Here is a 144,179-nt window from a genome sequence, read left to right as displayed (position 1 = left end):
AATTTTTTTAAAAAGGAAGCATCACTGTGAGATTATTGTTTAAGAGTTAAATTTTTAAATTGAGCCTCAAAGGCAGTATTAAGAAACTAAGTATTTTTAGAGTCCACTGGCTTACACACAAATAGAAAATCCTTACTTGTTCATTAAAACAGGTTTCTTAGAAGGTGCACATGACCAGATTTTGTGAAGCTGGTCGAACTAACTGTATTTGCTTAAAGGTAATAAAAGCTAAATTCTATTTCAATTCTCCACATTTCTAACACTCCATAAATGCATTGCATTTTTCAGTGCTTCTAACCAAAGTTCTAGGGGTTTCCCAGATAATCTTAAATAAGACCTTTCATTATGATCAAGATGTCACCTCTTTTCAAAAGATAAACCAACTTTACTATCTTTAGATGTTATAAAATTCTCCAAGTTTAAGATATTTTAAAATCAGCCAGGCGCAGTGGCTCACGCCTGTAATCCTAGCACTTTGGGAGGCCGAGGCAGGCGGATCACAAGGTCAGGAGTTCAAGACCAGCCTGACCAATATGGTGAAACCCCGTCTCTACTAAAAATACAAAAATCAGCCGGGCATGGTGGGGGGAACCTGCATTCCCAGCTACTCGGGAGGCTGAGGCAGGAGAATCGCTTGAACCTGGGAGGCAGAGTTTGCAGTGAGCCGAGATCATGCCATTGCCCTCCAGCTGGGGCAACAAGAGCAAAATTCTGTAAAAAAAAAAAAAAAAAAAAGATATTTAAAATCACCAACAAAATTAAGTACTTGTTCCTCATATTACATTGCAAAACTATTAACTTTCCAAGTTGAGCATAACAATCATAATCACAAGACTTGTATCTGAGATATAAAATACAGTAAGTATTGAGGATTTAAGTTTATCATATCGTAAACCACCTGCGCCAGAAATAAAAGCATCTCAAAATACACACAAATAATCTTAAAATTCTAGGATAATTTAGGGTGACACAAATACTGGAACCTACAGTTGGAATATGTGCAAAAGCCTATTCCACCTATCAGGAAGTAAATACGGAGTTGAAATTAAGTTAGAACCCTTCCACTTTTATTATTGCCTTTGGTCATTAAAGTGACATTCAAACACAAAGTAAAATTCAAACACAAATACCATGGTACATTTTATAAATCAACTGTTTTAGTAAATTGTATTACAAAATTAGATAGTCTGAAAGTCTGTGGAAATACCACAAACAGAATACCAATCCAAAACCCACATAAACTGTTCGTAAGTGAGCATTTTTTCAACAACCAACTTTTTGTAAATTGATCCCTTCAATTAATTCACCTCTGCCAACTAGGCCTTTAGGCCCAGAAGTAGTTGATTCGCAATATATCTTCTATAAGCTGAAATAGCATCTTGCAAGGGTCGAGAATAAAATAAAAAGGCCAAAAAAGACCAACGTACCCTCTTTAATAATAAAAAGTATCAGGTAAAAGGCCTTTCCTTCCAGGAGAGATAGGCCATAACTATCCCGGGATGGTATGTGTAGTACAGTGCTCTGCTTAACAGAATGCACCATTAAAGCGGTGAATGCTACACTAAGAAACATCATTAACAAATTCATTTTAAAAACAGGTATGAAGGTTCCAATCATCACTATCACAGTTCGTTTTCAGCTATTTAAGGTCTGGCTGAAGTGTTTAAGACACCCACACACCCGCAAGGGAGGGAAAAGCCACCACCCTGCTCCCAGGGAGTTTAATGAAAATTAGCAGGTAAGAGAGGCCTCAGCAGCACGCTGGAAATCAAAGAGGGCGGCCAGAGTATTTGGACTGCGGAGGAAAGCCTCGTCCTCCGACCTCACCTCCCCGCACCTTCCCGGCAGGGCGAAGGCGGCGAGGGGTTCATTACTGCCTTCATTAATTGACACCTGTAATGAGGAAACTTTCCGAGAGCCCAGAGCGCCCGGCCCAGGCCGAACCGGAGCTCCGCGGCAGCCGCCTCTCGGGCGCCCAGGTAACGCGGCCGGGCTGGGCCCGAGGCGCCGCGGCGGCCGCGCCACCGCGCACCTTCCCGGGGCGCTAGGCCCGCACGCCGCCCGGCCCGGCCGTTGCCTCCCGCAGGCCGCGGCATCCTGGGGAGGCCAGAGAGCTCCGCGAGGACCCCAAACCGTGCACCCCAACAGGCCGCTACCGCGGCTACTTACTTTCATTTAACACCTCCACCAGGTCTGCGCAGTTCTCGCACATCGTTCGGCCGCCGCCCCCCCCCTCCCCCGCTTCGGATCTCACTGACTGATCCCGACCCGCGGGGGGGAGGGGAGAGAGGCGGAGGAGGGGGCCGGCCGGCCGGCGGGGCGGGGAGGCGACGAGGGCGGGCGGCGGCGGGGACGGGGCGGGGAGCAAGAGAATGGGGGAGGGGGCCGGCGGTCCCCGCAGCGGGCGGGGGAGAGGAGGGGAGCGAGGGGGAGGTGCACAGGCCGGAGGGGCGCAGAGGAGCCGGCGGCGGGGAAGGAGGGGAAGGACGGGGGGAGGGGAGAGGGGGGAGGGGGCGGGTGGGGAAAGAAGCAGCAGAGTCCCTTCACCGACCAGACGCCGCGGCCACCGCCGACGCCGCCGCCATTTTAACAGAGCGCTCGGGCTGCGCTCGGCTCTTTCCGTCCGCGCTTAGGAACGGACGACAGGCGCCTCGCGCTCTCATTCCTCCGCCTCCCTCCCTTCCTCGCCTTTCCTCCGCCCCCCCACCTCTCCCTCCGCACACACGCCGCACGCTCCACACCCCGCCGTGGCCGGCTCGCCGCCCTCCCTTTCCTCTTCCGTCCGGCCTCCCCGCCCTCGGTCCACCCCCTCCGCGCGCTCGCCCACCCCGCCCAGCCCGGATCTCTGTCAGCGGCCGGAAGGGAAACGCGAAGCCAGCGCGGCCGCGGGGGGAGTCCGGGTGAGTAGGAGAAGATGGCGGAGGCAACGAACGGGTCGCGGTCGCGTGGCATCGCCCACCACGACCCACTCCACGGGCTCCGAGGCCCGGGGAGCGCCGAGTCACTCGCGCCTTCCTGTCCCCCGCCCCTGGGCTTCGCCATTTTTCCCCAGAGCCCGGGTCGGGGAATTGGTGCGGGTTTCTTTGGTGTCACCCCCCTCTTCCATGCTTAGGCTTTTGGGGTGCGGGAAGCAGGGAGTCAACTGGGGTACCGGGCCGGGGCTATGCCGTAGCCCTCTTTCGGGCGCAAGGGCCACTCCCCACGGGGTCTGAGAGTGCATCAGCCCAGGGCCCGGCTTAACTGCATCGGTGATTATCGCTACCCTGCAATTCCCTGAAGGTCCTCCGTCCTGGAGCAGTAAGATCCTTAACGTAACTAGAAATGGCGTGGTAAAGCGTGTTTGCCTGACATCCCCTCGTTTTTACGGAAGAGGGCCCCTCACGATGTGCCCATCAGCTCCACCTGAAATAGCAAGTATTGCTTCTCAGCAGAGAGCGAATAACAAGGATATTAAGATAAAGAACAGGTGAAGGGGGCAGTCAGCTGAAGCTTGTAAGGGAATTTTCCTCACGCCCGCACTTACCCCTTGCTTGCTGATTTTTGTGTCCAACGTGTTTACATAGACATGTGACTGCAAAGTCCGAAAGATCGTGTACATAATCTCTGAACGGTAACCAGAGTGTCTGTCAAGGCCATGTAGTCATTCTCTCGATAGCTTTTGTGGAGGTTGTGGCACGTCCATCTCTCCATGCCAGAATCATCTGGTTCCAAATGCTTTGCCTTTCTGCTGCTTGAAGTTGGTACTGTAAACAGTCTGCCCAACCTGTTTTGTTTCCCACTAGCAGGTGGTCCTTAGGATTGTAGATCTGTTCTACCGTCATCTTCCCTTCTTCCTTGTCTTTCTCACAGAATTGGGTTTTTGCAGACTGACTTTGCATCCTGAGGCAGACATTCATTGTCCACTCAACATACATTCCCACCTATCCCTTTTTTCCCTGCCAACACAACCCCAATTATTTTTATTTATTTGATTTTTTTTTTGAGACAAAGTCTCACTTTGTCGCCCAGGTTAGAGTGCAGTGGTGTGATCACGGTTCACTACAGCCTCCACTTTTCTGGGCTCAAGGGATCCTCCCACCTCCCTAGTAGCTGGGACTACAGGTGCTCTCCACCACACGTAGCTAATTGTTTTTTATTTTCAGTAGGGACAGGGTCTTGCTATGTTATCCAGGCTGGTCTCAAACTTCTGGCCTCAATTGATCCTCCGGCCCAAAATGTTAGGATTACAGGTATGAGCCAACGTGCTGGTCTCACATTTTTTCAGGTAGCAGTTGAAACCAACCATCATGGTGATCTGGCTTCTTTAGGGCTGGCCATACATAATTGAGCTCCTCCTGATGAAAGGTAAGCAACAATCCGCAGCAACATAGTGGGAGCCCTGTGTCTACAAAAATTTAAAAATTGGCCAGGCGCGTTGGCTCACGTCTGAAATCCCAGCACTTAGGGAGGCCGTGGTGAGCGAATCACCTGAGGTCGGGAGCTCTAGACCAACCTGACCAACATGGAGAAAGCTCATCTCTACTAAAACAAAGTTAGTCGGGCATGGTGGTGCATGCCTGTAATCCCAGCTACTCAGGAGGCTGAGGCAGGAGAATCGCTTGAACCCAGGAGGCAGGGGTTGCGGTGAGCCGAGATCGCGCCATTGCACTCCAGCCTGGGACAAGAGTGAAACTCTGTCTCACAAAAAAAAAAAAAAAAAAAAAAAAAAGCCAGCGCGGGGGGGGGCGCCCCTGTTATCCCCGCACTTTGGGAGGCCGAGGGGGGGGGGTCACAAGGTCAGGAGATCGAGACCATCCTGGCTAACACTATGAAACCCTGTCGCTACTAAAAATACAAAAAATTAGCCAGGCATGGTGGTGGGGGCCTGTAGTCCCAGCTACTTGGGAGGTGAGGCAGGAGAATGGCGTGAACCCAGGGAGCGAAGCTTGCAGTGAGCCGAGATTGCGCCACTGCACTGGCAGCCTGGGTGACACAGCAAGACTCCGTCTCAAAAAAAAAAAAAATTACCTGGTAGTGGTGGCTCGCGACTAAAATCGCAATACTTTGGGAGTCCAAGGCAGATAGATTGCTTGAGCCTAGGAGTTCGACATCAGCCTGGGCAACATGGCAAAACTCCATCTCCAATACATAAGAAAATTAGGCTGGGCGCGGTGGCTCACGCTTGTAATCCCAGCACTTTGGGAGGCCGAGGCGGGCAGATCACGAGGTCAGGAGATTGAGACCACGGTGAAACCCCGTCTCTACTAAAAATACAAAAAATTAGCCGGGCGTGGTGGCAGGCTCCTGTAGTCCCAGCTACTAAGGAGGCTGAGGCAGGAGAATAGCAGGAACCCGGTAGGCGGAGCTTGCAGTGAGCCAAGATCACGCCACTGCACTCCAGCCTGGGTGACAGAGCGAGACTCTGTCTCAAAAAAAAAAAAAAATGAGCTGAGTGTGGTGGTGCACACCTGTAATCCCAGCTACTGGGGAGGCTAAGGTGGGAGGATCACTAGAGCCCAGGAGACTGAGACTGCAGTGAGCTGTGGTCATATCACTGCAGTCTAGCCTGGGTGACAGTGAGACCCTCTCTGGAAAAAAAAGAAATGTAAGCAGAAATCTGCAGGATGGGTTCTTTGGGAAGAATTCCCCTTTCCTAATACAGTAAGGGACAGATTCAGCTAACATACCATTTAACCCTTTCTGCCTGAAACATGGTCTTGATACACAAAGTAATATCCATCTTGTAATTTTTTTTTAACAATGAAACCTTTTATCCCATTTGCGGTTTCATTGTTTAAAAAATTTCATTAAACAGTCCGGGCACAGTGGCTCACGCCTGTAATCCCAACACTTTGGGAGGCTGAGGCAGGTGGATCACCTGAGGTCAGAGTTCAAGACCAGCCTGACCAACATGCTGAAACCCCATCTCTTCTAAAAATACAAAAAATTAGCTGGGTGTGGTGGCGGGCACTTGTAATCCCAGCTACTCGGGAGGCTGAGGCTGGAGAATTGCTTGAACCCAGGGGGCGGAGGTTGCAGTGAGCCGAGATTCTGCCATTGCACTCCAGCCTGGGCAACAAGAGCAAAAAAAATTCCATCTCAAAAAAAAAAAGGAAAAAAAAAAAGATAAAACAGAATCATAAAATGTGGATCCCTAATGCATCTTTGAACAACAGTCTATGCCCAGATTGCTTATGTGAGAAAAATAATTTATTTTTCTTGGCTGGGCGTGGTGGCCTACACCTGTATTCCCAGAACTTTGAGAGGCCAAGGAGGGCAGATCCTTGAGGTCAGGAGTTAGAGACCAGCCTGGCCAACGTAATGAAACCCATCTCTGCTAAAAATACAAAAATTAGGCTGGGCGCAGTGGCTCACGCCTGTAATCCCAGCACTCTGGGAGGGAGAGGTGGGCAGATCACAAGGTCAGGAGTTCAAGACCAGCCTGGCCAACATAGTGAAACCTCGTCTCTACAAAAAATACAAAAATTAGCTGGACTTGATGGCGCACGCCAATAGTCCCAACTACTTGGAAGGCCAAGGCAAGAGAATCGCTTGAACCCAGGAGGCAGAGGTTGCAGTGAGCCAAGATCACACCACTGCACTCCAGCCTGGGCGAGAGAACGAGACTCCATCTCAAAAAAAAAAAAAAAAAAAGCCGGGTGTGGTGGAGGGCACCTGTAATTCCAGCCACTCAGGAGGCTGAGGCAGGAGAATCCTTTGAACCCGGGAGGCGGAGGTTGCAGTGAGCTGCGGTTGCCACTGCACACCAGCCTGGATGACAGAGCAAGACTCGTCAAAAAAGTTCTTTTTCTTTAAGCCATTCTTCAGATTTTCGTTACTTGGAACCAAGCACATTTCTAACTGATACAGATACTCCTTTTTTTTTTTTTTTTTTTCCTCTTAGGTCTCACTTTGTCGCCCAGGCTAGAGTGCAGTGGCCTGATCTCCGCTCACTGCCAGCTCTGCCTCCCGGGTTCACGCCATTCTCCTGCCTCAGCCTCCTGAGTAGCTGGGACTACAGGCACCTGCCACCACGCTCGGCTAATTTTTTGTATTTTTAGTAGAGACGGGGTTTCACCATGTTAGCCAGGATGGTCTTGATCTCCTGACCTCGTGATGCGCCCACCTCGGCCTGCCAAAGTGCTGGGATTACAGGCGTCAGCAACAACTCCTGGCCTCTTTTTTTTTTTTGAGAGGGAGTCTGGCTCTTTTGGAGTCTCACTTTATCTTTGCCCAGGCTAGAGTGCAGTGGCCTGATCTCAGCTCACTGCAACCTCTGCCTCCTGGGTTCAAGCAATTCTCCTGCCTCAGCCCCTGAGTAGCTGGGAATACAGGCACATGCCACCATGCCCTGCTAATTTTTTTGTATTTTTAGTAGATGGGGCTTCACCATGTTGGCCAGGCTGGTCTTGAACTCCTGGCTTCAAGTGATTACCCATCTTGGACTCCCAAAGTGCTGGGATTACAGGCGAGAGCCGCTGCACCTGGCCTGATGCAGGTGTGGTTTTTTTTGGTGTTTTTTGTTTGTTTGTTGTTTGTTTTTTTGACGGAATCTCACTCTGTCGCCCAGGCTGGATGGAGTGCAGTGGCGTGGTCTTGGTTCACCGCAGCCTCCACCTCCCGGGTTCAAGCAATTCTTCTGCCTCAGCCTCCCAAGTAGCTGGGACTACAGGCACGTACCACCACACCCTGCTAATTTTTGTATTTTTAGTAGAGGTGGGGTTTCACCATATTGGCCAGGCTAGTCTTGAACTCCTGACCTCGTGATCTGCCCGCCTCAGCCTCCCACAGTGCTGGGATTACAGGTGAGGTGGCTCATGCCTGTAATCCCAGCACTTTGGGAGGCCGAGGCGGGCGGATCACCTGAGGTCAGGAGTTTCAGACCAGCCTGACCAACATGGAGAAACCCCATCTTTACTAAAAATACAAAATTAGCTGGGCATGGTGGCACGTGACTGTAATCCCAGCTACTTGGGAGGCTGAGGCAGGAGAATCGCTTGAACCTGGGAGGCGGAGGTTGCGGTAACCCGAGATCATGCCATCACACCCCAGCCTGGGCAACAAGAACGAAACTCTGTCTCAAAAAAAGAAAAAACAACATACAGGACAGGCCCGTCATGGTGGCTCAGGCCTGTAATCCTAGCACTTTGGGAGGCTGAGGCCAGAGGATCGCTTGAGCCCAAGGGTTTGAGAACAACCTGGGCAACATGGTGAAACCCCATCTCTACAAAAAAATTTTTAAAAATTAGCCAGGTATGGTCGGGCACAGTGGCTCATGCCTGTAATCCCAGCACTTTGGGAGGCCGAGGCGGGTAGATCATGAGGTCTGGAGATCGAGACCATCCTGGCTTACACAGTGAAACCCCGTCACTTCTAAAAAATACAAAAAATTAGTCAGGCATGGTGGTGGACACCTGTAGTCCAGGCAGGAGAATGGCATGAACCCAGGAGATGGAGCTTGCAGTGAGCCGAGATCACACCACTGCACTTCAGCCTGGGTGACAGAGCCAGACTCCATCTCAAAAAATAATAATAATTAAAAAAATAAAAAATTAGCCAGGCATGGTGGCACACACTTGTAGGCCCAGCTATTTAGGTTGCTGCAAAAGTAATTGCAGTGTTTTTTTTTTAATTTTTTGTTTTTGAGATAGAGTCTTGCTCTGTTGCCCAGGCTGGAGCACAGTAGCATGATGTCGGCTCACTGCAACCTCAGCCTCCTGGGCTCAAGCAATTCTCCTGCCTTAGCCTCCCGAGTAGCTGGGATTACAAATGTGTGCCACCACGCCCAGCTAATTTTTTGTATTTTTAGTAGAGACGGGGTTTCAGTGTGTTAGCCAGGATGGTCTCAATCTCCTGATCTCGTGATCCACCTGCCTCGGCATCCCGAAGTGCTTGGGATTACAGGCGTGAACCACAGCGCCCAGCCAGTAGTTGCAGTTTTCGCCATTAAATACTTCAGATGCCAAGGTGGGAGGATCATCTGAGCCCAGGAGGTTGAGGCTGGGGTGAGCCATGATCCGGCCACTGCACTCCAGCCTGGGAAATAGAGTGAGACCCTGTCTCAAAAGAACATGCAGAACAACTACTGTAGATGAATAGTAATAGGATGTGTTAAAGACACTCTGATCCTTAAAGAATTTTTTTTTTTAACAATCTCTTGGCCGGGCGCGGTGGCTCACGCTTGTAATCCCAGCACTTTGGGAGGCCGAGGCGGGCGGATCACGAGGTCAGGAGATCGAGACCACGGTGAAACCCCGTCTCTACTAAAAATACAAAAAAAAATTAGCCGGGCGTGGTGGCGGGCGCCTGTAGTCCCAGCTACTCGGAGAGGCTGAGGCGGGAGAATGGCGAGAACCCGGGAGGCGGAGCTTGCAGTGAGCCGAGATTGCGCCACTGCACTCCAGCCTGGGTGACAGAGCAAGACTCCGTCTCAAAAAAAAAAAAAAAATCTCTTGTGGCTGGGCGCAGTGGCTCACGCCTGTAATCCCAGCCCTTTGGGAGGCCGAGGCGGGCGGATCATGAGGTCAGGAGGTCAAGACCATCCTGGCTAACATGGTGAAACCCTGTCTCTACTAAAAATACAAAAAATTAGCCGGGCGTGGTGGCCGGTGCCTGTAGTCCCCACTACTTGGGAGGATGAGGCAGGAGAATGGCGTGAACCCAGGAGGCGGAGCTTGCAGTGAGTCCAGATCGCACGACTGCACTCCAGCCTGGGCGACAGAGCGAGACTGCATCTCAAAAAAAAAAAAAAAAGAATCTCTTGCTTCCTGGGTTTTTCTTTTTTTGGGGCGGGGGGGTGGTGGTGGAGACGGAGTCTCGGTCTGCTACCCAGGCTGGACTCAAAAAAAAAAAAAAAAAAAAGAATGTCTTGCTTCCTAGGTTGGTTGGTTGGTTGTTTGTTTTGAGATGGAGTCTTGCTCTGTCACCCAGGCTGGAGTACAGTGGCGCGATCTCTGCTCACTGCAAGCTCTGCCTCCTGGTTCACGCCATTCTCCTGCGTCAGCCTCCCGAGTAGCTGTTACTACAGGCCCCCGCCACCATACCTGTCTAATTTTTTGTATTTTTAGTAGAGATGGGGTTTCACCATGTTAGCCAGGATGGTCTCGATCTCCTGACCTCATGATCTGCCCGCCTCGGCCTCCTAAAGTGCTGGGATTACAGGCATGAGCCACCGTGCCCGGCTGGTTTTTTTTCTTTAAAAACATACATGATGCTTAACGTGCTTTGAGAATTTAGAGAATTCTTGTCATAAATGGTCATTGCTCTTCAATCATCTACATCAGAGCTGAACAAACTTTTTTTTGAGACAAAGTCTCACTCTGTTGCCAAGTCTGGAGTGCAGTGTCATGATCGTGAGTCACTGTAACCTCCACCTCCTGGGCTGAAGCACTTCTGCTTCAGCACGCCACCACAACCATGTAATTTTTGTATTTTTTGTAGAGATGGGTTTTCACCATGTTTCCCTGACTGGCCTCGAACTCTGGAGCTCAGGTGATCTGCCTGCCTTTGCCTTCCAAAGTGCTGGGATTACAGCGTTGAGCCACCATGCCCAGTCTCAACAGACTTTTTGTATAAAGTGCAGATAGTAAAGATTTTATACTTTGTAGGTAATATGGGTCTCATCACAACTACTCTGTTATCAACAAAAGCAGATAATAGGGGAATAAATGGCCATGTTTCAATAAAACTTTACGGACTTTGACATTTGTATAATTTTTATGTGTCACAAAATATTATTTTTCTTTAATTTTTTTCAACCATTTAAAATGTTAAGGGCCGGGCGCGGTGGCTCACGCTTGTAATCCCAACACTTTGGGAGGCCGAGGCGGGTGGATCACGAGGTCAGGAGGTCGAGACCACGGTGAAACCCCGTCTCTACTAAAAATACAAAAAAATTAGCCAGGCGTGGTGGCGGGTGCCTGTAGTCCCAGCTACTCGGAGAGGCTGAGGCAGGAGAATGGCATGAACCTGGGAGGCGGAGCTTGCAGTGAGCCGAGATTGCACCACTGCCCTCCAGCTTGGGCGACAGAGCGAGACTGTCTCAAAAAAAAAAATAAAAATAAAATAAAATGTTAAAACCATTCTTAGCCCACAAGCCACACAAAGCATATGGCAGACTAGAAATAGCCTATGGGCTGCAATTTACCAACCCCATATCTGCTTCAATTGATTAACAGATAAGACACAGAGGTGGTGGCTCACGCCTGTAATCCTAGCACTTTGGGAGGTTGAGGCGGGCAGATCATGAGGTCAGGAGTTCAAGACCAGCCTGGCCAACATAGTGAAACCCCATTTCTACTAAAAATAGAAAAATTAGCTGGGCATGGTGGTGTGCGCCTGTAGTCCCAACTCAGGAGGCTGAAGCGAGAGAATTGCTTGAACCTGGGAGGCAGAGGTTGTGGTGAGCTGAGATTGTGCCGCTGCACTCCAGCCTGGGCAACAGAGCGAGAGTCCATCTCAAAAACAAAAAACAAAAAAAAAACTGATAGGGCACAGAAGTGAGTAAAAGCAAAGTATTTACTACCTCCTAACTCTAGACCCTTCACTCTACCATGCTGACTTGGTATATGTATCAACAGGGACCTTTTAATGTTCTTGAAGAGTGTGCATTCTAAAAGAATAATGAAGCAGAATGTCTTATAAAATATCCTGACATTTTTTGTAAATTGGAATCTTCAACACGATAATCAGCATTAATCATACTATCTTTCATAGCTTGAAGATTGATAAAGTTGACTTTTCAATATTTTGTTTATATGTCATCTAGTGGTAGAATTAACCTCTGAATAAAAATATTCCATCTACTATGTGAAATTTCTAATTCTAGTTTGTAGTATGTTCCTAAGAACTTGTCTGAAAACCAGCCCCACATAAACAACTTGGGAAAATTACTATTTCCATGGAAATGATTTGCTCTTCTTAGCATACTGGTTGCTATTATTGAACATAGGCTTTTTTTTTCCCCAGGACAAAGTCCCGCTCTTGCCCAGCCTAATGATCTCCACTCACTGCAACCTCCACCTCCTGGGCTCAAGTGATTCTCCTGTCTTAGCCTCCCCAGTAGCTGGGATTACAGGCCCCCGCCACCACACCTGGCTAATTTCTGTATTTTTAGTAGAGGTGAGGGTTCACCATGTTGGTCAGGCTGGTCTCGAACTCCTGACCTCAAGTGATCTGCCTGCCTTGGCCTCCCAAAGTGCTGAGATTACATGTATGAGCCACCACGCCCGGCCTGAACATAGGCCTTTAACCTTTGTGTCTTTATTGTATCTGACGTTTGGGGGAAAAGACCTGAATTACTGTGGAATATACTCTTCTCCCTCACACCCACACTCCAAGTACTATTTGTGCAACTTAGGGCCATTATTCGAAGGCAGGTATGCTATTGTATACTTTCCATGGCACCCAGTCAAGTGCATAGTTTGTACAGCAGTTTGTACATAAGCTTAGCAAATTGCTGTCCAGTTATTGCTAGAATGATTAAACAAATTGGATTGTATCACTTTGCTGATTGAAACTCTTCAATAATTTCCTGTTGCATCCTGAATAAACTATTTACTTAGGTCTTCTCCAACTTACCTTTTTACTCTTTTTTTTCTTCTGAGATGGCGTCTCGCTCTGTTGCCCAGGCTGGAGTGCAGTGGTGCGATCTTGGCTCACTGCAACCTCTGCCTCCTGGGTTCAAGCGATTCTCCTCCCTCAGCCTCCCAAATAGCCAGGACTACAGGCATGCACCACTATGCCTGGCTAATTTTGTATTTTTAGTAGAGATGGGGTTTCTGCATGTTGGTCAGGCTGATCTCAAACTTCTGACCTCAGGTGATCCGCCTGCCTTCCCCTCCCAAAGTGCTGGGATAACAGGCATGAGCTACTATGCCCAGCCCCCCTTCCCTCTTCTGTCTAGCCTCGAATACATATGCTGTCTGGAGTAGCAAATGTCAAGGCATTGAAGATAGCATAATGGGAAGAAAAGTCCTGGGTCCTTGGTGGCATTGTTAATCGGCTCATCAGTGCTATCAACTGCCGCCTTACTGCTATGTAAAGCTTTTGGCTATCTAAGAAAAATAAAACCCAAAAGCCAATGTTGGTTTTTTGCAGCCCGATGCTGTCATTAGAGTAGTGTGGTAAGCATAATAACTCTTCCTCCACACACTAAATGTCCATGTCCTAATCCCCAGAATCTGTGGGTATCTCACATAGCCAAAGGGACTTTGCCAATGTAAATACAATGAGAACCTTGAGATGGGGAAGAGTATCCTGGATTATTCAGATGAGCCCAGTTAATTACACAGAGCCCTAAAAACAGTACCTTTTCCAGCTTTGTTCAGAGGAGCTATGACTACACAACACCAAAGATGCAGTGTTGTTAGCTTTGAAGGTGGAGGAAGGGGAGTAGAACTCAAGAAATGTGGGTGGTCTCCAGAAGCTGGAAAAGACAAGAAAATAGATTCTCCCCTTTAACCTGCAGAAGGGAACACAGCACTGCTGACACCTTGATTTTAGCCCGCTAAGACCCATGTTGTACTGCTTGCTTACAGAACTATAAGTGGCTTGTTCGACCGGGCGCAGTGGCTCATGCTTGTAATCCCAGCACTTTGGGAGGCCGAGGCAGGCGGATCACCTGAGGTCAGGAGTTCGAGACCAGCCTGACCAACATGGAGAAACCCTGTCTTTACTAAAAATACAAAATTAGCTGGGCATGGTGGCACATGCCTGTAATCCCAGCTACTCGGAGGCTGATGCAGGATAATCGCTTGAACCTGGGAGGCGGAGGTTGCAGTGAGCCAAGATCGCGCCATTGCACTCCCGCCTGGGCAACAAGAACGAAACTCCATCTCCAAAAAAGAAAAAAAAAAAAAAAGAAAATTCATACAGGTAGCATGCAGAAATAGGGAACAGCATATGCAAAACCTCTGAGACATAAAATAACTTGGCTGTTTCTAGGAACAAAAATAAGCAAGTATGTAGTCATGATAAATAACCAACAAGAAGGAAGGGGGCCTAGGTGGGGGAGAACAATTGTTCTGAGAGACTATGAACCACAGACAACCCACTGGCACAACTACATTGCTCCACACAAAGCCCCAGCAGCATAACCTCATTCCACACGTAGCCCCCTCCAGCACAACCCTCTAAAACTTGCCTCCAGCCCCTGCCTCTTTGCAGACAGCCCCTTCTCTTTTTTTTTTTTTTTTTTTTTTTTTTTTGAGACGGAGTCTTGCTCTGTCGCCCAGGCTGGAGTGCAGTGGCGTGATCTCGGCTCACTGCAACCTCCGCCTCCCGGGTTCACGCCATTCTCCTGCCTCAGCCTCTCCGAGTAGCTGGGACTACAGGCGCCCGCCACCACGCCCGGCTAATTTTTTGTATTTTTGGTAGAGACGGGGTTTCACCGTGGTCTCGATCTCCTGACCTCGTGATCCGCCCGCCTCGGCCTCCCAAAGTGCTGGGATTACAAGCGTGAGCCACCGCGCCCGGCCAGACAGCCCCTTCTCTGCTCTGATGCCCCTTGCACCCTTGCAATGTATCTTTATACTTTCTCTTTTTTTTTTTGGATATGGAATCTTGCTCTCTCACCAGGCAGGAGTGCAGTGGCGCAATCTCGGCTCACTGCAACCTCCACCTCCCGGGTTCAAGCAATCCCCTGCCTCAGCCTCCTGAATAACTGGGACTACAGGTGCCCACCACCACGCCCAGCTAATTTTTTGTAGTTTAGTAGAGACTGGGTTTCACCACGTTGGCCAGGGTGGTCTCCATCTCCTGACCTTGTAATCTGCCTGCCTTGGCCTCCCAAAGTGCTGGCATTACAGGCGTGAGCCACTGCGCCTGGCCTCTTTATACTTTCTGTATACATCTGCCTTTCTTTACTTAAGACTGTCTTGGTAAATACCTTTACTGCCCACGACACTGGCCCTAGCCGTTCGCACCCGTGATTTTGGTGGCCATATGGGGAGTAATCAGGGACTACTCCCTTCTCTCCTATTACTCCAATTCCAACTTCTCGGTGGACAGAATCCAAGAGGGACAATTGAAGGTCCCCGGCCAGGGTCACTCCTCAGCAGATCAGAAGATCCCGGTGGAAAGATATCTGACCACCACTGCCCGATCAGGTGAGAGGTTCAGAGTTTGCTTCTGGTGGACGAACTCTAGTATCCCTCTGGCAATTGATGGCAACTGGCTAGGGCCACTCCCTGTTGTAGCCTGAAGGCCAGGGGGTGAACAAGTTGCCAGCCTTGCTCAGAAGGGAAGAAGGCTGCCATCTTTTCTGGTCAAAAGTCCCCAATCACTACGTGTAGCTCAATTGGCAGCGGAACCTCAACCAGGGCAAGCCTATACACATTTTGGGGAACTCACCCCCTAGTTCTCCCGTGAAGACAGCCAGCCATCCTGCTCCTGATGTCTTGAGCCAGGTGATCCCAAACAGCACCAGGACTGTGAATCTTCCCTCAACGTTTTCCCCTCATACTTGGATTAAGCACAGCATAATTCATACCTGGACTAACCTCGGATCACTCAGCCAGTGTTCATCCAGTGTGAGGCCCTAGCACCAGGAGATCCTTTCCAATAGGTGGAACACCCCTTTGAAAAGTGCATCTCTGGCCAGGTGCAGTAGCTCGTGCCTGTAATCCCAACACTTTGGGAGGCCGAGGCAGTTGGATCATGAGGTCAGGAGATCAAGACCATCCTGGCTAACATGGTGAAACCCTGTCTGTACTAAAAATACAAAAAATTATCCAGGTGTGGTGGCATGCGCCTGTAGTCCCAGTTACTCGGGAGGCTGAGGCAGGAAAATCGCTTGAACCCAGGAGGCGGAGGTTGCAGTGAGCTGAGGTCGTGCCACTGCACTCCAGCCTGGGCAACAGAGCAAGACTCCATCTCAAAAAAAAGAAAAAAAAAATAAAGTGCATCTCTAGGCCAGCCACAGTGGCTCACACCTGTAATCCCAGCACTTTGGGAGGCCCAGATGGGCGGATCGCCTGAGGTCAGGAATAGGAGCCCAGCCTGGCCAACATGGTAAAACCCCGTCTCTACTAAAAATACATAAATGAGCAGGACATGGTGGTGCTCACCTGTAGTTCCAGCTACTCGGGAGGCTGAGGCAGGAGAATCGCCTGAGAGGCGGAGATTGCAGTGAGCTGAGATTGCGCCACTGCACTCCGACCTGGGCGAAGACAGAGTGAAACTCCGTCTCAAAATAAATAAAATAAAATAAAATATTGGGATAGCCAGGCGCAGTGGCTCATGCCTGTAATCCCAGCACTTTGGGAGGCTGAGGCAGGTGGATCACTTGAGGTAAGGAGTTGAAGACCAGCCTAGCCAACATGGTGAAACCCCGTCTCTACTAGAAATACAAAAATTAGCCGGGCGTGGTGGTATGTGCCTGTAATCCCAGCTACTCAGGAGGCTGAGGCAGAAGAGTTGCTTGAACTGGGGAGTTGGAGGTTGCAGTGAGCCAAGATCGTGCCACTGCACTCCAGCCTGGCAGCAGAGCAAGACTTCGTCTCAGAAAAAAAAAAAAAAAAAAGACAACAACAACAAAAAAAACACAGGGACAAGAGACAGGATCAACTGTTGGCTGCTCCAGAACCCCCTGACCCCCTCCAGGTTGCCTTAAGGACACTCCTCCAGGTAATTGCCATTGGTGCAGGAAGCCAGGCCACTGGAAGGAAGCCAAACTGCCCCAATGGAATAAATGAGAAAAAGCCCCGTGTGACTTACACCCTCTGGCACAAGCTCAGCCACTGAAAATGGGACTTCCCTGAGAGCCAAAGGGCCCCCAGGACAGAATCCCAACCCCCAATGGCATTGAGCTGAAGAGGCTGTGCTCCAGCTGGCTTGCAAATCAGACATCATCATCAACAGGACAAACCCAAGGGCAACTCTGGAAATAGCAAGTACAATTATAAATTCCACTTTGGGTTCAAGAACTGCGTACTCGGCCGGGTGCGGTGGCTCAAGCCTGTAATCCCAGCACTTTGGGAGGCCGAGGCGGGCGGATCACGAGGTCAGGAGATCGAGACTATCCTGGCTAACACGGTGAAATCCCCGTCTCTACTAAAAATACAAAAAATTAGCCGGGAGTGCTGGCGGGCGCCTGTAGTCCCAGCTACTCAGGAGGCTGAGGCAGGAGAATGGTGTGAACCTGGGAGGCGGAGCTTGCAGTGAGCCGAGATCGTGCCACTGCACTCCAGCCTGGGCGACAGTCTCAAAAAAAAAAAAAAAAAAAAAAACCTACAGAAAAATATGAAGAAACTAAATATTGACCATTATCTCATTCCCAATTATAGGCACTGTTAATATTTTAATTCATGTCTTTTTTTTTTTTTTGAGACAGAGTCTCAGTCTGTACCCCAGGCTACAGTGCAATGGCTTGAACTCAGCTTACTGTAATCTCTGCCCCTCGGATTCAAGCGATTCTCCTGCCTCAGCCACCCAAGAGCTGGGATTACAGGCACGCGCCACCACACCTGGCTAATTTTTGTATTTTTAGTAGAGACAGGGTTTCACCATGTTGGCCAGGATGGTCTCTGTCTCATGCGTCTCTGTGAAGAGACCACCAAACAGGCTTTGTGTGAGCAACATGGCTGTTTATTTCACCTGGGTGCAGGCGGGCCGAGTCCGAAAAAGGAGTCAGCAAAGAGTGGTGGATTATCATTAGTTCTTATAGGTTTTGAGATAGGCGGTGGAGTTAAGTGCAATATTTTGGGGGCAGGGGGTGGAGCTCAGAAAGTACATTCTCAAGGGTGGGGAGATTATAAAGAATCTTCTTAAGGGTGGGGGAGATTACAAAGTACATTGATCAGTTAGGGTGGGGCAGAAACAAATCACAATGGTGGAATGTCATCAGTTAAGGCTATTTTCACTTCTTTTGTGGATCTTCAGTTGCTTCAGGCCATCTGGATGTATACATGCAGGTCACTGGGGATATGATGGCTTAACTAGGGCTCAGAGGCCTGACAGTCTCGGTCTCCTGACCTCATGATCCGCATGCCTCGACCTCCCAAAGTGCTGGGATTACAGGTGTGAGCCACCAGGCCCGGGCTCTCTCTCTCTTTTTTTTTCCCTATATTGCCCAGGCTAGAATGCAGTGGCTCGATCTTGGCTCACTGCAACCTTTGCCTTCTAGGCTCAAGTGATTCTCCTTCTCAGCCTCCTGAGTAGCTGGGATTACAGGCATGTGCCACCACACCCAGCAAGTTTTTTTTATTTTTAGTAGAGACAGGGTTTTACCATGTTGGCCAGGCTGGTCTCGAACTCCTGACCTCAGGTGATCCACCCACCTTAGCCTCCCAAAGTGCTGGGATTACAGGTGTGAGTCACCTCGCCCAGCTTCACAATACTTTCTTTAAACTGGACTCAGTTGAGAACTTAAATTGTCTCTTTCCCAGCTTAAGCAACACCACAATAAACTTTCTAAAACAGACATCTCTGTGTACTGTTTTATTTACTCTCTTAGAACCAATCTTAAAAATGGCCAGGCTTGGTGGCTTACGCCTGTAATCCCATCAGTTTGGGAGGCTGAGGAGGGCAGATCATGAGGTCAGGAGTTCGAGACCAGCCTGGCCAATATGGTGAAACCCCATCTCTACTAAATATACAAAAATTAGTCCGGCACGGTGTCACATGCCTGTAGTCCCAGCTACTTGGGAGGCTGAGGCAGGAGAATCGCTTGAACCTGGGAGGCTGAGGTTGCAGTGAGCTGAGATCGTGCCACTGCATTTCAGCCTGGGTGACAGAGCAAGACTCAGTCTCAAAAAAAAAAAAAAAAAAGGAATTGTTAGAAAGAATGACAGTCTTCACATGGATCCTTTGTGTCTTGGATATTTGTTCTCTCTTTTCTTTGTTGGCTTCTTTTCATCTCACTGACTTCCAAACACTGAGGTGCCCAGGGCTCTGTGCCCAACTGAGTCCCATTAACTTCCTAGGTGATCACATCAAGTTCCATAGTTTGAAATACTGCCTAGCTAATAAAGTCATCTCTCCAATCGAGCTTCTCCACTGGATCTAAATGTTGACTTGAACTGTACACTTATCTAATGACTATTTCAAACTTAACAGGTCCATATTTGAACTTTTGATTGTCTCTGCCAAATCTCCTTTCCCAACCTACCCCTTTTCAGTAAAGGGCAGCTTTAACCAGTTGCTTGGGTCAGAGATCTTTTCCTAACATTCCGTTAACAATGCAAATCCTGTTGGCTCAGCTTTCAGACTGTATCAAGAATCTGACCACTTTCACTCAGTGCAAGCCAGAATCACTTCATACCTGGATTACAAATTGAATAATGTCATTTCTCTGGTCAAGACTTCAATGGCTTCTCTTTTTTTATCTCTGTCTCTGAGATGGAGTCTTGCTTTGTCCCCAGGCTGGAGTGCAGTGGCACGATCTCAGCTTACTGCAACCTCTGCCTCCTAGGTCCAAGCGATTCTCCTGCCTCACCCTCCCTAGTAGCTGGGACTACAGGTGTGTGCCACCACGCCCAGCTAATTTATGTATTTTTAGTAGAGACGGGGTTTTGCCATGTTGGCCAGGCTGGTCTTAAACTCCTGACCTCAGGTGATTCACCCACCTCAGCCTCCCAAAGTGCTGGGATCACAGGCATGAACCACCGCACCCAGCCAGGCTTCTCTTTTTATTCAGAATAAAATGCATAGTTGTTGCTATGACCTTTAAATCCCTAAGTGATTTGACCTTCTATTACCTCTTTTCTTTTTTCTTTTCTTTTTCTTTCTTTCTTTTTTTTTTTTTTTGAGATAGGGTTTCTCTCTATTACCCAGATTGGAGTGCAGTGGTGCGATCATAGCTTATTACAGCCTCAGTCTCCAGGCTCAGGTAATCTTCCTGCCTCAGCTTCCCAAAGTTCTGGGATTACAGGGGTAAGCAACTGGGCCCTGCTTCTATTGCCTCTCTGATCTGTGTTCTTCACTATTTCCTCTTCACATATCACTGTGGTCCTTGCTGTTCCTCTAAACAGTGACTTTGAGTGAGAAGCATTTTCTCCTTGGGAGACATTAGTCAGTATCTGGAGACATTTTTGGTTGTCACAACAAGAGAAAGGAGGTGCTACTGGCATTCAGTGGAGAGAGTCCAGGGATGCTGCTAAACATCTTACAATGCACAGAACAGCCCCCACAAAAAAGAATTATCCTGCCCAGAACCAAGCACAGTAGCTTGTGCTAGTAATCCCAGCTACTCAAGAGGCTGAGGCAGGAGGATGGCTTGAGCCCAGGAGTTTCAGGCTGCAGTGAGCCATGATTGCACCACAGCACTTCAGCCTGGGCAACAGAGGGAGACCCTGTCTATAAGAAAAAAGGAAAAATTTGGGTGCAGTGGCTTACATCTGTAATAGTAGCACTATTGGAGGCCGAGGCAGGTGGATTACCTGAAGTCAGGACTTCGAGACCAGCCTGAGCAATATGGTGAAACCCCGTCTCTTCTAAAAATACAAAAACTAGGCCAGGCGCGGTGGCTCACGCCTGTAATCCCAGCACTTTGGGAGGCCGAGGCGGGCGGATCACGAGGTCAGGAGATCGAGACCATCCTGGCTAACACGGTGAAACCCCGTCTCTACTAAAAATACAAAAAATTAGCCGGGCGAGGTGGCAGGCGCCTGTAGTCCCAGCTACTCGGGAGGCTGAGGCAGGAGAATGGCGTGAACCCCGGGGGGCGGAGCCTGCAGTGAGCCGAGAACGCGCCACTGCACTCCAGCCTGGGTGAAAGAGCGAGACTCCGTCTCAAAAAAAAAAAAAAAAAAAAAATACAAAAACTAGCCAGGCCTGGTGGTATGTGCCTGTAGTCCCAGCCACTCGCGAGGCTGAGGCAGAAGAATTGCTTGAACCCGGGAGGTGGATATTGGAGTGAGCCAAGATCGTGCCATTGCACTCCAGCCTGGGGGACAGAGGGAGACTGTCCCAAAAAAGAATAAAAAGTTGGCCCGGCGCGGTGGCTCACGCTTGTAATCCCAGCACTTTGGGAAGCCGAGGCGGGCGGATCACAAGGTCAGGAGATCGAGACCACGATGAAACCCCGTCTCTACTAAAAATACAAAAAATTAGCCGGGCGTGGTGGCGGGCGCCTGTAGTCCCAGCTACTCGGAAAGGCTGAGGCAGGAGAATGGCGTGAACCTGGGAGGCGGAGCTTGCAGTGAGCCGAGATTGCGCCACTGCACTCCAGCCTGGGCGACAGAGCGAGACTCCGTCTCAAAAAAAAAAAAAAGAATAAAAACTTAACCTGCCCAAAATGCTATTTGTGCTGAGGTTGAGAAACCCTGCTCTAATGCACCAAGTATGTTGCATCTTAGGAACTTTGCATTCACTGATCCCTCTACCTGAATGCACTTTCCCCAGATAATTACATGGTTTGCTTCCTAACTTCCTGCTCAAATGTTACCTTACAGAGAAGCCCTCCTTGGCCACCCTGTGTAAAATATCACCCCTGTAGTCAATCTCCATACCTATTATGAACATATTTGTTATCTGTCTTCCTCTCCCACTACAATGTAATCTCCATGGGAGCTGGACCTTTGTTTCATTATTCATTGTATCCTGAGCACATGGTATTCAGTCAAATATTTACCGATTAATGAATGCGTTAATGTTGTATCTTTTTTTTTTTTTTTTTTTGAGACAAAGTCTCGCTCTGTCTCCCAGGCTGGAGTGCAGTGGCCCGATCTCGGCTCACTACAACCTCCACCTCCCAGGTTCAAGAGATTCTCCTGCCTCAGCCTCCCGAGTAGCTGGGACTACAGGCATCCGCCACCACTCCTGGCTAGTTTTTGTATTTTTAGTAGAGATGAGGTTTCCCCATATTGGCCATATTGGTTTTTCTATTTTTACTAGAGACTGGCTTTCACTATGTTGGTCAGGCTGGTCTCGAACTCCTGACCTTGTGATCCATCCGCCTCAGCCTCCCAAAGTGTTGGGATTACAGGTATGAGCCACTGCGCCCCGCCTGTATCATTTTATACTATCAGCAGAGTTCCCATTTTCTTTTTTCTTTTTTGAGAAAGTTTCACTTTTGTTGCCCAGGCTGGAGTGCAGTGGCATGATCTCAGCTCACTGCAACCTCCGCCTCCCGGGTTCAAGCAATTCTCCTGCCTCAACCTCCTGAGTAGCTTGGATTACAGGCATCTGCCACCACACCCAGCTAATTTTTTATATTTTTAGCAGAGACGGGGTTTCACCATGTTGGTCAGGCTGGTCTTGAACTCCAGACTTCAGGTGATCCACCTGCCTCGGCCTCCCAAAGTGCTGGGATTACAGGCATGAGCCACCACGCCTGGCCTAGAGTTCCCATTGTCTTATATCTTGGCTGTATTGGATATAATATTTTAATATTTGCCAATCTGGTAGGTAGAAATTTGATTTTTGTGGAATTTCATCTTACTCATCCTATTTGGAAAATTGTCTTTTTTTTTTTTTTTTTTTTTTTGAGATGGAATCTTGCTCTGTCACCCAAGCTGGAGTGCAGTGGCAAGATCTCGGCTGAGTAGCTGGGATTATAGGTGCGCACCACTACACCCAGCTAATTTTTTTGTATTTTTAGTAGAGATGGGGTTTCGCCATGTTGGCCAGGCTGGTCTCAAACTCCTGACCTCAAATGATCTGCCCGCCTTGGCCTCCCAAAGTGCTGGGATTACAGGCATGAGCCATTGCGCCTGGCCTTTTTTTTCTGGATTTCAATGTGGCACAACAATTTTTCTTTTTTTTTTGAGATGGAGTTTTCTTCTTGTTGCCCAGGCTAGAGTGCAGTGGCTGAATCTTGGCTCACTGCAACTTCTGCCTCCTGGATTCAAATGATCCTCCTGCCTCAGCCTCCCGGTAGCTAGGATTACAGGCACCTGCCCCCACGCCTGGCTAATTTTTGTATTTATAGTAGAGACAGGGTTTCACCACGTTGGTCAGGCTGGTCTTGTACTCCTGACCTCAGGTGATCTGCCCGCCTGGGCCTCCCAAAATGCTGGGATTACAGGTGTGAGCCACCTTGCCTAGCCTTTTTTTTTTTTTTTTTTTGATGCAGAGCCTCTCTTCCAAACTATTATCCTTGTAGCTTCTTTTCAAATACTCTTGATTATGTGATGGTAGAATAATAAAAATTGAAATTGTTATTATTATTTTTGACACGAAGTCTCGCTCTGTCACCCAGGCTGGAGTGCAGTGGTGCGATCTCGGCTCACTGCAAGCTCTGCCTCCCGGGTTCAAGCAATTCTCTGCCTCAGCCTCCCAAGTAGCTGGAATTACAGGCACCCTCCACCACGCCTGGCTAATTTTTTGTTGTACTTTTAGTAAAGACGGGGTTTTTCGGCCGGGCGTGGTGGCTCACGCTTGTAATCCCAGCACTTTGGGAGGCCGAGGCGGGCAGATCACGAGGTCAGGAGATCGAGACCACGGTGAAACCCCGTCTCTACTAAAAATACAAAAAATTAGCCAGGCGTAGTGGCGGGTGCCTGTAGTCCCAGCTACTCGGAGAGGCTGAGGCAGGAGAATGGCGTGAACCCGTGCAGTGAGCGGAGATTGCGCTCTGGGCGACAGAGCGAGACTCCGTCTCAAAAAAAAAAAAAAAAAAAAAAAAAAAAGACGGGGTTTCACCATCTTGGCCAGGCTGATCTTGAACTCCTGACCTCGTGATCCATCCGCCTCGGCCTCCCAGTGTGCTGGAACTACAGGCGTGAGCCACCACACCCGGCCAAAAACAAAATTGAGATTAGTGGCTCACACCTGTAATCTCAGCACTTTGGGAGACCAAGGCAAGAGGATCACTTGAGCCAAGGAGTTCAAGACCAGCCTGAACAACATGGCAAGACCAAAAAAAAAAAAAGTAGCTGGGCATGGTGGCACACACCTGTAGTCCCAGCTACTTGGGAGGCTGAGGCAGGAGGATCACTTGAGCCCCAGAGTTTGTTGCTGAGTGATCATGCCACTTCACTCCAGTCTGGGCCACAGAGCAAGAGCCTGTCTCAAAAAGAAAAAAGAGAAGTTTGTCTCAGAAACCTCATCGTTTTGAAGTATTCCAGTGATCCAGATCACTCCTTGTCCCTATGTCACACATTGCCAACAGATGAAATATATTAGCTACACATACACGATGGTCTAGTGGCTGGATGACCAGTTAGCTGGAATGTCTCAGAAGGAAGTTTGGGTTACATGCCCTCCTACGTGCTTTCCTTAATGTCTACGACTAAATCACGAAGAATTATCCAGTACCAATATTCTGAACTAATCAATTCATTTTACCTATTTTCCATAAATTCATTGACTTTAGAGCTATCTGGTAACTTGAGAATAAGGTAGAATATGAAATAAAATTGTACTAATTTATATCAAGTTGGAGTGCCTAGCACAAATTCTGCCCCTCAATTCATTCTGGAAGACTAGGTTCTGAAAATTACTCTGGTTGGTGTTGAAGACAGGCTGATACATGTCAAATTTCCTCTTGGACTCATGGAACAAGATTTCAGTTTTATTTCATCTGGCCTCCTTAGGAGATCTTGCCCTGGCACCAGCCACTGCAAGATAAAAATAAGGAAGCATTCATTATGGGTATGAAACAACTGAAAGTTTAGTAAGTGTGTATAACTGTTTTTGTTTGCCTGTTTGTTTGTTGAGATGGAGTTTCGCTGTTGTTGGCCAGGCTGGAGTGCAATGGCACGATCTCGGCTCACCACAACCTCTGCCTCCGGGGTTCAAGCGATTCTCCTGCCTCAGCCTTGCGCCACCATGCCCGAATAATTTTGTATTTTTAGTAGAGACGGGGTTTCTCCATGTTGGTCAGGCTGGTCTCGAACTCCCAACCTCAGGTGATCTGCCCACCTCGGCCTCCCAAAGTGCTGTGATTACAGGCGTGAGCCACCGCGCCCGGCCAAGTGTGTATAACTGTTGATCAACATTTTGAAGACCAGTTATAACAGTTAAATTATTTGCCACAACTCAAATGAACAGCAGAGCACTTTATCACAAACTAACATTCACCCTGGAATGTACTGTACAGTCAACCTATTCTGTCTCCTTCCATCTCTCCATTCCTGTGCCTTTCATCTTTTTATTTTTTTTGAGATGAAGTCTTGCTCTGCTGCCCAGGCTGGAGTGCAGTGGCGCAATCTCGGCTCACTGCAAGCTCTGCCTCCTGGGTTCACGCCATTCTCCTGCCTCAGCCTCCCGAGTAGCTGGGACTACAGGCGCCCGCCACCACGCCCGGCTAATTTTTTGTATTCTTAGTAGAGACGGGGTTTCACTGTGGTCTCGATCTCCTGACCTCGTGATCCGCCCGTCTCGGCCTCCCAAAGTGCTGGGATTACAGGCGTGAGCCACCGCACACAGCGGTATTGTTTTTCTTGGTTGCAGAAACCTCTCAACTTTTCTTTTTTTTTTTTTGAGACAGTCTCGCTCTGTCGCCCAGGCTGGAGTTCAGTGGCGCAATCTTGGCTCACTGCAAGCTCCGCCTCCCGGGTTCACGCCATTCTCCTGCCTCAGTCTCCTGAGTAGCTGGGACTACAGGCGCCCGCCACCACACCCAGCTAATTTTTTATATTTTTAGTAGAGACGGGGTTTCACCGTGGTTTCGATCTCCTGACCTCGTGATTCGCCCGCCTCAGCCTCCCAAAGTGCTGGGAGTACAAGCGTGAGCCACCGTGCCCGGCCAACCTCTCAACTTTTCTAAGGGTATTGGTGATAGCTGTTTGTTTTTGTTTACTTTTTTTGCCTGTGTAGTCTGTTTTCAACTTGCCTTTTATTTCCATTTTAAAATTCATATTGAAACTGACCTCAGATGTCTGATAATCCTTAGTTGTGCATTTACACACACACTATATAAAATGTATAGGGAAGGCCAGGCACGGTGGCTCACGCCTATATTCCCAGCACTTTGGGAGGCTAAGGTGGGTGGATCACCTGAGGTCAGTTTGAGACCAGCCTGTCTAACATGGCAAAACCCCATCTTTAGTAATAACACAAAAATTAGCTGGTTGCGTTGATGCATGCCTGCAGTCCCAGCTTCTCCAGAGGCTGAGGCTGGAGAATCGCTTGAATCCGGGAGGCAGAGGTGGCAGTGAGCTGAGATCACGCCACTGCACTCCAGCCAGAGCAACAGAGCAAGATTCTATCACCCCCCGCCCCCCCCAAAAATCAATCTATATCTGAGAGAGAATCTTACTCTGGCTGGAGTGCAGTGGCACAATCTCAGCTCACGGCAACCTCTGCTTCCCAAATTCGAGAGATTCTCCTGGAACAGCCTCCCAAGCACCTGGAACTACAGGCATGTGCCACCATGCTTGGCTAATTTTTGTATTTTTTTTTGTAGAGACAGGGTTTCACCATGTTGGCCAAGCTGGTCTGGAACTCTTGGCCTCAAGTGATCCGCCCATCTTGGACTCCCAAAGGGCAGGGATTACAGGTGTGAGCTACCAAGCCTGGCTCCACTCACCCTTTTTAAAGGCTCATGGCTACTTACTTAGTTTACTTACATTTTGTCAGAATACGATTAGTATTTGTACCAGGTTACATCTGTGTTCTCATTCTAAGGCTAATGTTTATTCTTTGTTACATTTAGATGCTAAGTAGAGTTAGACAGGAAGTGCCCTCTAATCCCAAATAAAGGTAAAACGAGTCAAAATGCCACGGAGGAATTTGTTTCTTGGGAACAAAAGGTATCTTAGGAACATGTTCATTTTACACAACTGCTGCATTTACTAGGAACAATAACCTTAGAAATCTTGTTTGTAAATTAAGGGGTCCAACTTCATTTAAAATGTTACTTGATGCTTAAACACAAATACCCACTATCATTAATATAGGAATAAATCTGAGTCAATAAAGGAAAAATAAATGTAAACCAAGTTTATTTTGCTTTTTAAGTAGTGTTCTTAAAGCACTACAGCTTGGTAAACAATGTAAATTAGTATAAGTCATCTCAAAAGCCAGAGTTGTTTTGTTTTGTTTTTTAATGAGTTGTTAAAAAGATGCAGCCTATTCTAACAGGATAAATATTTTTAACCATTTCACTTCGAGTTAATGAAGGCTCACAAATGAGCAACACTCCTCATTGAGGAAAACAAAAAGCTGTTGTCGACAAGCGACAGCACACACACACAAAAACAAAAAGAACTGTGTAAAAATAACTAAGTTGTGTTCCCATATTTTTGAAGTCGCTTTACAATGGGATGATATGCACATGATCTTGCTGCAATCTTGCCAAAGAGACTTTGTAATACACGTAGTCTAGACAAACGATTCAGTCCAAGAGGTGCTAACTTCAGACAATGCAGCACTATAATCCTTTAAACAACGCAATTTGTTTTACTCATTATCTTTTCTTCTAGACTGAAATAGACTAGAAAGAAAATGCTCCCTAATTAAAAATTGGTATTGTTTACAGGAAAAATTGTATAATTTTGCATTAGAATTACAAGTATATGTTCAAATCGAATTTGCCTCCTCCCCCCAGCCCAGCCACAAAAATGGGCATGAAGTAAAATTTTTAAAAATGACTTAATTTTCAACTTCATGCAAACTAAAGATGACCAAAACAAAAGCTTAAAACAATGGAAGGATATTTCACAGAAAATTTCTTATACAAAAAAACACATAAGAAAAAGGGCCACTAGGTGACATTTTAATTTACAAATTGGCATCATTTTGGTCGACAAATACCCACATGCTGTTTTCCTCTGCTAACGAGTTGCAGAGAAAAAAACAGCATGAATTTGGATTTTAATCACACATTTCTTCTGGAATCTCATGTGGATTAAAGATGCCAGGGACAGACATTTGACGTTTATGTTTCTCTTCATCAGCCTGCCGTAGGGCTATTTCTCTCTCTTCCAAAAATAAATCAGAAGTGTCTTCACCTGCAAATTCCTGTAAAAACAGATAGTTGAAATGTCAACACAATAAACTTCAACTTGCAAAGAAAGAAATCATAGATGAGCAATTTCCTTTTTAGAGAAGGAATATAAATTATCCATAAAGTGGCTGGGTTTTAAATTATAGGATAGGGATACAGTATACAACATAGCTGAATGAACCTCAAACCTGTTAACTGGGAAGGAAAAGGGTTACAAAAGAATCACGGGCCCCGGCACGGTGGCTCACGCCTGTAATCCCAACACTTTGGGAAGCAGAGATGGGAAGAATACTTGAGGTCAAGAGACCACCCTGGCCAACATGGTGAAACCCTGTCATTACTAAAATTAGCCACGCATGGTGGCAGGCGCCTGTAATCCCAGCTACTTGGGAGGCTGAGGCAGGAGAATCACTTGAACCTGCATGGTGGAGGTTGCAGTGAGCCAAGATCACGCCACTGCTCTCCAGCCTGGGTGATAAGAGCGAGACTCTGTCTCAAAAAAACAAAACAAAAAAACATGGTGTGATACCTTACAGTAAATATTCTTCAATGTGATTATTATGCATTGTATGCTTCTACCAAAGTATCTCATGCATCCCATCCCCTAAGTATATACACCTACTATGTATTCACACAAATTTTTGTTCTCTTTGTGATAGAGTCTTGTTCTGTAGCCCTAGCACACTATCTCAACCTTTGCCTCCAAGGTGCAAGCAACTGTCCTGCCTCAGCCTCCCCAGCAGCTGGGATTACAGGTACCACCACACCTGGCTCATTTTTTGTATTTTTAGTAGAGACAGAGTTTCACCATGTTGCCCAGGCTGATCTCAAACTCCTGAGCTCAGACAATCCACCTGTCTCGGCCTTCCAAAGTGCTAGGATTACAGGCATGAGCCACTGTACCCAGACACTTTTTTCCCTTTTCTTTTGAGAGGCAGTCTTGCTCTGTCGCCCAGGCTAGCGTGCAGTGTTATGATCTCAGCTCACTGAAACCTCTGCCTCCTAGGTTCAAGGGATTCTCCTGCCTCTGCCTCTCGAGTAGCTGGGACTACAGGCGCCTGCCACCAGACCTAGCTAATTTTTTTTTTTTGAGACGGAGTCTCACTCTCGTCACCCAGGCTGGAGTGCAGTGGCACAATCTCGGCTCACTGCAACCTCCGCCTCCTGGCTTCCAGCGATTCTCCTGCCTCAGCCTCCCAAGTAGCTGAGATTACAGGCGTCCACCACACCCAGCTAATTTTTGTATTTTTAGTAGAGACGGGGCTTCACCATGTTAGCCAGGATGGTCTCGATCTCCTGACCTCGTGATCCACCTGCCTCGGCCTCCCAAAGTGCTGGGATTACAGGCGTGAGCCACCGCGCCTGGCATAGACCTGGCTAATTTTTGTATTTTTAGTAGAGACGAGGTTTCACCATGTTGGCCGGGCTGATCCTGAACTCCTGACCTCAGCTGATCCGCCTGCCTTGGCCTCCCAAAGTGCTGGGATTACAGGTGTGATTTAGCGCCCAGCTAAAAATTCTTCATATGCCAAGATACCAAGAAAGATGTTTCTCCTAAGGCTAATAACTGTCATTAAATTTAGTTATATTATCAGTCTTCGTAGCTATCAGTTAACTTTTTTTTTTCTTTTGAGATGGAGCTTCATTCTTGTCACCTAGGTTGGAGTGCAATGACGTGATCTCAGCTCACTGCAACCTTTGCCTCCTGGGTTCAAGCAATTCTCTTGCCTCAACCTCTCAAGTAGCTGTGATTACAGGTGTGTGCCACCACGCCTGGCTAATTTTTGTATTATTAGTAGAGATGGGGGTTTCACCATGTTGGCCACACTAGTCTCAAACTCCTGACCTCAGGTGATACAACCACCTTGGCCTCCCAAAGTGCTGGGATTACAGGCATGAGCAACTGTGCCCAGCCTAGGTTAACTTTCATTAGTTTTTTTAAAATTGGCTAATATTTTTACAGTAAAAAAAATAAAACCTTTGTATTTTGGAGAAAATATTTAAGAGCTTACGAGACTGACTCTGTTCAACAATCATGGATAAACTATTCATCAACTACTTAGGGTTTCACAGTACTTCCAAATTTCTGTAAAGCAAGATGTTCAAAGAAAAACCCTTCCCAAAAGTATGAATAAAGCACTGTATAACAGCAGAAGAAAGACATTCTATCTAGTAACTTTCACGGTTCCCTCAACAAAATTGGTATAAAATTATAAAAAGAACTACCAATGTTTTTCTTACCCAATATTCCATTATACATTTAAGACTACCTAAAATGAATTACATTAGTATCAAGTTTATCCGAATAACATCTCAAATGTATCTATCCTTATAGGACTTTAGTTTTTCACTCTATTACCAGTCTCAGGTTTTTTGATTAGAGAGATTGTATAAATGTATTATCTTGAAACCCCATTTATTTGGCATGACAAATCAAGTGATAAAAATTCTACAATGTAACAATTAAGTGGTCACATTTACCCCTAATATTTCTGCAAGAGCAAATAAATACATACCTTTATTTGAACTAAGAAATCTCTTAAATGTTCCTTGAAAGCAGGAATATCTTGATTTAAGCTGAAAAGCCCTGTCACAAAGAGCTTTACTTGAGCACTGCAAATCAAAACACAATGATTAAAAATGATTTATTTTTCCCCGAGACACACAGTCTTGCTCTGTCACCATGCTGGAGTGCAGTGGCGCAATCTCTGCTCACTGTAATCTCTGCCTCCCGGGTTCAAGCCATTCTGCTGCCTCAGCTTCCCAATTTTTTTTTAAATCAAGAATTATTTTTCATTTTTGAGACACAGTTTTGCTCGTTTACCAGGTTGGAGTACAATCGCACAATCTCAGCTCACCGCAACCTCTGAAGCTATTCTCCTGCCTCAGCCTCCTGAGTAGCTGGGATTACAGGCATGCGCCACCATGCCCGGCTAATTTGTATTTTTAGTAGAGACAGGGTTTCTCCATGTTGGTCAGGCTGGTCTTGAACTCCTGACCTCAGGTGATCTGCCCACCTAGGCCTCCCAAAGTGCTCGGATTATAGGCGTGAGCCACCGTGCCCAGCCTTTTTATTTTTTGAGACAGTCTTGCTCTGTCGCCCACACTGGAGTGCAGTGGCACGATCTCGGCTCACTGCAACCTCTGCCTCCTGCGTTGAAGCAATTCTCTCCCTCAGTCTCCCGAGTAGCTGGGATTACAGGCACCCACCACCATGCCCGACTAATTTTTTGTATTTTTAGTAGAAACGGGGTTTCACCATCTTGGCCAGGCTGGTCTTGAACTCCTGACCTTGTGCTTCAACCACCTCAGCCTCCCAAAGTGTTGGGATTACAGGCATGAGCCACCATGCGTGGCTTTTTTGCTTTTTTAGAGGCAGGGTCTCACTCTGTCACCCAAGCTGGTGTACAGTGGTGCGATCATAGCTCACTGCAGTCTTAAACTCCAGGATGCAAACAACCCTCTCGCCTCAGCCTCTCAAACAGCTGGTCCTACAGATGCACACCACCACATATGACTAATTTTTTTGTAGAGACAGGATCTTGTTTTGTTGTCTAGGTTGGTCTCCAACTCTTGGGCCCAAGCAATCCTCCCACCTTAGGCTTCCCAAAGTGCTGGGATTACAGGTGTGAGCCACTGTGCCCGACCAGGAACATTCTACGTTTATTAAAAGGTATATTTACTCTTGTAGGTGAGGGAAGGCCGACTTAAGGAGATTAGCCACATATTCCTGAAGAAAGATTTGGTTGTTAACTGGATTTCCAGGATTTAATGATGTACTTATTTTTCCTTCTTCAACCAAATTAAACATATATGCAAGAATTGATGCATGCATTGTTAAACCTGTTGATAAGAAGAAAATTATTAACTCCAAAACGTAATATAACTATAGATCTTAGCGTGTTTTTTTTTTTTTTTTTGAGACGGAGTCTCGCTCTGTCACCCAGGCTGGAATGCAGTGGCACAATCTTAGTTTGCTGCAACCTCTGCCTCCTGGGTCCAAGCCATTCTCCTGCCTCAGCCTCCTGAGTAGGTGGGACTGCAATCACATGCCACCATGCCTGGTATTTTTATTGTATTTTTAATTTTTTATTGTATTTTTAGTACAGACGGTTTCACCATGGTGGCCAGGCTGTTCTCGAACTCCTGACCTCATAATCTCCCCACCTCGACCTCCCAAAGTGCTGGGATTACAGGCGTGAGCCACTGCACCAGGCTGGCACTTAACATTTAAATCGTATTAAATTCTTACCAGCAGTATGTGAAGTGTCTGTCACAACAGAAAAGATATGCTGGAGAATATCACAAAAATAAGTTTGATAAAAACTCTGAGCTGCAGCTTCTTCTTGTGCAACATTTTGTAAGAGTGTAAAAAGTATCTGTAAGCCTAAAAGACATAGAATACCAATGCAAAGTTACTACAGACTGACAGCACTCATGATAGTACTTAGCTCTTATTAAAGTATTCTGAATCTAACCCTGTTCTCCCTTTTTTTTTGGGATGATGACTAATAATTACTTGCCTAAGGTTTCTTAAATTAATAATGGAATACAACTATATCCAATGCTGGCTTATTTATAAATTATAATCTAAGTTATGTGAGAGCTAAACTATGAAGATGTAAAGGCATAAAGATCATATAATGGACTTTGGGGACTTGTGGGGAAGGGCGGGAGGGGGTGAGGGATAAGACTACACATAAGGTAGAGTTCATACACATGAGAGATAAGACTACGCACAAGGTAGAGTTCATACTGCTCAGGTGACGGGTGCACCAAAATCTCAGAAATCACCACTGAAGAACTTACTCATGTAACCAAAAATCACCTGTTCCCCAAAAACTACTGAAATAAAGAACCTCGTGAAAATTTTAAAAAAACCTATGGGAAAAAAATTACAGTCTGTTATGACTATTACCACCCTTTCACCATTTCCAAAAGCTTCGAACTTCTACAACATCACTTCTGAACTTCTACAACATCACTACTCAGTAGAACTTTGTATTACACAAACCAATTATTACTAGGCCGCTCTCCCCATAACTCAATTCTGCCTATGGACTCACTTGGAGTGGAGTGGAACAGTTGATTAAACTGCTTATAGGATTTTCTCAGATGTTCATATATGTAATTCATACACTCAAAACTGTGAACAAGTAATACTTTCCTATGTACAATTATGTAACTATAGTTGTATTTTTGGATTGGCAGGCAAATGAATAAAAGAACATCTTTTATTTACCCGTATCTGCGACATTCCTCATAGTATGTTTGAAGGCCCAAATGATGGAATCCAAAACAAGTTTAAACTGTGTAGGTGGAATAGCAAGGAATGCTGGGAAACAATGAGAATTGACAGCCTGAAGTAGTAAGAAAAAGTTCGTTCTGTGTTCAGGATATTCTTCAAAGTCCTAAAAATAAGTAGTGGAAACAAAATAATGTTTCAGTGTCTTCGTTGTGCTAGACAGTAGGGGAAAAGCAAGGCTTAATCCAGTATAAATGTTTGGAGTTTTCAATAAACCACAGAAGATAGAATGCCTCCTGAAAGGTAAACCCAAATAAAATACAATCCACCTCTCACGGAAAGTGAAACTGTTCCGTTAACGCACAAGAGTTATCAAATTGAAGGAGAAAGAGAACCTTTTTAATGGAGAGCTCATCAAAACCATTATTACCGTAAGACTACTACTATCACTTTTAAAAAGTTTTTAATTTGAAACCACCACTACAGATTACAAAAAAATTTAAGTTACCGTGTAAAATGTGTCCACTTAACATATCTTTTTTTTTTTTTTTTTGAGACAGTCTCACTCTGTCATCCAGGCTGGAGTGCAATGGCGCAATCTCGGCTGACTGAAACCTCCGCCTCCTGGGTTCAAGCGATTCTCCTGCCTCAGCCTCCAGAGTAGCTGAGATTACAGGCATGTGGCACCATGCCCAGCTAATTTTTTTTTTTTTTTTTTTTTTTTTTAGCTAATTTTTTTTTTTTTTTTTTTTTTTTTTGAGACAAGAGTCTTGCTCTGTCACCCAGGCTGGAGTGCGTGGCGTGATCTTGGCTCACTGCAAGCTTTGCCTCCCAGGTTCACGCCATTCTCCTGCCTCAGCCTCTCCGAGTAGCTGGGACTACAGGCGCCTGTCACCACGCCCGGCTAATTTTTTGTATTTTTAGTAGAGGCAGGGTTTCACCATGGTCTCCATCTCCTGACCTCATGATCCGCCCACCTAGGCCTCCCAAAGTGCTGGGATTACAAGCGTGAGCCATGGCGCCCAGCCTAATTTTTGTTTTTTAGTAGAGACCGGGTTTCACCATGTTGGTCAGGCTGGTCTTGAAATCCTGACCCTCAGGTGATCCACCGGCCTTGGCCTCCCAAAGTGTTGGGATTACAGGCATGAGGCACCACGCCTGGCCATTTTTGTATTTTTAATACAGATGGGGTTTTGCCACGTTGGCCAGGCTGGTCTTGAACTCCTGACCTCAGGTCATCCGCCCGCCTTCTGAAGTGCTGGGATTACAGGTGTGAGCCACCACGCCCGGCCTATTTTCTCATTTATTCAAACCAATTAATACAACTTACTTTCTCATTTATGAGAAAATAAATGAGACTTACTTTCTCATTTATGAGAAAATAAATGAGACTTACTTTCTCATTTATTCAAACCAATTAATACAACTATGTTCATAAAAGGATGCCCTGACCTGCTATGAGGTTTCAATAAATGCTACATACCATGTGAATGTTAAAATCTGTTTTCCATATTTACTTTTTACCAATCAAGATTCTGTGTAGTAAATTCTTCTTCTTGGAGCGCAGTGGCGCAATCTCAGCTCACTGCCACCTTGAACTCCCAGGCTCAAGTGACCCTCCCACTTCAGCCTCTCGAGTAGCTGGGACTATGGGCACATGCCACCACGACTGGTTAATTTTTTAACTTTTTGTAGAGATGAAGTCTCGCTTTATATTTTTTGAGACGGAGTCTTGCTCTGTTGCCCAGGCTAGAGTGCAGTGGCGCAATCTCGGCTCACTGCAAGCTCCGCCTCCCAGGTTCACGCCATTCTCCTGCCTCAGCCTCTCCGAGTAGCTGGGACTACAGGCGCCCACCACCACGCCCGGCTAATTTTTTGTATTTTTAGTAGAGACGGAGTTTCACCGTGGTCTCGATCTCCTGACCTCGTGATCCGCCCGCCTCGGCCTCCCAAAGTGCTGGGATTACAAGCATGAGCCACCGCGCCCGGACTAAGTCTCACTATATTGCCCAGGTTGGTTTCAAACTCCTGGGAAGTAAGTTCTTGAAAACCAAGAAAGTATTTCCCTAATATACAAGTTTAAATATTTAAACTCCATGGCATTAAAATTATGTTATATCCACAGATATACTTTAGCTTTCAAGAATTAAGGCTATCCTGCAGAATTTCCCCCTTACATAACATAACTCAAATATTACACACCTTATTTATCATATTCAATGTGCATTCAAAAACAGCATCAAATATTTGAGGTATTTCAGCTGTTATATGTCCCCCTAACTTGTTGACAATTATGGCCATAGTACTAAGTACTTCTGGTTCTCTAGCAGCTGGGACATTTCTCTGATAATCAATGAGAACTGCATCCAACAGAGGGGGAACAAAATTTTCAGCGACCTGTTGGGGAGGGAAAAAAAAAGTTATGTTTTAATCTAGGTACATGGTGACTATTTTAAACAACATGGTTATTCTTGTCTATAAGATGAAGCATGATCATCTACTGAAAATAGGAAAATCTTGTGTTTGTATTAGGTTTTCCTACGTTAAAAGTTTTTAGCAAAAGAAAGCAGGAAATCACAATGGGTTGGGAAGTCTCATGGACACAGTGTCATTCAAGACTTTTTTTTTTTTTTTGAGACAATCTCACTGTCACTCAGACCAGAGTGATCTCTGCTCACTGCAACCTCCACCTCCCAGGTTCAAGCAATTCTTGTGCCTCAGTCTCCTGAGTAGCTGGGACTATAGGTATAGCACCATGCCCAGCTACAAAACTCTTACAATAAGGAAAGTGAGGCTCAAAATTCAGTGGGTGGCTCCAAGCTAGGTGGCAGAATCAGGATTCTATGTATACTGTATATGTAAGATGGCAGCCAGCAAGCCCTCAATAATGTCTTTTTTTTTTTTTTTTTTTTTTTTGAGACGGAGTCTTGCTCTGTCGCCCAGGCTGGAGTGCAGTGGTGCCATCTCGGCTCACTGCAAGCTCCGCCTCCAGGTTCACGCCATTCTCCTGCCTCAGCCTATCGAGTAGCTGGGAGTACAGGTACCTGCCACCACGCCCAGCTAATTTTTTGTATGTTTAGTAGAGACGGGGTGTTTCACCGTGTTAGCCAGGATGGTCTCGATTTCCTGACCTCATGATCCGCCCAACTCAGACTAATGTTTTAATCTAATGAATGCTAACTGGTATTTTCACAAGCAGAAATAACATCAATCAATTACTCTCAGAAAATAAGAAAGACTATGGATTTCTATTATTTTTTTTGAAACTGAATCTTGCCATATTGCCTAAACTGGACTTGAGCTGGGGTGATTCTCCTGCCTTAGCCTCCCTGGTGGTTGGGATTACAGGTGCATGCTACGATGCCCAGTAGGATTTTCATGATTCTAAGTAAACTGAGTTATACTTAAAGAGTAACTTCTTGTTCTTTTCTTTTTTTTTTTTTTTTTGAGACGAAGTTTCCCACTTGTGGCCCAGACTGGGGTGCAGTGGTGCAATCTCGGCTCACTGTCACCTCTGCCTCCGGTGTTCAAGTGATTCTCATGCCTCAGCCTCCTGACTTCAAGTGATCCACCTGCCTCGGCCTCCCAAAATGCTGGGATTACAGGCATGAGCCACCGTGAAAAGCCAAGACAAGGAAAATAAACATAGTGTTTCATGTGAACAAATATCCCAAACTTTAACATTAATGTTACTTATAAAATATGATACCCTTTGTATTATTCCCACTGTGCTCCTGACATGTGCCCAAGCTTCTTGTAAATTACAAACATCACAATTCCTTCAATACATCTTACTTTCTGCTTTCAAATTTTAAATACAGTTCTGATCACATAATACACATGTTCAGAACCTTTCAGTATTTAGGTTAGCCAACTTAAGTATTCCACAAGAATTATATTCAGAACAAGTGTACTGAAAAGTATTTCCTTAACAAGAAACAATATTGAAATTTCAAAATTATGAAAATAACTAGCACACTTGTTAAAAACAAACAAACAAAAAACACTATTCCAATTAATAGCAGTATTAGAATAGAATTTTTTTGAATCTCCCAAGGCTCAAGTGAATAAAAAGAATGAAACGATACAGTTAAAACCTAAAACTAATTCACAATTTTACAAGTTAAGGCATACACAGCTGGTTTTTATTACTGAAAATGATTTCCTTTTCTGCAAATCATTTAAAAAGAGTGTAAAAAAGACTTTCAAGCCTTTAATCTGGGAAGCAGTCACTTTGCTAAAGAGGTAAAGTAATGACAACTTTGTAGCTCTAGCAATTGTTCTAAAAATCAAGAGGAAGGCCGGGCGCGCTGGCTCACGCCTGTAATCCCAGCACTTTGGGAGGCTGAGGCGGCCGGATCACAAGGTCAGGAGATCGAGACCATCCTGGCTAACATGGTGAAACCCCGTCTCTATTAAAAATACAAAAAAATTAGCCGGGCGTGGAAACCGAACCGAGGGGGATTGCAGGCCAAGTCAGCCATTCATCCACCTGGGGACAGAGAAATGTCTCAAAAAATAAAGAGGAATGCAAAAACTGCACCTATACTCCATTAACTAAATCCTCCTAACCTATCTATGGAAACATAAAATGACCCAATTTTCTTAGCTATCTTGTTACGTATCACCACCCTTCGCTATTGATTAACAGCAGTTTCTTTTGAAGATGGAATATAGCTATTAGTATATTAATGTAAGGACTACAATAAATAAAATGCCATAAAATAACCACAAAGTTGATATGCTTTAAATTAGCAAAATGCACATAATAGAGTATAGCATATTCCATAAAACACAGCATCAACATTAAAAATCAAAAGCAAAGCATCTCTCACTTACCATCTGTGGATCATTGGATCGGCTCACCCAACCAGATATTAACTTTAAAGTTTCCCTTTTTACAGTTCGCATACTTCTAATCAATGGTTGCTTTGTAACCATTTCACCTACAAAATAGAATCAAATGGAATCTAATTTTACCACTAAAATTATACAGTGGTACTCAGGTGTACATTAGATGCAATTCCATTTTACCATTAAAAAGTTTAAAGCCAAAAGTTCACAAAATTTATTGGGAAAATAAGCTTTATGGGAAATAAGCTTTCCCTTTTAAAAGGGAAAGGTATACATAACTGTTTTAAATATGTCTAGGGTCATCTGGGAAATGGGAGGTCTGATTTAAATCTGTGAAAAACATCAAATGTTTGACCTAAGGCAACAGAAGAGAAGTGATTTGTTTAGACTGCATTGTATAAGAAATCAGAATCACCTACCATTAGCTTGGATAGCTGCAGAAATATTTTCACTGAGGCACTTGTATACATTAAGCATATCTAAATAAATTCTTCCAAGCTGAATTACAAAGGGGTGTCCAACAGCTTTGCAGGCTCTCACATTTGTTTTCAAAATGCTACCAAGCTGCTTGACTGTTTCAGGATCTTTCAGTATATCCACATTCTTGGAGGAAAAAAAGCAAATTCCATTTATCACATAAGAATTATCCACGGCTGGGCACAGTGGCTCACGCCTGTAATCCCAGCACTTTGGGAGGCCGAGGCAGGCGGATCACAAGGTCAGGAGATCGAGACTATCCTGGATAACACGGTGAAACCCCGTCTCTACTAAAAATACAAAAAAAAATAGCCGGGCATGGTGGCAGCCGCCTGTAGTCCCACCTACTCGGGAGGCTGAGGCAGGAGAATGGCGTAAACCCGGTAGATGGAGTTTGCAGGGAGCCGAGATCGCACCACTGCACTCCAGCCTGGGCAACAGAGCGAGACTGTGTCTCAAAAAAAAAAAAAAAAAAAGAATTATCCACATAATGGCCAGGTGAGGTGGCTCACGCCTATAATCCCAGCACTTTGGGAGGCTGAGTTGGGTGCATCACCTGAGGTCGGGAGTTCAAGACCAGCCTGAGCAACATGGAGAAGCCCTGTCTCTACCAAAAATACAAAATTAGCCAGGCGTGATGGTGCTTGCTTGTAATCCCAGCTACTTGGGAGGCTGAGGCAGGAGAACTGTTTGAGCCTGGGAGGCAGAGGTTGCAGTGAGATCACGCCACTGCTCTCCAGCCTGGGCACCAAGAGTGAAACACCATCTCAAAAAAAAAAAAAAAAAAAAAAAAAATCCACATAATTACCAAAGCAAAAGCCATTACACTTCCCTTATCCTAAACCATATTTATAATCCCAAACGGTAAAAACGAACACAAAAGCCTTTTTGTCTATATGTACTTAAGAATGAAGTAATATAGTTTTTTTGTTTTTTTTTTTTTTTTGAGACAGAGTCTCGTTCTGTCTCCCAGGCTAGAGTGCAGTGGCGTGATCTCGGCTCACTGCAAGCTCTGCCTCCCGGGTTCACGCCATTCTCCTGCCTCAGCCTCCTGAGTAGCTGGGACTTACAGGCGCCCGCCACCACACCCAGTTAATTTTTGTATTTTTAGTACAGACGGGGTTTCACTGTGTTAGCCATAATGGTCTCGATCACCTAACCTCATGATCCGCCCGCCTTGGCCTCCCAAAGTGCTGGGATTACAGGCGTGAGCCACTGTGCCCGGCCCAGATTTTTCATTTATTTTTTTGAGACGGAGTCTTGCTCTGTTGTCTAGGCTAGAGTACAGTAGCTCAATCTCGGCTCACTGCAACCTCTGCCTCTTGGGTTCAAGTGATTCTCCTGCCTCAGCCTCCTGAGTAGCTGGGATTACAGGCATGTGCCACCACGCCCAGCTAATTTTTGTATTTTTAGTAGAGACAGGGTTTCACCATGTTGGCCAGGCTGATCTCGAACTTCTGGCCTCAAGTGATCCGCCTGCCTTGGCCTTCCAAGGCGCCAGGATTATAGGCGTGAGCCACCACGCCCGGCCCAGATAATAAAATGTACAAAGCAGGCCAGGTGCGGTGGCTCACGCTTGTAATCCCAGCACTTTGGGAGGCCGAGGCGGGCGGATCACGAGGTCAGGAAATCGAGACCACGATGAAACCCTGCCTCTACTAAAAATACAAAAAGTTAGCCGGGCGTGGTGGTGGGCGCCTGTAGTCCCAGCTACTCGGAGAGGCTGAGGCAGGAGAATGGCGTGAACCCGGGAGGCGGAGCTTGCAGTGAGCCGAGATTGCGCCACTGCACTCCAGCCTGGGCGACAGAGCGAGACTCCGTCTCAAAAATAAATAAATAAATAAAAATAAATAAATAAAATGTACAAAGCCACACATAAAAGCACTTATGGATCACACATACATGTTAAAAGGCTTGAATTCAATACATTTGTAAAGAACCGTCTTGTTAAATCCCATGAAAACTTTAAGAAAAAGTAGAAATACTTACTTTGGTTGCCTGCTGGATTATACTATCCCACACTTGATTAGGGAGTAACATGTACTTTTCTATCAAGTGTTCTTGTACTGTTTGATCTGTTTGTGCACCAATCATGTACCCCACAGCTTCATAAAACGTATGAACCTATTTTAAAAAGCAGACAATTTAACTTTTATGTTATACACCCTAATAAGGAAAACCACACACAAGCAATTCACAAATGTCTTGAAACTGATTTTGGCCCAGGTGCGGTGGATCACTCCTGTAATCCCCATACTTTGAGAAGCCCAGGCAGGCCAATCACTTGAGGTCAGGAGTTGCAGACCAGCCTGACCAACGTGGTGAAACCCCATCTCTTCTACAAATACAAAGAAATTAGCCAAGCGTAGTGGCAGGTGCCTATAATTCCAGTTACTTGGGAGGCTTGAATTGCTTGAACCTGGGAGGCAGAGGTTGCAGTGAGCCAAGATTGCACCACTGCACTCCAAGCCTGGGTGACAGAGGAAGACTCCATCTCAAAAAACAAACAAACAAAAAACCCAAACTGGCCAGGCATGGTGGTGGCTCACGCCTGTAATCCCAGCACTTCGGGAGGCTGAGGCGGGCGGATCATGAGGTCAGGAGTTTGAGACCAGCCTGACCAACAGAAACCCCGTCTCCACTAAAAATACAAAAATTAGCTGGGCGTGGGGGCACGCACGTGTTAATCACAGCCACTGAAGAGGAGAATCGCTTGACCCCAGCAGGCAAGGTTGCAGTGAGCCGAGATTGCGCCACTGCACTCCAGCATGGACGACAGAGCACAACTCCGTCTCAAACACACACACACACACAAACACACACACCCGCCTCCCCCCCAAAAACCAAACAACAACAACAACACAAAAAAAACCACCTGATTTTGTTTGTTAGGAATAATTTTACATAGGACAACAGCCTAACAACCTTCTCATCAAGAATCTGTCTCACTACGAAAATTTAACCAGGCTGGGCGTGGTGGCTCACACATATAAAATCATTTGGGAGGCTGAGGCAAGCGTATCGCTTGAAGCTAGGAGTTCAAGACCAGCCTGGGCAACTTGGCAAAACCCCATCTCTACCAAGGGGGGAAAAAAAGGTTAGCTGGGTGTGATGGCGGTGAATGTCTGTAGTCCCAGCTACCCACGAGGCTGAGGTGGGAGGACCACCTGAGCCTGGGAGTTCAAGGCTGCAGTGAGCCGTAATAGTGCCACTGCACTCGAGCCTGGGCAACAGAGTAAGACCCTGACTCAAGGAAAAAAGAAAGAAAATTTAATCAGAAACACTTCTATTGGATCCAATAGTTGCCCTCCTATTTCCATTGATACATACAGATTGATACAGGTGTTACTTTCTAAAAATAACATATGCTCAGTGCTTAACATACCTGTTGAGGCTGAAGATCACAAATAATAGTGTTAATGTTGTTCAAAATTTCATCAATAAATGGCATTACTTCTCCAACCTGAACCTGAACGAAATGCCTGCGGCATTTTTGGGCTATTTTAATGAAAGTATCACAAGCCATGTCCTGGACTCCATCATGGGTCTCTAACAAGACAAAAACTTTCATTTATTTTGTCCTGGACTCCAGCATGGGTCTCTAACAAGACAAAAACATTCATTTATTTTCTTCAATAAAAATAAAAACAAAATATAGTAAAGAAAGAGATTTACCATGCATGAATTCGAACAGCTTGTTAACTACAGTCTTCAGAAATTTCCAGTGAGCTCTCAAAAATCGTGGATATTGACCTACTATGTACATGATATTTGATGCAATAATAGCTTTATTATCTTTGCCTCTTTTCTGTTCACATAATCCTAATAGATCCTGTAAATAAGACAAATTTGTATTATTTACTGTAACAACATAATACTTATTTAGCAATTCTAATTCATACCTATCCCTTGCATACCTTTATAACAGTAACAAGAAATCGTTTTTCATCCTCTTCATGCATTGCTCCACTAATGGAGCCTATTGCCCAACACAATGTATTCAAATTTTTCCATGACCACTCTGTACCATTCACTTGATTGTGAAGCTTCTCTGTCATTATTCTTTCTGTATCTACATAATCCAGATGAGTAAGATAAACTACAAAGAAAAAAATGGTTTGAAATGCAAATAATGAGCATAGAGTTTTACTGATGATTAACAATACGTTTAGAAAATATTTAGAAACTACAAGTACATTTCCTAAAACGTATTTCCACCCCAGAACAGATTTATAAAGGTAAAGATTAACAGTATTTATTAACTTACCCAATGTTTCCCTCATATTCTTATACAAATTTATGGAATCTGTATCCTTCATGAATTCTCTCACAACTTCTCCTTGATCATTCTCTACAACCAATACTTCCTCTGGTTTAGCCATTCGACTAACCATTAATAAACGGACCTATACTCAACAATATATCAATCAAGAAAAAAAATCGTTAGATCACTGAAATCATTAGTGTAGAAGCTTAGTTAAAAACAAACAAAACAAAAAAACCACAGGCCAGCCATGTGTAGGGATTCATGCCTGTAATTCCAACTATTCCAGAGGCTGAGGCAGAAAGAACTGTTGTGGCCAGGAATTTGAGAGCAGCCTGAGCACAACAGTGACACCCAATCTCTAAAACAATAAAAATACTGGGGGGCTTAAAGTGCAACAGAAAAAACTATGTAAATATAAAGTAAAACTAAAAAATTTAAAATTAGCTAGGCATGGTGGTGCGTCTGCAACCAATTACTTGGGAGGCTGACACAAGAGAATTGCTTCAGCCTAGGAGTTCAAGATTGTAGTGAGCTATGACCACGCCACTGCACTCCAACCTGAGCCACAGAGCAAGACCCTGTCTCCAAAAGAAAAATTTTTTTTCACTGTAATTCTACAAAAATGGCTTAACAATTATTTCAGTGTGTTTTAATGTGATTTTTTTTTTAACCAACTTTTGTTACAGGAGGATCCTGTGTCTCATTCCTAGACTCTGGTTTAGTACATTGGCAGGTGGCCAATGAATTTGCCTAACGAAATCACAAGCAATGTTGATACTGAGACAAGGACCACACTCTTGAGAATCAAGGTTCTAGACTCAACTCTTTTCATGTTCTAGTTTTCCACATCCATGGAGAAGTTGTTGGGTTCTCTTTTTGTAGCTAATTTATTTTATTTTTTATTCTTAATTTTTTTTGAGATGGAGTCTCGCTGTCACACAGGCTGGAGTACAGTGGCGCGATCTCGGCTCACTGCAGGCTCTGCCCCCTGGCGTTCACGCCGTTCTCCTGCCTCAGCCTCCAAAGTAGGTGCCCACCACCTCGCCCAGCTAATTTTTTTGTATTTTTAGTAGAGACGGGGTTTCACCATGTTAGCCAGGATGGTCTCGATCTCCTGACCTTGTGATCCGCCCGCCTCGGCCTCCCAAAGTGCTGGGATTACAGGCGTGAGCCACCGCGCCCGGCCGTAGCTAATCTATTTACATAAATTAGAAGTATTTGCATTCAGACCTCAAAACCACAGTATGCAACAGGAAGAACACTCAACCAACCACCCTGTTACCTTGAATAACATGGGCAAATATAGCTGTCTCCTGGGAGGAACATCAAAATGTTGACTTCCAGAAAGCAACGGAGAGGCAGATGTAGAGAATGGACTTTCTCTATAGAGTTCAGCAGCCAAATGATTCCAGTATTCGAGACAAATTTTAAAGATTTCAGTTTCTTCTACTTCAGATACCAACAACATATAATGAAGGGCCTACACAGAAGACCAAAACTATTAAAATAATTCTTAAACATTACCAACTTCAAATTGCTTTTCACTTGTTACACCTTAAGGGAAAATAAAAATTCATGTTTTATTCATCACAACTCAGATTTCAATACTTATCAAATAGACAGTAAACTCTGGAGTAACTCTGCTTCTTCTGACATGCCCTAAAGCACTTCAAAAATCTCTCACATAGTTGTTGATCAATACATATTTTTATCATGTCTCCTAATGGAACGACATTTATTTAAAAGGCCTTGGGTGCCAATAGGCAAGTGGTATCAACAACCCAAATGTGCCATCACAGAGGACAGAACAACAAAAAAAATACTGAATATTTATACAATGAAAATATTCTTCAGCCATGATAAAAAGTGAGGTATTGATACAGGTTACAACATGGAAGAACACTGAAAACATGACGCCAAATAAAAGAAACCAGACACAAAAGGTGCATGATTCCCTTTATATGGTATAATCAGAATAGATACATCTACAGAGACAGAAACCAAAATAATGGTTGCCAGAAGTTGGGGAGAGAACAAAGGAGAAAGTGACTGTTTTATGGGTAAAGGGTCACCTTTGGGTGATGAAAATGTTTTGGATCTAGGTATTAATGGTTATATAACATTGTATATATACTAATATGCCACTGAATTGTGTGTACGTGTGTATATATATATACTTATGTTTATATATATATACACTTAAATTTATATATATATATATATAGAGAGAGAGAGAGAGAGAGAGAGAGAGAGAGAGAGACAAGGAGAGAGATTTTCTTCCTTCAGACAGTCTTGCTCTGTCACCCAGGTGATCTTGGCTCACTGCAACCTCAGCCTCCTGGGCTAAAGCAATTCTCGTGCTTCAGCCTCCTGACGAGCTGAGAGCTGGGATTACAGGCACGTGACACCACACACAGCTAATTTTTTTGTATTTTTAATAGAGACGGAGTTTCACCATGTAGGCCAGGCTGGTCTCGAACTCCTGCCTCAAGTGATCCACCCACCTCCGCCTCCCAAAGTGCTGGGATTACACGATGAATTGTGTATCTTTAAATGAACAAATGTATGTTATTTGAATTAAAACTGAAATTTTAAAATAAGGTCTTTAGAATTTTAACCTTAGAAATGATATAATAATTAGTAATTTAATTTTGATTATAAATTTTTAGTCCTAGCTTTATGGAGAACATAAAATCAGAAAACTGGGCTTATAACTGTAATTCAGAATTGAGAATATATATAATGCACAGATAAAATATTAAGTAATAAAAGAAATCTCAAAAGGTATATATATTTTAGAAAAAAGGCACTTTTAGGAGTTATTAGTAGGTAGAGCAGAATTTTAGGAGCAAAGGCTCCACATATTACCTCCATAAGAGTTTCCCTGAGATTCAATCTTTTTTCTATAAGTTGATCATGTTCCTTAAGAAAGGTGCAGAGAAACAAACTGAGATTTTGAATAAAGTTCTGTTCATCATCTTTTCCATTTGAGTATGCAAGTCGAATATTGGTATTTAAAGGAAGCATCTGCAAATTTTAAAAGGGACAATCAGTTTGCATTTTATAAAACAACAAAAGACACTTATATTTTATTATTTTTTTTTGAGACAAGGTCTCACTCTCTCCAGGCTGGAGTGCAGTGGTATGACCAAAGCTCACTGCAGCCTTCACCTCCTAGGCTCAGTCCTCTCACCTCAGCCCCTCCCGAGTAGCTGGAACCACTGGTATGTGCCATCACGCTAAGCTAATTTTTAACATTTTTGTAGAGACGGTATCTTGTTATGTTGTCCAGGCTGGTCTCGAACTCCTGGCTCAAGCAATCCTCCCACCTTCGCCTCCCAAAGTGCTGGGATTAAAGGTGTGAGCTATTGCACTCAGCCAACACTATTATTTTTAAGCCCTAATATCCCAACACCCTTTTGCTAATATTAAACCACATACAGAACTCCTAGGTCTGGTATACCTATTCTTGTATCTCTAGGACCTAGATTTTGACTCTTCTCAAATAAATCACATTGCAACTAGTAAGGCCGCTATCACAGCCTTTAAATTTTTCTAGTATTGGACTTATCCCTTTCTCACTGACATTGAAAATGTAAAAATAATCAATTCATTCATTCAGATCACAAACATACACAGTAATCTATCTTTCCTTGCTTTTTAAAAGAGACAGGGATTTGCCCTGTCATCCAGGCTGGAGTGCAATCGTGTGACCATAGCTCATTTTAACTTTGAATCAATGGGCTCAAGTGATCCTATTGCCTCAGCCTCCAGAGTAGCTGGAACTACAGGTGTGCAACACCACAGCTAGCTATTTTTTAAATCTTTCGTAGGAATGGTCTGGTTATGTTGTCCTGGCTGGTCTCGAACTCCTGGCATTAACTGGTCCTCCCATTCTGGACTCCCAAAGTTCTGGGATTACAGTATTAACCACCATGCCTGGCCATGAACACAGTATTATGAATAACCTTCTAGATCATTTAATAGATAACCAATCAAACGAGGGCTGAAAAGAATTCCTTCAGACACAATGTCAGGAACAAGTCCCAGGTTTCCCACTGTCTGGTCAGGCATCTCCCAAAAGACCAAGCTCCTAAAGTGTGCAGAAATAAATTACCACAACACACCCCAAACCTGAATTTTAAGAAATTTTTGGAAACATCATAAAAATTGGTAGCTTACTACAAATTTTACGTAATAAATACAAGATTATGGCTTATCTATGATACGTTTTTCTAAAGTAACTCATTTGGAATTTGGTATTTTCTAAGGCACTAAAATTATTCAGCCAATTTTCAAGATAGTATTACATTACCTGCTTTAGTTGCATCATTGTCAGAGTAAATAGCGTTACAAATTGTTCTTCATATTGGCTTACACTCACACCAGCAATCTCAGTGAGGCACTTCAGAGAGACATTTCGAAACATTGGAACATTCAGGAACTATTTAAAAGGGGGGAGGGAACCATAAAATTAATTGGCCTGACGCACACTTTACTTAAAATTCACAATTAAAAGGAAAAAGGCTTTAACAATTAAATATAGGGGTAGACGTCAAAAACAGGCCAAGTGAATGAACGTATTTTATCATGCAGATATACTGAGGGAATTTTATTGCCCAATATACAGTAAATGCTTTAGGAGCAAACTGCTTGTTTTTTTGAGACAGAGTCTCGCTCGCCCAGGCTGGAATGCAGGGGCTTGATCTTGGCTCACTGCAACCTCACCTCTTGGGTTCAAGCGCTTCTCCTGCCTCAGCCTCTCGAATAGCTAGGACTACACACGCATGCCACCACGCCCGGCTAATTTTTGTATTTTTAGTAGAGACAGGGTTTCGCCACGTTGGTCTCAATCTCCTGACCTCGTGATCTGCTCACCTCGACCTCCCAAAAGTGCTGGGATTACAGGCGTGAGCCACCTCGCTTGGCCTAAACTGCTTTCTTTTGATGTGTCCTTAGACATCTAAAATAACAAGGCTCCTTAACAACTTTCCTAGAATCTGTGATATGACTTTTAGAAATGTTATACTTTCTGTGTAATTACACAGGACCTAAAACTTGTGATTGCTTAGAATTTTGGGAAATGCTCAATATATCTAAGAGTAGTAAGAATATGGGAAAATTGGCTTATATATTCTATTGTTGAAAAGATAAACAGTTATCGTCTGGGGTTGGAAATCAGGGGGCATTAAAACCTGAAAAATAAACATACCTAATAATCTGGTAATTAAACATTAAAATATTTAAATAAATTAATGTTTGGACAATTGCATAATATCTTACGTCTGAGAATGTCCTCTGTAGGACTGTTGACAATAGAAAGGTTTTTACATAACTTAATTAAGCAATAAACTGATCATTCAAATACTATAAATCCATATTATGTTACCAAACTAAACTACGAAGTTGAAGAGGTCAAGTTATAATGTTCCAATTAGATACTTAATTTATTCATTATATCAGTCAAGAAAACATCTGAAAATATAATACAACCAACTGGTAACAGTGATTATCTCTGGATAAACCACTGTAGAACTTTATTTATTTTGAGACAGGGTCTCGCTCTGTTGCTCAGGCTGGAGTGCAGTGGCACGATGTTGGCTCACTGCACCTTCCGCCGCCTGGGTTTGAGATTCTCCTGCCACAGCCTCCCGAGTAGCTGGGACTACAGGCATGCATCACCACGCCTGACTGTTTTGTATTTTTAGTGAGATGGGTTTCACCATGTTGCCCAGGCTAAACCATTACAGAACTTAAAGAAGACGTAACATGGTATCAATTTTAAATTATCAGTTAAAAGATGGACTTTTCATTTTTCAGAAATAGCACTTGACTTACCTCAATGTAACTTACTCAACTAAAAGATAGCAATATAATCAAATCCATTGTTTGCTAAAAATGAATTCATAAAATTACATGGTATAAGTGGCAGAATCAGATTTGAAACTCACTTTAAATAATTTACTAGGTGTGAATATGGGAAATTTCTTCTGAGCAGTGTCCTCGTGTTAGAAACAAGGTTGAATAAGGTTTAGAATGCAGAGATGAGAGCTTTACATGTGAAAAGAACATACGTGGCTATCCAGTGACAAATAACTGAAATGTATTCACTGTACCTTATAAATTAATGTGCTGATTAATTTGGTCTCAAAAATATATCCCAGGGGAATCCAGTTCAGAAATCTGAGCAACGTTTCCAAGGTTGCATGTACAAGTGGAGCATTTTGAGAATTTTCCTATAACAAAACACACTTGTAAATAATTGCTTTCCTATTATTGTTATTTTTAAAAATGAAATTAAAAACACTTACCATTACAAACTGACACAGTTGAAATATCTGTGAGAATTCATTGCACATGCTAAAAAAAAAAAACACAAAAATACCAGATTTAGAAGACACAGAAATAAGTATCAGTTATCTATAATACTAATAAAAATGATTAAGGCCCAGTACAGTGGCTCATGCCTGTAATTGCAGAACTTTGGGAGGCCATGGCAAAAGGATTGTTTGAGACCAGCCTGGGCAACCCAAGGGGGAAAAGATTTCCTAATGACTACAACAAATGTTTAAAACCAAATGGAAGTATACCTATAGTTTATACCGGTTGCTTACTATTAGAGGCAAATCTAGTTTTCTGTTTTGTTTTGTTTTAAAAAGAACACTATTGTTAACAATTGGGGAACTGACAAGAAGCAGAGATAATAACTGATTTGAGGCCAGGCGCTGTGGCACGCACCTGCAGTCGCAGCTATCCAGGAGGCGGGTTGCGGTGAGCCAAGATTGCGCTGCTGCACTCCACCCCAGGCAACAGAGCAAGACTTGTCTCAAAATAAAATAAAATAACTAATACGTGTGTTTGGACACAAATCATTTGCTTAGAATCTATTAACTAGTTACCATACAAAACAATTCCTGAAGTGTATCTTGAATAATTCACTTTTCAACCTTCAGAGGTAAATTATTAGGCCACGTCTAGGACTATTTCTTAATCTGTAGTTGAAAACCACTACAAGCAATTTAACATATTACTGATCATAGTTCCTTAAAATATCTACAATTTACATCCAAATTGCTTGAAATTGTTTCAGAAATTACTTTAAAATTCTAAAACATAATTATTACTTGCCTGTCTTTTAAATGCTTAGATTTGACTTGGGTTATCTGTCCACTAGAAAAATCAAATACTTCTTCACTCAAGAGTTTAAGAATCACCATATTATTTTGACAGAGACTTTCGCTGGTCCTACTTGCTCCAACAATATCACTGATAAAAGTTGGCCAATGTTTGGGCCATTCTTGTTTCAGTATCTAAAATAAGACATGAAATGTTAATCGCACTTCATTTCTCAAAGGCAAATAAAACAAACTTCAAAGAAATTATGTAATGGATAAAGGCAGGAGTAAGGATAAACCATTTTTCATTTTCTCCTCCTTTATTAAAGGAAGAAATGTGCCACCCTTTTCGCCATACTGGGTAGAAAACAAAACACAGATAAAGTCTTTTATCTTAATCGCCCCAGGACCCTTTTCAGTTATCCTAATGAAAGGTCCAATCTGTCTAATGGGTCTGTCTGTGTATTAGTATCTGCCTGATAGATATGTAGAAATTATTCTAGGAGGCCGGGCACGGTTGCTCACACCTATAATCCCAGCACTTTGTGGGGAGCCAAAGTGAGCGGATCACTTGAGGCCAGGAGTTTGAGAACAGCCTGGCCAGCCTGGGCGCGGTGGCTCCTAATCCCAGCACTTTGGGAGGCCGAGGAGGGAGGATCACAAGGTCAGGAGTTCAAGACCAGCCTGGCCAACATGGTGAAACCTTGTCTCTACTAAAGATACAAAAATTAGTGAGGCGTGGTGACGGGTGCCTGTAATCCCAGCTGCTCGGGAGGCTGAGGCAGGAGAATCTCTTGAACCTGGGAGGCAGAGGTTGCAGTGAGCCGAGATGAGGCCACTGCACTCAAGCCTGGGCAACAGGATGAGACTCCGTCTCAAAAACAAACAAACAAAAAAACCACACACAGAAAAAACAGACAAAAACTCAACAGCCTGGCCAACATGGTGAAACCCCGTCTCTACTAAAAATACAAAAATTAGCCAGGGGTGGTGGCACGGGCCGGTAGTCTCAGCTACTCGGGAGGCCAAGGCAGGAGAATTGCTTGAACCTGGGAGGTAGAGGTTGCAGTGAACTGAGACGGTGCCACTGCACTCCAGCATGGGCGACAGAGCGACACTCCGTTTCAAACAAGAAAAAAAGAAATTATCCTAGGAGATTTAAGGATCTAACTAACTATTGGTGATAAAAAGTGACTGGTTAAGACAGTTTATTATTGGATGAAATTTGAGCCTTGAAAGGTAGTAGGGTTTGGATATATGAATTTAGAAGAAAGGAAGCACTGCAATCGGGGCCTGAATAAACTTTTAACCAAAAGCCTCATGAACTGCATTATATTTGTATGCAAGTCTGGACTATTTATGGCACACACAAGGGATTTCCCAGATTATAAAAATACATGTTAACCTTCTTTATATTCTCTCCTCTCTCTCCCCATTCAGAGAAGGGCTAACAGAAAGCTCTAAAGTATAATAAAAGCTGGAGTTAATTACTGAATACACTAAAATTTTTGGAAACTTGGGTGTTTCTAAATCTTATTTAAATAGAAGTTACTGTTTTTTTCCCCCACACATACCAAGGTTCTCTGGAAAAAAATTTATGATATTACTATAGAAAACAGATAAACATAAAAATTATAAATTTAGTCTACATAGACAGTTTAAGGACTAAGCATGGAAATCAATTAGAAGGATGAGGAAATCAAAGGACTGAGAGAGATACACGCAAAGGAGAAATATGCACAGGCATATCAGAAAATTAAAAAACAATCCGGCCAGGTGCAGTGGCTCACACCTATAATCCCAGCACTTTGGGAGGTCGAAGTAGGTGGATCACCTGAGGTCAAGAATTTGAGACCAGCCTGGCCAACATGGTGAAACCCTGTCTCTACTAAAAATACAAAAAATTAGCCAAACGTGGTGGCAAGCACCCGTAATTCCAGCCACTCAGGAAGCTGAGGCAGAAGAATCGCTTGAACCCGGGAGGTGGAGGCTACAGTGAGCCGAGATAGTGCCGCTGTACTCCAGCCTGGGTACCAGAGCGAGACTGTCTCCAAAAAGAAAAGATAAAAAAGAATCCAACATAGAGTCCAGTCCACACTGCAGCCATATAAATGATGGCTTTAACGTTATTTGATGATTCCTGCCACAGCAAATTAACATTCAAGTACTAGACAGTAGGTTACCTATTACTGTAAGAATACTATCACTACTTCTGCAAAATATTAGTATACTTTATTTCCTAAGTAGGTCAAACATTTTGTTCAAATAATAAGCATAATTCTTCTAAGGAAAACAGTTAAGTTAAAGCTTACCTGAACAAGGATCATATTTAATTTTCCGATATACACCTTTTCTTTCTAAGGAAAAGTAAAAGATTAAATGAGACCCTGAGGTAAGTATAAATAAGAATATAACCATAGACAATCCTCCTAACAAATGATTATAGCTCTACTGCAAATGACTGACTGTGCATATGTATGACTATGTGTCTTGACAGAATTAGGTTGTAGTCAGACTCAATATCTAAATGATTTTATGCTCTCCCAATAAGCTCCAAAATAAACTCTTACCTCTACACAAGTTGGGTCAGATGACGTCTTGATAATGAGGCCAACAACGTATTTTTTTATTCCTATTAAAAAAATTGCACGTAATAAAAAAATTGTTGAGCTCTTTTGTAGCATGCAAATAAATTTTGAGAACTAATTAATGTGGGAATGGAATGACTAAGTAAAATCAGTTAATATGCTCTAATCCCGTCGCCAGTATTGGCATTTAAAAAAAATTCTGACCGGGTGCGGTGGCTCACGCTTGTAATCCCAGTAATTCTTTGGGAGGCTGAGGTGGGTGGATCACCTGAGGCCAGGAGTTCAAGACCAGCCTGACCAACATGGTGAAACCCTGTCTCTACTAAAAATACAAAAATTAACTGGGCGTGGTGGCAGGCGCCTGTAATCCCAGCTACTCGGGAGGCTGAGGCAGGAGAATCACTTGAATCCGGGAGGCAGAGGTTGCAGTGAGCAGAGATCACATCATTGCACTCCAGCCTGGGCAACAGAGCGAGACTTAAAAAAAATTCAATGAATTTAATGTGTTATTCACACTTTTAAAGATGGGATCTGGCATTGTTGCCCAGATTGGTCTTAAACTCATAGGCTCAAGTGATCCTCCTGCCTGGGCCTCCCAAAGTGCTGGAATTATAGGAGCAAGCCAACACACCCAGCCTATAACAAACTGCTATTCAAGTTTATTTCATCATAATTTGGTTTCAGGTGTTTCTTTTCTTTTCTTTTTTTTTTTTTTTTTGAGACAGAGTCCTGTTATGTCACCCACACTGGAATGCAGTGGCACAATCTTGGCTCACTGCAACCTCTGCCTCCCAGGTTCAAGTGATTCTCCTGCCTCAGGCTCCCGAGTACGGGCATCAACCACCATGCCTGGCTAATTTTTGTATTTTCGATAAGAGACAAGGTTTCACCATGTTGGCCAGGCTGATCTTGAACTCCTGACCTCAAGTGATCTGCCTTCCTCAGCCTCCCAAAGTGCTGGGATTATAGGTGTGAGCTACTGCACCCGGCCTTTTCTTTCTTTTTTTTGGAGACGGTCTTGCTCTGTTGCCCAGGCTGGAGTGCAGAGGCACAATCTTGGTTCACTGCAACCTCCGCCTCCACCTCCTGGGTTCAAGCAATTGTCCTGCCTCAGCATCCTGAGCAGCTGGGAATTACAGGTACGCACCACCACATCCAGCTACTTTTTTTTGAGACAGAATCTCGCTCTGTCGCCCAGGCTGGAGTGCAGTGGCACGATCTCGGCTTACTGCAAGCTCCGCCTCCTGGGTTCACGCCATTCCTGCCTCAGCCTCCCAAGTAGCTGGGACTACAGGCGCCCGCCATCATGCTCGGCTATTTTTTTGTATTTTTAGAAGAGATGGGGTTTCACCGTGTTAGCCAGGATTGTCTCGATCTCCTGACCTCGTGATCTGCCCGCCTCGGCCTCCCAAAGTGCTAGGATTACAGGCGTGAGCCACTGTGCCCGGCACACCCAGCTACTTTTTGTATTTTTTTTTTTTTTTTTTTTTTTTTGAGACGGAGTCTCGCTCTGTCACCCAGGCTGGAGTGCAGTGGCGCGATCTCGGCTCACTGCAAGCTCCGCCTCCCGGGTTCACGCCATTCTCCTGCCTCAGCCTCTCCGAGTAGCTGGGACTACAGGCGCCCGCCACCACGCCCGGCTGATTTTTTGTATTTTTAGTAGAGACGGGGTTTCACCGTGGTCTCGATCTCCTGACCTCGTGATCCGCCCGCCTCGGCCTCCCAAAGTGCTGGGATTACAAGCGTGAGCCACCGCGCCCGGTTACTTTTTGTATTTTTATAGAGATGTGTTTTCACCATGTTGGCTAGGCTGGTCTGGAACTCCTGACCTCAAGTAATCCGCCTGCTTTGGCCTCCCAGACTGCTGGGATTATAGGCATGAGCCACCACGCCTGGCCCAAACTTCTAACCCATAAAAATTTATTGATGGCTTGGGCACAGTGGCTTACTCTTGTAATCCTAGCACTTCGGGAGGATGAAGCGGGTGGATCACTTGAGGCCTAGAGGTGGAGGCTGCAGTGAACTGAGATCGTGCCACTGCACTCCAGCCTGGGCAACAGAGCGAACTCGTGTCTCAAAAATGAATTAATATACGTGTTATTATTTTCCACTACACATTAATTGCAACATTAAGCTTATATTAGAAATACAACATTAACTTCACACACACAATGTTAAAAAAAAAAGAGGAAGTTTAGGAAAAAGTTTTCATTTCAAATGCTCTTTACTTATGGATCTCTTCATAGTAAAACCTACTCTTTAAACAGTTAAGACATGATACTCATATCCTTGATTTTAGTTTGCATCATGTAGAATTTGCTGAGCATCTCCTATAGGTTCCATTCTCCAAAATCACAGGGTTCAAGAGTGTTGCAGAATGTTAAATTCTTAGAACATTTTTAAAGGAAAAGCAGTGTGGTACACCTATATTGAAACACTAAAAGGGTATGAAGTAGCAACACTAATTGAACAAATTATTATTTCCTACTATGTAAAATTAACAATTACAAAGACTCTCACATCTGTTCATTTTAGGCTTTGTCACCAAATCAGTTAAATTATGAAGATTTTTCGTTTTCATAGCTTTCAGATTTTTGGAAAAGCAGGTAAAGGTTGTAGAGCTGTATGTTCCAAGCCTCATCTAGCATATATAGAACTAAGTGAAATTTTCGTTGAAAAGAAAAGTAAAAAATTTAGTCATCAGAATTAGCAGGAAACAGACAACTTGAAGGCAGCAAAATGCTTGTGAGATTGTATAACTATGAGCTAATGTATTAAATTCATTTTAAAACTATGGTTCTTCACTGGCACTTAATTATATAATTTTTATTAACTATGACAACACTAGCCATTTCCCACAATATCCCAAATAAAAAATTTCTGTAACAGTAATTATGGAAAGACTTTCCTAATTACGAAAAAATATTACTAATGCAGTAAAGCAACATGCTACATATAAGAGAAATCTAATGGTGTTAAGTGTCAATATGCATAGTAACATTTATGCTACAAATACATAAAATGAATAGGGAAATGGAAAATATATTTTTTACATTTTGTTGTAGAGACAGGGTCTTGGTCTGTTGCCCACACTAGAATGCAGTGGTGCCATCACAGCTCACTACAGCCTTGAACTTCTGAGCTCAAGTGATCCTCCTGCCTCCAGCTAGCTGAGTAGCTGGGACCACAGGTGCTTAGCACCATGCCTGGTTGATTTTTCCTAGTCTCATTGTTGCTGGGGCTGGCCTTGAACTCCAAACCTCAAGCAATCCTCCTGCCTTGGCCACATTTTATGTTGGGATTACAGGCCTGACCCACCATATCTGGCCTAATGCTATTTTTAAAAACAAAAAGTAGGAAATCAATTTTCCTTTTAAATGAACACTAAATTATAAGAATTGACTTGGGTAATCTATGCAACATTCTCACTTTTTTTTTTTTTTTTTTTTTTTGAGATGGAGTCTTCCTCTGTCATCCAGGCTGGAGTGCAGTGGTGTGATCTAGGCTCACTGACATGGCTGCCTCCTGGGTTCAAGCGATTCTCCTGCCTCAGCCTCCTGAGTAGCCTGGACTACAAGTACATGCCACTATGTCCGGCTACTTTTTTTTTTTTCAGACAGAGCCTCACTGTACCCCAGATTGGAGTGCAGTGGCACGATCTCAGCTCACTGCAACCTCTGCCTTCCAGGTTTAAGCGATTATCCTGCCTCAGCATCCCAAAGTGTCGGGATTACAGACATGAGCCACTGCACTGGCTTTTTTTTTTTGTATTTTCACTAGAGATGGGGTTCCACCATTTTGGCCAGGCTGTCTCAAACTCCTGACTTCAGGTGATCCGCCCACCTCGGCCTCCCGAAGTGCTGGGATTACATGAGCCACTGCGCCCGGCCGATTCTGACTCTTACAGTAATATTTTACTTCAAACTACTTTCCATATGTCCTTAATGCTCACTACATCTAATCAATAATTCCGATAGTACTGACTCTTTTGTTCCTTACAGATTATTATCAATAAAACCCCCACGGCCAGGTACAGTGGCCCTAGAAACTCTGATTGCCTAGTACAAGGATTATTTGATCCAGTACCATTGTTCATTCCCCAAATCCCTTCCTCAAGGCTTGACAAATAAATAAATACATAAATAAATAAGTAAATAAATAAATGCAGGTCAATTAAGAATAGCATTCCAGCCAGATGGGTGGCTCACGCCTGTAATCTCAACACTCTGGAAGGCCAAGGCAGGCAGATCACTTGAGGTCAGGAGTTCCAGACCAGCCTGGCCAACATGGTGAAACCCTGTCTCTAATAAAAATACAACAAAATTAGCCAGGCATGGTGGCACGCACCTGTAATCCCAGCTACTCAGGAGGCTGAGGCACGAGAATCATTTGAACCCAGGAAATGGACAATGCAGTGAGCTGAGATTGTGCCACTGCACACAAGCCTGGGCGACAGAGCGAGACTCCGTCTCAAAAACAACAACAGAAAATTCCGATTGTAGGCCAGGAGCAGTGGCTCACGCCTGTAACCCCAGCTACTTGGGAAGCTGAGGCAGGAGAAACGCTTGAACCCGGGAGCCGGAGGTTGCTCTGAGCCAAGATTGTGCCACTGCACTCCAGTCTGGGCGACAGAGCAAGGCTCTGTCACAAAAAAACAAACAAACAAACAAACAAAAAAACCCAATTGTAAACTGCACACTCAAGCCTGGGCGACAGAGCAAGACTCCATCTCAAATAAATAAATAAATGATAAATAAGTTAGCAATTATATAATACATATCTAGGTAGGAAATCGAAATGTTTATAAGTAGCAGAAACAGCTCAGCTTGAAATTTGACAGAAAAGGACCCATTACTGGTCTCTTTTTGTGCTAAATAAATTAGTGTGTCTCAGTTACAAAATAGACATTTACATAACACATTTCAATTTCTTTAAATTGGCTTTCTGAGCTCTTCCTTAAAAAGCTTTATACAAAAGGTGAAAAAAGGTCGGGCGCAGTGGCTCACACCTGTAGTCTCAGCACTTTGGGAAGCTGAGATGGGCAGATCACCTGAGGTCAAGAGTTCAAGACCAGCCTGGCCAACATGGTGAAACCTAGTCTCTACTAAAAATACAAAAAATAAAAACAAAAAAATTTAGCTGGGCGTGGTGGCATGCGCCTGTAGTCCCAGCTACTTGGGGAGACTGAGGCAGGAGAATCGCTTGAACCCAAGAAGCAAAGGGTGCAGTGAGCCAAGATTGTGCCACTGCACTCCAGCTTGCATAACAGAGGGAGACTCCATCTCAAAAAAAAAAAAAAAAAAAGTGAAGAAAACGATATAAAAATCAAAAACAAGTCAGCCATGATGGCTCACACCTGTAATCCTAGAGCTTTGGAAGGCTGACATGGGAGGAGGGTTTGAGGAAACGAGTTTGAGACCAGCTTGGGCAACACAGCAAGGCCCCATTTCCACAAAAAATAAAAAAATTAGCTAGGCACAGTGGTTCGTGCCTACACTCCTAGCTACTTGGGCTGTGGCAGAATTCTATTCATCACCCAGGAGACTGAAGTTACAATGAGCTATGATTGTGCCACTGCACTTCAGCCTGGGCAACAGAGGGGATCTCTGTCTCTTTAAAAAAATCAAACAAGGCAGCAGGGCACAGTGGCTCAAGCCTGTAATCCCAGTACTTTGGGAGGCTGAGGTGGGCAGATCACGTGAGGCCAGGAGTTCGAGACCAGCCTGGCCAACATGGCAAAACCTTGTCTCTGCTAAATATACAAAAATTAGCTCAGCATGGTGGCTTGTGCCTGCAGTCCCAGCTACTTGGGAGGCTGAGGCAGGAGAAGTGCTTAAACCTGGGAGGCGGAGAAAGAAAAGAGAAAGATGCACTCCTAATGAGCTGAAATCGTGCCACTGCACTCCAGCCTAAGTGACAGATCAAGGCTCCATATCACTAATTAATTAATTTCAAAGAAAGGTTCTCATTGAAGTTGTGTGTCTTTGATAAGTCCTGACGTTGCCATCAAGATCTTCAATGGATTCAGATACTGACTTAGCACTCGTACAATTCAGTGGCCCGAGACCCTATTCTCAATATAAATGAAAAAAAAATTCACATCCAAACTTGGTAGGTCAGGTTGGGCATGGTGGCTCACATCTGTAATCCCAGCACTTTGGGAGGCCAAGGCAGGTGGATCACCTGAGGCGGAATTCAAAACCAACCTGGCCAACATAGTGAAACCCCGTCTCTACTGCGGGAGGCTCCATCTCAAAAAAATAAAAATAAAAAACAAAGTCAGTAGGTCAAATGCTCTAATTGTTTCTTGGAAAGCCATATAAAATTTATTCAAAATATAATACACACCTGTAGAAATGCCTAACCACTTAGTGAAAGGCACCTTATGACACGTAAATGTTCCAAATGCAAGGGTTAATGCATATGTCTTTAATATTCCAGCTCTATTGCTCAATATAAAGAAAAATGTGTTTAACAGTCCCATTTCAAATAAAAACAGAGAAATATCAAATAGTCAATATAAACTTGCAATGGCATAGTATCAACTTCAGCAAGCTAAAAAGATGAGATTTAAATAAACCTCAAGCTAACTTAGAAGGTACACACCATCTGCCAAATTCTTTACACAGCAATAATAATCTTATCCCTCAGAAACACCTTGTAAACACTGGATACTCAATGATAGCGTAAAAAGCACGCATTATTGAACCTGATTTTTATATGAACAGAATTCACTAAAACTCTTTAAAATATTGAGAACAAATTAATTCAAATGGTGTCATATTCCCATAGAAGCAAAACTCAATCTTCAAGTCATACAGTTGTACGTCAGCATCTTACAGTCAGTGATAGTCATGCAGTAAACATTTTCAACCAAATAAGGATCTGACTTATTAAGAGAAAGATGCATTCCTAGAAAAATCCTTAAAATGTGGGAGCCCATGTTACATATTCCAATTCCTCTCCTTCCCAGCAGCTAATTTTCACGTACAGTTTAAGTACCCCAAATCTGAAATGTGAAACACTCCAATATCTGCAAGATTGACTGACTGACTGAGATGGAGTTTCACTCTTGTGGCCCAGGCTGGAGTGCAATGGTGCAATCTCAGCTCACTGCAACCTCCGCCTCCCGAGTTCAAGCGATTCTCCTGCCTCAGCCTCCCAGAGTAGCTGGGATTACAGGTGCCCGCCAGCATGCCCAGCTAACCTTTTTTTTTTAAGGTAAAGACAAGGTTTCACTATCTTGGCCAGGCTGTTCTCCAACTCCTGACCTCAGGCAACCCACCTGCCTCGGCCTCCCGAAGTGCTAGGATTACAGGTGTGGGCCACCACGCCTGACCCCAAATCTGCAAGTTTTAAAGCACCAACATGGCACTAAAAGGAAATGCTCGGGTTGAGTGAGGTGGCTCACGCCTGTAATCCCAACACAACGTGGGCGGATCACCTGAGGTTTGGAGTTTGAGACCAGCCTGACGAACATGAAGAAACCCTGTCTCTACTGAAACTACAAAATTAGCCAGGTGTGGTGCCGCATGACTGTAATCCCAACTACTTGGGAGGCTGAGGCAGAAGAATCGCTTCAACCCAGGAGGCGGAGGTTGCAGTGAGTCGAGATCATGCCATCGCACTCCAGCCTGGGCAACAAGACTGAAACTCTGTCTCAAAAAAAAAAAAAAAAAAAAAGAAAAAAGGAAAAAAAAAAAGGAAATGCTCATTGGGTCTATTTCAGTTTTGGGATGCTTAACTAGTGAGCATAATGCAAATATTCCAAAATCTGAAAAAGCCCGAAGTCTGGAACACTTCTCATCCCAAGCATTTCCAGTAAGAGGCAGTCAACCTGCACCACAGAAAATGGTTTAAGGCTTTTGATACACTATTAAAAATGTAAATTACAAACAGGAAAAACAAAAGTTCAATTTAGTTTCAAATCAATTTCAGTTTAAACATTTGTTTATTCCATAAGCTAAAAAAATGTAAATTTGGTACATTTCTACATCAATGCTATATATAATTGAAATGCTTATTACAAGTATCAGTCCATGAAAACATCAAAATTGGCTGGATGTGGTGCCTGTAATCCTAGCGCTGTGGGAGGCTGAGGTGGGTGGATCACTTGAGGCCAGGAGTTTGAGATCAGCCTGGCCAACATGGTGAAACCTGTCTACTAAAATACAAAAAAATAGCCAGGCATGGTGGTGCACACCTGTAGTACCAGCTACTCGGGAGGCTGAGGCACAAGAATTGCTTCAACCTGGGTGGCAGAGGTTGCAGTGAGCCAAGATTGTACTACTGCACTCCAAGCAGCCTGGGCGACAGTGTGAGACTATCTCAGAACAAAACAAAAAAACACACAAAATTGATCTTTGGAAAGATGGTCAATAAAATAGTGTTCTGCTTTCTTTACTTATACAAGGGTATACAGGGTATTGTTACTACTGTTCTCTCAATGAAATATTAATAAGAACAATGCCACATGGAAGACAAACAGCTAACAGTAATTCTAAAGCAGGAGTTAAGTTAGGGTTCCCACAGATAATCTAGAATTTAACCTGCTTTGATAACGTTAAGAGAAATGGATCTATATGCACATCCACCATTCTTAAATGGATATTTATGGCCTCAAACACACTGAACAAAAAATCTAAAAGATTAAAATTTTATTAAAATTGACAGGAGCATCACTCATGATAGCCAAAAGGTGAAAGCAGGTCGAGCACAGTAGCTCTTGACTGTAATCTAAACACTTTGGGAGGCTGAGGCAGAAGATCGCTTGAGCCCAGGAGTTTAGGACCAGCCTAGGCAACATAGCAAGACCCCATCTCTACAAAAAATAGAAACAGTCAGGTACGATTCGTGCGCACCTAGTCCCAGTTATGCAGGAGACTGACACAGGAGGACTGCTTGAGCCCCGGAAGTTGAGGCTAGAGTAAGCCATGATCCCGCCACTGCACTCCAGCTTGGGCGACAGAGCGAGACCTTATCTCAAAAAAAAAAAAAAAAAAAGTTACATGGATGTAAGCTAGGGATCAAACACTGTTAGGTATCAAGTATAGGCCTTTCATGGAGGCCTGTAATCAAAATACTTGGAATGGGGCAAATTGTTACATTAACCAGAAATGGAAATATTATTCCTGTCATTCATATACAATGTGCCTGGAAATACTGCTTTATTTTTTAGACAGAGTTTTGCTCTTGTTGCCCAGGCTGGAATGCAATGGTGCAATCTCGGCTCACTGCAACCTCCACCTCCCAGGTTCAAGCAATTCTCCTGCCTCAGCCTTCAGAGTAGCTGGGATTACAGGAATGTGCCACCACGCCCAGCTAATTTTTTTGTACTTTTAGTAGAGATGGGGTTTCACCATGTTGGTCAGGCTGATCTCGAACTCCCAACCTCAGGTGATCCGCCCACCTCAGCCTCCCAAAGTCCTGGGATTACAGGCAAGAGCCACTGTGCCCAGCCTATCTTTTGAGATATTATTATCACTCTGTTGCCCATGCTGGAGTGCAGTGGTGCAATGAATCAGGGCTCGACCTCCTGCCTGGACTCAAATGATTCTCCCGCCTCAGCCTCCTGAGTAGCTGAAACTACAGGGGCACTCGATCATACACTGTTAGTATTTTGTATTTTTAGTAGAGAGAGGTCTTAACTATCTTGTCCTGGCTGATCTCGAATTTCTGGGCTCAAGAGAGCCTCCCAAACTGCTGGGATTGCAGGCCTCAATCACTGTGCCTGGCCTGCCTTGTTTTTTTTAGATATGAAAAACATAATTTATAGCTTAAAGATACTTCTTTTTCTTTTCTTTTCTTTTTTTTTTCTGGAGATGGAGTCTTGCTCTGTCACCCAGGCTGGAGTGCAGAGGCGTGATCACAGCTCACTGCAGCCTCCACCTCCCTGGTCCAAGCAACTTCCCTGCTGCAGCCTACCGAGTAGCTGAGATTACAGGCACACGCCACCACGCCCGGCTAATTTTTTTTGTATTTTTAGTAGAGATGGGGTTTCGCCATGTTGGCCAGACTGGTCTCGAACTCCTGACCTCAGACAATTGCCTGCCTAGGCCTCCCAAAGTGCTGGGATTACAGGGGCGAGACATCGCACCAGGCCTTAAGTATATTTCTTACATTATCCTACCATGGTTTAATACTGACAAAAAATGATTTGGAATGCCTGTCAACTCTCTGAGATTAGACTGATAACTTTTGCTCCCATCTCTAACATTGTATTCTGTGGGATTTCTCATGAATTTGTTTTAGATGCAAGGATGTAAGTCTAAATATTTGCATTTTCTTTTCAAAATCATAAATGAAACAATCACCTCTGAGTAACACACTATCAACTTTTTAGAAACTTACATTATCACCTAGTTCTGAAAATTTCTCAAGGAAATTAGGAAATAGGGTTTCTGCTCTGAATTCCATAGTCAAGGAACTATGAAAAGGCTCTAAACACCGCACATATAGGGAAAAGTAGCAGAAATATTAAATTCCAAGAGCTTTTGCAGAATTGGGGTGTTTTCTCACAATAGGAAGGGAAAGTGAGTTTGAACTGGACTTTGACTAGTTGGATTAAACTACACGTTCAAGAGATAAGTGAACAATGGCAATTCTCTATATTAGCAAGAAATAATCAGGAATTGACATTAAAGATGTTCATTCTCTCCAAATGCATCCATAGATCCAAAGCAATCTCAATAAAAATTTCAGGACAGTTTTTGTTGAAATTTGCCAGATTTCACTCTAAAATTTTTATGGAACAGCAAAGAACCAGTAATAGCCAAACCTTTTAGAAACAAAGTTGGGGAGCTGGGTATGGTAGCTCACACATAATCCCAGCACTTTGGGAGGCTGAGACTGGCAGATCACTTGAGGTCAGGAGTTCGAGACCAGCCTGGCCAACATGGTGAAACCCCATCTCTACCAAAAATACAAAAATTAGCCAGGTGTGGTGATGTGCACCTGTAATCCGGCAGGTGGAGTTTGCAGTGAGCTGAGATCGCGCCACTGTACTCTGGCTGGGAGACACAGCATGACTCTGTCTCAAATAAATACATAAACCTTGACCCTTACCTCACCTCATATACAAAAATTGAGTAAAATGAATCACACGATGCTTTTTTCAGACAGGTCTTTGTTGCCCAGGCTGAATTGCAGTGGTATTATGATCTTGGCTCACTGCAACCTCCACCTCCCGAACTCAAGCATTCCTCCCACCTCAGCTTCCCGGCAGTCAGGACTACAGGTGCATGCCACCACGCCTGGCTAATTTGTTTGTATTGTTTCCACCTGCCTTGGCCTCCCAGTGTTGGGATTACAATTGTGAGCTACTGTGCCCAGCCAAATCACAGATCTTAATGCAAGAGCTAAAACTATAAAAGTTCTATAAGAAAACTTAGAGAATATCTTTTTTTTTTTTTTGAGACAGGGTCTTGCCCTGTCACCCAGGCTGGAGGGCAGTGGAGTGATCTAGGCTTACTGCAGTCTCTGCCTCCCCAGTTCAAGCAATTCACCAACACACCTGGCTAATTTTTGTATCTTTAGTAGAGATGGGGTTTCACCCTGTTGACCAGGCTCGTCTTGAACTGCTGACTTCAAGAGATCTGCCTGCCTCGGCCTCCCAAATTGCTGGAATTACAGGCGTGAGCCACTGTGCCAGCCAAAAACTTACAGAAAATCTTAAGTGACCTTTGCATGACAAAGATTTCTTGAATACAACACAAAAAGCATCAACAATACAAAGAAAAAAAAATCAACAGATTTTAATCAAAATCTGAAATTTTTGCTCTTCAAAAGACACCATTACAAAAATTAAAAAGGAAGCCACAGACAAAACACTTGCAAAATATACAGTTAACAAAATACTCCTGACTAGAATACAAAGAGCCCTTAGATCTCAATAAGGGAACAGCCCAATAAAAACTGGGCAGAATTGGCCGGGCATGGTGGGCTTACATGCCTGTAATCCTAGCGCTTTGGGAGGCTGAGGTGGGTGGATCACAAGGTCAGGAGATCGAGACCAGTGTGGCTAACATGGTGAAACCCTGTCTCTACTACTAAAAATACGAAAAATTAGCAGGGCGTGGTGGCACGCACCTGTAATCCCAGCTACTCAGGAGACTGAGGCAGGAGAATCGCTTGAACCCAGGAGGCAGAGGTTGCAGTGAGCCAAGATTGTGCCACCGCACTTCAGCTGGGGCAACAGAGCCAGGCTCCATCTCAAAAAAAAAAAACAAAACAAACAAACAAACAAAAAAACAAAAAACTGAGCAAAATTTTTGAACAGACATTTCACCAAAAAACATACTGGCATGGCAAAGAACATGTAAGGAAATGTGATGGAACGTAGATCAACACTACTCCACATGGAAATTAAGGCCGGGCGCGGTGGCTCATGCCTGTAATCCCAGCACTTTGGGAGGCTGAGGCGGGCTGATTACCAGGTCAGGAGTTCGAGACCATCCTGGCCAACATGGTGAAATCTTGTCTCTACTAAAAATACAAACAAATTAGCTGGGTGTGGTGGCACATGCCTGTAGTCTCAGCTACTCGGGAGGCTGAGGCAGGAGAATCGCTTGAACCCGAGAGACAGAGGTTGCAGTCAGCCAAGATCACGCCACTGCACTCCAGCCTGGGCGACAGAGCGAGACTCTGTCTTTAAAAAAAAAAACAAAAAAAAACAAGAAATAAATTAAAACCACCATGAGATGCTACTGTATATGCACTACAATAGCCAAACTAAAAACACTGTCTATACCAAGTGTTAGCCGAGATGTGAAACATACTTATACACTGCTGGTGGGATTGACATCACCACTTTGGAATACAGTTGGATGCTTAAACATACACCAAAACATCCATATGTTCCGGGCGCAGTGGCTTACGAGTACAATCTCAGCACTGTGAGAGGCCGACGTGGACAGAACACCTGAGGTCAGTTGTTTGAGACCAGCCAGGGCAATATGGCGAAACTATCTCTATTACAAAAACAAAAATTATGCTGGTGTGGTGGTACATGCTTGTAATCCCACCTACTCGGGAGGCTGAGGCACAAGAATCGCTTGAACCCAAGAGCCAGAGGTTGCAATGAGCCAAGATCATGACACTGCACTCCAGCCTAGGCGACAGAGTAGTGTGACTGTCTTAAAAAAAAAAAAAAATCCACACAATCCAGCCATTCCACTCTTACCAAACAAGTGACAACAAGCACATGTGGAGAGGGGCAGTGAAGGCGAAAGTAATTGGATAGAGGCAGATCTTGATTATACAGAGGTAGTTTCACGGGAGCATGCACAAGACAAACTTATCCAACTGTACACTTTAAACCTAATAAATAAGGCAAATACAAAAATTCTCAAAGGCCACTATCAATTAAAGGAAACATGTTAAATATCTTCAATACTACAGGAGATCTTTAGCAGGAGTGACCCTATTAGTTCCGTTTCTGAAACTTGACTTTGTGGTGAAAAAAATTGTAAAGGACACAGAAAAGCAGGTGTTAGTGAGCTCACTTAGGAAGGTTATTTCAGAAATTTCAGGGTATTTTGAGACTGGTATATGGCAATTTGGTGAAATGCAGATATTTCATGAAAAACAGTTGGTAACCCACTACTTATTCATACTCAGCATATGTAAGCACAGGGCTTCCTATACATTAGCTCTAATGCCCAAAACCTTGCAACACAAACTGAAATATGAGGTCAAATAATGTAGCCAGTATTACGGTGCCAATAAATATACCACGTGTCTCACGTCAAAGGAGAGCACTAAATAAAATTTTATGAGTGGATCAGCTTTGGTCTGCCAACTAAAGACATGAAACTGTACAACTCAGAAATTTTAGTGGCCCATCTACTTATAAAATCCAACCTGGTTGGGCATGGTGGCTCATGCCTATAATCCCAGCACTTTGGGAGGCCGAGGTGGGCGGATCACGGGGTCAGGAGATCGAGACCATCCTGGCTAACTCTACTAAAAAAAAAAAAAAAAAATCCCACAAAAAATTAGCCAGATGTGGTGGCAGGCACATGTAGTCCCAGCTACTCAGGAGGCTGAGGCACGAGAATGGTGTGAACCCGGGAGGCAGAGTGTCCAGTGAGCCAAGATCTCGCCACTACACTCCAGTCTGGGCGACAGAGCGAAACTCCGTCTCAAAATTAAACAAACAAACAAACAAACAAAAAAAAACCAACCTTGCATGGTGGCCCATGCCTGTAACCCCAGCTACTCGGGAGGCTGAGGCAGGAGAATTGCTTGAACCTAGGAGGCGGAGGTTGCAGTGAGTGGAGACTGAGCCACTGCACTCCGGCCTGGGCAACAAGAGCGAAACTCTGCCTCGAAAAAACCAAACCAAACCAAACCAAAACAAAAAAAATCAAACCTTGTAATTGTGATCTTTCCACTTTGGACTACTTTTTTCATAAATTCGCTTCTTCTCTATTCAATGTGAGCAAGTGTCGGTTTTTTTTTTTTTTTTGAGATGGAGTTTCACTCTTGGTGCCCAGGCCATAGTACAATGGCACGATCTCAGCTCACCGCGACCTCTGCCTCCCAGGTTCAAGCGATTCTCCTGCCTCAGCCTCCCCAATAGCTGGGATTACAGGCATGCGCCACCACGCCTGGCTAATATTGTATTTGTAGTAGAGATGGGGTTTGTCCATGTTGGTCAGGCTGGTCTCGAACTCTAGACCTCAGGTGATCTGCCCGCCTCGGCCTCCCAAAGTGCTGGGATTACAGGCATGAGCCACCATGCCCTGCCTGTAAGTTTTATCAATCAATGAAATGATCTACAAGCCATACACATTAACTGATTAAAACAATCCCTTGGTTTAAATAAAAAGTACAGAAATACCTTTATATTGCATCATCTTTCCCCGCCCCAGGAACAAAGGAGGCTTCCTCTTTTTTATGATTTGAATTATCTAAATGCCATTTTTAATCAATTAATTATTTTTTTAAATTTTATTTCAGAGTTTCACTCTTGTTGCCCAGGCTGGAGTGCAGTGATGCTGTCTTGGCTCACTATAACCTCTACCTCCCAGGTTCAAGCGATTCTCTTGCCTCAGCCTCTCAATTAGCTGGGATTAAAGGCACCTGCCACCACACTCAGCTAATTCTGGTATTTTTAGTAGAGACTGGGTTTCACCACATTGGCCAGGCTAGTCTCGAACTGACCTCAGGTGATCTGTCCGCCTCAGCCTCCCAAAGTGCTGGGATTACAGGTGTAAGCCACCACACCCAGCCTAAATGCCATTTTTAAAAAGGGATGGGGAATTATCTGGATCATGACTCTGACAGAGAATCAACACCACTAGTAGTCCTACAGGATCTTTAAGACTTCAGTGATGGCTAGGGGTGGTGATATACCTGTAACCCCAGCACTTTGGGAGGCTGAGGTTGGAGCATCACTTGAGGCCAGGAGTTCAAGACCAGCCTGGACAACATAGGCAAACTGTGTCTCTATCAAAATTAGAAAAACTTAGCTGGGTGTGGTGGCACATGCCTGTAGTCCTAGCTATTTTGGCAGGCTAAGGCGTGGTAACTGCTTGAGCTCAGGAGTTTAAGGCTGCAGTGTGCTATGATTGTGCCACTGCACTCCAGCATGGGTGATACAGTGAGATCCTGTCTCAAAACAAATGAATAAATAAAAGACTACCATGAATAGCAACCACTCTTTATTAGAGAATTCTTCCATTTGACCTATTAAAATTTCCCAGCCAGGCTTGGTGGCAATTTGGGACGGCAAAGTAGGAAGACTGCTTTAAACCCAGGAGTTTAAAACCAGCCTGGGCTTCACAGTGAGACTCTGTCTCTAAAAAAATTTTTTTTATATTAGCTGGGCATGGTGGTGTGGACCCACAGTGCTAGCTACTCTCAAGGCTGAGGCAAGAGGGCAGGGTGCAATGGCTCACGCCTATAATCCCAGCACTCTGGGAGGCTGAGGATCACCTGAAGTTAGGAGTTCGAGACCAGCCTGGTCAACATGGCGAAACCCCGTACTTACTAAAACAAATACAAAAATTAGCCAGGCATGGTGGTGTGTACCTGTAATCCCAGCTACTTGGGAGACTGACACAGGAGAATCACTTGAACCCAGGAGGCAGAGGGTGCAGTGAGCCAAGACTGTGCCACTGCACTCCAGCCTGGGTGACAGAGAGAGACTCTGTCTCACAAAAGAAAAAGAAAAAAAGCCCGAGGCAAGAGGATCACTGGAGCCCAGGAGTTCCAGGCTGCAGTGAACCATGATTGCACCACTGTACTCCAGCCTGAGCAACAGAGTGAAACCCTACATCTTTAAAAAAACAAAGAAAAAGCCAGGCGCGGTGGTTCACACCTGTAATCCCAGCACTTTGGGAGGCCGAGGCGGGGGGGATCACGAGGTCAGGAGATCAAGACCATCCTGGCTAACATCACCCCGTCTCTACTGAAAAAAAAAAAAAAAAAAAAACCCCAAAAAACCCCACAAAAAATCAGCCGGGCGTGGTGGCGGGTGCCTGCAGTCCCAGCTACTTGGGAGGCTGAGGCAGGAGAATGGCGTGAACCCGAGAGGCAGAGCTTGCAGTGAGCCCAGATCACGCCACTGCACTCCAGCCTGGGCAACACAGCAAGACTCCATCTCAAAACAAAAACAGACCAAAAAAACAAAGAAAAAAAGACACTCTGAGCCCCAATATCAAGGAGCTTATAGTTTGGAGAATGGGGAATAAAGTGACTAAAACAGCCAAGTGTAATGTGGGGTGCGAGGGACAAAACACATAAAACACACACAAATAGACACATACTTATGGCCTAAAGCTAAATGAAAATCCAGAGAAATGTAATAAATTTTATATAACACAAATCTCAACTTATTTAAATGTTTTATTATCTCGCCCTTTCTCTTGCTATAAAAATATCTTTTGAAAAATTAAATGTTCTTTTAAACATCCTTACTTTCTAATTATGTCTATCTTTTGCTCTTTTTTTTTTTTTTGAAATGAAGTCTCACTCTGTTGGAGTACAATGGCGTGATCTCAGCTCACTGCAACCTCCGCCTCCCAGGTTCAAGTAATTCTCCTGCCTCAGCCTCCTGAGTAGCTGGGATTACAGGCGTGTGCCACCATGCCCGGCTAATTTTTGTGTTTTTAGTAGAGATAGGGTTTCTCCACGTTGGTAAGACTGGTCTCGAACTCCTGACCTCGTTATCTGCCTGCCTTGGCCTCCCAAATTGCTGGGATTACAGGCGTGAGCCACCGTGCCAGGCCTATCTTTTGCTCTTTAAAATTTTATTCTCCTGTGACCCACTGGTACAGGACACAGTAACGTATAACACAGCAAGAGACATCTAACCCACTCAAGAATCATGAGATTTTCCTGACAGTATTTATAGAAGAGGCCTAAATTGAAAATGTCATTAACTTAAAAGAACATGTTGGCCAGGCGCAGTGGCTCATGCCTGTAATCTCAGCACTTTGGGAGGCCGAGGCGGGAGGACCAAAAGGTCAGGAAATCGAGACCATCCTGGCTAACATAGTGAAACCATCTCTACTAAAAAAAAAAAAAAAAAAAAAAAAAAATTAGCCGGGTGTGGTGGCGGGTGCCTGTAGTCCCAGCTACTCAGGCGGCTGAGATAGGAGAATGGCATGAACCTAGGAGGCAGAGCTTGCAGTGAGCCAAGATTGCACCACTGCACTCCAGCCTGGGCAACAGAGCAAGACTCCATCTCAAAAAAAAAAAAAAAAAAAAACAAAAAAAACAAAAACAAACAAAAAAAACATGTAAAAATTAACATGCTGTGGACAAGAACCTAAAAGCAGATAAAAGAAATTCTAGATCAGAAAAAAAATGCAGGAATCTAATTTTGGCATACTCTTATGCAGTGAAACCCTTCCTTCCTTTAAAATACACCAGGCATTTCTTTCCAATTATGTGAATGAAACTTGGCTAAAGGGCCAGACTTAGACATCATTCTGTTCTTTTAGCTTGTGAAGCACTCATTATATACACCTCATTTGCTGCTGATTTATGATTCCTCTTTTACATGTGTTTTGTCTTCTCAACTATAACACTGTGACAACATACAGCACTTTGATGTATGTGTATATTTTTATAACCTTAATATTTAGTAGTAATTGGTACAAAGGAAACGCACAATATGCACCCCAGGTAAACAACTATATATGCTATGATAGTTGGACAAAGGGTATAGCTACAGTAAAAAGCAAAGAGAATACCTTTAAAAGACAGGACACTTACGGAAAAAGGAAATAAAATATTTTAAATTAATTTATGTAATTTCTAACACCAAAGTTACTTAAAGATGAAGGAAAATTAATGTTCAGAAGTTCTAGTGTATTTTGTGAAATAAATCTTTAGGTTAGAGAATCCTCCCAGTTAAAATTAAAAAGGTAATCATGTTGACTAGGTGTGGTGGCTGGACAAAGTGGGAGGATTGCTCAAGCCCAGCAGCCAGCAGCATGGGCAACACAGCAAGACCCCATCCCTACAAAACATTAAAAAAACAAACAAACAAACAAAAAACAAATTTAGTAGGGCATGCCTATGTTCCCAGCCACTTGGGAGGCTGAGGTGGGAGGATTGCTTGACCCCAGCTATTTGAAGCTGCAGTGATGGTGCCAATGCACTCCAGCCTGGGGAACAGAGTGAGAATCTGTCTCAACAAAAAAGAAAGAAAGAAAATTTTTAAAAATTATTTTTTTCTGTAACAAATGTAACTACAATGTTGATAAACTAGTATAATCATATCTATTTTCAACCTGGAAAAGATCTTCCAGAACCATCAAATGTGATAAAAAACAGAGATGCAGATTTAAGAACAAAAGGAGGATTTAAAATTATACAACAGTAAAATGGGACAGAAGTAAATCACCTTTTGTTGGTATGGCAGACCATGGCCAAAATTAAATCTGGGGCTCATAACACATGAGTAAAACAATAGTAGTAAAGAAACAAGGAATGACTACACTAAAGATCCCTGAAGAATAAAGTATGAAGGACCTACTTGGACCACATAGTCAAACTGTGCTTATTAATTTCTCAGTCCATCACAGAACATGATCTAAAATAGTTTCAGACCATAATAAAACATTTTAAAAAATGAGAACCTCTTTTAGGGTACACTATTTGCTCCTGCACTATCACTCTTAATCTATGATTTATGATGTATTAAAGATATTGCCACTGATTATACTTAATGTTCTTAAAAAAAGATACTGGCATTAAAATCTCATCACATTCAACTCTAAATGTGCTCAAACTTTGTCAAGGTTTAAGTCAGATTAGCTAAGTAAATCCATGTCACTATTCTACCATGATGATGATAAGAGAATGCAGGTGAAGGACAATACTTAAAAGACAAATAATCAAAGAAATTAGACATATTTTAAATGAAAATACTGCTAGAAGTATCATGTGCCCCATAATAAAGTCAAGAAAAAAATTTATCTTTTTCAGATAAATGAAATACAGTAGGTAAAAAGGCAGTGTATCATAACTGAAATTAGCTAAATCGAAGAATCCCAAGAAACTAATCTTGCCTCATGTTTCTCAAAATACGACATTCCTCAAGGTAGCACAGACAGAAAAGTTAAATTACTCATTAACAGGTATCACTACACCTTCATTTTCTGATCTTTCTTCATTTCAGAAGCCAACCTCTTACAAGGCATTCCCAGAACCACAATAGGCAAAACAGCTTTGTGATCTTTAGTACTTGGCTTTTCCATTCCCAAGTTAACCTTACATAAGGTTTTTCTTTTGTTTGTTTGAGACGGAGTTTCGCTCATTGCCCAGGCTAGAATACAGCGGCACAATGATGGCTCACTGCAGTCTCAACCTCTTGGCTCAAGGGATCCTCCTACCTCACCCCACTGATACCCGTCCCCCGCCACCTGCACCAAAATACCTGGCTAATTTTTAAATTTTTTGTAAACACAGGGTCTCGCTATGTTACCCAGGATGGTCTCAAACTTCTGGCCTTAAAAGACCCTCCCACTTCGGCCTCACAAAGTCCTGGGATTACAGGCTTGAGCCACTGTGCCCGGCCCATATTTTATTTATGTATTTTTTTTTTTGGAGATGGGGTCTTACTCTTGTCACCCAGGCTGCAGTGCAGTGGCAGGAGCATGGCTCACTGCAGTCTCGACCTTTTGAGCTCAAGCAATGCTCCCACATAGCTGGGACCACAGGCATGCACCACCATACCCAGATAATTTTTAAAATTTTTGTCCAGACGAGGTCTTGCTATGCTGCCTAGGCTGGTACGGAACTCCCGGGCTCAAGCAATCCACTTGCCTCGGCCTCCTAAAGTGTTGGGATTACAGGCGTGAGCCATTGTGCCATAGCCCATATTTTTAAATAGAATATTTACTGTCAGAGTTTTCAACAGTCCAGTCTCCTCTTTCTCCCAAAAGATAACCTATAAGTGGGCTTCCTGTACCCGCCAATACAAATAGAACCTGTTTGCTTCATGATAAAAACAATAAGCTCCATTAGAGCAAAATATACTAAAGATTCATTATATGCCCCCTCAAACAGTCAACTATAATAAAAATGCCAGGAAAAACAAAATTCTGAATTTATAATTCTTTAATTTATTTTCCTACCTTCACACTGGTTCCTTGGAAGAATCTTCCACCTTGTTTTTATCACATTTTCCAAAATTTGTAGTCCATAATACTGAAAATTGGAGAATAGAAGCATGTGAATATATTGCTATATAGGACAGGCAACTCTCAGGATTCACAAATGGACAGACATTCACACATTTACATCTAAAGTTTCAAAAACATTATGCTACCAAGTTTAATTACATATATTAAATAAGTATCTATTCACCCATATACTGAGTTTTCATGCATTTTCCTCATTTTATTGTTTACTACTCTATATAACGTCCTGCTGTTTATACATGCTCACACCAGGAGGAAGAACCAAATAAAAAGCCCTTTAGCAGCCAAATAGGCCTATCTGTCGAAGGAAAAGTAGCAGCCAGATATGAATTCACAGCATAAATGACTGCTCATAGGCTCACGTACTTTAACACGAACAGGCTCCTAAGAATTTAGCAGCTTGGATTCTATCAAGCTTCCTACCATCCTCTAGGAGTTATAAGCTTTTGGCCAAATATTAAAGTATTGTCACAGATACTTTCTATAGAAAGTGTTTACAAGAATCACTGGTGTGTTACTTAAGGAGCAGCAAGACAACCCATGGGTTTATTTTATATTTTAACCCCACCCTTATAGTTGCTATTTCTACTAATTTAAAGATAAACTTTTGTGCACAGTCAAAATAATCACAAATGCATGTTGCAATCTGTATCTACCTTTCAGGTATTTCTTCCTAAATACTGAAAGTTATAACTAAAAGTATAAAAAATTAAAAAACAGATACCACTTTCAAGCCATTCTGTCCCTCCTGCTGATTACTCACTCTAAATAGTCAACAATATTTATAATAATTTATAAAGCTCCAGGAGTTACCACCTGAATTACTATGACCAATTAGTGTGGATAGGCAGGAGGAAGAAAAGGGACAACACTGTTGTGGTACATTTCAACTGAGAGGATTTGGGAAGAATCAGCTATAATACCTGAAAGGTAAACTCATTCATATATAGACATATAACCTCAGATTGCAAGTTTTGGCTGAGAATAAGAGTTCATCTTTAAAATGGTTAGTCATTACACAATAAAATAGGAGCATTAGTATTTCAACCAAAGGGATCATGTGAATGCTCATTTTATCCAAAGCACAATATAGACTGTCCCAAACTACATTGTGCTCAAACAGTGAATGTTTTTGCTGTTTTCTTTCATTTTAACATTTCACACTTTTCAGGAAAATTTTGCCATTTCAACTAAAGTACTACATTTGCAGAACATTCCTTAAAAACTTTCAAAATAAAAACAAGGCCAAAGCAAAATTCTAAAACTACAAATTTGATGCTATTAAAATGTTTCATAACCAGCAGTAAATAGTGATGTTTTCTAACCTTTTCACTTTTAAAAACACATCTATTTATTATGTCTAGGTCTGAGGAATATGTAAAAAAGAGAGCTGTCCAAATGCCTGAAGTTCTTAATTAGCTTTTAAAAATATAACTACCCTAAGTATTTTCTTTAATTTTATAGGCACAAAATCAGATTGTCAAGACTCAGTAAGTCAAAGCAATGCACTGCTTACAATGTATCCTCTTGCCAAAAATCAATTAAAAAGCCTTTAAAACACTAAGAAACAAAACCCACCATAAATATAGTTAGAAATAAAAATCTTAAAGATAACTTCATGTTATTTAACCAAACTTTTTGTTTACATTTTTAATGGAAAGACACTGTCCTTTCTTATTTACTTCTTCCTATTTGATACTGTTACCTAAAATTATTATTTACTAACCTGTAGTTATTTTCTACAACTGTATAAAGGTAGCATAAGCTTGATGAAGATACAATTCATATTTCATCTTTCTGCCAAGGGGGTTGAAGCAGGCAGCCCAATAAAAGCTTTCCCCAGGTTAGGTCAGAGGAATACATCTGTTACCATAATATCCTAAAATCCAATCTCTCCCAGACATAAAGACTTTGCCTATGAAACTAAAACAAAGAAAATTTACATTCCTTTGAAAAAATGTTATTTGGGGCCAGGCAAAGTGGCCCTCGCCTGTAATCCCAACATTTTGGGGAGGCCAAGGCGGGGAGGGCCAGGAGTTCAAGATCAGCCTGAGCAACACAGGGAGACCCCGCTTCTATAAAAAAATTGGTAAGTTAGTGAGGCATGGTGACATACACCTGTAGCCCCCTAGCTGCTCAGAAAGTTGAGGCAGAAATGTCACTGAAGCCCAGGAGTTTGAGGTTACAGTGAGCTATAATCACACCACTGCACTCCAGCCTGGGCAACAGAGGTTCTGTCTCTTCAAAGAATTTTTTCTTTTCTTTCTTTCTTTCTTTTTTTTTAAAGTATTTTTGCTCAAAAATCTGAAGTGACAGTCAAATCTGAAAGCCAATGATAAATCACTACAATCCAAACATTCTAAGGAATTATACTTTTGCCTTACATCTCCGAACTTGAGAAATCCACTGCTGAGTTATGAAGATGAGGGACAGATAACAGCAAAGACTAAATGAAAAAATAAATGCATGAAATGATCCCTATGGTAGAAATTTCTACTGAGCCCTTAGAAATACTTATTTTATGCATTGAATTCCCCTTTCCCCTCCCACCGCCCATGAAACAAAAACAATTGATGAACAGAATTCAGTTAAAGGGAATCAAAAGGGTAGACCTTGTGGAGGCCTGCCGTCAAAGCCTAGCTGTGTCAGTTGCACAGGAAGACACCCCTTTTCTTCCTATTACAAGCAATCAACATAATGGAACATTATGATTAATATCAGGTAGTGTTAACATCTTTAAAGAAAAAAAAAATGATTGCATAAAAGCCAAATGTCATAGTGCATAAATTTAGCACCAAATCATTTGTAATTTATGTAAATTGAAGAATTCTTTACCTGTTGCTTTCTTTCTGTTCCTCTAATCATCTCATTTTTCACAAGACAAATTTGAGTTTTTAAAAATACTGTTGATAAATCAACTTAAACATTAGTAATGTCTGTCAGTATAAAAAGCAAAATTTACCAGGCAAGCAAACAGGCAAACACTGTTATGTTACTTAAGGTTAGCACTTTGAGGAAGTTCTGGACTGTATTTTTGACCTAAAATTTACAAGATGTCAAAACTAATATTTTAAAACTGTTAATTAACAAAGTCTGGTTTCAGAAACAAATGTGAATATGGCTATCTTCTGTTTTAACACAATGTATATCAAGTGGAAACCTTTCGTGTATTAAACAGAATGCCATAATATTTATTACTTTAAGGCAGTTTAAAGAGAAGCGTGAATCATCAAGCCTAAAACAGACAAAACACATTTTGATCAACCCTTCTGTTCAAACTTAAAAAAGGACCAGAATTATAACATTTTCCATTGTAAATCAAAACTGAGTGCTGTCCCATTAGAAGCCCAATGCCATGGAGTAGGGTTTTAAGCTGTCCACACAACTTGGTGTCAGAGGTGCCTGGCCTGTATTATATTGATTACTTGCCCAAAATAATTCCTTAATGTTATGTTTAATCTCTGAATAACATTCAGAATTTATGCTACTTAGACCTGTATACATATTCTAAAAAGAAAAAAACAAAATCAGACAACCAAAAAAGCCACCTTGCATACTAGTCCCATTACAAAACTTCATTCATAATTCTTAGGACTATTTGCAAGAATTAATTATAAGCTTAAGACTAAATTTTGAAACAAATTAACAATATAAAATGATTTGAGATAACAAATGCTAATACTAAAAATGAGATACCTTCCTCAAAGTTTATGACTGGAAGAAAAGAAATAACAGATTTTAAAACCACCACTTGCTTACTTTCGTATTCATATTCTGAGAAAATTCCAAAATTGTGTCGACTCTTGTCCAAGCATCAGGATGCTCCTTTAAATGTGTCAGTACTTCTTGAGCCATTCTTTGCTAAAATATTATAAAAAAAAAAAAAAACTTAAGCTAATGTGTTCTTTTGAATCATTCATTAAAATGAAAACTACTGAGCAAGGCACAAATTCTAATTGGACAGAGATTCTATTATCGATGTTCAGAAATATTCAAAAATTAGACCTTATAGAAATAGAAATAAAATTATATAAATATGACTCCTAATCTTTTTTTTTTGAGACAGAGTCTCGGCTCTATCACCCAGGCTGGACTGCAGTAGTGTGATCTCAGCACACTGCAACCTCTGCCTCCTGGGTTCAAGCTATTCTCCTGCCTCAGCCTCCCGAGTAGCTGGGATTACAGGCGGGTGCCACTACAGCCGGCTAATTTTTGTATTTTTAGAAGAGATGGGGTTTCACCATGTTGGCCAGGCTGGTCTTGAACTCCTGACCTCAGGTGATCCGCCTGCCTTGGCCTCCCAAAGTGCTGCGGTTATAGGAGTGAGCCACCATGCCCAGCCAACTCCTAATCTTTAAAGGTGCAAGTATTTTACTTATTTGAAATAATAACATTTTTGGGAGTAAATCTGGTTTTTTAGTCTCAAAACTGAACTGCATTTCAACCAAAGATCTATTCTGAAGCAAATGAGTTCTTAGCACTTAAATCAACCAAAAACAATATAAAAATTCTTATCTAGGCCAGTTGCAGTGTTTCATGCCTGTAATCCCAATACTTTGGGAGACTGAGGCAGGAGGATCACCTGAGGCCAGGAGTTCAAGACCAGCTGGCCAGCCTAGGTGACAGACAATGTAACGAGGCCATGACTCTCCAAAAAAAAAAAAAAAAAAAAAAAAAAAGCTGCGCATGGTGGCTTGCACCTATAGTCCTAGCTACTCAGGAGAGCTGAGGTGGGAGCATCACTTGAGCCCTGGAAATCAAGGTTGCACCGAGCTATGATGGTGCCACTGAACTTCAGCTTGGGTGACAGAGCAGAGACCCTGTCTCTAGAAAAAAAAAAAAAAAAATCACATCTACTTAGGTAAGTTACGTAATGTAGCAGGACACCCTGCTTTACAAGAGTTACCAAGATCTCTCTAACTACAAAAATACATTTCATAGAAAGACTGCTGAAAACTAGGTCTAAGTAAAACCACAAATCCCAAATACTTACATACCCTTTGAGCTCTTTGAAAAGGGCTCCTAACATTTATTGTAACCATCCGTTCTCCATCACTAATTTCATATACAAAATCTTTGTTTTGGGCAACTATTTCCGTTTTTATTTTCATATTTTTAACATAGATTAGTATTCTATGTAGTCATCATCTTCTGCTTGTATCAGTTTTTCTTTTAACATAAAGTTTATGGAAGTCATCTTTGTGCCTTTCCCTAGTGCCATTTCCTTCCTTTGTTCCTTCTTTTTTCTTTTTTTTTTTTTTTTTAGTTGGAGTCTTGCTCTGTCACTCAGGCTGGAGTGCAATGGCAGGATCTCGACTCACTGCAACCTCCACCTCCCGCGTTCAAGCAATTCTCCTGCCTCAGCCTCCCAAGTAGCTGGGACTACAGGCACGTGCCACCACGCCTGGATAATTTTTGTATTTTCAGTAGAGACGGGGTTTCACCGTGTTGGCCAGGGTGATCTTGCACTCCTGACCTCGTGACCTGCCCGCCTTAGCCTCCCCAAAGTGCTGGGATTACACCTTTGTTCCTTTAAAAAGTAATGGCTTTCATGAACTTAGTGTGTCTTTTCCTGTCCACATTTTCATGGCATGTGTGTAAATTTCATGAATAGGGTTGTATGGCTACCAATTTTATGTTAATAGTATACTTAAAAAATATTTTAGGCTGGGCACAGCGGCTCACGCCTGTAATCCCGGCACTTTGGGAGGCCAAGGTGGGCAGATCACGAGGTCAGGAGTTCAAGACCAGCCTGACCAATATGGCAAAACCCCATCTCTACTAAAAATACTAAAATTAGCCAGGAATGGTGGCGCGCGCCTATAGTCCCAGCTACTCGGGAGGCTGAGGCAGGAGAATCACTTGAATCTGGGAAGTGGAGGTTGCAGTGAGCCAAGACTGCCCATCAATCAGGAAGACTGCCCCAGTGCACTCCAACCTGGGTGACTGGGTGAGACTCCCTCTCAAAAAAAAAAAAAAAAAAAAAAAAAAAAAAAAAAAAAAAATCTTTCCTGCAATTAGTTTTTTCCATTTGACAGTTTTTAAGATCCAGCCATGTCGACATTTTATTTTTATATACATACATATATATTTTTCATTTCAACAAGTTTTTCATACAACATTAATATTTTTACCAACAGCTTTTAATTCTATTGACAAAAAGCAATGGCTTAATCTTTTTCACTGTTATATCTTTAAAGGTTGTTTTATAACTCAATTAGATCCTTCCTATTTCTTTTACCTATTTCTATTAAAAGTTGTAAGCAAAAAGTTTGGACCAGGTGTGGTGGCTCATGTCTGTAATGCCAGGAGTTCAAGACCAGCCTGGGCAACAAAGAAAAATTAATAATGAGCCAGGTGTGGTGGGACACGCACTTATGGTCCCAGCTACTCAGGAGGCTGAGGTGGGAAGATTGAGCCTGGGAAGTCAAGGCTGCAGTGAGCTGTGATCATGCCATTGTGCTCCAGCCTGTGTGACACAGCAAGAAAAAAGTTTGATGACTTTAAAATCTGTCAGTTACCTTTCTTTTATACTTTACTTTATCATGGGTTTAATTCTATGGTTATAAACAATAAAGCATCAAAAACAGGGTAGAAAGCACTCTTACAACCATTTCTGGCAAAGATACCTTATAATCTTTAGCTTGGCTTTTATTCTAGTCTTTAAAAACAATCGTATGCTTGGCTGGGCACCGTGGCTCACGCCTGTAATCCCAACACTTTGGGAGGCCAAGGTGGGCGGATCACGAGGTCAGAAGTTCAAGACCAGCCTGGCCAACATGGTGAAACCCCGTTTCTACTAAAAATTCAAAAATTAGCTGGGCGTGGTGGAGCGTGCCTGTGATCCCAGTTACTCATGAGGCTGAGGCAGGAGAATTGCTTGAACCAGGACCCAGAAGGCAGAGGTTGCAGAGATTTGAGATCCCACTACTGCGCGCCAGCCTGGGCTACAGAGTGAGACTGTCTCATCACAAAAAAAAAAAAAAAAAAAAAAAAAAGAAAGAAATCATACACTTATCCTGGCTTTGATGCTTTATTTTAACCACGATCTTTTCCTCAGATAGTAAATACAATACCACATTCATGACTATCCCATACATCAATCAGCAAAACACACTGCTACATACTCAATAACTTATATGGTTGTTCTCTACCCAGAAATCCACCAGAACCACTGTGGTTGCCTGAAAAGATCAAACGCCTGCTTCCACTGTGAGACTGTGGTTAGAAGAGTTAATGTGTATATTTTAAAATACAATCATACACATTTTTATTTGATTTCATTAAAGGACTGATGGGCATAACGTGTCATATGAGAAATGATAGAAGGCAGAAAGAATAATGATGTGAGTTATCTAGGGCCAAAGCACATTTTAGCAGTGTTTTGGTCTTCTCCTTGAGAATAGCTAGATAATCTTATCTAACTAGAGGAAAAGTTGTATCAAAGATCCTCACACAGTAAAAGTTACTTGGTCAAGTTACCATTTTGTCAGATCCTTTGAAGTGATAAGCATTCTACACAGAATCAAATACTTCCCACACTATCACCACTCATATCAATCTTTACATAAATAATATTCTTTCCTGTTAGTTGTAATTTTACTCTCTGATGTTACTTCTAGTATTTGCATTCTAATGTATTCTAATCCCACCATTCTTACATAATGTTCTTTATAAACTTAAAACCCCAGCAGGGGTTAAAAAAAAAAAAAGACACAAAAGCAAACTAAAGAGAGAAAACCTAGCATCTCTCTTGTGCTACTAACTGAATGGTGAAAGCATTTTAGTTGCTAAGCAATAGAGTTCAAGATCTTTAACAGAACACAATATTGGAGAAAACATCCAACTCTTCCTGTATCTTTTTTCTAGCTGTCTACTTGGCTAAAAATAGAAAAATGCTTATAACAGAGGGTAGAGGGTAGTTCTAATGTTACAGTGCTAAATATCCTACTATACTAACCATGTATGCAGAAGTTCTGTCTACAGATTAAAAGTCACCCTTGTAAATAATTTATTCCCCTCCCCCAAGTTACACATTCCTTTAAAAAAAAAAAAAAAGCTACCTATAGCTTTTTTTCCCAGTTGACTTTAAAAGCTTAATTAGTATAATAAATTTTTCTTGTCATTATTAGTGCATATTTTATGAGTAGCAAAAAACATTTTAATTTTAAGCAATGAGTATCACATATGCTAAATCATTTTCATTATACTGCTAAATGTACCCTTTAAACAGAGTGCCTTCTACCTATCAAGCACTGTAATAGGTGCTTTTAAACCTCATAACTAACCCTCCAATCTCTCGTAGGGCAGGTCATATCTGTACATGGGACTTAAGCAATGACTAGAGAGAGCTTCCAAGAATCAAATTAAGACATCTAACACTAAAAATAATGTCCACTACAGCAGCTCGCTACTACTACTACTCCTTTTCCTTTGAAATAACACCCCCAAGGAGGTGGTAAACGAAAAGTAGACTGAACTAATGACATAGGACTTTGAGACCAAAAGGACTCCTTAACCAGCTTTAACCTCTAAATCTTGTTTCATTTATAATACAATATAAGTTTGCTAGTTATTTTTACGCAACTGGTTTTGTCACATGATCTATTAACTACTGCAGACAAAATCCTTTTACTCTGGGAAAGTTAACCTATTGTCCTTATAAACAAAAAAATTTAGAAACACTTTTCTTAATCTACTTTTTATTAACAAGTCGATTTTAAAACAAACCATTAAATTTCTTAATACTATGAAACATTACTAAAAGCAGTATTACTGTAATATATTCTCAATTACAAAAATTGCCACTAATTCTGTTACAAGCCATGAAGAATACTGCTCTATGTTGGTTTATTTATCATACCTTTAGATGCAGTGAACTAGCTTAGTGCGAAGATTAAACAGTATTAGTAGTTGAATCTATGCGGAAAAAATTAAATGCCCTTTTTCCCAATGGCTACAGACCCGTGCTTCCAATATTACATTCAAAGTTGAACCCAACCTTACTTTCATAGCTTCCTCCAAAAGCAGCTGCTTTCTATGCATCCATGCTAGAAGAGATGAAGCTTAAAGCTTCATGTTGAATGTATAGCATGAGTAACAACTAAATGACAAGGATAATAAATACGGATGGTTAATTTTTTCAAGAATGCTTTAGGAGATAATGTACTGATCAAAACGCCCTAAAAGTATAAACCTGGACTAACAAGCTTACAGAATCACTGCAGAGTAATTTTTTCTACTTTTAGCGCTTCCATGGCCCTTTTTCAAGTTTCTACTATAGTAAAAGAAGTACTGTTGCATTTCACAAGGGAATGGAAACATTTATACATGATGCTTTTTGGACTACCTATAAAAGACAGTACTATATCCACCTTGTATGTTTTCAAAAAGTGTAATGGCACTCAGTTGCTTTTTTTTTTTGAGACACAGTCTCACGCTGTTGCCCAGGCTGGAGTGCAGTGGCGCGATCTCGGCTCACTGCAAGCTCCGCCTTCCAGGTTCATGCCATTCTCCAGCCTTAGCCTCCCAAGTAGCTGGGAATACAGGCGCCCGCCACCACGCCTGGCTAATTTTTTGCATTTTTAGTAGAGACGGCGTTTCACCGTGTTAGCCAGGATGGTCTCGATCTCCTGACCTCGTCATCTGCCCGCCTCGGCCTCTCAAAGTGCTGGGATTACAGGCATGAGCCACCGCGCCCGGCCGGCACTCAGTTTCTTAATTTTGCAAATATAAATATCTCGACAATATAAGTAACCTTACATCTACTAGCTGAACATTTATCTAACCAGAAATCTACTGTTCTGGCAACAAAACTACCTTAAAAGATTTCTGGCCAGGCACGGTGGCTCACGCCTGTAATCTCCACACTTTGGGAGGCCAAGGCAGGCGGATCACAAGGTCAGGAGATGAAGACCATCCTGGCCAATATGATGAAACCCATCTCTACTAAAATACAAAAAATTAGCTGGGCATGGTGGCGTGCCTGTAGTCCCAGCTACTCGGGAGGCTGAGGCAGGAGAATTGCTTGAAAACCTGGGAGGCGGAGGTTGCAGTGAGCCGAGATTGCGCCACTGCACTCAAGCCTGGTGACAGAGCAAGACTCCATCTCAAAAAAGATTTCTGTGCAGAACTTTTTACTCATTCAAAAACATGTTTGGGCTGGCACGTGGTGGCTCATGCCTGTAATCCCAGCACTTTGGGAGGCCGAGTCGGGTGGATTACCTGAGGTCAGGAGTTCCAAGACCAGCCTGGCCAACATAGTGTAACCCCGTCTCTACTAAAAATACAAAAATTAGCCAGGCATGGTGGCGTGTGCCTGTAATCCCAGCTACCAGGGAGGCTGAGGCAAGACAATGGCTTGAACCAAGGAGGCAGGGGTTGCAGTGAGCCGAGATCGCGCCACTGCACTCCTGCCTGGGCCACAGAGCAAGACTCTGTCTCAAAAAAAAGTTTGGCCCCACAGGTAAAAAATCAAGTTTTTTTTTCTTGTGACACATACAATTTAAAATTTTACACACATTTCTGTTTCACCTTTTAGTTGGGTTCAAAAAAACCAAAAACCTTAAACTGATCAAAACTTGGTTTATATTTAAGATAATTCCCTACATTAACAGTACCACTTTGAAAAGTGCACAAAATTCAACTAACATAAAAATACTTGGTATTCCTGTTTTTATTTAAACAAACATATCTGTGAAGTACTTCTGTAAATGTTTTAAAAGAATCATATTAGCTCCAAACATGTTAAGTATATATAAAAGTACAGAGAACCTTTAATACCTACAAAGTATTTAATAACATTTGGCTCTTAAGGACAAAACAAGTATAAGAATAATATTCCAAAACAACCCATTCTAACCATATCAAACATTATGCAATTTCTTTCTCCAAACCAATTCTCATTATGGTTAATACAGAATTCCAAATTAATGCAAACCATGGAATATCTTTTTTAAAGGTGATAATTTAAAATTTTATTCTAAACCCAACAACTCTGTTACACTGTCATAATGTTATAAAGTTTTGGTTGGCTACTTTACCTGGGCTCCTTCTCCATGGTATAAGCAATTCACCACATTATCTAATAAGTTGATATCCAGTTTTTGGCTGAAATCAAGCAGCTGACGAGCTGCATGGTCTGCTAACATTGTCATAATTGCTGGCATAGATTACTGAAAATAAAGAAAAAAAATTGAAGCTGCCTATCAAGTTTTGGTATTATCAAAAACTTCCTATAAGTTATTTTACTTCAACCATGTTATTACAAATATTTTAATGAATACTTTAGAGACTTTAATTACAAAAAACTGAGATAGTAAAAGCAAGTAACAAAAGCTGAAATTACTTAGCTATTTGATAATTACATAAATTATTATGGTCCATTCAACTTTTCTAGTGTTTATACACCAGAAAGACTTTCCTATTCTACTAACATTTATAAAGTATGCTAACCTATTATTTAAATGCATCCACTATTAGGATTTTATGGTCCTAAAACGTGATACAGTTCAGTATCTTGATGTCAAAACTTTTTAAGCAAGTAGGATTGATTAAATTCAAGTGAATGTGATTTTCTTTTCTTCCCAAGTAGCGTCTTCTGGATAACTCAGTAAAAGCTCACTTCACATTATCTTAACTTTATAAAAATAATGCTATAAAGACAGAATGGGCCGAGCGTGGTGGCTCACACCTGTAATCCCAGCACTTTGGGAGGCCGAGGTGGGCGAATCACTTGAGGTCAGGAGTTCCAGACCAGCCTGGCCAACATGGCAAAACCCCGTCTCTACTAAAAATACAAAAATCAGCCAGGCGTGGAGGTGGGCGCCTGTAATCCCAGCTACTTGGGAAGCTGAGGCAGGAGAACTGCTTGAACCAAGGACATGGAGGTTGCAGTGAGCGGAGATGCGCCACTGCACTCCAGCCTGGGCAGGCAAGAGAATGAGACTCCATCTCAAAAACAAACAAAGACAGCATGATGTTAAAAATTAAAATGTGGATATACAGTAATTCCTATTGTCTACAGCAATGGTTGGCAGGAACCACAAGTCTAACATATCTTGGTATAAATGCCCTTAGCCTCTACAGAAATAACTTAGTTTCTACACTCAAACCATTCAAATTGTTTCAACCCTCAATGAATTGGGGGATTGAAATTACATCTACAAACATATTTACTGAATATATGATCTAGGAAAAAAAAACTTTATGGGCAATATGCCTAACAAGATTTTTTAAATTCCAGGTATTCATTGGCAAGGTAAAAACTGTAAAAGCTTGCCCATTCCCAAATAAAAAAGAATTCTAACAGAAAAATGAGCTACTTTGCCCAAATATGTACTGGTTAAAACCTACTAGTTCATATGCAATGCTATCCTTTTAAGAGGATTCTACTGTAAGATGCTGGCACACATCCACTTTTTTGTTGCCCAGAATTATAAAGTATATCTTTCCTCTGCTTTTCTTCAAAGCCAATGCCACTCAAACCTAAGATGCCTGAGACTCTGAGGAACCAATAGCTCTAACTCAGTTTTTAAAAACTCACGATTTTGTATACAATTATAGAGGATTCAGGACATCCTGAAAGCCATCCATGGCACCCCCAGTTTAGTGTATTTAGAACTAACAAGGTCAGATCTCCACTTCTTCCCATTTTAGGAACTTTCGTGGACCAGAAAATAAGTAGCTAATTTCTTTACATTTAGACAAACTGGCTTGGCAGGGCGGAAAACAAGGCGTTAATTCCTGGCTATTTTATAACAGCTTAAAAATGTCCATAACAATAATGGCAGCAATTTCAATTTTAATGCAAATGTCTTATTTAAATATAACGTCTGTCACAACAGATTAGAACTCCAAAAGATGAGTCACCTATGATTGATACCATGTGAAAATAATGTGAAACTCAATTAGGAGTTCAAGAATTGGTCCATTATTGACAAAACTGATGAGACTTCAAAATGTTTTGTAGTAGGCATTAAACAAACGTTTTTGAACAGCAGAATACTTGTTACACACCACAAAAAAACCTTAAGATCTAAATACTGAGAGGAAATATATATTCCACAAATGAATGTATAAACTCTCCTCCACCTTCAAGTACCATAAAATTTAAAAGATCAGAACAATCTTAATAATTTGAGGCTTAAAAGCAACGTCCACAAAGCACCAAGATCTATGTATCAAAAGTTTTCAAATATTTCGGTTAAATATTGAACAAACTTTTCACCTATTTCCTCCTACCTTAGTTGAATGCCAAAACAAAAAAGGATGAAGAAAATGACTCTTACAAGTTTCACTTTCAAATACACTGTTCTTACAGAATTCTCCGAACTACACTGATGTGAAAAACGAGATTTAGAATAGAAGGATTTAAATACAGTAGTTTGCCATCCTTAGAACTAGCGGCTGTCTTCGAAATGACCTACCTATTCTTGAACTGTATGTAGTACAGAAATGGCGGCTTTGTGGTCAATGCCAAGCACATTTAGTCCCCCAAATCAAACCGCTTCCAAAACATTCTTTCCACTAACAGCAGCATCCCACACTTAAGATATACAATCAGACAGCAAACAGGCCATAGTGGGAGAGGTGTAACCACGAACGCTCATTCCCGTTGGGCTCTTCAATCCCCAAATCCACTCACTGGATAACATACACTAGGGATTATCCAGCTTAATGGATAATGTGACTCTACAAGTGACCCCCAATGCCAGTTCCTATCCAAAACCCAGAAAATCATAACCGTTGCTTAATAACTTCACACTAGGTGAAAAACAAGTCGCCACAAGGCGAAAGATTGCTCCTTAGGTTGTGTGGGCAATCGCCTGCTTCATTCAGGAGAAACACACCTCACTAGAGCCCGCCCTCCCCTCGCTTCCCACCCGAACCGATTTGCAGCCCTTCTAACTATAGCACACAGGAGCACGCACTCACCCCGCCCATACTCGGAGGAGGCATTTAGACCAGGCGCCTTAAGTTCACCGCCCCTTTCTCTATGCAGCATGGCCTCGGCGTGATCCGAGGAGGTCCGGGCTGAGCCAGTACTGAATGCTTCCTCTACTACACCACTTCCTCCCACCCAACCCAAACTCACAGACATCGGAATGAAGGAGAATCAGGGCATCCTCCACTGTACAAGGCCACCAGTAAATGGTTTAACCAACTTATCACACTCCAACCCCTAAAACGAACTACAAGACGGAATCCCATGTGCAGGCCCCTGAAAAACTGATCTTTCCTACTTCACATGCCACTCTGCAAAAAACCGGAGAGCTTTCGAGTTTCCTTGCTGGAGGAACAGGGAGTCGGCAGCCCCTCCCTCCCCCATCCCAAGCTCTCCACCGAGGGGGCCACGTGATGCAGGCGGACGTTTCAATGCTGCTGCACTAAATATTTCTGGAAACTTCCACTCCTAATAATTTACAGAGATGTTCCTGAAATCACCCCAACTTCTCCCCAGCCCCACGGGCTGGGGAAGCCCTTCCACCCCGCGCGGGGCCCCGCTTCACTATCACGCTCCTCGCCATCCTCCACCGCCACCGGCACACGCGAATGACCCAGCAAGCGCTCCCCTCCCAAGGCCGCTTCCATCCCCCAGCGGCAAAAGCGGCTCCATTCAATCGCAGGCTCCGCTGTGGGCCCGCCGCGCCCCCGGCCCGCCCGCCGCCTCCCGGGCTCGCTTCCCGCGGCCGCCGCCGCCGCGCCCCACGCCGCCGCCCGACCCTCGGCCCCGAAGACACAGTCGACTTACCCAGAGATTGAACCAACTGCTCCTTCCTTCCTTGTCGAGGGATTAGGGCGAGGGAAGGTGGGGAGGGGGGAGAGGGGACGACTCAAGGTGGGTTTCACAGTTTTCCCACCTCAAAAAAGGAAATTAAAAAAACGGACAGGAAAAAGGCAAAAAGAGCTCAATAATATTTACTATTTCAGGGACGCTTCCCTCCAACACACACACACACACACACACACACACACACCCGCCCCCCCCCAAAAAAGGGGGAATTAATCTGGGGAATAAATGCTCCCGCCCGGCTGGGGAGTGAGGGAAGGGGGAGGGAACGGGGTCAAGTCCCAAAGATTCAGCCCCAGGGGGACCCTCCAGCCACAGGCAGCAGCAGAAGCGGCAGGAGTAGGGGGTGTAGAGTCCACACGGCCGGGGGGACGCTCTGCTGCCAGTTGCAGTCCGACTCCCCCCTACCAAAACACGGCTCCCTCTCTCACGCGGCTCCGGTGCTGGGCCCCCCCTCCCCAGGCTCGCCTAAACTTTCCCCCCTTCTCTTGCTCCTCAGCGACTGGTGGTTCCCCCCTCCCCCTCTGGGTGGTTGCACGGACTGCAGCAGCAAAGACTGGAACAGGCACCGCCGCCGGGGCTGTAGCTACTGTTGCTCTTGCTGATGCTGTAGCTCCCGCTGCTCCTGCCGCGGCCGCTGCAGCCGCTTCTCCCCCTCCTCCTAGTGCCTCAAACTCGGAACCGGTTGAAACCGGTTCAGACTGGGAGATTCCATCTCGGTTGAGTTTTCAGCCCATGGCGCCGCGGAGCGTTTGGAACCTGGGCCTCCGCCCCCAGCCCGCCCTCCTATTGGTCAGTTCCAGCTACAGCCGCGCCATGAGCCTATCTCTCATTGGCCCGAGCGCCAGTCAATCCCACCTCAAGGCTCCACACGAGCCCGCCGCTTCGGCCCCCGCCTCTTTTCAGCAGCGATTTGCCCGCAGAGTGGGGGAGGGGAAGTGGGGAGGGTCGAAAGGCAAGAGGAGAGGGGTGGAGGAGGAGGAGGAGGGACGAAGAGCAGGGATGAGTAGAAAAGAGAGCGAAGGAAAGCCTCGTGGAGGATTCGTTCGAACGAGCTGTCAATCAAGCGCAGCCCGCCCTCGAGCCCTGGACTTCTCTTCCCCCTCCGGCCCTCCCCCTCCCCCTCCCGGTGCCATGTTCGCAGGCCCGGCCTTTCCCGCCCGCTCATTGGCTGGGCGCCTTCGGTGACGGAGACGATGGGGTGCAGCTCGTGAGCTGGTGGCGGCGCGAGTTTAATCCGGGCGCGCGGCAGCGTTGCTCTGCTTCCCCAGGACTCGGCCGGCCCGCCCCCACCGGCTCCCGCCAACCTGCGGGGGCCTGAGCCCGCGGGAATCAGGATCCGCCCTTCTGATGGGGGCTGCGTTCGGAAAAGGGAGGGCACACCCAGTTGTTTTGAACTCTGGGAGGGGTGGAGAAAGGAGGGAAAAGAACGCTTCCGAGGCCAATTTTAGGCCCCAGACCTCTCTAATCCATTTTAGAGGCCTGGTTTTGGGGCCAGGTAGCTGAGAGAGAAGTTGGGGTGAGGCGCAGGGCGTGCATTCTTGGCGCCTCGTGATCTTCTCAGGGTCTCGGAAAAGATATCGAAATACTTCTTGGGAAAGTCTCCTTAAAATTTCAGCTCTGTCTCACCAGGCTGGGATTTGGCTGCTTCAACAACCTACCTTTCCTGAAAACCAAAACATTGTAATCCCAAGTGATTGGTTTGACAGCGCATGTTTTGGCTGGGTGAGCTTGCATGGCAACTGCGTCCCACCTGGTGCCCTTGATCTGCAACACTCAGATTTTCCTTTAAGCCTAGCTGCACTTCACGTACTAAATCATCATCAAATAGTATTTTCTGTGAAAGTCACATGCACATTGCCTTTCACGTGGTTGCCTCTCGTTTGTTCCCAAGCGTCCTCCAAATCAGCTTTACAGATTGTTCTTTGCTTAAGAGCAAATAGCCCACCAAAATTTACTAGGCCCTTTGTGCCACCAAGAGGTGGATAAATGATGTATGCAATTAATACAATTTTCTTTAGCAAATGTTCATCCACGATGGACTATGGCTAACCTCAAAGCACCACTTACTCTAACTCCTCCTCCAATAAAGAAAAACCCAACAACTCAATGTTTAGATGTACCAGAATGATTTTGGATGATTTTCAGACCTAAGTTTTTATTCATTATGTAAATGAATAATATCAAGCCATTTTATATACATATATACATACATATATAATGTACTATGTATGATATATGATGTACAGTGGGACCTCTGTATCCTGGGTTCCCCATCCTCAGTTTCAACCAGCCCTGGGTGGAAAATATTTTTAAAAAATACAACAATAAAAGTAGGCCGGGCGCGGTGGCTCACGCCTGTAATCCAAGCACTTTGGGAGGCCGAGGCGGGCGGATCACGAGGTCAGGAGATCGAGACCATCCTGGCTAACATGGTGAAACCCCGTCTCTACTAAAAATATAAAAAATTAGCCGGGCGTGGTGGCGGCCGCCTGTAGTCCCAGCTACTCAGGAGGCTGAGGCAGGCGAATGGCGTGAACCCACGAGGCAGAGCTTGCAGTGAGCGAAGATCGCACCACTGTACTCCAGCCTGGGCGACAGAGCAAGACTCCGTCTCAAAAAAAAAAAAAAAACAAACAAAAATAATACAAAATAAAACGCAATGCAGTATATTTACATAGCATTTACATTGTATAAGGCATTATAAGCAATGTAGAGATGATTTAAAGTTTATATCGTATAAGGTATAAGCAATCTAGAGATGAAAGGGTAACGGAAAGTTTACAAATACAGTATATGCAAATACAGTAAATCCTCGCTTAACATGGTCATGGAGAGGATCTTGGAAACTGCGACTTTAAACACAAGGATAGGCCAGGCATGATGGTTCATGCCTTTAATCCCAGTGCTTTGGGAGGCCGAGGTGGGCAGATCACTTGAGGCCAGGAGTTCGAGACCAGCCTGGCCAACATGGTGAAACCCCTTTCTACTGAAGATACAAAAATTAACCTGACGTGGTGGTGGGCACTTATAATCCCAGCTACTCGGGAGGCTAAGGCGGGAGAATGGCTGGAACCCGGGAGGCAGAGGCTGCAGTGAGCCGAGATCACGCTACTGCAGTCCAGCCTGGGCAACAGAACGGGACTCCTTCTCAAAACAAACAAACAACAATAAAAAAACCTACAAGGACATATAACGAAATCAATTTTACCATAGGCCTGTAATCCCAGCATTTTGGGAGGCCAAGGTGGGAAGATCACTTGAGCCCAGAAGTTCGAGACCAGCCTGGGCAACATGGCGAAACCTGGTCTCTACCAAAAATACAATAATTAGCTGGGCATGGTAGCATGCGCCTGTAGTCCCAACTACTCGGGAGGCTGAGGTGAAAGGATCGCTTGAGCCTGAGAGGCTGAGGCTGCATGAGCTGTGATGATGCCATCATGCGACTGTACACTCCAGCCTGGGTGACAGAGTGAGACACTGTGCCAAAAAAAATTACCAGTCTAACTCTGACAAAAGTGTGATTGTGTATGATGCTAAAACAGGGTGAGAGAGAAAGAAGGATCTCTCTCTTTTTTTTTTTTTTTTTTTGAAAAAATATCTCACTGTGTCTCTCCCAGGCTGAAAGGATCCTCCCTGACTCAGCCATCTGAATAGCTGGGACTGTAGATGCATGCCACCACGCCTAGCTAGTTTTTTATAAATAAATAAATAAATATAATAAATATATAATATATTATATATACATATATGTATATATACATACATGTAAATATATATTTACATGTATGTATACATATATATTTTTTTTTTTTAGAAAAGGGGTTTTGCCATGTTACCCAGGCTGATCTCAAACTCCTGTAGGTGAGCAGTCCTCATGCCTCAGCCTCCCAAAGTGCTGGGATTATAGGCCTGAGCCACCTTGCCTAGTCAGGATACTCATTTCAAGAAAAAATTGACCTGGGAAGATAAAGTCTGGGTTGCACCCCTATTTCTATCAAGCTCAATTTAGTGTGGAGAATGTTTATGGAAAATTATGAGTATTCTGTCTGTGATGTTAAGACCCCAGAGAATAATCTACGTAGAGTCTGTGAAGCTTCAAATCAATCAGGAGCAGAATCAGCAGTTGCCTACAGGTGAGTTGCTGCCTTTTGAGAACATAGTGAAAAAGTATGTGACAAGGCTGCTAAATCTAGGAGTTACAGTTTGATAGTCTGAGAAATCTGTACAGTTCTTCTATGAGGTGACATTCAACAATGGGTCCCAAGATTCTCTTACTCATGGAGAAATGAGAGAAGTATATCACTTAACTTGGACCATTCTCAGACAGGACAGAGGAAGCTATAGCTGTTTTGGTTGAAGTACTTCTAGGCCAAAAATAAAAATAATGAGATGGGGTTATAGGTCTGCTGTAACAGTCAGTTTAGGCTGCTGTAACAAAGTACCATAGTCTGGGTGGCTTAAACAACATTTATTTCTCACAGTACTGGAGGCTGGAAGTCTGAGGCCAGGGTGTCAGCATGGTTTAGGTTCTGGCAAAGGCCCTCTTCAGGGTTGCAGACCAGTGACTTCTTCTTGTACTCTCTTGTGAAGGGGGGAAAAAGGCTAGAGAGCTTTCTGGGGTATCTTTTATAAGAGCACTAATCTCATTCATGAGGACCCTACCCTCATGATCTACTGAATCCCAAAGGCCTTATCTCCTAATACCATCACATTAGGGTTTAGGATTTCAACATACTAATTTTCATGGGACACAAACATTCTGTCCATTGCAACATATAAGAAGCAAAATAGGCCAGGCGCGGTGGCTCAAGCCTGTAATCCCAGCACTTTGGGAGGCCGAGGCGGGCGGATCACAAGGTCAGGAGATCGAGACCATCCTCGCTAACATGGTGAAACACCATCTCTACTAAAAATACAAAAAATTAACCGGGTGTGGTGGCGGGCACCTGTAGTCCCAGCTACTTGGGAGGCTGAGGCAGGAGAATGGCATGAACCTGGGAGGCAGAGCTTGCAGTGAGCCAAGATCGCGCCACTGCACTCCAGCCTGGGCGACAGAGCAAGACTCTGTCTCAAAAAAAAAAAAAAAGTAAAATAGAGTAGGGAAACTAAAGTTGGTACCTGTGGATTGAAAAGATATGCCATTTCTTTCTTGCACAAAAACATCTCATTATGGGCCAGGCATGTTGGTGGCTCATGCCTGTAATCCCAGCCTTCGGAAGGCCAAGGTGGGTGGATCACAAGGTCAGGAGATCGAGACCATCCTGGCCAACATGGTGAAACCCCATCTCTACTAAAAATACAAAAATTAGCTGGGCATGGTGGTACGTGCCTGTAATCCCAGCTACTCGGGACGCTGAGGCAGGAGAATCGCTTGAAACAGGGAGTCAGAGGTTGCAGTGAGCCGAGATCATGCCACTGCACTCTGACCTGGTGACAGAGTGAGACTCCATCTCAAAATAAATAAATAAATAAATAAATAAATAAATAAAAATAAAATGAGCTGGGCGAGGTGGCTCATGCCTGTAATCCTAGCACTTTGGGAGGCTGAGGCTGGCAGATTACTTGAGGTCAGGAGTTTGAGACCAGCCTGGCCAACATGGTGAAATCCTGTCTCTACAAAAATATGAAAAATTAGCCAGACGTGGTGGTGCACGCCTGGAGTACTAGCGCTTTGGGAGACTACTGTGGGAGAATCACTTGAGGCCAGGAGTTCAAGACCAGCCTGGGCAACATAAATGAGAGTTTGGCTCTACAAAACTAAAAAAATTAACCCAGGCATGATGACGCATATCTGTGTCTTAGCTACTCAAGAGGCTGAGGCAGGGGGATCCCGAGAGCCCAGGAGTCAGGCTACAATGAGCTATGATCAAGCCACTGCACTCCAGCCTGGGCAGCATAGCAAGACTGTCTTTAAAAAAAAGAAAAATTGTATATGGAGTCATGGAAAAATGTGAAAAATAAAAGAAAATTAAAAAAAAAGAAAAATCAGAAAAAAAAAACCTGTTTTATCAGGTGCTCTGACTAGAAAAAAATGAAGAACCTAGCAAAGTCAGTGAATCTATTTCAGTAGTTCTCAAACTGAGGGCAGATCCCCTCCAAGACATTTAGCAATTAAGTGTTGTCTAGCAAAACAACACTGTCAGCTAATGTCAGAATCAGAGCACATTACAGGTAGATCAGAAGGTGAAGTATATCAGAAGTATTATAATGGAAACACTTTTGGTCGTTGCAACTGGTTGGGGAGGGGGTGCCATAGACATCTAGTGGCAGAGGCCAGGAGTGCCATGAAACATCTTGCAATGCACAGGATAGCCCCTATATCAAAGAATGAGAAGCCCACAATGTCAACAGAGATTGAGAAACCCTGATCTATTTATAAATATTTTAAATTATCCTAGCCCAATAAAGGGGAGAAGAGAGAGCGAGAGAAAAGGAGTACATGAGCAAGTACACTGTACCTCAACAAGGTGAGTGCTTCTTTTATATATATCTATCTATATATATATAGATAGATAGATATATATATATATTTTTTTTTTTCAGACGGAGACTCGCTCTGTCGCCCAGGCTGGGGTGCAGTGGCGCAATCTCGGCTCACTGCAAGCTCCGCCTCCCGGGTTCACGCCATTCTCCTGCCTCAGCCTCTCCGAGTAGCTGGGACTACAGGCGCCTGCCACCACGCCCGGCTAATTTTTTGTATTTTTAGTAGAGACGGGGTTTCACCGTGGTCTCGATCTCCTGACCTCGTGATCCGCCCGCCTCGGCCTCCCAAAGTGCTGGGATTACAAGTGTGAGCCACCGCGCCCGGCCAATTTATATATTTATTTTTAAGGCAGGGGCTCGTTCTGTCACCCAGGCTGGAGTACAGTGGCACAATCACAATTCACGGAAGCCTCAACCTCCCTGGCTCCAAGTGGTCCTCCTGCTTCAGCCTCCTGAGTAGCTGAGACTACAGGTGTGCATCACTGCACCCAGCTAATTTGTTTTATTTTCTGTAGCAACAGGGTCTCACCATGCTGCTGAGGCTGGTCTCAAACTCCGGAGTTCAAGCAGTCCTCCAGCCTTGGCCTCCCAAAGTGCTGGGATTATAGGCACGAGCCCCAGTGCCCAGCCCTGGGAGATGTTTTAAAATGTATTTTTAGAGCAGAAGAAATTCCTCTCTGAAGAGATCAAATTATCATCATAAATGCATTAATAGCAAATTCTCAGTACTTCCTGTGCTTTCAGGTGGTATTGTGTTTAAACCATTTCAAGCTGGTTTCTGCATGCTTTTTTTTTTTTTTTTTTTGAGACGGAGTCTCGCTCTGTCGCCCAGGCTGGAGGGCAGTGGCGCAATCTCGGCTCACTGCAAGCTCCGCCTCCCGGGTTCACGCCATTCTCCTGCCTCAGCCTCTCCGAGTAGCTGGGACTACAGGCGCCCTCCACCACGCCCGGCTAATTTTTTTTGTATTTTTTAGTAGAGACGGGGTTTCACCGTGGTCTCGATCTCCTGACCTTGTGATCCGCCCGCCTCGGCCTCCCAAAGTGCTGGGATTACAAGCGTGAGCCACCTCGCCCGGCCTTCTGCATGCTTATTGAGAATGTCAGATCAAACAGCAGATAGACCATAAGCCCAGACAGATGAGGTGAAGGTAATTATAATAGCTAACATTTACTGAGCACTTATTATGTGCCGAGAACTTTTCTTTTCTTTCTTTCTTTCTTTTTTTTTTTTTGAGATGGTGTCTTGCTCTGTCGCCCAGGCTGGAGTGCAGTGGCACAATCTCGGCTCACTGCAAGTTCCGCCTCCTGGGTTCACACCATTCTCCTGCCTCAGCCTCCTGAGTAGCTGGGACTACAGGCACCCGCCACCATGCCTAGCTAATTTTTTGTATTTTTTAGTAGAGACAGGGTTTCACTGCGTTAGCCAGGATGGTCTTGATTTCTCCTGACCTCGTGATCCACCCACCTCAGCCTCCCAAAGTGCTGGGATTAGAGGCATGAGCCACCGCGCCCGGCCTGTGCCAGGAACTTTTCTAAACATGTTATGATATCTAGTCATTTAATTTTCACAATAGTCCAATGAGGTAGTCATTATTATTGCCATTTTAAGATGGGGAAATAAATACAGAAAGTTAAGGTATTTGAAAATAAAATGAAAAGAATTCAAGGATATCCCAAAAAATAATTAATAACTTAATTGAATGAATGAAATGTGAAGAAGTTTCCTAGAAGGAATAAACTCTTTTAGTTTTTATTTCTTTCCCTTCCTTTTTATTTGAATATAAATTCCAGAATATTGAGTAAAAGAAAGAAATACTATCCCCTACTACTTATTTATTTAATATTTATTTAATCATTCTATTGTCTTTTTTTCTTTTCTTTTTTTTTTTTTTTTTGAGATGGGGGTCTCACTCTGTCGACCAGGCTGGGAGTGCTGTGACACAACCACAGCTCACTGCAGCCTCAACCTCCCAGGCTCCAGCAATCCTCCCACCTCAGCCTCTCAAGTAGCTGGGACTACAGGTGCATGCCATCACACTCAGCTAATTTTTGTATTTTTTGTAGAGATAGGGTTTTGCCATGTTGCCCAGACTGGTCTCAAACTCCTGGGCTCAAGCAGTCCACCCGCTTGGGCCTCCCAAAGTGCTGGGATTACATGAGTCATTGTGCTCAATCCTATTATCTTTACCTAGAGAAATGTAAGAGTAAAAAATTTATTTCAATAACTGGTATAACATTTGCCCCAGCACTGAAAATTGCCACAGTTCGTGAAATATTTTCTTAAGAGTGGCCTAGCATGATTTGGCAGTACAACTCTTTATTCATGATGTAACTAAAATCTGAAGATTTTCAAATGAATAATATTTAAAACACTTTTAACATGAAAAGTGAAATGAAAAATATTACATAAATATATGAGCCATTACAGTCATAATTTCAGCAGTTCTAATCCCCTGTAGATGAAAGTGCATGCCATTTAGCTAAAAAAATGTGAAATTATATATATGTACAAAGGATCCCTGACCTTAACTTTGGATGGTGTGACACAATTTTTCACCTCTACGATGGGGTATAGAAGTAATTTCCATTCAGTAGAAACTGTACTTTGAGTCCCCATACAGTATTCAATAAATTACATGACATATTCAACACTGGTTTTTATTTTTTTTTAATTTTTTTAAAATTTATTTTTATTTATTTATTTTTTTTGAGACGGAGTCTCACTCTGTCACCCAGGCTGGAGTGCAGTGGCACGATCTTGGCTCACTGAAACCTCCACCTCCCGGGTTCAAGTGACTCTCCTGCCTCAGCCTCCCGAGTAGCTAGAATTACAGGCAAGCATCACTACTGCCCGGCTAATTTTTGTATTTTTAGTAGAGACGGGGTTTCACCATATTGGTCATGCTGGTCTTGAACTCCTGACTTCATAATCCACCTGCCTTGGCCTCCCAAAGTGCTGGGATTACAGGCGTGAGCCACCGCAGCCAGCCGATATATTCAACACTTTATTATAAAATAGGATTTGTGTTAAATGATCTTGATCTTGCCCAACTATAGGCTATTGTAAGTGTTCTGAGTGCCTTTAGTATAGGCTGGCCTAAGCTATGATGTTCGGTAGGTTATGTGGTTTTTTTTTTGTTTTTTTTTTTTTGAGATGGAGTTTTGCTCTTGTAGTCCAGGCTGGAGTGCAATGGTGGGGTCTTGGCCCACTGCAAACTCCGCCTCCTGGGTTCGAGAGATTCTCCTGCCTCAGCCTCCCAAGTAGCTGGGATTACAGGCACCTGCCACCATGCCCGGCCAATTTTTTGTATTTTTAGTAGAGACAGGTTTTTGCCACTTTGGGCAGGCTGGTCTCGAACTCCTGACCTCAGGTGATCTGCCCACCTCAGCCTCCCAAAGTGCTGGGATTATAGACGTGAGCCACCACGCCCAGCCTGGTTATGTGTGTTAAATACATTTTCAACTTACTTGGCTGGGTGTGGTGGCTCACGCCTGTAATCCCTGCATTTTGGGAGGCTGATGTGGGAGGATCACAAGGTCAGGAGTTCGAGACCAGCCTGGGCAACATGGTAAAACCCCGTCTCCACTGAAAATACAAAAATTAGCCAGGTGTGGTGGCGCATGCCTGTAATCCCAGCTACTCAGGAAACTGAGGCAGGAGAATCACTTGAACCAGGGAGGCAGAGGTTGTAGTGAGCCGAGATTGCGCCACTACACTCCAGCCTGGGCGACAGAGTGAAGCTCCATCTCAAAAAAAAAAAAAAAAAATTTTCAGCTCCTAAATTGAGATGGGTTTATTGGGATGTAACCCATTGTTTAAGTCCAGGAGCATCTGTATAAGCATAAGATCATAATATCCTTCTTTACCAGCTCTTTTTATAATAATTATTCAATTCCATGGGTATGTAAAACATTTTTTGTTTATACATACATTCATTCCTCTTCTCCCTTTTTCTTTTTCTTTTCTTTCTTTCCTTTTTTTTTTTATACAGAGTCTTATTCTGTCACCCAGGCTGGAGTGCAGTGGCATGATCTTGGCTCACTACAACCTCTGCCTCCTGGGTTCAAGATCCTGATTCTCATGCCTTAGCCTCTTGAGTAGCTGGGATTACAAGTGCCCACCACCACGCCTGGCTAATTTTTGTATTTTTGGTAGAGACAGGGTTTTGCCATGTTACCTAGGCTGATCTTGAACTCCTGGCCTCAAGTGATCCACTCGCCTCAGCTTCCCAAAGTGCTGGAATTACAGGTGTGAGCCACCATGCCCAGCTTCCCTTTTTCTTTTGACTTTGGGAATATTAAAAAGAAAAAAGGAGGGCTCTTGGAATTGAAGAAATCAAGGAAAATTATCTTCTCACTCAACACTTCCCCCCAAAAAACATTGTGAAGGTTGTCAAAGGGGCTTTTTTTACAACTAGGCTCTGAATCTTGGATACTTACTCTTTTCTAGATGGATACAATAATCTGCTGGATATCAAGTAGTAGTTGTTTTTGCTTATAAGAAAGCAACTGAATTTACCATTTATCAGTACCCACTACTTGCCAGATGCTATATATGTAAAGACAGAGAGGGTCATAAATAACTAAGAAATAGGGCCAAAGTCATTTTACATTTCTAAATGTTTGAATGTCTAATAAAATTAAAAGTGAGATTTAAAAAATCTTGTGTACAGTCGGGCACGGTGGCTCACGCCTGTAATCCCAGCACTTTGGGAGGCTGAGGCAGGTGGATCACGAGGTCAGGAGATCGAGACCATCCTGGCTAACACGGTGAAACCTGTCTCTACTAAAAGTACAAAAAATTAGCCGGGCGTGGTGGCGGGCACCTGTAGTCCCAGCTACTCTGGAAGCTGAGGCAGGAGAATGGCATGAACCCGGGAGGTGGAGCTTGCAGTGAGCCGAGATTGCGCCACTGCACTCCAGCCTGGGCGACTGAGCGAGACTCCGTCTCAAAAAAAAAAACAAACCAAAAAAAACCCCAAAAAAACACAAAAATCTTGTGTAAAGTGAAATCTTGCTTATGCCATAACACCATGAATCCAGAGAATGTATGATTTTATAAATTTAAACAAATATTTTCCTGATTTATCCAGATAAGTATTTCATGACACTTTTTTTTTTTTTTTTTTTTTTTTTGAGGCAGAGACTCGCTCTGTTGCCCAGGCTGGAGTACAATGGCACAGTCTTGGCTCACTGCAACCTCTGCCTCCCAGGTTCAAGCCATTCTCCCGCCCTTAGCCTCCCAGGTAGCTGAGATTACAGGTGTGCGCCACCATGCCCGGCTAGTTTTTATTATTTATTTATTTATTTTTGAGACGGTGTCTCGCTCTGTCACCCAGGCTGGAGTGCAGTGGTGTGACCTTGGCTCACTGCAAGCTCCACCTCCCAGGTTCACGCCATTCTCCTGCCTCAGCCTCCCGAGTAGCTGGGACTACAGGTGCCTGCCACCACTCCCGGCTAATTTTTTTGTATTTTTAGTAGAGACAGGGTTTCACTGTGTTAGCTAGGATGGTCTCGATCTCCTGACCTCGTGATCTGCCCTCCTTGGCCTCCCAAAGTGTTGGGATTACAGGCGTGAGCCACTGTGCCCGGCCACGCCCAGCTAGTTTTTGTATTTTTAGTGGAGACGGGGTTTCACCATGTTAGCCAGGCTGGTCTTGAACTCCTGACCTCAGGTGGTCCACCCGCCTTGGCCTCCCAAAGTGCTGGGATTATAGGCATGAGCCACTGGCGCCCGGCCTTTTTGTTTTTTGGTTTTTTTTGTTTGTTTGTTTTGAGACAGTGTCTTGCGTTGTTGCTCAGGCTGTGGTGCAGTGGTGTGAACATGGCTCACTGCAGCCTCAACCTCCCTGGGCTCAGGTAATCCTCCCACCTCAGCCTCCCAAGTAGCTGGGACTGCAGGTATGCATCACCATGCCTGGCTAATTTTTGTATTTCTTGTAGAGATGGGGTTTCACTATATTGCCCAGGCTAGTCTCAAACTTCTTCTTGTTAGAGACCATGTTGTCCAGACTGGTCTCGAACTCCTGAGCTCAACCAGTCTGCCCATCTCAGCCTCCCAAAGTGGTGGGATTACAGGTGTGAGCCGCTATCCCCGGGCTCATGACACTTTTCTTTGCCTACCAAGATCCAGTTCATTGGACCCTTAAAAAAAGTATTTTAATATATTTTAATTATTTTTAAACCTACTCTGAGATTGATGAAGGCTGAAGTATTTGAAAATATTTCATAAGTCTTTCCTACATATATCAAATTATACCAAAGAACACATTGAAAGTAATTTGCCTAATAATTTAACTATAAGTTTTCTGTAGAACCTGAATATAATTGCTAATGTACTACACAGTCTTTTCTTTCCAGATTGTGTTTACACCATGACAAGCAGCGCTTCTTTCTCTTTACAAGGTAACAGTAGAATTCCCCAACAAGAGTTTGACAGTGGGCCGGGTGCAGTGGCTCACACCTGTAATCCCAGCACTTCGGGAGGCCGAGGCAGGTGGATCACGAGGTGTGGAGATCGAGACCATCCTGGCTAACATGGTGAAACCCCAAACCCCGTCTCTGCTAAAAGAAATTAGCCAGGTGTGGTGGCGGGTGCCTGTAGTCCCAGCTACTCGGGAGGCTGAGGCAGGAGAATCACTTGAACCCGGGAGGTGGAGGTTGCAGTGAACTGAGATTGCACCACCGTACTCCAGCCTGGGTGACGGAGACTCCGTCTCAAAAAAAAAAAAAAAAAAAGAGTTTGACAGTGAATTTGGGAAAAGGAGAGCACAAAATGAGCACATAAGATGGGCAAAGGTGCATGAAGCTGAGGCTGAGGCAGAATGGCAACACTGAAACAACTGGGCCACCTCTGTGGCTGGAGGGGCTGTGTAGTCGCAGGCTGGGTGGCTAAGGCTTAGTGGAAGCCATATGCTATCCAGAAGGCTGAATCAAAACAAGCAGACATGCCAGGCTGAGGAAATAGAAAACAGCGCAGGGTTGGCCTTCAGAGGCAATTAAGTGGGAGACAATTAAGATCACAGACTTAATTACCCAGGTGGTATTTGCATTCCTCCAGGCAGAAGCATCATCGTTGTGATAGACCAGTGGGCTCAACTCAAGGAAGCCATGGAGAAGAACTAAGAAGATTTTATGAATGACACCAGTATAAACAGTTTCAGCCTCTTCCTCCCTTTCCGGGATACAAACCTCTCTATCACATGCAAACTTTTCAGATTTCCGGTTGAAAATAGAGTGGGCCAGGAGGCCAAGAAACCTATGTTATACACAGATTAGTCCAAAGGTTTAGAGAACTCCCATCCACTGACTCTTTCTAGCATTTTCAAAATCCAGGATGGTCCACAATGGCCTGTTTTCTAAGTTCATGCTTCCACTCCATGGCTAGAAAAGACTGGAGGCAAGTCAATGGAGTTCTTCACCCAGTCGTGTACAATCTTTCCTAGTAGGGTCAGCTCTGATGCTAGAGAAAGAGACAAAAGGTAGTCCTTGAAATAAGTAAGCCTGGGAAAGACCAGCAAGGGGTCGTTGGACGTTTAAACAGCTCTTCATCACCTTTCCATCAAAAGAGTTTACTTGTTCCTAATACCCCATTGAAAATGTAGAATGTGGCCTGTTGGGGCTTCCAGCTTCCTATTATCCTGTTACAGAGCTCAGCACAGCTATCTGGATGCTCTGGCTGAATCCTCATTGTGAGAGATGTGAGTGCCCTTCCATGGACTAGAACCAAGAAGGGAAGAACAAGCCTTCCCTTTCCTTTCTGCCATGGTCTTTTCACACTCCAAAGCAGTTCTCTCCAGAGAGGACCCAGGGGACTGTAGGCAGCCCTAAGGCCATCAGGGGCAACTCCTAGAAGAATTATCTTCTGGTCTTTTCCTTTAGGGAAGCAAAACTGAGGATGAAGCCAGTGTTTTTTTCTCCCTTACAGTTTTTCTCACAGATGAATGGTGTGGGTGAGAAGAGCTTTCAGGCATTTAAGCTTTAATGGGACTGAAAGATTTGCAAGTGAAAGATACATTGCCAGGTGAGGATGGGGGTTAGGGGGAAGGGTAGCTAAGGGAGGAAAAGAGGACCACTAAAGGACCCTAAAGGGTCAAAAAGAGAGCCAGTAAGGAGGACAGAGTAAATGGAGCTTCCAAGACAAACTCTGCCTGTCCTGGAATCTAGAGAAAGAAGTAGAATCACATGCAGATCTAAAAAGGCAACCAGCCGGATGTCATAATGAGGTTCTTGGTAGGAGAGCATGAGAAAATTTGCTTTTATTGGCTCCAGCAAACATGAAACCCCCAAGGTCTTATGCATAACATAACTTCATTGGTTGTTGAAGGCTGCAAGCAAACAACTTATACTGTGGAAATAACTGGCATACAGAAAAACACACAAGATTTACTCAGGGGACAAGAACACCTTTATTTATGAATTCCACATCTGTATTTCAAATTCTGCTCCTACAGGGGACATATGACTCTGCAATAACACCACAATATGGAGAGATAGGTTTGAGCTGTACGAAAAAAAGTGAATTTCACAGGACCAACCAATATTTTTATAAATGTTGCTACATTTTTAAAAAATTGGAGTAGTAAAATGGGACAGAGAAAAATGTTTGGAATCAGAAGATCTGGATTCTCCTCCCAGTTCTGCCCTTATTAGAGCTCTTTGCCATTTATGATCAAACTACTGAAAGGTTCCTAAGATCTTTTCTGGCTCAATGATAATACTTAACTTCTGTGTATTCTTTTCTTCTTGAAGATGAAAGCATATACAGAGAAGTGCAGACATATTTTTTTCACTAGGAATTTTGTGAATGTGAAGCTTAAGGAAGTTTAAGGAAGCATCCTCCATACTAATTCAGTCAATTATTCACTTAAACAATTTTTTTTTGAGTCCCACCATGTTTTATGTGCTGTGCTGGGGCTGGGAAGACAACGATTATTTCCATAGGCAGAAAAGGACCAAACAATAACAATGCTTTTTCAGTAATTGGATCTATAATAAAGTAATCACACGCTGTTTCATAAATTTAATGTTTAGATTTGTTAAAATTTAATTGTTTAAATTTTGAAGTTTTATCCTTAACAACTGGGGGGTTCATTTAGTTGTATTGTTGGATTTTTTGTTGTTAAATACCTGGGAGTTGTTATTTATTTATTTATTTATTTATTTATTTATTCTTTGAGACAGGGTCTCACTCTGTCTCCCAGCTGGAGTGCAGTATCGTGATCTTGGCTCACTGCATTCTTTGCCTCCTGGGTTCAAGGGATTCTCATGCCTCAGCCTCCCAAGTAGCTGGGATTGCAGGTGTGCACCACCACACCTGGCTAATTTTTTTTTTTTTTTTTTGAGATGGAGTCTTGCTCTGTCACCCAGGCTGGAGTGCAGTGGTGCAATCTTGGCTCACTACAGCCTCTGCCCTCAGGGTTCCAGCGATTCTCCTGCCTCAGCCTCCTGAGTAGCTGGGATTACAGGCACACGCCACCACGCCTGGCTAATTTTTGTGTGTAATTTAGAAATGGGGTTTCGCCATGTTGGACAGGCTGGTCTCTAATGCCTGACCTCAGGTGATCCACCTGCTTCGGCCTCCCAAAGTGCTGGGGTTACAGGTTTGTGCCACCACACCCAGCCAAATGTTTTAATTTTTAGTAGAGACAGGTCTCACCATGTTGGCCAGGTTGGTCTCGAACTCCTGACTTCAAGTGATCCATTGGCCTTGGCAAGGCTGGTCTCAAACTCCTGACCTCAATTGATCCACCCACCTTGGCCTCCCAAAGTACTGGGATTACAGGCATGAGCCACCACACCTGGCCTGTTATTTATTTTTTTTTTTTGGGTGGTGGGTAGGGGGACAGGGTCTTGCTTGGTCTTCCAGGCTGGAGTGCAGTGGTATGATCATGACACACTGCAGCCTTGACCATCTGGGCTCAAGCCATCTTCCAGCCTCAGCCTCCCAACTAGCTAGGACCACAAACATGCACCACTGCGCCTGACTAATTTAAAAAATTATGTGTAGAGATGAGGTCTCATTGCATTACCCAGGTTGGTCTTGAACTTCTGAGCTTAAAGGATCCTTCCACCTTGACCTCCCAAAATGCTGGGATTGGGCCGGGCGCGGTGGCTCACGCTTGTAATCCCAGCACTTTGGGAGGCCGAGGCGGGCGGATCACGAGGTCAGGAGATCGAGACCGTGGTGAAACCCCGTCTGTACTAAAAATACAAAAAATTAGCCAGGCGTGGTGGCAGGCGCCTGTAGTCCCAGCTACTCGGAGAGGCTGAGGCAGGAGAATGGCGTGAACCCGGGAGGCGGAGCTAGCAGTGAGCCGAGATCGCGCCACTGCACTCCAGCCTGGGCGACAGAGCAAGACTCCGTCTCAAAAAAAAAAAAATGCTGGGATTGCAGGCATGAGCCACCATGCCTAGCCACCAGGGAATTTTTTCATTGAATAATCTTGAAAGAAGTCTTTGAAGAGAGTTCAGAATCACTTGGTTAAAAACATGTATTGATAATCCATTCTGTGCCATGCTCTATTGTAGGCGGTGAAGATAGGGTAGGAAATAAGTCAGGCAGAGCCCCTGCCCTCCAAGAACTCATACTTTTGGGTCCATTAAAATACGATAACTTTGGCCAGGCATGGTGGCTCATGCCTGTAATCCTAGAACTTTGGGAGGCCAAGACGTGTGGATCACGAGGTCAGGAGTTCAAGACCAGCCTAACCAACATGGTGAAACCCCGTCTCTACTAAAAATACAAAAATTAGCCAGGCTTGGTGGTGTGCGCCTGTAATCTCGGCTACTTGGGTGGCTGAGGCGGGGGCATTGCTTGAACCCGGGAGGTGGAGGTTGTGGTGAGCTGAGATCGTGCCATTGCACTCCAGCCTGGGCAATAAGAGCGAAACTCCGTCTCAAAAAACAAAACAAAACAAAACGATAATTTTAAGGCTGGGTGTGGTGGCTCACGCCTGTAATCCCAGCACTTTGGGAGGCTGAGGCGGGAGGATCACAAGGTCAGGAGATCGAGACCATCCTGGCTAACACGGTGAAACCCCGTCTCTACTAAAAATACAAAAAATTAGCCAGGTGTGGTGGTGGGCGCCAGTAGTCCCAGCTGCTGGGGAGGCTGAGGCAGGAGAATGGCGTGAACCCGGGAGGCAGAGCTTGCAGTGAGCCGAGATTGCGCCACTGTACTCCAGCCTGGGCGACAGAGCGAGACTCAGTCTCAAAAAAAAAAAAAAAAAAATGATAATTTTAAACTAATATGCATTTATGCAATTAAAATTCTGTAGCATGCTAGTCAATTGCCCAAGCTTCATAAGATGGGCCTGAAATTTTAAAAGTGATTTTTAAAAATAATTTAAGACTGTTTTTTTATTTAAACAATTTGTGACAAATTGCCACTTTTTCTAGCACTGCTGTTAGAGTGTTCATTTTAAGAAAATGAATGTGACCATGCCATTTTCTCTTCCCTTCCCCAGCAATTCATCCCTCCCTCCCACTAACCCCTGCCCTGCCGGAAAAAAAAAAAAAATCCTTCTTCCAGGCATGGTGGCTCATGCCTGTAATCCCATAACTTTTGGACGCTGAGGTGAATGGCTCACTTGAGGCCAAGAGTTCAAGACCAGCCTGGGCAGCATAGCAAGACCCCGGTTTCTACAAAAAATACAAAAATTAGCTAGGTGTAATGGTGTGCCTGTAGCCAGCTACTGGAGAGGCTGAGGCAGGAGGATCACTTGAGCCCTGGAATCCCAGGAGGCAGCAGTGAGCTATGATTTTGCCACTGCACTCCAGCCTGGGCAACAGAGTGAGACTCCATCTTAAAAAATAATCCCGGCCAGGCATGATGGCTCACTCCTGTAATCCCAGCACTTTGGGAGGCTGAGGTGGGCGGATCATGAGGTCAAGAGATTGAGACCATCCTGGCCAACGTGGTGAAACACCACCTCTACTAAAAATACAAAAAGTTAGCTGGGTTTGGTGGCGCGTGCCTGTAGTCCCAGCTATTCGGGAGGCTGAGTCAGGAGAATCGCTTGAACCAGGAGGCGGAGGTTGCAGTGAGCTGAGATCACAACACTGCACTCCAGCCTGGAGACAGAATGAAACTGTTTCAAAAAAAAACAACAAAAAAAAAACAAAAACAAATCCTTCAGTGGCTACTCATTACCTTAAAAGAAAAGAAACCCCAACTCCCTAACAAATCAGACAAGGTGCTTGGTGACTGGGCACTGGCTCCCTCAGTCCTGCTCATGCTGTCCACTTAGGCCACACTGATTGCTGTTTCCCAGAGTAGCATGCTCTCCAGCTCTGAACCTTTATGCATTCTGCTCCCTCAATCCAGAATGTTCTTCACCCCATCCCTCCAGTGTCTTTGCTGATTCCCTGGACTTGATTCATCCATGACCCCCACCATTATTGTGCCTACATCCATCCTGGGACTCGCCTGCTGCAGTGCAATGGCCCACTTAAACATCCATCTCCTGACTACAGGGTGGTGCATAGGCCCTAACATGAAGATGCGTTTAATAAAAGATATTTTGAGGAAATAAATGAAGTAATGAATATATTTCTTATATAACACTCCAAGCAGGGTGAACAGCATGAGGGAAGGCAAGCAAGGTGAACTGGGGACTCTAAAAGGAATTCAGAATGGCTGGGGACATTCAGAGATGCGACAAAAAGGAGAAGCAAGGATACTTTTGAGAGGTGACAGCGTGCTGGCAGTCCTCACAGCCCTCGCTCGCTCTCGGCGCCTCCTCTGCCTGGGCTCTCACTTTGGCGGCACTTGAGGAGCCCTTCAGCCCACCGCTGCAATGTGGGAGCCCCTTTCTGGGCTGGCCAAGGCCAGAGCCGGCTCCCTCAGCTTGCAAGGAGGTGTGGAGGGAGAGGCGCGAACGGGAACCGGGGCTGCGTGCGGCACTTGTGGACCAGCAGGAGTTCCGGGTGGGTGTGGGCTTGGCGGCCCCGCACTCGGAGCAGCCGGCGGGCCCTGCCGGCCCTGCTGGCCCCAGGCAATGAGGGGCTTAGCACCCGGGCCAGCGGCTGCAGAGGGTGTACTGGGTCCCCCAGCAGTGCCGGCCCACTGGCATTGCGCTTGATTTCTCACAGGGCCTTAGCTGCCTCCCCGTGGGGCAGGGCTCGGGACTTGCAGCCCGCCATGCCTGAGCCTCCCACCCCCTCCGTGGGCTCCTGTGCGGCCCGAGCCTCTCTGACGAGCGCTGCCCCCTTCTCCAGGGCGCCCAGTCCCATCGAACAGCCAAGGGCTGAGGAGTGCGGGCGCACGGCGTGGGACTGGGGGGCAGCTCTACCTGCAGCCCCAGTGCAGGATCCACTGGGTGATGCCAGCTGGGCTCCTGAGTCTGGTGGGGACGTGGAGAACCTTTATGTCTAGCTCAGGGATTGTAAATACAGCAATCGGCACTCTGTATCTAGCTCAAGGTTTGTAAACACACCAATCAGCACCCTGTGCCTAGCTCAGGGTTTGTGAATGCACTAATCAATACTGTATCTAGCTACTCTGGTGGGGCCTTGGAGAACCTTTGTGTCGATACTGTATCTAGCTACTCTGGTGGGGACCTGGAGAAACTTTGTGTCTGGCTCAGGGATTGTAAGCGCACCAATCAGTGCCCTGTCAACAGACCACTCGGCTCTACCAATCAGCAGGATGTGGGTGGGGCCAGATAAGAGAATAAAAGCAGGCTGCCCCAGCCAACAGTGGCAACCCGCTGGGGTCCCATTCTGCACTGTGGCAGCTTTGTTCTTTCGCTCTTTGCAATAAATCTTGCTACTGCTCACTCTTTGGGTCCACGCTGCCTTAAGAGCTGTAACACTCACCGTGAAGGTCTGCAGCTTCACTCCTGAAGCCAGCGAGACCACGAGCACCAGAAGGAAGAAACTCCGAACACATCCAAACATCAAAAGGAACAAACTCCAGACGCGCCACCTTAAGAGCTGTAACACTCACCGCGAGGGTCCGCGGCTTCATTCTTGGAAGTCAGTGAGACCAAGAACCCACCAATTCTGGACACACTTTCAGCCAGTTAGACAACTTAGACTTCATCCTGAGTTCAATGGTGATTCATTAAAGGGCTTTAGAAAAGCAAGAAATTAGATTAGCATTTTAGAAAGAACATTCTGGGCCGGGTGTAGTGGTGTGCAGCTGTAGTCCCTGCTAATCGGGAGGCAGAGGTGGGAGGATTGCTTGAGTCTGGGAGGTCCAGGGTGCAGTGAGATGTGACCATACCACTGCACTCCAGCCTGGGTGACAGAGCAAGACCCTGTCTCGTGTTAGGGGGAAAAAAACATTCTGAAGAGTAGATTTGAAGAAAATAAGACTGAGGACAAGGAGATATAGCGACTATTACAGAAAACCAAGGGAGAGCTGGGGCTGCCTTGCAGTAATGGAGCAGCCTTGACGATGGCAGGAAGTGGAAAGATTCAAGAAATGTTAAGGGATCAGAATTGTCAGAACTTGGTGGTTCATTGGCTGTGCATTTTCCCTCCCAGTTTTTTTTTTTTTTTTTTTTTTTTAGATTGAGTCTTGCTCTGTCTCCCAGGCTAGAGTGTAGTGGCATGATCTCGGCTCACTGCAACCTCTGCCCACCGGTTTCAAACGATTCTCCTGCCTCAGCCCCACAAGTAGCAGGGACTACAGGCGCCCGCCACCATGCCCGGCTAATTTTTTGTATTTTTAGTAGAGACGGGGTTTCACCGTGTTAGCCAGGATGGTCTCGATCTCCTGACCTCGTGATCCTCCCGCCTCGGCCTCCCAAAGTGCTGGGATTACAGGCATGAGCCACCACGCCCAGCCCTTCCCTCCCCAGTTGAGTGATAAACTTCTGAAGAGCAGAAATTCTGCAATTCATGTCTTTGTATTCTATTGAGTTACCTATAGTGCCTACCTATAGATGAGGTATTCAATAAATATTTGTTGAATTATTGAATGAATGAAACTTTATGGCTACATGCAAGACATCTGATAAATTCTTAAAAATAAAACTGGCCTGGCACCGTGGCTCATGCCTGTAATCCAAGCACTTTGGGAGGCTGAGAAGGGCAGATAACTTGAGGGCAGGAGTTTGAGACCAGCCTGGCCAACGTGGTGAAACCCTGTCTCCACTAAAAATACAAAAATTAGCTGGGTGTGGTGGCACGTGCCTGTAGTCCCAGCTACTCAGGAGGCTGAGGCAGGAGAATCACTTGAATCTGGGAGGAGGAGGTTACAGTGAGCCGAGATTGTGCCACTGGACTCCAGCCTGGGGAACAGAGCAAGGCTCCATCTTTGGAGGAAAGGAGACTTTTATTATAAAGTAAATGCTTAAACGGATCCTATTTCACACAATTTGTACAAAGAGAAAAGTCTGTACAACCAGCCACTTAGAATTATGTTATGTAGAGATCCCTTGTCCAATTCAATATAAAAGTATATATATTTTTTAAAATATGTTTTTAAAATATATATTATAAATATAGAAAAGTATATATATTTACAAGTATATATATTAAAATACATACATATAATATATATTTGGAGACAGAGTCTTGCTCTGTCACCCTGGGTGGAGTGCAGTGGCACGATCTTGGCTCACTGCAACCCCCGTCTCCTGGGTTCAAGCCATTCTCATGCCTCAGCTTTCCGAGTAGCTGGGATTACAGGCATGTACCACCAAGCCTGGCAAATTTTTTCTATTTTTAGTAGAGACTGCGTTTCACTATGTTGGCCAGGCTAGTCTCAATCTCCTGGCCTCAAGTGATCCACCCACCTGGGGCTTCCCAAAGTGCTGGGATTACAGGCGTGAGTCACCATGCCTGGCCTGCAATATAAAAATATATTATACAGTACATATGTTTTGAGAAATCTTGTCACTTAGATATGTCAGAAATGTCAGAAACAGTGTTCTGTGCTTTCTGTACAGAAAAATTCTGTATGCTTTTCAGATTTCCTCTGCAAATACTGTAACTCATAAAATATTGAACTGTGATTCCTGAAGATATAGGGCAAACCAACCCACAAAAAGATGTGCCAGGTGTGCGGGAGGAGGTCATTATAGTTAATCAATAACCTATTATTGAAAATCAGCAATAATCTTTTTTTTTTTTTTTTTTTGAGACGGAGTCTCGCTCTGTCACCCAGGCTGGAGTGCAGTGGTGCAATCTCGGCTCACTGCAAGCTCCGCCTCCCGGGTTCACGCCATTCTCCTGCCTCAGCCTCTCGGAGTAGCTGGGACTACAGGCGCCTGCCACCACACCCGGCTAATTTTTTGTATTTTTAGTAGAGACGGGGTTTCACCGTGGTCTCGATCTGCTGACCTCTCGATCCGTCCGCCTCGGCCTCCCAAAGTGCTGGGATTACAAGCGTGAGCCACCGCGCCCGGCCTGAAATCAGCAATAATCTTAACAGTTAACCTAATAAACACATTTAGCCTACATAATGAATGCTTTGATTCATTCTTCAACTTTTACTTAATTATTTCCACAATCAAAGAAGTGATGGCAAAATCTTAAATTTTGAAATTCAATATCCTGTCAAAACATCTTCAAACAAGGTCATGATTAATCATATACACAAAAAAGAAACAATCATGAAGACTAATTTGTCTTCCATTTGCATAACTCTTGGTAGTAAACTGGGAAAGGAGTTTCATTATGCTTATTATTTTTTTTGTTGTTTGGAGACAGGGTCTTGTGCTGGAGTACAGTGGCTCAATCACAATTCACTATAACCTTGAACTCCTGGGAGCAAGCGATTCTCCCACCTCAGCCTCTCAAGTAGCTGGAACTACATGAATGCACCACCACGTCTGGCCATTATTATTATTTTTTTGAGACAGGGTCTTGCTCTGTTGCCCTGGTTGGTGTGCAGTGGCACAAACCTGGTGGCTCACTGCAGCCTTGACCTCTTGGGGTCAAGGGATCCTCCTGCCTCAGCCTCTCGTGTAGCTAGGACCACAGATAAAAGCCACCACGCCTAGCTAATTTTTAATTTTTGTGGAGATGTGGTCTCACTTTGTATCCCAGGCTGGTCTCAGTCTCCCGGTCTCGGTCCCCCCACCTCGGCCTCCCACAGTGCTTAATTGCAGGTGTGAGCCACTGCTCTTGGCTTGTGCTTTCTTGAAAATATTGAAAGGCACAAGAAGAACCAAAGACGGAAACAATTTTAAACTATGAAATTTAAATTTTGTTTATTTATTTATTTTTCTGAAACAGAGTCTCACTCTGTTGCCCAGGCTAGAGTGCAATGGCACAATCTTGGCTCACTGCAACCTCTGCCTCCTGGGTTCAAGCAATTCTCCTGCCTCAGTCTCCTGAGTAGCTGGCATTACAGGTGTGCGCCACCACACCTGGCTAATTTTTGTATTTTTAGTAGAGAACGGGGTTTCACCGTGTTGGCCAGGCTGGTCTTGAACTCCTGACCTCAGGTGATCCACCAGCCTCAGCCTCCCAAAGTGCTGGGATTACAGGCGTGAGCCACCATGACCAGCCAATTTTATTTTATTTTTAGTTGACACATAATTATACATATTTATGGAGAACAATGTGATGTTTTAATACATATATACATTGTATGATGATCAAATCAGAGTAATTAGCATATCTCTCACCTCAAACATTTATTGTTTCTTTGTGGTGAGAACATTCAAAATCCTCCCAAGTACTCGGGAGGCTAAGGTGGGAGGATCACTTTAGCCCAGAAATTTGAGAACAGCCCAGGAATATGAGCAACATAGCAAGATAACATTTTTTTTTTCGAGACAGGGTAGTGCTCTATTGCCCAGTTTAGAGTGTAGTGGCTCAATCAGAGCTCACTGCAGCCTTGATCTCCTGGGCTCCAGCTATTCTCCCACCCTGGCCTCCTGAGTAGCTGGGACCACAGGCATGTACCGCCACACCTGATTAATTTATTTTTTTTTTTGTAGAGACAGCATCTCCCTATGTCACCCAGGTTGGGCAAGATAACATTTCAAGCAGCAGCAGCAGCAGCATCGTGATTTAAAACTCTGGAGATCGGGCCGGGTGTGATGGCTCACACCTGTAATCCCAGCACTTTGGGAGGCCGAGGTGGGCGGATCATGAGGTCAGGAGATCGAGACCATCCTGGCTAACATGGCGAAACCCTGTCTCTACTAAAAATACAAAAAATTATCTGGGTGTTGTGGCAGGTGCCTGTAATCCCAGCTACTCCAGAGGCTGAGGCAGGAGAATCGCTTGAACCCGGGAGGCAGAGGTTGCAGTGAGCTGAGATTGTGCCACTGTACTCCAGCCTGGGTGACAGAGCAAGACTCCCTCTCAAAAAAACAAACAAACAGGCCGGGCGTGGTGGCTCACGCCTGTAATCCCAGCACTTTGGGAGGCCCAGGTGGGTGGATCACAAGGTCAGGAGATCAAGACCATCCTGGCTAACACGGTGAAACCCCGTCTCTACTAAAAATACAAAAAATTAGCCGGGCGTGGCAGGCATGCACCTGTAGCCCCAGCTGCTCGGGAGGCTGAGGCAGGAGGATGGCATGAACCTAGGAGATGCAGCTTGCGGTGAGCCAACATCATGCCACTGCACTCCAGCCTGGGCGACAGAGCGAGACTCTGTCTCAAAAAAACAAAAAAACAAAAAAACAAAAAAACCTCTGGAGGTCAGTGTGTGATTTTGAGTCCCAACTGCCCTATTCCTTCCTCTATGACCTTGTGCAAATTATCCACCCTCTTTGTGGCCCAGCCTCCCCATCTGTAAAATGAGGATAACAACATGACCTATTTCATAGTATTATTGTGAGGATTGTTAGTTAATACACGTAATACTGGTATTGCTTATATGAAACTGCCTACTACTTGGTAAGCACCCAATATTAAGTATTGTTATTAACACTATCAGTCACTAAGTGTTTTTTGGTTGTCTATGTCTATGTCCATGGTACCAGGCACTCTCAGGCATTCTGAAGATACGCTGCTTTCGTGATTCGGCTTTTATTTGACTGATAAATAATAACCATGACATACACTATTCAGATATTAACAAGGTATTATATTTGTCACTTGACCAATATGCACAGTGTTTTCCTTGGTTTAAAAACAACAAAAAAATCTAAAAACCTGTGAAAAGAAGGGAGCAAAACAAAAAACAAACAAACAAAACAAGAAAATGAAGTTCTACATGATTACCAAATAGGTGGGGCACTGTGGCTCACACCTGTAATCTCAGCACTTTGGGAGGCCGAGGCAGGTGCATTGCTTGAGCCCAGAAGTTCAAGACCAGCCTGGGCAACATGGCAAAACCTTGTCTCTACAAAAATATACCCATGGTGGTGGGTGCCTGTAGTCCTAGCTATTCAGGAGGCTGAGGTGGGAGGATTACCTCCTGAGTCCAGGAGGTTGAGGCTGCGGTGAACCATGATTGTGCCACTGCATTCCCGCCTCAGTGATAGTGAGACTCTGTCTCAAAAAAAAAAAAAAAAAAAAAAAAATTTCAAAAAAGATTACCAAATAATTACCCCTCAAGGTCAAAGAATAATTTTTTCATTGGGAGTGATTTTCACTCTCATCAAGTCACTCTGAAAGGAGATCCTAGTATTTGAGATTCATTTTCAGATGGTGTTTACAGTCTCTCCCTCTGGTGAGGAAATGTGTTTTAAGAAGACATTTAAAATCTTGATCATTGTCTTTAGAATTTTTATTGATTCAGATTTACACAGCTTGAAGCACCACATTTGATATCTAGAGCACTAATTATATTATTAAACAATGGCTTCTTTCCTTTTTTTAGAATGTCACAGGAAGAAAAAGTATTTTTCCTCTAAAGTCATAACATTCTAATCAGAGATTCAGAACTTTATTACTCAGCACCTGTATCAGCAATAATGTTAAATTCTTTACAAGATGAAGAACAGACTAAAAGTAATTCCAGAGTTTTTTTTTTGTTTGTTTGTTTTTTTTTTTTTTTTTTGAGACGGAGTCTCGCTCTGTCGCCCAGGCTGGAGTGCAGTGGCGCAATCTCGGCTCACTGCAAGCTCCGCCTCCCGGGTTCACGCCATTCTCCTGCCTCAGCCTCTCCGAGTAGCTGGGACTACAGGCGCCCGCCACCACGCCCGGCTAATTTTTTTGTATTTTTAGTAGAGACGGGGTTTCATCGTGGTCTCGATCTCCTGACCTCGTGATCCGCCCGCCTCGGCCTCCCAAAGTGCTAGGATTACAAGCGTGAGCCACCGTGCCCGGCCAATTCCAGAGTTTTAAGCTGTGTATTTGTATTGCTGTTTTTATTTTGGTAAGACAACAAAATCTGTTGCTGTATCATTTCATTTATTTATTTATTTTTGTAGAGATGAGGTCTCCCTATGTTGCCCAGGCTAGTCTCAAAACTCCTGGCCTCAAGCAATCCTCCCTCCTCGATCTCCCAGAGTTTTAGGATTACCTGTGTGAGCCATCGAGCCAGGCCTATCATTTTAATTCTCTTAACTTTGGCCAACGATATTAGATAGCTATTGATGGACTAGAAACTCCCTAATGATATGATAATTCCAAGAGTACCACTTTCTGAACTGTTACTCAAATTGATTTCTACAGGCTTAAAGCAGGCAAGGAGTTACTGTTGTAATCATACTAATTAAGATAAAAACTATGTCAGTCTTGGCCAGGTGTGGTGGCTCATGCCTATAATCCCAGCACTTTGGGAGGTCAAGGTGGGCAGATCACTTGAGCTCAGGAGTTCAAGACCAGCCTGACCAACATGGTGAAATCCCGTCTCTACTAAAAATACAAAAATTAGCTGGGCGTGGTGGCGGGTGCCTGTAATGCACTCCAGCCTGGGCAACAGAGACGCCGTCTCAAGAAAAAAAAAAAAAAAAAAATAAATAAATAAAATAAAGAATGCCTTTAAGTGGTTTTCCGCCCTGGGCGGGCCAGGTGTTCCTTGCCCTCATTCCAGTAAACCCACAACCTTCCAGTGTGGGTGTTATGGCCATCATGAACATGTCACAGTGCTGCAGAGATTTTGTTTATGGCCAGTTTTGCGGCCAGTTTACGGCCAGATTTTGGGGGGCTTGTTCCCAACATACTCCAGCTGGGGTGACCAAGCCGACCTTGTCTCTAAAGATTAAAAAATAAAAAATTGGGCTGGGCATGGTGGCTCATGCCTGTAATCCCAGCACTTTGGGAGGCTGAGGCAGGCGGATTACAAGGTCAGGAGTTTGAGACCAGCCTGGCCAACACGGCAAAACCCCGTCTCTACTAAAAATACAAAAATTAGCCAGGCGTGGTGCCACGCACCTATAATCCCAGCTACTCTAGAGGCTGAGGCAGGACAATCGCTTGAACCCAGGAGGCGGAGGTTGCGGTGAGCTGAGTTAGTGCCATTGCACTCCAGCCTGGGCAACAAGGGCAAGACTCCATCTCAAAAAAAAAGAGAAGAAAAGAAAAAATTGGCCAGGTGAAGAAAAGAAAAGAAAAAATTGGCCAGGTGTGGTGGCTCATGCCTGTAATCCCAGGACTTTGGGAGACCAAGGTAGGTGGGTCACTCGAGCCCAGGAGTTTGGGGCCAGCCTGACCAACATGGAGAAACCCCGTCTCTACTAAAAATACAAAAATTAGCTGGGCATAGTGGCATGCACCTTAATCCCAGCTACTCGGGAGGCTGAGACAGGAGAATTACTTGAACCCGGGAGGCGGAAGTTGCAGTGAGTTGAGATTGCACCACTGCACTCCAGCCTGGGAGACAGAGGGAGACTCCATCTCAAAAAAATAATAATAATAATTAGCCAGGCGTGGTGGTGTGTGCCAGTAGTTCCACCTACTCAGGAGGCTGAGGCAAGAGAATCGTGTGAGCCCAGGAGGTGGAGGTTACAGTGGGCCAAGATTATACCACTGCACTCCAGCCTGGGTGACAGAGTGAGACTCTCTCAAAAAACAAAAAAAGGAAAAATTAAAACAAAAAAAAATTTAAGAGACATTTCTATCCCACAACCAAATACATGTATGGGGTATCTTTTTCATTTCAGATTTTAATTTTAACTATAACTACTGTACTGTCCAGACCCATGCCGGAGGTTTTTTGTTTTTGTTTTTGTTTTTTATTTTGAGACGGTCTGACTCTGTGTCCCAGGCTGGAGTGCACCGGCACGATCTCAGCTCACTGCAACCTCTGCCTGCTGTGCTCAAGCTGTCCTCCCACCTCAGCCTTCCGAGTAGCTGGGATTACAGACCTACGCCACCATGCCCAGATTATTTTTGTATTTATCTTATTTATTTATTCATTTGTTTATTTATTTTTGTAGTGACAGGGAAGTAACAGAGTAGGACTTAAAATAAACCATTGGATCTGTAGTCTTAACGATCTGTAATTAGAACAACTAGTTACTAATTTGTAGAAAGGAAAAAAATAAGAATATAGGAAAAGAATACTATAATGATGCATATTTGTTTTTTGTTTTTTCCAGACAGAGTCTTGCTCTGTCACCCAGGCTGGAGTGCAGTGGCATGATCTCAGCTCACTGCAGCCTCCACCTCCCAGGTTCAAGCGATTCTTCCTGCCTCAGCCTCCCGAGTAGCTGGGGTTACAGGCATGTGCCACTACACCCAGCTAATTTTTGTATTTTTTGTAGAGACAGGGTTTTGTCATGTTGGCCAGGCTGATCTCAAACTCCTAACCTCAACTGATCCACCTGCCTCGGCCTCCCAAAGTGCTGGGATTACAGGTGTGAGCCACCACGCCTCCCCATTTTTCATCATATGTTCTAATTGCTAATATCAAAATGGTCTTAAAGAGTGTATTATCTTGCATCTTCTTATTGGACTCAGCAGTATTTTTCATTTATCTGGAAGTATTCAATTAATTCTATTAATTGGAATCAATTTTAAAGTATTTAGCTATATAATCAGGTTCAAATAATGATATTATTGCCTTCTCCTTTTTACTTTAATTTTTTAATTTAATTTAATTTTTTTCTTTTAAAAAAAAAATAGAGACGGGGTTTCACCATGTTGCCCGGGCTGGTCTCTAACTCCTGAGATCAAGCAATCTCGCCTCAGCCTCCCAAAGTGTTAGGATGACAGGCGTGAGCCACAGCACCCAGCCTGGGTTGTTTTATTTTGTTTTGTTTTTTGAGATGGAGTCTCGCTCTGTCGCCCAGGCTGGAGTGCATTGGCGTGATCTGGGCTCACTGCAAGCTGTGCCTCCCGGGTTCACGCCACTATCCTGCCTCAGCCTCCAGAGTAGCTGGGACTACAGGGGCCCACCATCAAGCCCGGCTAATTTTTTTGTATTTTTGGTAGAGATGGTGTTTCACCGTGTTAGCCAGGATGGTCACGATCTCCTGACCTCGTGATCCGCCCGCCTCGGCCTCTCAGAGTGCTGGGATTACAGGTGTGAGCCACCATGCCCAGCCTGTTTTGTTTTGTTTTGTTGCCTTTCACCCTGTTGACCAGGAACTTTCTCCATTTGTGTATTTTTCATCGTATTTAATACGTTTGGTTGTATTGATCAGAATTTCTTTTCTTTTTTTTTTTTGAGATGGAATCTCGCTCTGTTGCCCAGGCTGGAGTGCAGTAGAGCGATCTTGGCTCACTGCAACCTCTGCCTCCCGGGTTCAAGCAATTCTCCTGCCTCAGCTGGGATTACAGGCGTGAGCCACTGCGCCCGTGAGCCACTGCGCCCGGCCTAAAGGCATTCTTAAGCCACAAACAATAGTATGAGAGATCTGTGCCTTAAAGACATGCTCCTACTGCAGTTAACTAGCCCAAGCTATTCCTTTAATTCGGCCCATCCCTTCGTTTCCCATGAGGGATACTTTTAGTTAATTGAGTATCTATAGAAACAATGCTAATGACTGGCTTGCTGTTAATAAATACATGGGTAAATCTCTGTTCGAGGCTGTCAGCTCTGAAGGCTGTGAGACCCCTGGTTTCCCACTTCACACCTCTATATTTCTGTGTGTGTGTCTTTAATTCCTCCAGTGCGGCTGGGTTAGGGGCCCGACTGAGCTGGTCTCAGCAGGAGTACAGAAGCATGATCATAGTACACTGTAGCCTATCAGTGACTGGTGACTATCTGTGAAAGGTGTATGATTATTCATTGTATTATTCTTGCAACTTTTCTATAGATTTGAACTTTTTTTTTTTTTTTGAGACAGAGTTTCGCACTTGTAGCCCAGGCTGGAGTGCAATGGCACAGTCTTGGCTCACTGCAACCTCCACCTCCCGGGTTCAAGCAATTCTCCTGCCTCAGCCTCCCGAGTAGCTGGGATTACAGGCATGTGCCACCACGCCTGGCTAATTTTTTTGTATTTTTAGTAGAGAGGGGTTTTCACAATGTTGGTCAGGCTGGTCTCGAACTCCCAACCTCAGGTGATCTGCCCACCTTGGCCTCCCAAAGTGCTGGGATTACAGGCATGAGCCGCTGTACCTGGTGAAAATTTTTTAAAAGTTAAAAGATATGCCAGATGCGGTGGCTCACACCTGTAATCCCAGCACTTTGGGAGGCCGGATCACTAGGTCTGGAATTCAAGACAAGCCTGGCCAAGATGGCGAAACCGCACCTCTACTAAAAATACAAAAATTAGCCAGGCATGGTGGCGGGCGCCTGTAATCCCAGCTACTCGGAAGGCTGAGGCAGGAGAATCGATTGAACCTGGGAGGCGGAGTTTGCAGTGAGCTGAGATCACGCCACTGCACTCCAGCCTGGGTGACAGAGTGAGACTCCATCTCAAAAATAAACAAATAAATAAAAGATATGCCCAGCATGGTGGCTTTGGGAGGGGCAGGTGTGAGGATCACTTGAGGCCAGGAGTTGGCGACTAGCCTGGGCAAACTAGTGAGACTCCATCTGTACAAAAAAAAAATTTTAAAAATTAGCCAGGTGTGGCTAATTTGTAATGCTAACTACCTGGGAATCTGAGGCAGGAAGATCGTGTGAGCCCAACAGTTAGAGGCTACAGTCAACTATAATCTCACCACTGCACTCCAACCTGGGCAACAAAGGAGACCCTGTCTCAAAACAACATCAAAAGACAAAGCATATGTGTATTTTTATTTTAATCTTACTAACTTTTCTATTTTATAGATATTGTTACATTATTTTTAGAAGGCTCTAGTAATACATACATACACACACACACACACACACACACACACACACACACACACACACACAATAAATTTTACAGTGCCCGGGCTGGTCAAGGTGGCTCACGCCTGTAATCTCAGCACTTTGGTAGGCCGAGGCAGGTAAATTACCTAAGGTCAGGAGTTCAAGACCAGCCTGGCCAACATAGTGAAACCCCCATCTCTACTAAAAAATACAAAAAATAGCTGGGCATGGTGGCGAGCGCCTGTAATTCCAGCTACTTGGGAGGCTGAAACAGGAGAATCACTTGAACCCAGGAGGTGGAGGTTGCAGTGAGCTGAGATCACATCACTGCACTCCAGCAACAAAAGCGAAACTCCAAAAAAAAAAAAAATTTAGAATGCCCATTTCCACAATTCTCCCTCCAGCATGGGTTGTTATTTTTATTTTTATTTTCCTGACTACTATTTTCATATATTTGCTGATCCCTTGGATTTCCTCTCTTGTGGCTATGTTTCCTCTTCTGTTCATATTCTTTGCCTCCTTCTCTTGCTTTACTTGTCTTTTTTTTTTTTTTTTTTTTTGAGGCAGTGTCTCGCTCTGTTGCCAGGCTGGAGTGCAGTGGCTTGATCTCGGCTCACTGCAACCTCTGCCTCCCAGGTTTAAGTGATTCTCCTGTCTCAGACTCCTAAGTAGCTGGGATTACAGGCATGTGCCACCATGCCCAGCTAACTTTTCTATTTTTAGTAGAGACGGGGTTTCATCATGTTGGCCAGGATGGTCTCAATCTCCTGACCTTGTGATCCACCCGTCTTGGCCTCCCAGAATGCTGGCATTACAGGCGTGAGCCACCATGCCCTGCCAATTAAATCTTTTTCTTTTTTTTTGAGATGAAGTTTCGCTCTTGTCGCCCATGCTGGAGTGCAATGGCGCGATCTTGGCTCACTGCAACCTCTGCCTCCTGGGTTCAAGCAATTCTCTTGCCTCAGCCTCCCAAATAGCTGGGATTATAGGTGCCCGCCATCATGCCACCATGCCCAGCTAATTTTTGTATTTTTAGTAGAGATGTGGTTTCACCATGTTGAAGGCTGGTGTCGAACTCCTGACCTCAAGTGATCCGCCCATCTCAGCCTCCCAAAGTGCAGGGATTACAGATGTGAGCCACAGTGCCCAGCCAAATTAAATATTAAAAATTTTTTTTTAAGAGATGGAGTCTTGTTATGTTGCCCTCCAACTCCTGGCCTAAAGCAGCCTTCCTCCCTCAGACTCCCAAGTAGGTGGGACACCAACTATTGTAGTATTGTACTCTTAATATATAATATAAAGAGATAAGACAGAAAACTTACTTTAGTTCTCGGACTGTACACCACCACATCCAGCATTATTTTTCTTCTTGGACTTCTGAGTTGGGCAGCTGCTTAGGTTTCTCTAACCATAAATTGATATAAACATTTTTTGCCTGTAACCCTAGCACTTTGTGAGGGTGAGGGGTGAGGATTGCTTCAGGCTAGGAGTTCAAGACGAGCCTGGGCAACAGACTGAGACCCCATTTCTTTCTTTCTTCTTCTTCTTTTTTTTTTTTTCTGAGACAGCATCTTGTTCTGACACCCAGACTGGAGTGCAATGGCACAGTCACGGCTCACTGCAACCTGCAAGTCTTAGGCTCAAGGGATTCTCTGCTTCAGTCTCCTGAGTAACTGGGATTACAGGCATGAGCCGCCATGCTTGGCCTAATTTTCTTTATGTTTTGTAGAGATGGGGGTCTTGCTATCTTTCCCAGGCTGGTCTCGAACTCCTGGGCTCAAGCAATCCTGCCTTGGCCTCCCAAAGTGCTGGGATTACAGGTGTGAGCCACTGCTGACTATCATGCTTCTTTTTAACAACAACAACAAATATATATATATATAATATATATGTGTATATACACACACGTATGTATGTGTATATATGTGTATGTATGTGTGTATATATATATAAATATAAATTAAAAGTAAAAAGGCTTGAAACTACAATCTGTAAATAAAACCAATGTTTAAATGCAAGATTACAAAACTGCAGCTGGGGCCAGGTGTGGTGGCTCACGCCTGTAATCCCAGCACTTTGGGAGGCTGAGGCAGATGGATCTCTTGAGGCCAGGAGTTCGAGACCAGCCTGGCCAACATGGCAAAACCCCGTATCTACTAAAAATACAAAAAATTAGCTGGGTGTTGTGGTGCATGCCTGTAATCCCAGTTACTAGGGTGGCTGAGGCATAAGAATCCCTTGAACCAGGGAGGCAGGGGTTGCAGTGAGCAGATTGTGCCACTGCACTCCAGCATGGGCGACAAAACGAGACTCCATCTCTAAAAAAAGAAAGAAAAATTAAAGACAAACAAACAAAACTATGGCTGGGCGTGGTGGTTCACACCTGTGATCCCAACACTTTGGGAGGCTGAGGCAGGAGGATCACTTCAGCCCAGGAGTTTGAGACCAGCCTTGGGCAACATAGTAAGACCCTGTCTCTACAAAAAAATACAAAAATTGGGTCAGGCATGGTGGCTCACACCTGTAATCCCAACACTTTGGGAGGCTGAGGCAGGCAGATCACTTGAGGTCAGGAGTTCGAGACCAGCCTGGCCAACACGGCGAAGCCCTGTCTCTATTAAAAATACAAAAATTAGCTGGGCATGGTGGCACACGCCTGTAGTCCTAGCTACTCAGAAGGCTGACGCAGGAGAATCACTTGAACCTGGGAGGCACAGGTTGTGGTGAGCCGAGATTATGCCACTGCACTCCAGCCTGGGCGACAGAGTAAGACTCTATCTCAGAAAAACAACAACAACAACCACCCCACAGAAAACGAAAAATACAAAAATTAACCGAGCATGGTGGCATAGGTAGACCTGCATTCCCAGCTACTTAGGAGGCTGAGGTGGGAGGATCACCTGAGCCTGGGGAGGTCAAAGCTGCAGTGAGCAGTGATTATGCCACTGCACTCCAGCCTGGCCAACAATGAGAGACCCTGTCTCAAAAAAAAAACTGCTTTATATTTAATTTTGTTTTAAGCTGATACTGTTTGTTGAACTTAAAATGACAAGCAGAATTTGGACATCGCACCCTTTGCCCAGACTTTCTCCCACTCTGCCCTTTCCTCAATTGCTCTTTGTACTCGGGTGTTTGGGCCCTTCTCCTTTCTCCCTTTGGAGTCCCTTCTGCCTTCCTCTCTTCCTTCTTCATCCTATAGCTCTTGGCCCATCACCTTGCTCATTCCTTTGCCTTTTCACCTGTAAAGGGGCCCAGGCTAAGCCAGTGCTTTCCATTATCCATAACAGCAATTTCAAATCTCCACAAACCTCTGACCCACCCACCCCTCCCTCCAAGAATGACCTCACTTCCAACTTTAGTGAAAACAGAAGTCCTTGAAAGGAACTCCCCCAACTTCCTGCCTCCAAAATAACACCCTTCCTTTCACCTATTAAGGCTATTTTTTCTACCTATGCTGTGGATGACACTCTCTCTACCCTCGTCCTCTTGGGCTCTGTGCAATTAATCATTCTCTCTCAGAATCTTGAACCTCTCTGGCTCACTAGTCTTTAAAGTCAGTTTATAACTCAGCAGTTTGATTGGGTCGGCACAAAGGCTCCTATCTGTCTATACCCAAGCACTTCTGTGATGCTCCTGTACTCATGACCCAGCTGTTTTTCTTGTCATCCTGGCTCCTCTTTAGCAAGAAGATTAAGTTTACTGAATAAGCAGTGATAAAAAGCTAGAAGAAGTTTCTAGGCATATAGTTCTTTGCAAGCTTTTTTTTTTTTTTTTTTTTTAATCACCATGGAGTTGATGCTTTGGGCCATATTTGTGGAATGGAAGTAAGCAAAGACTCTTGAGAAGTTTTCAACTGATGTTTTTGGTTATACAGAGAAAGGTGTAGAAGGAAAAGGTAGAAAGACTTAATTAAGTCACTGAAAATAATATTGGAATAATTGTCAAGTATTATACCAGGATGACAATGGAGAGGATGGCTTCACTTTCTGGATTTGTTGATGAGTCAGATGCATCTCTCTCGAAGCTCGTAATTATTAAGACTAGTCGGCAAGAATGAACAATTTCCAGAAACCCAAGGATCCAAAGAACCTACCAAATGACAGGGCTCAGAAACTGAACGTGCAGTCATCAACATCTTACAGACAAAGAAGAGATGATACATCATCTACAATGAGGACTTTGATGTCCTTAAACTTTTTGAGAGGGCATTCAAACTAGAATCCATAAAAATCGACTTAGCACTGGTGCCTGGTAATTTTTTCCCTCTGTTCTCAACTACTTTGTCCAAAATTTAAAAGATAAATTTTTTTTTTTTTTTTTTTGAGACGGAGTCTCGCTCTGTTGCCCAGGCTGGAGTGCAGTGGCATGATTGCAGCTCATCGCAACCTCTGCCTCCCAAGTTCAAGTGATTCTCCTGCCTCAGCCTCCCGAGTAGCTGGGACTACAGGCGCGTGCCACCATGTCCGGCTAATTTCTGTGTGTTAGTAGAGACGGGGTTTCACTATGTTGGCTGGGCTGGTCTTGAATTCTGCCCCAGGTGATCCACCTGCCTTGGCCTCCCAAAGTGCTGGGATTACAGGCATAAGCCACCATGCCCGGCTGATAAATGAAAATATTTAAGGCCTTTCTGGCCTTTAAGTTCCCTAGGTTTTATTCCCTAGATTGCTCATATTAGCAAACCATTCATATTCACTTGCTGTTTCCTCCATTTAAGTGCATTTAAGATTTGTCTTTGTAACTATTCCTTGACACCCTTGTAATAAGTAATGTTGGAAAGCAAGATACCTTGTTGATATTGAACTAATCTCCTGCCAAAGGCCTTTGCTAAGTTAAGATTTAATCTTATGCCCTTAGCTTCTATACAAAGGTGATTATAAAAAATGTCCTTTTGGCCGGGCCCAGTGGCTCATGCCTTTGGGAGGCTCACCAGCACTTTGGGAGGTGGTGGATCACCTGAGGTCAGGAGTTCAAGACCAGCCTGGCCAACATGGCAAAACCCCGTCTCTACTAAAAGTCTCTACTAAAAGTAACAAAAATTACCTGGGCATGAGGGCGGGCGCCTGTAATCCCAGCAACTAGGGGGCTGAGGCAGCAGAATCACTTGAACCCGGGAGACGGAGGTTGCAGTGAGCTGAGATCTCGCCATTGCACTCCAGCCTGGGCAACAAGAGCAAGACTCCGTCTCAAAAAAAAAAAAAAAAAAGTTCTTTCAAATAAATTTTTCCTCTATCTTTTTTTTTTTTTGAGACAGAGTCTCACTCTGTTGCCCAGGCTGGACTGCAGTGGCACGATCTCAGCTTACTGCAAGCTCCGCCTCCTGGTTCACGCCATTCTCCTGCCTCAGCCTCCCGAGTAGCTGGGACTACAGGCGCCCACCACCAAGCCCGGCTAATTTTTTTTTTTTGTATTTTTAGTAGAGACGGGGTTTCACCATGTTAGCCAGGATGGTCTCGATCTCCTGACCTCGTGATCCACCCGCCTCGGCCTCCCAAAGTGCTGGGATTATAGGCGTGAGCCACTGCACCCGGCTCTGTTTCCTCTATCTTTTGCAAAGTCAAATCAAAGACATCCATTTATTCACTCACTTAACAAATATTTATTGAATCCTGATTACATGCCAGCCTGGGGATACAAACATGAAGGAAACTTAGCTCTTGCCCCAAAGGAGAGCACAACCTGGTGAGAAGCAGACACCTAAATAAATCATGATATAGTGTTAGAATGTCTATAATTAGAGGCATAAATAAAGTGCTATAGGAGCAAAGAAGAGAGAATGAGTAGTTCCGCCTCAGGGTAGAGGACGCTTCTCATAGGCCTCATAAAAAGGTTGATGGCCGGGCCTGGTGGCTCATGCCTGTAATCCCACCACTTTGGGAGGCCGAGGCAGGTGGATCACTTGAGGTCAGGAGTTCAAGACCAGCCTGGCCAATATGGTGTAACCCTGTATCTACTAAAAATACAAAAATTAGCTGGGTGTGGTGGTGCACACCTGTAATCCCAGCTACTCAGGAGGCTGAGGCAAGAGAATCACTTGAACCTGGGATGTGGATGTTGCAGTGAGCCAAGATTGCACCATTGCACTTCAGCCTGGGCAACAAGAGAGAAAGTGCGTTTCAAAAATAGTAATAATAATAATAATAATCAAAACAGGCTGGCCGCTGTAGCTCACGCCTGTAATCCAAGCACTTCAGGAGGCCCATGTCAGGGGATCACCTGAGGTCACGAGTTCAAGACCAGCCTGACCAAATGGCAAAACCCCATCTCTACAAAAATACAAAAATTAGCTGGGTGTGTTGGCATGCGCCTGTAGTTCCAGCTACTTGGGAGGCTGAGGCAGAAGAGTTGCTTGAACCCGGGAGGCAGAGGTTGTAGTGAGCCGAGATCAAGCCACTGCACTCCCGCCTGGATACTGAAGATTGAGAAGAAGTTACCTAACCAAGAGGAAAGGAGAGAAAGGCATTCCAGGCCTGAGAGCCAGAATAAAGATGAACAAGTATGTACTAGATTGGTAAATTCAGAGAACAGTCACTAGGATAGAAAATGGACAAAAGTATCCAGACATGAGGCCAGAAAAGGAGGTTAGGGCCAGGTGAGGTGGCTCACGCCTGTAATCCCAGCACTTTGGGAAGCTAAGGTGGGCGGATCACCTGAGGTCAGGAGTTCAAGACTACCCTGGGCAACATGGTGAAATTCCGTCTCTACAAAAATTAGCTGGGTGTGGTGGCGCATGCCTGTAATCCCAGCTACTCGGGAGGCTGAGGCAGGAGAACCACTCAAACCCAGGAGGTGGAGGTTGCAGTGAGTCGAGATCACACCACTGCACTCCAGCCTGGGTGACAGAGTAAGACTTCATCTCAAAAAAAAAGAAAAAAAAAATTAGCCAGGAGCGGTGGTGTGCGCCTGTAGTCCCAGCTACTTGGGAGGCTGAGGCAGGAGGATTGCTTGAGACCAGGAAGTCGAGGTCAAGGTTGCAGTGAGCCGTGATGGCACCACTGCACTCCAGCCTGGGTGACAGAGTGAGATCCTGTCTCAGAAAAAAAAAAAAAGAAAAAAGAAAAGAAAAGTAGGTTAGAGTATGATATGATCTTAAAGAGCCTTGAGGTTTCATGGAAAATGCTTTAGGCCCTGGAGACAGACTGTAACTTCTTTACCATTTACTAGGTATGAAACATTGGGTAACTTAATGTCCTAAGCCACATTTCCCAACCCTAAAAGAGGAATGCTGTCATGTAATAGTATTCATTGAGCATCTACTATGGGCCAAGCACATAATGATAATAATGCCACTTTATAGGGTTGTTGGGAGGACAAGTTAATAAATAAAAAGCATCTTGAGGCTGGGCGCAGTAGTTCACGCCTGTAATCCCAGCAGTTTGGGAGGCCGAGGTGGGCGGATCACGCGGTCAGGAGATCAAGACCATCCTGGCTAACACGGTTTTTAGCACAGTCATCACAGATGAACAAATCCTTAAATATATTAGTAGAGTTTCCAAAAGCACTTCACAGAACATTTAGGCCCTTGAGGGAGACCTGTCTCCTCTAGGACAGTCTTTCTTCTAGGAGGATATTTCTAGGAATTAGGAGAAGGAATTTGGCCAACCTGGGTTCCGGATATTTCTATTGCCTGTAATAGAGTTGAGGGGAGAAGGAAAACAGTTTAGAAAGGGTGATAACTGGGAGCTGTTCTGTTTTATTTTATTTTTGAGACAGGGTCTCACTCTGTTGCCTAGGCTGGAGTGCAGTGGCTACTTCTATTTTAGAAAGTCTGAATTTGAAGTGATGGAAATACATCTGAATGGAGATATATTTTTGGCTGCAGAAATTATTTTATGTACGTCTGAAGACTTGTATACATGTTCCAACCCTTTGACCTTATAATTATTCTGTTAGAAGTTTTTCATACGGAAATTACCCAAAAGAGAAGGAAAACTGGAAAAGCAGAATAATAAAAAAGGAAACAATCTAATTGTCCATAATATGAATACAGCTAAGTAAATTATCTGCTTGATATGATATAATAGATTATTATGTAACTATCAAAATATAGTTATAGGCTAGGCGCGGTGGCTCATGCCTGTAATCCCAGCTCTTTGCAAATCCCAGCCCTTGGCTAAATCTAGGAGGCCAAGGAGGGTGGATCACTTGAGGCCAGAAATTCGAGACCAGCCTGGGCAACATAGCAAAACCCCATCTCTATAAAAAGATACAAAAATTAGCCAGGCGGCCGGGCGTGGCGGCTCATGCCTGTAATCCCAGCACTTTGGGAGGCCGCGGCAGGCAGATCACCTGAGGTCGGGAGTTCGAGACCAGCCTGACCAACATGGAGAAACGCCCCCTCTCTACTAAAAATACAAAATTAGCCTGGTGTGGTGGCATATGCCTGTAATCCCAGCTACTCAGGAGGCTGAGGCAGGATCATCGCTTGAACCCGGGAGGCAGGGGTTGTGGTGAGCTGAGATTGTGTCATTGCACTCCAGCCTGGGCAACAGGAGCAAAACTCTATCTCAAAAAAAAAAAAAAAAAACTTAAAATAAAATATAAATAAATTGCACCAACTTAAATCCCACCAGCAGTGTATAACATATCCTTACCAGCATGTGTTATTATATAATTTTTTTCCTTTTTGACTATCTGAAGGTTATAAAGTGATGTTTCCCTTTGGTTTAAACTTTCAGTTCTCTGATTACTAATAAAGTTGTGTGCATTTTTTCATATGTTTATTGACCATTCAAGTCCCTTCTATGAAATGCCTCTTTATATCTTTTGCCTTACTTGGTTATATATCTCTTGTTTAAGCCTTTTGTAAGTGCTAGGCGTGGGGGCTAAAGGGTTTTGCATAGGTTATATTATGAATCCTTACAATCTACTTACTGCCTTGAGTCCTTTTTTAGAGCAAGATATTTATACATGTTAATGAGTCTTTGCTACTGTATAAGGTATCTGTCTACAGATTTAAAGAAAAAGAAACACTTCTAAGTTTCCTAACCTTTAGCAAAGTGTAATGCCTCCACACCCAACACATTTATTTTAGGAAAGACCTTAATTCTGACTCTATTTCACAAATGTTATTTGAAAGCAGCATTAGCTTTATCAGTTAAAGAGTTTTTTTTAAATCAAAAATAGCGTGCATTTGAAAAAGAAGACAGTGAGCTGCTAGTAGTTTAGCCCCCTTGCCACTTTAAGTGTGAAACAGACCAGCAGCATCACCATCCACCGGGAACTTGTTAGAAATGTAGAATCTTGAGCCTCACTCTAGATCTACTGAATCAGAATGTACATTTTAAAAAGGTCTCCAGGTGACTCACCGGTACTTTTCAATTTGCAAAGGGCTGGTTAGCTAAACGGTGGTAGACACTACATGTAGGATCTGGTTAGGACTGGGGCTGAAGGAATGTCTTTGTTTTTTCAGTGTTTTTGGAGCCTGGCATTGTTAGGTGTAAGTGCTTGAATCTCTGAGGGGCCCATCTAGGTGAAATGGAGCTGAGAACAAGCAAGTTACCTGGATCTGTCAGGTAGTTTCTGGTCTTACAGCCCCAGAAAAATAAAATAGACTAAACAATGTGGCCTGAAATATATCTAATTGAGGTCTAACTAATTTTTTATTTTTTTTCTAGAATGATCTATACAATTGATCCAACTCTTCATTTTGAGTATATGATTCAGTCTGAACAGTCTTACATTAACTAGATGGGTTTGACTAATAGATTTTTGAAACTTAGAACCTTAGAAATCGTTCGTACCAACACTTTCATTTTATAGATGAGGCAAATGAAGCATCATGCAATTAAGGGAGAGATCACACAGCGTTCAGTGGCAGGATGACAGTCCCAGTCTTGGGCTTTTGCCATTTAATCAGAGGCCAGATTAGGAATTTCCCAATTCTCTAGATAATCTGGCCTGAGGTTGGTAAACTCAGTAATTTTTTTTTTTTGTATAATTAAAGGAATGAATTAATATCTTGTGAAAATAGCCTGGTAATGTAAAACAACATAAAAAGTAACTTTTTTTTTTTTTTTTTTGAGACAGGGTCTTGCTATCACCCAGGCTGGAATGCAGTGGCACTATCACAATCCGCTGCAGCCTCAACCTCCTCCGCTCAAGCCATCCTCCCACTTCAGCCTTCCCAGTAGCTTGTACAGGTGTGCAACACCACACCCAGCTAATTTTTGTATTTTTTTGTAAAGGCAGGGTTTTGCTATGTTGTCTGGCTGGTCTCGAACTCCTGGGCTTGAGTAATCTGCCCACCTTGGCCTCCCAAGGTGCTGGGATTACAGGCATGGGCCACTGCGCCTGGCATAAAGCAACTTTCTTAGTGAAAAGATTGTATAACAGGCCAGGTGTGGTGGTTTACACTCGTAATCCCAGGACTTGAAGACCCCGAAGTGGGAGGATCACTTGAGGCCAGGAGTTCCAGATCAGCCTGGAGTATCCAGGCTGGAGTATCCAGAACATAGTGAGACCCTGTCTCTACAAACGAACAGACAAAAAAAGATTCTATAACACTCACCCAATAGCAATTGTTAAGCAGCAAAATAACTTAAATGCCACCATCTTCAGGGCTCCTTTCTAGCTCCAGTGCAGTTAGAAAGTTTGGATTTAAAGAAACATCTGAGGCCAGGCATGGTGGCTCACGCCTGTAATCCCAACACTTTGGGAGGCCGAAGTGGGCGGATCACAAGGTCAGGAGTTTGAGACCAGGCTGACCAACATGGTGAAACCCCGTTTCTACTAAAAATACAAAAATTAGCTGGGCGTGGTGGCACGCACCTGTAATTCCAGCTACTCAGGAGGCTGAGGCAGGAGAATTGCTTGAACCCGGGAGGTAGAGGTTGCAGTGAGCCGAGATCTTGCCATTGCATTCCAAACTGTGCGACAGAGCAAGACTCCGTCTCAAAAAAAAAAAAAAAAAGGCAGCATCTGGTAGGCCAGATGTGGTAGCTCATGCCTGTAAGCCCAGCACATTGGGAGGCCAAGGGTAGGGGGTGGATCACTTGAGGCCAGGAGATCAAGACCAGCCTGGCCAACATGGCGAAATCCTGTCTCTACTAAAAATGCAAAATTAAAAAAAAAAATTAGCCAGAAATGGTGGTGCACACCTGTAGTTCCAGCCAGTTGGGAGGCTGAGGCAGGAGAAATGCTTGAACCTGGGAGGCGGACGCCACAGTGAGCCAAGATCACGCCACTCCACTCCAGCCTGGGTGACAGAGCAAGACTCTATCTCAATAAATAAATAAATAAATAGGCCAGATGCAGGGGCTCATGCCTGTAATCCCAGCACTTTGGGAGGCTGAGGCGGGCTGATCATGAGGTCAAGATATCAAGGCCATCCTGGCCAACATGGTGAAACCCCGTCTTTACTGAAAATACAAAAAATTAGCTGGGCATGGTGGCGTGGGCCTGTAGTCCCAGCTACTCAGGAAGCTGAGGCAGGAGAATCGCTTGAACCTGGAAGGCAGAGGTTGTAGTGAGCCGAGATTGTGCCACTGCACTCCAGCCTGGTGACACGGTGAGACTCCATCTAAAAATAACATAACATAACATACATAACATAACATAACATAACATAACATAACATAACATAACATAACATAAATAACATAACATAACATAACATAACATAACATAACATAACATAACATAAATAATAAAATAAAGAAGCATCTGACACTCAGACTTCTCCACTCTTCTTACTGAATCCTATCCTATAATTAAAAGTAAAAATAGGCTGGGCATGGTGGCTCACACCTGTAATCCCAGCACTTTGGGTGGCCGAAGTGGGTGGATTACCTGAGGTCAGGAGTTCGAGACCAGCCTGACCAACAAGATGAAACCCCGTCTCTACTAAAAAAAAATATATATATATATATATATATATACAAAAAATTAGCTGGGCATGGTGGCGCATGCCTGTAATTCCAGCTACTTGGGAAGCTGAGGCAGGAGAATTGCTTGAACCTGGGAGGCAGGATTGCAGTGAGCCGAGATCGCACCATTGCACTCCAGCCTGGGCAACAAGAGTGAAACTCCGTCTCAAAAAAAAAAAAAAAAAGTCAAAATAATAAATAAATAAATACATAATACAAAAAATTGGGGATGGTAGTAAGAGGAGTAAAATACTGGGTGTGGTGGCTCATGCCTGTAATCTTAGCACTTTGGGAGGCCAAGGCGGAAGGATCCCTTGAGCCCAGGAGCTGGAGACCAGTCTTGGGCAACAGGGCATGGTGGCACACGTCTGTAGCTACTTGGGACGCTGAAGCAGGAGGACTGCCTGAGCCCAGGAAGTCAAGGCTGCAGTGAGCTGTGATCTCACCAGTGCACTCCAGCCTGGGTGACAGAGCGAGACCCCATCTCAAAAAAAAAAGTAAAAATAAAATAAAAGAGTTCAAAGTAAAGATTTAAAAAAAGTTTAACTCTGGTGACTTCCTAATCCCTAAATTATACTGACTTAAACTAATTCCACACTTACTGTTGCAGCCCCACCTCCAGAAGGGCAGACATGGAAGGACCCTATTGTTCTGGGCTTCCTTTCTTTGTCCACTCCCAGCCTCTGAACAGTCACATTAAGCTATCCTTCTCCTGCTCTTTGAGATCTAAAAAAGACCTGGGGTTTTCCCTGCCGCTGGGCAAGTTTATGACAAATATTGTTGCTCCCCTATTTTAAAACTTCCCTTTCCCCATAAGAAGCATTTCTGTGGTCACTGGGGACTTTTACAACTAATAATAAACACAGATTCAAGCAGCTCAAAGGGATTCACATACACTTTTTAACAATGATGGAAGAAAGATACAAATAAACGGCCAGAAGTGGTCATCTCCTGGGAGGGGAGTGGGGCGGGGTGGAGGGAGGTCAAAGGCAATTTAATCTTATCTGAATTGTTAGAATATTTTGCAGAGGCAGGCATGGTGGCTCACGCCTGTAATCCCAGCACTTTGGGAGGCGGCGGCAGGAGGGTCGCTTGAGCCCAGGAGTTGCCTTGGGCAACATGGCGAGACCTCATCTGTACAACAAACAAAACTAAAAATTTAGCCAGGCATGGTGGCACAGACCTGCAGTGGTCCAAGCTACTTGGGAGGCTGAGGCATGAGGACCTCCTGATCCCAGGAGATCAAGTCTGCAGTAAGCTGTGATCGCGCCACTGCACTCGTGCCACTACAACAGCGAGACTCTGTCTCAAAAAAAGGAAAAAAGAATATTTTGCAAAGAAAATATATCAATGGGCCGAGCGTGGTGGCTCACGCCTGTAATCCCAGCACTTTGGGAGGCCGAGGCGGGGGGATTACGAGGTTAAGAAATCGAGAGCCTCCTGGCTAACATGGTGAAACCCCGTCTCTACTAAAAATACAAACAAATAAGCCGGGGGCAATGGCGGGCGCCTGTAGTCCCAGCTACTCGAGAGGCTGAGGCAGGAGAACGGCGTGAACCCGGGAGGCGGAGCTTGCAGTGAGCCGAGATCACGCCACTGCACTCCAGCCGGGGCGACAGAGCGAGACTCCGTCTCAAAAAAGAAAAGAAAAAAAGAAAATATATCAATGTATTACTTAATTAAAGCAAGGAATCATGGAAAAAAATGGAAGAACTACATGCTCATATTAAAATTTTAATCTATACAGCAAAGGAAGTAAAAGTTGCCCACTCCCGATTCTCTAACCCACTCCCCAGAAGAAGCCTCTGTTGGGAAGTGTTTTTATGCCCTTCCATTAATGTTCTAAGCATATTTATACGTACCCAATTCTTTTTCTCTCTCTCTCTTTCTACAAAGTAGAATCACAAAGCATGGTTTTGAGTTTCCTTTATTCACCCAACATTTATTATGTCTTGGGTGGGATGGCTTTTAGCAATGTGCTCTCTCTCTTTTTAAAAATAAAATTTTTAACTGTAATTTTAATTCTAATTTTCCAGCCTGGTTAACATAGGAAGGCCCCGTTTCTACAAAAAAAAATTTAAAAACTAACCGGGCATGGTGGCACACCTGTAGTCCCAGCTACTGGGAAGGCTGAGGCAGGAGGGTCACTTGAACCCAGGGGGTCGAGGCTGCAGTGAGCCCTGATTGTGCCACTGCACTCCAGCTTGGGTGACAGAGCAAGACACTGTCTCAAAAAATAATAATAGAATACACTTTTATTTATTTATTTATTTATTTATTTATTTATTTATTTTTGATACGGAGTCTTGCTCTGTTGCCCAGGCTTGAGTGCAGTGGCACAATCTTGGTTGACTGCAACCTCCACCTCCTGGATTCAAGCGATTCTCCTGCCTCAGCTTCCTGAGTAGCTGGGATTACAGGGATGTGCCACCACGCCTGGCTAATTTTTGTATTTTTTAGTGGAGATGGAGTTTCACCATGTTGGCCAGGCTGGCCTTCTTTTTTTTTTTTGAGACAGAGTCTCTATTGCCCAGGCTGGAGTGCAATGGCACTATGTTGGATCACTGCAACCTTTGTCTCCTGGGTTCAAGTGATTCTCCTGCCTCAGCCTCCCAAGTAACTGGGGTTGCAGGAATGTGCCACCATGCCTGGCTAATTTTTGTGTTTTTAGTAGAGAAAGGGTTTTGCCATGTTGGCCAGGTTCGTCTCAAACTCCTGTCATCAAGGGATCCACCCTCCTCAGCCTCCCAAAGTGTTGGGATTACAGGCGTGAGCCACCACACCTGGCCATAAACTTTTATTTTTTAGAGCAATTTTAGGTTCACAGCAAAAAGTACAGAGTTCCTATTAATATTATAACCTCTATCCCCAAACATGCACAACCTTCTCCAGTATCAATATCCCCTAGCAAAGTGGTATATTTGTTACAGTTGATGAACCTACATTGACACATCATTGTCATCGAAGGTCTGTACTTTACGTTAGGGTTCACTCTTGGTGTTGTGCATTCTATACATATAATAAACACATTTGGCCAGGTGCAGTGGCTCACGCCTGTAATCCCAGCACTTTGGGAAGTCAAGGTGGGTGGATCACCCGAGGTCAGGAGTTCGAGACTAGTCTGACCAATATGGTGAAACCCCATCTCTACTAAAAATACAAAAATTAGCTGGGTGTGGTGATCTGCGCCTGTAAGTCCCAGCTACTTGGGAGGCTGAGACAGGAGAATTGCTTGAACCTGGAAGCTTGAGGTTGCAGTGAGCTGAGATTGCACCACTGTCCTCCAGCCTGGGCAACAGAGTGAGACTCTGTCTCAAAAAAAAACCAAAGCCAAAAAAAAAACCCCACATTTGTCCATCATTGTAGTATCATTCAGAGTAGTTCACTGCCCTAATGATCCCCTGTGCTCTGCCTATTCAACCCTACTTCCGCTTAGCCCTTGGCAACCACTAATCTTTTCACTGTCTCCATAGTTTTGCATTCTCTAGAATGTCATATAGCTGGAATTATACAGTATGTAGGCTTTTCACGCTGGCTTCTTTCACTTGGTAGTATGCGTTTAAAGGTCCTCCCTGACTTTTTGTGGCTCAATAGCTCATTTCCTTTCAGTGCTGAATAATATTCCATTGTCTGATGTACCACAGTTTATTTATCCATTCATCTACTTTAGGACATCTTGATTACTTCCGAGTTTTGGCAATTATGAATAGAGCTGCTATAAATATAAACAAGTTTTCATATAGACATAAGTTCTCAATTAATTTGGATAAATATAAAGGAGTGTGATTGGTGGATCATATGGTTAGAATTATTTATTTATTTATTTTTTCATTTTTACTCCTGGGAACTCAGGACAGAGTATGTTCATTTTGTGAGAAACTGCCAACTGTCTTCCAAAGAGGCTGTGCCATTTTACATCCCACCAGCAGTGAATGAGAGCTCTTATTTTTTCACTTCCGTGCTAGCATTTGGTGCTGTCAGTGTTCTGGATTTTGGCCATGCTAATAGGTGTGTGGAGGTATCTCGTTTTCATTTGCAATACCCTAATGACTTAGGGTGTTGGACATCTTTAATTTATTTTATTTTATTTTATTTTTTTGAGATGGAGTCTCACTCTGTCGCCCAGGCTGGAGGGCAGTGGCGCGATCTCTGTTCACTGCAACTTCTGCCTCCCGGGTTCACGCGATTCTCCTGCCTCAGCCTCCTGAGTAGCTGGGATTACAGGCGCCTGCCACCACGCCCAGCTAATTTTTGTGTTTTTAGTAGAGACCGGGTTTCACTATGTTGGTCAGGCTGGTCACGAACTTCTGACCTTGTTATCCGCCCGCCTCCCAGAGTGCTGGAATTACAAGCGTGAGCCACTGCACCTGGCCTGGACATCTTTTAATATGCTTACTTGTCATCCGTATTTCTTCCTAGGTGAGACGTTTGTTCAGGTTTTTTTGCCCACTTTTCAGATCCAGTTGTTCATTTTCTTATTGTTGAGTTTTCAGGGTTCTTTGTATAGCTTGGATAACAGCCCTTTATGAAAGGTGGGTTTTTTTTTGTAGTTGTAGTTTTTAAATGTTTATTTTATGTACAAAGAGCAATCATGGTTTTTTATTGGGTGGATGCCTTGGATAATCCATTCAAGGAAGATCACTTAGTCCAACTTAATGAAACCTATATCCTTCACATACCGATGGAAACACTGGAGGCACATATTGTGGCCATATTTCTGGATCAGACTGTGCAGGTCTGAACAGATGCCATGAGAGCGAGAACCCTGGCCGAATTTTTGCAGGTGGCTCTGGTACAGCTGCGGGTGATCCATCTTGCTCTCAGGAATGCAGTGAGGTAAAAGGAAAGCCATGAAACATGTCTTTTGCAAATATTCTCTCCCAGTCTGTGGCTCCTCTTCTTGTTCTCTCCTTTTTTTTTTTTTTTTCTGAGACGGAATCTCGCTCTGTTGCCCAGGCTGGAGTGCAGTGGGCCGATCTCGGCTCACTGCAAGCTCCGCCTCCCGGGTTCACGCCATTCTCCTACCTCAGCCTCCAGAGTAGCTGGGACTACAGGCGGCCCGCCACCGCGCCTGGCTAATTTTTTGTATTTTTAGTAGAGACGGGGTTTCAGAGTGGTCTCGATCTCCTGACCTCGTGATCTGCCTGCCTCGGCCTCCCAAAGTGCTGGGATTACAGGCGTGAGCCACCGCGCCCGGCTCATCTTCTTGTCCTCTTGAGGCCCCATTCTTTTTAATGGGTGCATAGCATTTTATTGGGTGCCTTATTTAACCAGTCCCCTCTTAATGAACATTCATGTTGTTTTTTTCCAGTTTTTGCTATTAAATGTTACAATGGATAGCTTCTAATAATCACATTTGAATATCTGTGTAAATATGTATGTGGAATAAATTTCTTGGCCCTGTGCAGTGGCTCACGCCTGTAATTCCAGCACCTTGGGAGACAAAGGCAGGAGGATTGCTTGAGGCCAGGAATTCGAGAGTAGTCTGAGCATAGTAGCGAGACCCTCTCTTTACAAAAAAATATTTTAAATTAGCTAAGTGTGCTTAACAATGGTGATAATAAAAGAGGAAGAAGAAAAAGAAGAAGAGGAAGAGGAAGAGGAAAGAAGGAAGAAGGAGAAGGCGAAGGAGAAAGAAGAAGAAGAAGAAGAAGAAGAAGAAGAAGAAGAAGAAGAAGAAGAAGAAGAAGAAGAAGAAGAAAAATTAGCTGAGCATGATGGTGTATGCTGTAGTACCAGCTACTCCAGAGGTTGAGGCAGGAGAATGGTTTGAGCTCAGGAGTTCCAGACTGTGGTGAGTTATACTCATTCCACGTGCCCCTGCACACCAGGCTGTGAATGTGAGCCCCTGTCTCTAAAAAACCAAAAAATAAATTGTTGTAGCCAACTTGTTTTCCAAAACAAAGTAGCGCCTTCAAATATAATTGATAATTTATTATTTATTTCTGAGCACTTCTGTGAGGTGGATAAATAACACATTCCAGTTAATTTTCAAGATTAACAATAGGCTCGAGACCATTTGTACATTATTATATATTTCACTATAACCTGAGACCCATAGTGGCTCAATCAAGAAATATTTACTAACTAGTCAACTATGGACACAGCTTCTAAAACTTCCTATAATTTGTATTCAATAAAAAGTGGGCTGGGCGTGGTGGCTCACACCTGTAATCCCAGCACTTTGGGAGGCTGAGGCGGGCAGATCACGAGGTCAGGAGATCGAGACCATCCTGGCTAACATGGTGAAACCCCGTGTCTACTGAAAATACAAAAAATTAGTCGGGCGTGGTGGCGGGCGCCTGTAGTCCCAGCTACTCTGGAGGCTGAGGCAGGAGAATTGCGTGAACCCAGGAGGTGGAGCTTGCAGTGAGTGGAGATTGTGCCACTGCACTCCAGCCTGGGTGACACAGCAAGATTCCATCTCAAAAAAAAAAAAAAAAAGCGGGGGAGGCAACAGATATCACACCATTGCACTCCAGTCCAGGAAACAGAGTGTAACCCTGTGTGGAAAAAAAAAAAAGTGGACTGCAAACCCCATATAGAGTGATCATATAATTGGCTGGGTGCAGTGGTGCACACCTGTAATCCTAGCACTTTGGGAGGCTGAGGCAGGTGGATCACCTGCAGTCAGGAGTTTGAGACCAGCCTGGCCAACATGGCAAAACCCTGTCTCTACTAAAAATTCAAAAATTAGCCAGGCATGGTGGCACATGCCTGTAATCCCAGCTACTCAGGAGGCTGAGGTAGGAGAATCGCTTGAACCCAGGAGGCGGAGGTTGCAGTGAGCCAAGATCGTTCTACTGCACTCTAGCCTGGGCGACAGAGTCAGACTCTGTCACACACACACACACACAAAAGCACAGTGCTCCAGCTCTGCTAAGGGCAGACTGCCTCCTCAAGTGGGTCCCTGACCCTGGTGCCTCCTGACTGGGAGACACCTCCCAACAGGGGTCGACAGACATTTCATACAGGAGAACTCCGTCTGGCCTCAGGCCAGTGCCCCTCTAGGACGAAACTACTTCTGGAGGAAGGAGCAGTCAGAAATCTTTGCTGTTCCCATCAAGCTACCATTGACTTTCTTTGTAGAGTTAGAAAAAACTACTTTAAATTTCATATGGAACCAAAAAAGAACCTGTATAGCCAAGAAAATTCTAAGCAAAAAGAACAAAGCTGGAGGCATCACGCTACCTGACTTCGAACTATACTACAAGGCTACAGTAACCAAAACAGCATGGTACTGATACTAAAACAGATATATAGAACAATGGAGCAAAACAGAGACTTCAGAAATAACACCACACATCTGCAACCATCTGATCTTTGACAAACCTAACAAAAATAAGCAATGGGGGAAAGGAATCCCTATTTAAGAAATGGTGCTGGGAAAACTGGCTAGCCATTTGCAGAAAACAGAAACTGGACCTCTTCCTTACACCTTATACAAAAATTAACTCAAGATGGATTAAAGACTTAAATGTAAAACCCAAAACCATAAAAACCCTAGAAGAAAACCTAGGCAATCCCATTCAGGACATAGGCATGGGCAAAGACTTCAGGACTAAAACATCAAAAGCAATTGCAACAAAAGCCAAAATTGACAAAGGGGATCTAATTAAACTAAAGAGGTTCTGCACAACAAAGAAACTATCATCAGAGTGAACAGGCAGCCTAAGAATGGGAGAAAATTTTTGCAATCTACCTATCTGACAAAGGACCAATATCCAGACTCTACAAGGAACTTAAACAAATTTACAAGAAAAAAACAAACAACCTTATCAAAAAGTGGGCAAAGGATATGAACAGACACTTCTCAAAAGAAGACATTTATGCAGCCAACAAAGGTGAAAAAAAGCTCATCATCACTGGTCATTAGATAAATTCAAATCAAAACCTCAATGAGATACCATCTCATGCCAGTTAGAATGGTGATTATTAAAAAGTCAGGAAACAAAGATGCTGGCAAGGCTGTGGAGAAATAGGAATGCTTTTACACTGTTGATGGGAGTGTAAATTAGTTCAACCATTGTGGGAGACAATGTTGTGATTCCTCAAGGATCTAGAACCAGAAATACCATTTGACCCAGCAATCGCATTACTGGGTATATACCCAAAGGATTATGAATCATTCTACTATAAAGACGCATGCACACATATGTTTATTGCAGCACTATTAACAATAGCAAAGGCTTGGAACCAACTCAAATGCCCATCAATGATAGGCTGGATAAAGAAAATATGGCACATGTACACCATAGAATACTATACAGCCATAAAAAACAATGAGCTCATGTCCTTTGAAGGGACATGGATAAAATTGGAAACCATCCTTCTCAGCAAACTAACACAGGAACAGAAAACCAAACACCACATGTTCTCACTCACAAGTGGGAGTTGAACAATGAGAACGCATGGTCACAGAGAGGGGAACATCACACATAGGTCAGGGGGTAGGGGGCAAGGGGAGGGAGAGCATTAAGATAAATACCTAATGCATGCAGGGCTTAACACCTAGAGGATGGCTTGATAGGTGCAGCAAACCACAATGGCACATGTATACCTATGTAACAAACCTATACATTCTGCACTTGTATCCCAGAACTAAGAGTAAAATAAAGAAAAAAAAAGAGTGATCATATAATTTCTCATCCAAACACTTAAAAAGCAGGCATAACACATAACAGGGTCTTTCCCAAACAAAACAGGACTTATGGTTACCTTATATGTAAAATGCCATTTTTTTTTCTGTTTAGAGATAGGGTCTTGTTCTGTCACCCAGACTGGAGTGCAGTGGCACAATCAGAGCTTACTGCAACCTCCACCTCTTGGGCTCAAGTGATCCTCCCACCTCAGTCCCCTGAGTAAAGGGGACTACAGGTGTGCACCACCACGCCTGGATAATTTTTCTTGCTTTTGTAGAGACAGGGTTTTGCCATGTTGTGTGGGCTGATCTCGAACTTCCAGGCTTAAGCAATGCCCCTGCCTCAGCTTCCCAAAGTACTGGGATTACAAGCTTGAGCCACTGTACCTGGCCAAGGATGTATTTTTAAGTGAAAAAAGATGCAAAGTTCAAAACTTTTTAAGATGGTACGTTCTGTGTAAAAATGAGGATAATTTTGCTTACATCTGCATAAAGGAACTGCGGAAACACACTCCAGAGAAACAAGGTAGAGTGGGAAATAGTGGGAAATCTAATTTTTTTTTTCTTTTTTGAGACAGAGTCACCCTCTGTCACCCAGGCAGGAGTGCAGTGGCACAATCTTGGCTCACTGCAACGTCTTCTTCCTGGGTTCAAGCGATTCTCCTGCCTCAGCCTCCTGAGTAGCTGGGACTACAGGTGCCTGCCACCACGCCAGGCTAATTTTTTGTATTTTAGTAGGCACAGGTTCTCACCATGTTGGCCAGGCTGGTCTCAAACTCCTGAGCTCAAGCGATCTGAACATCTTGGCCTCCCAAAGTGCTGGGGTTATAGGCCTGGCTGGAAATTTGTGTATTTTATTCTTACTTTTTAAGATGGAGTCTTGCTCTGTTGTCCAGGCTAGAGTGCAGTGGCATGATCTCAGCTCACCGCAACCTCCGCCTCCCAGGTTCAAGCAATTCTCGGGTCTCAGCCTTCCCAGTAGCTAGGATTGCAGGCATGCGCCACCACGCCCAGCTAATTTTTGTACTTTTAGTAGAGACGGGGTTTTACCATGTTGGCCAGACTGGTCTCGAACTCTTGACCTCAAGTGATCCACCCTCCTCGGCCTGCCACAGTGCTGGGATTACAGGCGTGAGCCACTGTGCCTGGCCTTATGTATTTTAGATTGTGAATGTATTATATTCTATGAAAAAAATTACTGGAGAAACTCTACAAATACAAGATTGAGGGGAACATCAAGGAATGACTGCTTAAAAAATAGCTGAGCATCGTGGTACACACCTGTAATTCCAGCTACTTGGGAGGCTGAGGCACGAGAATCACTTGAACCCAGGAGGTGGAGGTTGCAGTGAGCTGAGATCGTGCCATTGCACACCAGTCTGGGTAACGAAGTGAGACTCCATCTCAAAAAACAAAAACAAAGCAAAATAATAAGTAAGAGCAGTGGCTTAAGCCTGTAGTTCCAGCTACTTGGGAGGCTGAAGCAGGAGGATCGCTTGAGGCCAGGAGTTTGAGACTAGCCTGGGCAACGTAATGAGACTCAGTCTCTAAAAAAAAAAAAAAATTAAAATTAATAAATAAAGGCAACAATGTGTGTGTATTCATATATATATGATTCATATGTGTGTGGATTCATATATATGTATATCTATATATATACACACATATATATATGAATTCCAGATGGGCAGGGGATTATCCTATCATTCCAATAAGAATAATTTAATAACAAGGGTTTTGTTTGTTTGTTTTAAGACAGGGTCTTGTTCTGTCGTCCAGGCTGGAGTTCAGTGGCATGATCTTGGCTCACTGCAACTTCTGCCTCTCGGGTTCAAGTGATTCTCCTGCCCCAGCCTCCCAAGTAGCTGGGACTACAGGCATATGCCACCACACCCAGCTAATTTTTGTATTTTTAGTAGAGATGGGGTTTCACCATGTTGGCCAGGATGGTCTCAAACTCCTGAACTCAAGTAATCCACCCTCCTCGGCCTCCCAAAATGCTGGGATTACAGGTGTGAGCCACCGTGCCTGGCCATAACAAGGGTTTTTTAAAAGCAGGCAAATTAAGGAAAAGTGGAGATTGGTGAGATGTGATGTATAATAAGGATTCAAGGCTGGCTTTGAAGATAGGGGAAGAGGCCATGAGCTAGGGAGTGTGAGGGCCTGGGAAGCTGGGAAAGGAAAGAAACTGAGAGCCTCCAGAAAGGAACACAGCCCTATCAACATCTTGATTTTAGTCCAGTGAGACTAAAATCAGACTTCTAACCTACACGGCTGTAAGAGAGTAAATTTACCCAGGCTTGCGAGGTCTGAGGAAAACAAGAAGAAAAAAAAAAAGTAAATTTGTTTGTTGTTAGCCGCTAAGGTGATAGTAATTTGTTATAGCAGCAATAGATCATGAGCACATGGTTATGGAGCCAATTCATTTCTATCTTCTTGTCTCTGCTCACTAGAAACGTCTTTATCCGTAATTTGGTTTTCATTAGAAGGATAGTAGCGTATATAAATGGCCACTCCCACTGCAAAATAAGAGCATATTCTGGTTTATAAATCATCCTTGGGAGGTTTTGGTTAACATGATTCGGTCCCTTAAATCTGAGCATGGTGTTATTTCTGGAAATTTTAAGATGCCGCTCAGGTAATGGGAATGTACCAAATTGAATTTCTGACCCTATCTGATGGTACATTGACCCATCTTGTGAAGATCAGCTGGCTGGTTCGTTCCACCTTCAGCGATGACATTTTCTACTTGCGAATGCCAAATGCCAGATGAACGCATGTAAAGGATATTAACAATACAAGCCAGAAAAATGGTAAGGGCCAAAGAAAGGTGCAGAGTAAAAGCTATTCAGAGGAATTTGAAGGACAGCTCCCAAAGTCTTCTGATAGGGAGGACCTGAGAAGTTTGCAAGGGAAGGAGGGCTTGAATTAGGCATTTATACGAGTAAAACACCAGAAGCAAATGCAGTTAAAGCAGAAGAGATTAATAAAAGATTGGAAGGGCAGATTGAAATTATCTTCTGTGGGAATATGATGGTTGAGGAATTTGGATTGGACAACCAGGAGCTAACAAAGGTTTTAGGGAAGGATCACGATGAAAAGTTTGGGGAGATATTAACCTATATCTATGGAGTTACAGTTCTGTGAACTAGGCTAGCACTTAATTATGGTCTGAATTCAAACATGAAATGCAAAAAAACAGCAGGGATTATCTGGGAGAATGAAGGACATACTTTTGGTCTTTATTGCTGAAACCATGTCATGGCTAGATGTTCCTCTCAATTTGTGTTGAATAGATAGGATTTCTGTCACATTAGAGTGTGAAGAGCATGAGAGTAAACAGTGCCCTCTGAAAAGGAAAATCTTTTAGCTTGAGCAAATTTATTTTTATTATTTATTTATTGAGACAGAGTCTCACTTTGCCACCCAGGCTGGAGTGCGATGGCATGATCTCAGCTCACTACAACCGTCACCTCCCAATTTCAAGCCATTCCTCTGCCTCAGCCTCCCGAGTAGCTGGGACTACAGAAGTGCACCACCAAATCCGGCTAATTTTTGTATTTTTAGTAGAGACAGGATTTTGCCATGTTGGCCAGGCTGGTCTCGAACTCCTGACCTCAGGTGATCCACCCACCTTGGCCTCCCAAAGTGCTGGGATTACAGGTGTGAGCCATCGTGCCCAAATTTTTTTTTTTTTTTTTGATTTAAAGGTTAAGAATGCACCGTGACATAGTCTCAGGAGGTCCTGATGACCTGTGCTGAGCCAATTTTAAAAGGAGCTCAAATTCTGAGGCCTGCAGGTTTACTTATTCCAGTGCTTCAGAGGCTAAAGTCCCTCTGGATTCTTAGCTGCATACAAATATTTATTTTGAAATTGAGCAAATTTGTAGATAAATCTTGTGCTAAGTACTAGTCTCTAAATTATTTATGACTCCAAATTTTCTGCCAGTCTTGACTGTGGTCTGACCATAGATTTTATTTTATTTACTCGTTATTTATTTATTTATTTTTTGGAGACGGAGTTTCACTCTTGTTGCCCAGGCTGGAGTGTAATGGCGCAATCTTGGCTCACTGCAACCTCTGCCTCCCAGGTTTAATTGATTCTCCTGCCTTAGCCTCCCGAGTAGCTGGGATTATAGGCATGTACCACCACACCCGGCTAATTTTTTTTTTTTTTTTTTTTTGAGACAGTTTCGCTCTGTCACCCAGGCTGGAGTGCTGTGGCACGATCTCGGCTTACTGCAAGCTCCGCCTCCCGGGTTCACGCCATTTTCCTGCCTTAGCCTCCTGAGTAGCTGGGACTACAGGCGCCCGCCACCATGCCCA

The 144,179-nt window shown here is 43.9% G+C and overlaps 3 protein-coding genes across 9 annotated transcripts in view; all 3 read right to left on the bottom strand.

Annotated features, from left to right (window-relative positions):
• The window catches only part of USP34 (ubiquitin specific peptidase 34), a 297,846-nt gene extending 295,174 nt beyond the window's left edge, over window positions 1–2,672 (bottom strand). For 2 of the 3 annotated variants that reach the window (XM_032176545.2, XM_032176542.2), the window contains exon 1: window positions 2,170–2,672. In XM_032176545.2, the coding sequence (XP_032032436.1) occupies window positions 2,170–2,212 (43 nt within the window). In that variant the 5' untranslated portion in view covers window positions 2,213–2,672. The remainder of the gene's footprint in view (window positions 1–2,169) is intronic. The other variant, XM_032176541.2, reaches the window with a different exon arrangement.
• Window positions 2,673–26,790: 24,118 nt separating this feature from the next.
• On the bottom strand, window positions 26,791–88,570 carry XPO1 (exportin 1). 5 transcript variants are annotated; one of them, XM_032176537.2, is made up of 25 exons: window positions 87,770–88,570; window positions 84,060–84,191; window positions 76,777–76,878; window positions 72,952–73,024; window positions 52,340–52,401; window positions 52,082–52,126; window positions 49,783–49,964; window positions 48,966–49,014; window positions 48,771–48,890; window positions 46,970–47,098; window positions 45,523–45,681; window positions 43,937–44,134; window positions 42,655–42,793; window positions 42,305–42,486; window positions 42,063–42,219; window positions 41,773–41,936; window positions 40,377–40,511; window positions 38,330–38,513; window positions 37,896–38,002; window positions 35,259–35,453; window positions 33,054–33,222; window positions 32,064–32,198; window positions 31,495–31,654; window positions 30,328–30,424; window positions 26,791–27,825 (listed from the first exon to the last, which is right to left on the bottom strand). In XM_032176537.2, exons 2-25 carry the CDS (start codon window positions 84,183–84,185, stop codon window positions 27,679–27,681), a joined length of 3,216 nt encoding a protein of 1,071 aa, XP_032032428.1. In that variant the 5' UTR covers window positions 84,186–84,191; window positions 87,770–88,570; the 3' UTR covers window positions 26,791–27,678. The 5 variants fall into 5 exon arrangements, with proteins under 5 accessions (XP_032032428.1, XP_058285098.1, XP_058285097.1 ...); XM_058429115.1 differs by lacking the exon at window positions 35,259–35,453 and having other exon boundaries at window positions 87,770–88,565; XM_058429114.1 differs by lacking the exon at window positions 84,060–84,191 and having other exon boundaries at window positions 87,770–88,564.
• A 47,284-nt stretch (window positions 88,571–135,854) lies between these two features.
• LOC116482973 (small ribosomal subunit protein uS14-like) lies at window positions 135,855–136,025 on the bottom strand. The gene has a single exon (XM_032753625.1). The coding sequence runs from the start codon at window positions 136,023–136,025 to the stop codon at window positions 135,855–135,857; it is 171 nt and encodes a 56-aa protein (XP_032609516.1).
• Between the last annotated feature and the right edge of the window lie 8,154 nt (window positions 136,026–144,179).

Source organism: Hylobates moloch, unplaced genomic scaffold, assembly GCF_009828535.3.
Source record: "Hylobates moloch isolate HMO894 unplaced genomic scaffold, HMol_V3 SCAFFOLD_15, whole genome shotgun sequence".
NCBI lineage: Eukaryota > Metazoa > Chordata > Mammalia > Primates > Hylobatidae > Hylobates > Hylobates moloch.
This window is presented reverse-complemented; position numbering and strand designations above follow the sequence as displayed.

Excerpts from the sequence above, each read along its gene's own strand:
- XPO1 (XM_032176537.2), bottom strand. The coding sequence starts at position 84,185 with ATGCCAGCAATTATGACAATGTTAGCAGACCATGCAGCTCGTCAGCTG. Across the intron at positions 49,015-49,782 it reads TCTAAGCATTTAAAAGACAG|CATGTGCAATGAATTCTCAC; the intron begins GCAAGTAATAAT and ends TTTTTTTTTTAG. Across the intron at positions 38,003-38,329 it reads TGCAGCTATCCAAGCTAATG|GTGAAATGGTTACAAAGCAA; the intron begins GTAGGTGATTCT and ends TCTATTTTGTAG.
- LOC116482973 (XM_032753625.1), bottom strand. The coding sequence starts at position 136,025 with ATGGATCACCCGCAGCTGTACCAGAGCCACCTGCAAAAATTCGGCCAG.